General features: G+C 44.2%; 1 protein-coding gene across 2 annotated transcripts; it reads left to right on the top strand.

Moving 5' to 3' along the window:
• The first annotated feature begins 26,755 nt into the window (after positions 1–26,755).
• On the top strand, positions 26,756–119,715 carry KCTD1 (potassium channel tetramerization domain containing 1). 2 transcript variants are annotated; one of them, XM_030336582.1, is made up of 5 exons: positions 26,756–26,878; positions 74,110–74,288; positions 97,832–97,976; positions 114,390–114,695; positions 119,095–119,715. In XM_030336582.1, the coding sequence occupies exons 2-5, from the start codon at positions 74,125–74,127 to the stop codon at positions 119,251–119,253; spliced, it is 774 nt and encodes a 257-aa protein (XP_030192442.1). In that variant the 5' UTR covers positions 26,756–26,878; positions 74,110–74,124; the 3' UTR covers positions 119,254–119,715. The 2 variants fall into 2 exon arrangements, with proteins under 2 accessions (XP_030192442.1, XP_030192441.1); XM_030336581.1 differs by lacking the exon at positions 26,756–26,878 and adding an exon at positions 26,950–29,038.
• The last annotated feature ends 2,181 nt before the right edge of the window (positions 119,716–121,896 follow it).

Below are 121,896 nucleotides of genomic sequence, written 5' to 3' on the forward strand. Positions count from 1 at the left end.
GAGATAACAAAAAAGATAGCCTCAAAAGAATCGGTTTATAACAACTATAATAACAAGATAGGTGTTATTAACAAACAAGAAATCTTATCTAATGTCTGGATACCAAAAGCAGAAGCATGGCACCGGAGAAGTGGGGAAACTGCTAAGTTCTAGAGGTAAATACCATAAACCCGGACAGTGATGTCATACCTGAGACAGGTTTGGAGTGCAGGGAGAGGGAAGTGCAGATGCTTTAACATCTGCCAAGTACACAGCCGGCCGAGGTGCTGGGGGCAAGATAGAATTGTAAGGGCTTTATATAAGGTTATCGGTGTAACCCCTGAAGCAACTAAACATAGAAAGAAAGTCAAGAGCTGAAGTGGAAGTAGAATAAAAGCACTAAATTCTTGGGGAGCTTGAGTGGCTTAGTAGGTTAAGTGTCCAACTTCAGCTCAAGTCATGATCTCATGAGTTCATGAGTTCGAGTCCCGCATGGAGCTCTTCGCTAACAGCCTGAAACCTGCTTGGGATTCTCTGTCCCTTTCTCTCTCTGCACCCCACCCCCCTGCATACACATGCTCTCTCTTTCTCAAAATAAATAAATAAACTTTTTAAAAAGGCACTAAATTCTTCACCTTTCTTATCAAGTTGATAGATACTATCTAATGTTAGGAAATTAAGAAGTAATTTGGAACCGTTGGGATAACGACCCAAAGCAATAAAACGAGGTGTGATTACAACTGTTCACCGCTGAGATACAGAATGCCCAAGAGGAGCAATGAAAAAAGACGCTTTTACTTTTCACCCTATACCTTCTGCACTGTTTGATTTTTTTAAACAAGCATGTGGAACATTTTCATAATCAATTAATAGGAAAGTGAATGCCGGAACAAATAAACATTTTGGACTTATAAACAAGAATGAGATACTTTATGCTTTAGGTAGGAAAAAAATAAGCAAGAGCAGAGCAATACCTAAAATATAACCCTGTCGTGTTTTTCAAAATATTTTTGTTGATGTATTAAGTATATGTTTATAAACGCAAAGAAAAGGCTTTCACAGTGGTTCCCTCTGGAGGAGTAGAGTGGGACTAATGAGGAAGAATAAAAAAGACTCATTTTTTCCTCTTTCTGTACTCTAAATTATTTGAAATGGTCACCAGCAGCTTCTATAATTCTTGCAAACTTAGAAACAATTTGTGAAAACCGATAAAGAAATCAAGGGATACCTGGGTGGCTCAGTCAGTTAAGTATCTGACTCTTGGTTTCAGCTCAGGTCATGATCTTAGGGTTAGTGGGTTTGAGCCCCGCATCAGGCTCTGCACTGACAGTGCTGAGCCTCCTTGGGATTCTCTCTCTGTCCCTCGCCCGCTCATATTTGTGTGCTCGCTCTCTCTCTCTCTCTCTCAAAATAAATAAATAAGCTTAAAAAAATCAGAAGAATGGGAAAAATACATTAAAATCCTGATACAGTTCTGCACACATATGTATCCATTCATCACTTTAACACACATATACTGAATTCCTACTGTGGGCTATGCATTATATGAATCATAAGTGAAAGGGCAATAAACAATAATCTCTGCCTTCAAGGAATTCATAGACAAATGGTTCGGGGGTCAACAAACACACAATTATAATACATGATGATAAGTGCTCTGATGGATGTAGGCGCAGAATGCTGGAGAACTGTATAAGAGACAACTACCCCTAATGAGGCTTGTGGGGGCAGTGTTGGTAAGGCTTACAGGAAGCACTCATGTCCAAGTGAAGAACGGCTATGTGAGTTATCATGGCACAAATGGAGTGTGATTCTTTTTAAAAAAAAAAAAATATATTTATTTATTTTTGAGAGAGAAAGAGAGACAGAGATGCAAGCAGGGGAGGGGCAGAGACAGAGGAGGACAGAGGATCCAAAACGGGCTCTGCACCAACAGCAGAGAGCCTGATGTGGGACTCGAACCTGCGAGCCACGAGATCATGACCTGAGCTGAATCTGACACTTACCTGACCGAGCCACCCGGGCGCCCTGGAGTGTATGCTTCTGCATGTATTTGTACAAGTATTTGTAGGAAGTAAAACCAAGCTAGCCACACTAAAAGCGGCACCAAATATTGCCATAGCGGACCCTAGAACCTCAATCCTTGACTCTGTTTCAGGAGCTCCAGTAATCGAAAGATAGGTGTGCTCAGTGAGGCTCTGGGGAGGGTATGGAGAGTAAAGGAAGACAACATTCTCAGACTCCCTGAGAAATCTGGGAAGCACAACGAGGTGTGACGGGCACAGCCTAAAAGATGTCCAAATATGTAAATAATGGTTGAGCGTCTTCCCTTTGAAGATCCTAAAGCCCTTCTGCAAATAAAGACTCTCCTTTTGCAGATGGTGAGCCTGAGGCTAAGAAAGCCATTTCCCCAAGTCACACAGACAGGCACTTGCAGAAACAAAGCAGACACACCATTTCTGGCCTTGCCCCTTTGTGCTGATGGGCTCAGGGCCCTCCCTCCACCGCTGAGGACGCGGAGAGGAAAGTTAAAAATGGTTCTGTTCAGGGGGTCCCGGGATTTGGTGTTCACATGCGTTGTTTCCGGGCTGGTGCTCGCCCGCTCACTGTGTGCTGCTTCAGGAGACGCTGCATGTGGTTTCCGAGGAAGGCAGGCTTTGGCACCGGGCTCGGCATTTCAAGTCTGCACGTGTCCCCAAGTTGCCGAGATTCGGCAATGCTTCGCTGGCAGGTTAGTTGTGCCCTGCGGTACTTTCGGTTGGTTTTTATGGTGTTTAAAGCCACCGTGAAAGTCAATGGGCCCGACATTCAAATTTCAGAAATAATTCAACCCTGTTGCTGAGATCGCGATGTTCAGTCCTGCTTCTTTTTTGCAGCAGGAGGCCCCGCACTGAAGACAAGATCAAGGTGATAAGACAATGGCAGAGGAAATTGTGGGTTTATGTCTCCAGGTGGGCTAATTTCCAAATTACACTAGAGAAAATTGCTTAGGATAATTTCACAGATTTCCTCCGTGGTTCACGGTGGCAGGATTGTTGCACCTGCAAAATTTAATTACACGTTTATTTTTTTTTTTTTCCACAGCAAAGATATCATTATAATTGGGGGTTGCTTGCCTTAGCCAAACTTGTTTCTTGCAGGGCCCAGGAGAAACAGTTTTATCCTGGGAATGAATAAATGATGACGTGAGGCTATCTGACATAATTACTCTGCAGATTTCAGGTTACTTCATTTTATCTACAATGAAATCACTGGAAGAATAACCTGCGTGAAGAGTTTCGCTCTTCACTATGACCGACTCACATGAATTGTGAGCTGTCTCCATGAATTGTGAGCTGACGACATAGGAAAAGGTGAAATACAGTCCATTGAAATTCATCTATCTGGAGGGATGAAAGCTAGGGTGTTCTGATTAATTTGATATTGGTAGTTACTATAAATATCTGACACGGACAAATTCAGTTCATCTCAACAGATATTTGAGTGCGTTCCGTGCTCGAGACCACATGAGAGGTGCCGTGGGAAATGTGAATGAGGAAGGCCTGCCCTCAGAGCACTTGCTTTCTGTAGAAGTATGAATTGTTCAGTGAAAAGACCACAGTAGGGGTGCCTGGGTGGCTCAGTCGGTTAAGCGTCAGACTCTTGGTTTTGGCTCAGGTCACGATCTCATGGTTAGTGAGATCGAGCCCCACGTTGGGCCCTGGGATGACAGTGTGGAGCCTGCTTGAGATTCTCTGTCTTCCTCTCTCTGTGCCCCTCCCTCACTCACACGCTCTGTTTTTTCTCTCTCAAAATAAATGAATAAACTTAAAAAAAAAAAAAAAAGACCACAGTAAAAGCACATGTTAACTTGGACCCATTTTGAATGGGGGTTGATCTTCCTTAAATGATTGGGAGCATTTCAGGACACTGTACTTGCCCAAAGGGCAGTGGTGAGGAGTCCCATGGCAATACTGACCAAGCATTAATTTTTATTTATTTTTCATTTTCTTGAGTTTATTTATTTTGAGAGAGAGTACATGCCGGCGAGGGAAAGACAAAAGGAGAAGACAGAGAAGGAAAGACAGAATCCCAAGCAGGTTCCACACCATCAGCACGGATCCCCACGTGGGGCTCAAACTCAACAGTCGGATGCTTAACTGACTGCGCCAGCCAGGTGCCCCCCAAGCATTAATTTTTAGAACCAGTATCTGATATCAACTAATTTATTTGTCAGCTTTTCTAAAAGTAGAGAGGAAAAGTATGTTTCTTTCAGAGTCTCCGGTATTTGGTTTTCAGCTAATTGGGCAACACAGGTTAAGAGCCATTTTATTATTTAGTAATTAGGATCAATAAAAGGCCATCAAGCTGTGAGCTCCGAAAAGAAGGAAATCATCGTGAAGTGAGAAACCTGTCACAGCATCACTGAGAGAGGGGTTGGGTCTGGTGCAACAAGTGTGGGCAGTATTCATCACTGGATCTCAAGAAGGGGACTTTCGGGTGACACAGTGACTATAGGGGGTACTACGGGTATTTGGTGGGCAGGGGTCAGGGATGAAGGGTGCCCTGCAGTGCTAGAAACAGTTTCGAACAGCAAAGACAGGTCTTGAGTTCTTTGCGAAGTTCAAATACAAACCCAATATGTAGGTGGGAATTTTCCTTATGTTTATCTAAGAATCCAACTTGCTTTACATATAAACACAATGTATCTTTTTCACAATTTTAGATACACCGAATTTTCCCAAAATGCAACTACCATATACATTGAGAGAACACTGTGCCTTGTTTTGTGCAGAACCTTCCAAGAGTCATTCACCATTTGGTAAACGTCCTCTTCAGCAGAACTGCTCTGGAAACACACATGTCAGACCACATATGTATCCCTCACATTCATGGTGATTCCATAAACAGCCAGCTTCTCACCAATTCCTTATGTCTTCTAGCGTAGCTGAACCTAGGCATTAATAATTTGTCATTCATATCATTCGAAAATACATGACTTTCCCTGTATTTTCTCATTACAAGTAAGCTAATATAATGATTTTTTTTTAAATTGTGGTAAAAAACACATAATATTTACCAACTTAACCATTTTTTAAGTATATCGTTCAGCATTAAGTACGCTTATGTTGTTGTGCAATCACCCACCATCCATCTGCAGAAATCTTTTCATCTTGCACAACTGAAACTCTATACTCATTAAACAATAAGTCCCCATTCCCCCAGCCTGTGGCAACCATCATTCTCCTTTCTGTCTCTCTGAATTAAACTATTTTAGTACTCATAATATAATGATGTCTTGAGAGTCTATGTGCAGATAGGCTATATTATCTATAAATTGTATTGCCGGACAGCAAGGAGGAAGTTCGTCTTGGTTATGAAAAGGAGGATTGGATCTAACAGGGTTAGAATTACCAGTATCTATGAATCAGCTAACAGTACATTTGCATGGTCTGTATCTGAGAAAATCAGCCTTTAATTTAGTAACCTATTTAAGATAAAATAAACTCATTTCCTCCAAACGTAAGCTGATTTGAGGAAAGCCTTTGTTGACTTGAAATTCTCCAGTATTATTTTGATTCCCACCCGAGTTTGACCTGATCTGAGAAACATGACAACCATCTTCAAGTTGAATTTGCTCTAGTCAACAAAAATGGGAGCTCCTCGCCTAGACCTGGGTATACCCTATTTATGATCTCAGGGTTCTCCACCGTGCTTGACAATTCCTGAATAATTGCTGGCTGGTTGATTGGAAGACATTTTATTTATTTATTTTTTAAGTTTACTTATTTATTTTGAGAGGGAAAGGGGGGGGGGGTGTATCATGACCGCACACACTGATCGGTGTTAATAGCGCTGTACTGTCACAATTATCCCGAGTTGACATCTACTAGCCCTTCTCATAACTCTGACCCTAATCAAATACCACCTCAAACCCATAAAAAGAACTTGCCATAATCTGACTCATGTACTGGTTTGTCCCATGCCGGTGACTTCACTTTCCTTGAACCACCTGAGGAAATTTTATCACACCAAGAGAAATCTCATTTGTCATTCTTTAATGGTGCCATCTAAGAACAAAGCCCCTACCACTGGCATGAGGTCCCAGTATTTTTAAATGGATACAGAATTAAGTACCATCTCCTATCTCACATTCAGAGGAAACTCGCTCAGCGAGTTCATTTGTCCGTGCCCTTGTTTAAAGAGGCATTGGGGAACATTACGCATGTAGGTACATTTTAGCAGAGTTCACATTTGCCACCCTGTGATTATTTTTAAGGAATTACACTTGAAATGGGTCATACCACTACTGCCAGCTAATGTGCACAGTACCACACATGATTCCAGAATACCTATGTATAACACTAAATGTTCATCCTTAAAGTAATCGTACAGATGTGGGTGCTTTTAAAAACTGCAATACAGAATATTCTTGATTATTTCTCTTCTTATCACTAAGGCCATGGCGGTTTTCCCAAAATTTGAAGAATTAGAACTCTGTCATTCGTGTACTTTCTAATTCATTCATTCATTCATTCATTCTTTCATTCAACCTGTATTATATTCACTGGTCTAATATGCACAAGGGAAAGCATTGGTTCCTGTTAACACAGAAGGGGATGAGACTTGGTCCCTGTGATCCAACTAGTGAAAGAGTTGTGATTTTTTTTTTTTCCATATTCAGTGATTACCTAGAAACTTACTGTTGAGCCCCTACATTCTGTAAAAGAAACCTGAGGAATTTTAGATGCAATGGATATTTACCAGTAAAAACATTTTATCATTAGTAGCATTGGGAGCAAAGGATTTAGAGATTTCATCTGGCAAAAACATCCTTAGAGCCACGGAAGTGCCTGGAACACAGAGAGTCACGGAGTAACACCCAGAGGGTGACCGGCCACTTTCACAGAGTGATGGGGTGCTAGTCACCATGTGCTTGACATATTCTCTTAGAGTCATAGAGCTGTACTCAGACTACACTGGGGCATCCTCAGACAGAACTGAGTCATATAGTCCCCCAGAAGCCTTTCCTCATTTCAGTCAACTGAGGCAGTATTTCCCCCTGTCTCCGAGACAGGAATCACTGGAATCATAGAATTCTTTCATGTTAGAGAAAGAAGGCGACTCTGTCATTTTCAGAAGAAGGAACGAGAGTCCAGAAAGGCTTGATGATTTGCCTAAATCCTGAGGTCTCATAATAAATTAGGAGAAGCACTCAAGCTAGAGTCTGGTTCCCTGATGAGGATGTCCTTATTGGATTCCTTCTAATTAATTGTCTATTCTAGAAACCATTCCTTGCAATGTTTCTCAGATTTTACCCTTCCTCGCCTCTGGTTCTTCTAAGCAATCTTTTTCCTCCAAAGTTCTCTACACATTTTTGCAAAACTAATATTCTGTGAACACAGCTTTTTCAACACCACTCTCCAGTGTGAGATCTATCACACTCTAAACAAACATTTCTCAAAGGGTAACTCAAAGGCCCCCTCCTCCGTGAAGCCCTCTGGTGTTGTTCTGAGGTATATTTAGCTTGCTACACTTGGAACTTGGTTGCTTTACTACCTAGCATGTGAGTACAGCCTGGTTGGTATTGTTGGACAATGGTTTTACCAATATAACTCTTTTCTCAATATTGTAGTCAAGGTTCTTTGGTTGCAGAGAAGTTAAGCTCTTGCTCTCCACGGATTGCCTGTTCTTACTCATGGGCCCTTGGCTACCCCATGACTTTGGCTTGCACTTGACTTTGGTTGGCCTTGATCTTTAGTTAATTCACTGCTGATATCTAATTAATTCCGTTTCTCAGACAATGTATTACTCTTAATTATCTGGGAGTGAATAATTTTATGAGCTATGTGTCTCTCTGCCTAAATCTAAGTTCCAATCGGCGATTTGAAGTGTGAGCCAGGAGAGGGTTAAGATCAAGTTAGAAGAGGTATTTCATAACTGGAGGTGAGTTGGGAATTATATGTTCTTTGTGAATAATCTGCACCCCTACTTCCCCCTCAACAATTAATGTAACAGTTTGGTTGTCATTGCCATGAGAATCAGGGCAAGGTGCCCCCCCCCCACCCCTGCCTGACTGGAGTCCCAAATGCCTTGCAAGAAAAATCTGACAGCCCGAATAGAAGAGAAGAGTGTAGTCGGGGGTGGGAGCAAGGCGAGAGAGGTAGGAAGTGTTTCTTTTCCATGACATTTGAGCTGTGAGTTGTCAGGAAAGGAGAGATCTGAGTGGGTTTTTATCAGTTACAGAGTGAAGTTCTGCTCAAAGTGCTAAGCTTATTTCTCAGAGCCCCTTTGGGGTTGTACAGCTTTTAGGTGGTAGCTAAGTGTAGTGAAGGAATACAGGATTTGGGGGTTTCCGTGCTGGGTTCAGTTCCTGACCCTGCGTCTGAATAGCTGGGTGAAATAATTTGGGGGCAAATTGTTTAAATGCTTTCTGTCTCAATTTTCCTATCTGTGAAGTGGGGAATAATAATAGCACTTCTTTGTTATGAAGCTTAGATGAGCGGATACAGACCAACCTGCTTTGTAAACTTGAACTCACCATCCAAAGGTCAAGCACATACTATTAAAGGTGCCTCAGCTACGTCTTTGCTAAAATGCCATTTCTGTAACGCGCTCACTGCTTTTTTAAACCGTTTCCCTCAGCCCAAACCAAATTGTTATGTCAAAAGAGAAAGGAGGAGGAGGAGAAGGGGGGAGGGAAGAGGAAGGGGAGAGGGAGAAGAACATAGACTTTATTTTCACAAAGAAGATACATTTGGAATGCAACTTTAGGTTTTTCAGCAGCACCGCCCTGAAGGTCAGTTTAGCGCAAGCAGGTACCAGCTGTGTGCTGAGTTTCCGGGGGTTCTACTTCCATTCTACAGAGTTCAGTGGCAAAGTGTTATCAGTGGAGGCAAATGAGTTACAAATTAACAGGCAGCAAACAGTGTTGTCCTTGATTAAGCTCTCAATGGATCATGCTAATTACTCTATTTTTTACTTCTATTATTCTATGGTGTAACGGTTTTAGATGCAATGATTACATAAATGACTGCCTTTATACCTTACCTACCTCCTTGTTTTTGTTTTGTGTTGAAGAAAAAAAAAATCATTAAAAATGCATGAGCCGGTCCGTTTATATTTAACTCGCTCATTCCCCCTTGATAATTTCGCTCACATTACTTTTGCTGTATTTGGGGTTTCATTTGCCATCACCTTATGGAATCTGTTAATCATGTCTTACTAAATAGAGAGGAAACAGAGAATGAATTTTCAAGTGGCCAAGGAAGAACGTGATCTACAAAGTCCTAACTTAAAATCCTACCAATGTTTAAGCAAGGAAGGCTTTGATTATCTTGACTTTGATTTCATAAATGATATTTTTCTGAAAATATATCATTTCGTTGTTGGTTTTCTTCTGATGGGATCATATACAGAGATAACTGCTTTTTTTAACATGGATAAGAGGAATCACAGTCACAGTCTTTAAAATGTGTATTCACTTCCAATTTGCTAGGGTGGGTGTTTCAAAAGGAGAAGTACTAGGCCTGTGTTTCTAGAACAAAAGCAGCTCCTTCTCATTCCCGTATCAGCCCTAAGATGGGTCTTCCTTTGGAGCTGTAACAATTACTCTACCCTCTCTCGAGAAAGCACATTGGGGTTGCAAAGAGATTCCATGATGGTTTTCACATAATTTTTATGTAAATAACTTTCCAATATCAACAGTTTAGAATTAGTAACATGTTTCTTGAAACACTGACAAATGCCTGGGGATTTCTTTTCCTAACATAGAGATTTGCAGAAGCCATCCAATGCCCTGTCCTGGGGGATGTCCTAAAAGATAGAGACTTTGATGTGGTGTGGATATATCTTCTTAAAAAATAATTTGTGGAATAACAGGCAACTAGTGTCACAGGAAGCCAGATGAGTTACTTGAACCCCACTGGGAGAGAGAGGATGCAGGGGACCCTCAGAGTCATTTCCCTTCTTCCTTAGCTCCCAGAGAGCTTCCTGCAACAGGGAAGGAAATCTTTCCCTTGCTCTCTTGTGTCGGGAAGCTTCGTTTTGTGGCACCAGCCTCAACACCGGGGCCCCATTCAGCCAGAGGACATAGGGGCATAGATTCCTGGGTGGAAAGAAACAGATGGCTTCGTCACAACCCCTCCTTCTCTCCCCTTCTCGATCTGGCCTCCCAAACAGAGCTTGGGAATTATTGTCTAAGTTCTCCAAGCCACCAGGGGAAATAAATGCCAGTTGTGTGGGCTGTGACTTTGGGATGAGACCACAGAGCCTGCAGAGTCAAGCTGAACCGTCAAGTGCCAGCCTCGTGAGTTTCAGCACACAGGCTGCTCCAGCAGAATGTTCACGCAGACGCTCCTCGAACAAGCTCTCTCCCCGAACTGCAAATTCAGACTTCCCAAACAGACTCGTCAAGTTGGAAATCTCCATATATACCCACCCTCACCCTCTGTAGGCAGGAGCAATTTCAGAGCTGTCTTCTCAGTGAGTCGTTAACCAGCTCAGAGCCCCACAGTGCACCGGGAGCAGCAAGCTTTTGTTGGTTTGTTTTAGGACAGCCAGAAGGAGCTCGGTGGAACAGGTCTGATGCCTCTGCAGTGCAGGTGTGGGGCTGGTGTGGTAGGAAGTGCAGCCAGGGAAAACACAGGGCAGGAGCCTGGGCAGACTCGGCTGTCCTTATGGAATCTGGCTTCCTGCTTCCCTACTCAGGCCACAGATGCCGTGCTAGGATCCCCGGACAGACCACGAAACCTTGAAAACCGGATATCCGGGAAGAAAAGCGGTTAAAACTGCCAAAAGCTGCATTGACTTTATTGGAGAAGAAACTTTTTTTTTTTTTTTTTTTAATTTATTTTTGGGACAGAGAGAGACAGAGCATGAACGGGGGAGGGGCAGAGAGAGAGGGAGACACAGAATCGGAAACAGGCTCCAGGCTCTGAGCCATCAGCCCAGAGCCCGATGCGGGGCTCGAACTCCCGGACCGCGAGATCGTGACCTGGCTGAAGTCGGACGCTTAACCGACTGCGCCACCCAGGCGCCCCGAAACTATTTTTAATTACAGCTATTTGATCCCATTTCAAAATGGCGAGCCACTGGATTCAATATAGTGCAACCAGGGGGTGTTGGTCCCTACCATATGCTTGGGTTTGTGTTAGGCGTGGGGTGCATGAGGAAGAAACAGCCCGTATCCCACAGGGCTCGAACTCCACTGAGATAATAAGCTACCTTCAGTAAAAAATCTAAGGGACGCCGATGAAAGAAACATACTTTTCCTAAGTAAAACTGAAGGTGTCATAAATTCAGAGAGAAAATTATTCAGTAATGAAATGCTCTTTGAATGGCCAATTCCCACAATAATAACAAAAGCAGTGATGAGATATACGCTTAGTGCAGATTTATTTTTGCCTTTCATCTAATGATTTCAAAGAGATTTGCAACCACTGCTGAGTTCGTCGTTTAAGCCCAACTCTTCGATCTCCTTTTGGAAAAAAACAAAACAAAACAAAAAAAATTGGCACTAACACTTCCACATCCCACGGGGAAGAAGTTCTGGAAACAAAGTATGCTCACCCCCACATAAGCATCAAGCAGCAAATTAAAGGCAGTTTAATTTATTCAAAAAAGTAAGTTGGGACTCACCAGAATCAAACCAATGCCCACAAAATGAAAGTCCCTAAATAAAGAAATTCAAGTTGGTTTCTTGCAGGTGGGCGTGAAAAACTCTTTAATGCACCTTGGAGTATTCTTTCTGGGTTTTCTTTATGTCTCAGAGACCTAAGGTGCAGAGTACATTCTGGGAAGGCTTGCTTTATTTTCAAAGAGAGGCTGGCTTCCTCCTGTTTGAAAAACAGAAAGGAAGATAAAGATTTCATATCCACCACATAATATATAAAGACAACAACCTGATTCAAACGATGATTTCCAAGCCCTTCGATGCGCCCTGAAGAGCCATATTCAAATGAAAGGAAAGGTTATGAATGAAAGCATTCAATTGTTTGCAAAAATAAAGCGAGGCTCTGCCAGAGATGGAGATGATCTGGAGCAGACCCGATGCCTAATTATACAGAAATCTGATACTTCGCACTCTTGCCTGGCAGTCTTCATCTTCAAAGGACCTTACCGACATTGATGAGCCCTTCGCCTCTCTTCCTCTCATCAACTCCCAAAATAGCGACTCTTTAAAGAAAAGTTGGTCTGACTTTTCTGAAGACTTTATTCCCATTATCATATCATTCTAGGATATAGCGATCAGTATCTCTTTCCTTTTAATGTTTTGTGATGTTTCCTTTGGCTGGTTTTAAACAGATACTGTATATTCTGTAACCCTAGAAAACTGTTCTTTAGGAACATATACACACATACAGGTACATCAGAGCATCTCTGTGGAGATATTATTATAATAACAGAATATAGAAGGATTAGCATTGGACGAAGAGTACGAGATGGCTTCATGAAAGCCTCTAAGACACGTGAGCTGGGTCCTAACAGATATACACGAATGTGTCACACGCAGAAGAGGGAGAGGCATCTGATGCAGAAGGGAGCTGCATGGACAAAGGCCCGGGACATGAATGGTCATCGATGGTCAAGAGGTAAGGCATAATGCAGTGAGCTAGAGCCCAGACTCGGGGTTCAGGTCAAGTTAATCGGAATGAGACTGGAAAAGTGGCTGGCTCAAGGTTGCACAGCTAGGAAGTGGCATAGTAGGCTGTCTGGCTCTGAGCCCATACTGTCTAACTTACCACCACGGCTCCTCCTTATACAAAGAATAAGATCGATCAAGGACCTTGCTGACCAATGGATGATACAGACAAGTAAATTTGCAATTATAACACATGCAACAGATATCTTCTACTGAGTACCTTCTATGTGCCAGTAACTATACTGGGCAAAGCAAATAAAAAAAAATTAAGCTCCTGTCTTTTAATGAAGCCCAAGGAGTCTGGTTAAGGGGAGAACAGCAGTTATAATACATCCAACTGCTAAAACACAGGTCTTTCCAGAATGGCAGGAAGCACAGGGAAGACTGGCCGTAGACAGTCAGAGTGGGCACCTCGGAGGACTTGAGTGGAGACCAAAGGGCTCACGTTCCATTGGTGGGTGCCATTGGCATTGCACAGGATCATGGTCATTTAGAATTTATTAAGTGCTAGAATTTATTAAGCACTTACAGTATGCCAGGCGCTATTCTAAACTTTTTTCCTATATTAACTCATTTAATCCTCACAACAGTCCTCCCATGCTATAAACAAAGACACAAACATAAAGAGGTGAAGGATGTTGCCCCAAATTACACAACATGTAAGTGGCAGAACCACAATTTGAATCCAAGTTTCTGGGCACCAGAGCCTAAGCACATCATGACTGCAATATACTCTTACTATACAGACAGGGGCCCAGGAGTCTGCTGAAGTCAGGGAAGGCTTCCAAGAAGAGGTAACATGTGGAGTCATTCCAAAAAGTTCTCTGAGAGTTCATTGAGCAAGGGGGTGATGACAGGGTGAGGCCGAGGGTGTATGAGCCAAGGTATGCAGGATGAGAGACAAGTGTTTTTGAGGAAAAGCATTTACTTTTGTTAGCTAGATGGTGAGGCGGGGGTTGAGGGTTGGTGGGAACCAATAAGGGGGTTGGCAGAGAGTATATTTTGGTCTGCATTTGTTGGTTTCCAAGAAAGAGGAGCTTATACAAATAGGTCAAGTTCAAGGATATGAAGGCATCCCATGGACAGCCAAGGACAAGAAACTAATTACAGCTGGGACACATGTGGAGGTTGTTCCCTCTTCCGTGGGTGGCACTGCTTCAGTCTCAGCTTCAACTCTGTTCCCTGAGTCACACAACAGCGGAGGTGGCCTGGATTAGGATAATGGCATTGGGACTGGAGAGCATGAGCCAAAAGGGACAGCTGTGACATGAACATGAGGGAGCAGTGAAGGTGACTACTAGGTTCCTAGCTTGCGTGCACTGCAGAGACAGGAACCAAGGAAGGAGGAGCAGGTCTGGAGGGTGTTATGGACTGAACTGTGAGCCCCCAAATGCATATGTTGAAGCCCTAACTCCCAGTGTAGCCATATTTGGAGATGGGGTCTTTAAGGAGGTAATTCCATTAAATGAGCTCATAAGGGTAGGGCCCTAATCCAATAGGGCTGGTGTCCTTATGAGAAGAGAGAGAGACACCAGAGATATCTCTTTCTTTCTCTCTCTCTCTCTCTCTCTCTCTCTCTCTCTCTCTCTCTCTTTCTCTCTACACACAAGCACAGAGAAGAAACCACGTGAGGACACAGAGAAAAGGCAGCTATCCACAAGCCAGGAAGAGAGGTCTCACCAGGACCCTGAGAGCACCTTGATCTTGGACTTCCAGCTTCCAGAACTGTGAGAAACCAAATTTCTGTTGTTCAACCCACCCAGTTTGTGGTATTTGGTTATGGCAGCCCAAGGTGACTCCTACAGAGGGAAAGATAATTAATCCACACTTGGATGAAGACAATAGGTGGATTTAAAGCAAGTCATGAGTTGGAGTCCACAGGGCTTGGTGCTTCAGTGTAAGTGCAGGGTGAGGGAGAGCATGACCGAGGAGGAAGGGATGTTGTCCATGTTTGAGTTGTGGATAGAGGGTGAACTGTGGTGACTTTCATTGAGTCTGAGATTTGGGAGTTGCCCCGGGGCTGGGAGGGAAGGCGTATTTAGGATTTCCTGGTTAGAAGCAAGGATTGTTAACTGTAGGGATGGAGGGGGACTATAATGAAAGTGGAACCTCCTTGAAAATCAAGGTCAGGATTCTAGCAGGATCCTGGGGGCCTCCTGGGGAAAGGTGAGTCTGGATACAGAGCAGTGCCCTGGTCCCCACCCCCAGGCCTCTCAGCAGGAACAAGACCCAGGAGCAGGACTGGGCTGATTCAATGATTCTGCTGCCCTTTCCTCTCATTGTTGGTTGACTTACTCTTGTCGTAGTTCCTAGAAAGAGATACGGTTGGATTCAAGAGTTTCAATCCAGGCTTCTAGTTAGCCTAGGGATTGGTTGTCCAAGGACCTATCTTTGATCAGTCAGGACTGGTGGTCATATGATGGAATGAATACTTGGCCCAACAAATCTGTCCCTTCATCAGTGGCTGTGAGCAAAACAGCATCCCATAGAAGGGTCTGAGATGTGCCAGACAGGGTAATGGAAACATCTAGGGTCGGGGTGGTAGGAAGATCATTATTGTGGTTTTAGGCTTGCTAGGCATATTTGGAAAATAGGCACATATCATTTTAGTTCAGTTTTTTCAACAAACGAACTCATACTTGACATTGAGATTCTTTACTTGTTTAATAAAATACCTTGGAGATCATTCCGTTCCATTCCACTCCATTCCATTCCATTCCATTCCATTTCATTCCATTCCATTCCATTCCATTCCATTCCATTCCATTCCATTCCATTCCATTCCATTCCATTTCATTCCATTCCATTCCATTCCATTCCATTCCATTCCATTATTCTTTCTATCTACAGCTAGTATTCTGTTGAATAGATGAGACATAGTTGATTTCTTCACCATCGGCCTCTAGAGTTAGGTTATATCCAATGATGCTTTATTACAAACAACCCTTCCAGAACAGTCTTGTGCATTTTCCTTTGTGTCCAGCCTAGACCCCTAGAAATGAATTGCCGATTTGAAAGGGATGTGCATTTTGCAGGCTGAAGGGTACTGCTAAACCGTCCTCTAAAAACATTGTACCAAGTTGTGCCCCTAGCAGAAGAAGATGTATGTGCTGATTTATACAAATGTTTCTTAAACTATTTTGAGTCATAGACCCCTTTAGATCCTACTGAAAGCTGTGAATCCTTGTGCTAGAGAAATATACAAATGTGTGTACAGAACATATATGTATGTGTATATAAATCCCTCAGCCAAACAGTCTCTCTCCCTAGGAATTATGAGGAGAGTAGGCACATGTACACATATGTATACGAGTGCATGCATATATACATATTTGGATGCATGAACATATGCAGAACATTTTACATACAATTTCTGTGGGTTTACAGACCATCTGAAGACTGCCCACGAACTCCAAGACTTTATACTCAAGAGCCCTGAATAGACGTTTATGAAGGGGTCTCCCAGTCTAGAACAGTCAGTCTCAGTCTTAGCTGCACATTCAAATCTCCTGGAGAACTTTGAAAAATCTTCATGCCTGGGCCACTTCCCAAACCAAGCCAGTCAGATTCTCTAGGCATCACTACTTTTTTTTTTTTTTTTCAAGTTTTCCAGGTAATTCTAACATGCACTCTGTGGCAAGAACCACTGCAGTCTAGGAGAAAGCTATCCAAGGATAGAAAGAAGTAATTTGAAGACAAAACAGGGAGTGTTACAGGGGCTCTTAGGAGCCTCAGACCTAACTACAGGAGCTTTTGTTTTTGATGCAGGTGGGGGTGTGCGATTGATGCACGTGTTTCTTTGGGAAAATGCTCAGCATACTCTCAAGGAGAGAAAATGAACATCCATGGGACCTAAGTTAAACACTTTTTAGACATTGCAATTTTTGCTGTATCTGTTTCTCCAGAGAGGGTGAGGGGTGTCTGAAGTTATGCAGCAATGTTCATATTTCTTAAAAGCCCTCCAGCTCTCTACCCACCCCCCCCCCGCCCCCCCACATAATTCTAAGATGTAGCCAATGTTGCAAGTCACTTGCAATGGGGAGCCTCCCAATGAGAGGAAGCCCCAAGGAGTGAAAGTGGAAGGAAGAAAACCAAATGCAACTCCAAGAACTTGCAGCTCAACCAAAGGGCAGCTCATTCTCCCTGGCAGATGGCTCTGACCAAAGGGCCTGGCTGCAAGGGTTGAAAGCAGTGACCGTGTGTGCTTCAAGCCAATGGGAAGCTTCCGGAGAAGTAGCATTGGAAGCTGGGTCTTAAAGGATTGAGACAATTGAGATCAGCAGAGGGGGGAAAAGGAGGAATTTCCCAGTTGGAAAGGAGGCTGGTAGTTAGCGCTGTTCAATGCTCCTAACAGCACTCCCATGATAGGCTCAGCCATGGAAGTCACATTAAAGATTCCTCTTCTCATCCTGCTGAATTGGCTCAGGAAGGCTTACCAGGCTCCACACCATCAACCATAGGGCATATCTATCTACCTCGTCCCATGCCAGTGGTTCACAAAGCGGGCTCCAGGAATCAGCAGCAGCAACATCACTTGGGAGGCTGCTCATTTTCAGGCCTCACCCAGGACGTGCTGCATCAGACACATGGGTAGGCTTCGCACTCTGTTTTAGACAGGCCCTCTGGGGGATTCAGGTGCACACTCAGGTTCAAGGATCCGGGTCTTGAGGACTGACAGCCGTATCTCCTTCTCCATCACTGTTCTCTCTGAGTCTTTCCCACAGAGGGCTGGACTCACCTCAGGGAGACATAAGGGAGAACGCTGGGAAATCAGACTGGATTAAGGTTTGGGGAGTTTGGGACTCGCAGCTAAAGTAAGAAAGGAGCCATGATAACTTTTAATTTTTTTTTCAATGTTTATTTATTTTTGAGAGAGAGAAAGACAGAGCACAAGCAGGGGAGGGGCAGAGAGAGAGGGAGACACAGAATCTGAAGCAGGCTCCAGGCTCTGAACTGTCAGCACAGAGCCCGACGTGGGGTTCAGACTCACAGACAGCGAGATCATAACCTGAGCTGAAGTCAGACGCTCAACCAACTGAGCCACTCAGGTGCCCCAAGCCATGATAACTTTTAGATCAGGGAAGAAAAAGTATAACATGAAGTAGGGGACCACATAATAGTATTTTAAGAATGCCAGTGGACCCCAATACCTCCGGAAATGGTAGGCAAAAATTGGTTGTGAGGGTCATCTTCTGAGGAAGAGGTTTCATAACTTTCATGCAAGTTTCAAATGAATTTACAGCCCCAAAATGATTTAGTAGCCATTGCTAGAGAGAAAATTATTTTCTGATTGCTCAGTTATATTACCTTTTGAGGTAGCATTTCTCAAAATGTGGTCAGATTCATATTAGAATTGTCTGAACTGTGTGTTAAAAAAATGTACTTTTTTTTTTTATAGAGAGAGTGTGTACTCAGGGGAGGGGGAGAGAGAGAGAGAGAGAGAGAGAGAGAGAGAGAGAGAGAGAGAGAGAATCTTAAGCAAGCTCCACACCCAGTGTGGAGCCCCAACTGGGTCTTGATCTCATGATTATGGGATCATGACCTGAGCCGAAATCAAGAGTCAGACGCTTAACCAACTGAGTCACCCAGGCGCCCCTAGAAATGTACTCTTGAGCTGTACCCTAGCTAGGCCTACTAAATCAGAATCTCTGGAGTTGGCACCCAAGAATCTGCATTTTAAAAGAAGCTCCATAGGTGATGCTGGTTGATTCTGATGCACTCTCAGAGGTACATGCACTGCCCCAGGCTTTAAATCTAAAAGCCAATAATTTTGGGAAAACAAAGTTAACAGTGAAGTTAGAAAGTACCAAAGCTCCTAAAGCATGGTGCGAAGGCACACACACACACAAACTTACAATACCCCAAAGGCCACAGAATTGGGAACAGTAGCCAGAGCAAAGATTTTCCTGGGCATTTCAGTGATTGTTCATTTAAAGTTGTACTGTTATGTTACCATATGGAGGGGACAGAAGACCTGAAGTGAGTTTCCTCCTCAAACTCTTGACAGTTCAACTCAACTTCCCAGAGTTGAATGAAGACTGAATTAATGTCCTTTTTTATGGCCGATAGAAACAAGATAACTACAAGAAAGGCAGAAGGAAAACTACTGACTTCATGGACCTACTGAAGGTTCACTCCTCCCTGGAGTCAGACCAGGTGTGGTTCTAGAATCTTCTGCCCTTCCTGCCCCTTAGCATGTGCTTGGCAGAGTTTGCAAAAATCTACTGGTTACATATTTTGAATTACACATTTTGAAATATGTAGTACTGTAACAGTAAACCAGTGAGATTGACTTCACGGAAATACCCTCTAATGGAAAGAATGTTTGTTTTCCTGGGCCCTGGAAATAGAACTGAAGGACTTGGTGGATTGTTAAGAAAGTGTAGGTGCTCCAGAGCCTGACCGTCATTAGCTATGTGATGTTGGGCAAGTTATTTAAGCCCTCCGGGTTTCTACTCATCTGGAAAATAAGAACAGTCTTCACATGTATTCATGAGAACAACTTGAGAGTGTTAACACAAAAGACCAGACCTGCAGCCAGGATTCACCAAATGTTAAGAAAGAAATAGGGTGCATATGTATTTTTCCAGAGTTCTGTACTTTCTGAATCTTCTCCAATGAAGACCCACTGCCTTTATAATCTAAAGAGTATGATAAACCACGGCTTTTTTTTTTTTTTTTTTAAGGGAATGAGCCATAAAGAGAGAAAAAAACAGTAAAACAGATGCAATCATGGTCAGAGGAGTCTGCTTTTATTTGGAGTAATGACAATATATGACCCTGGGGGTATCCTAATCAGAGTACAGACTGCAGGAAGAGTAAAATTTGAAGCATTATGAGTTCTATACTGGTATCTACCATGCCCTGGCTCGGCAAACTTAGATCCCAAAATAGAGCTGTTAGGTCACAAGGTTTCCTGCTTTCCCGCCCCTCTCCGAGGCTGTTCTCTTCCATCAGGTGCAAAGCCTGGATCTCCAGCATCAAATTAAAGAAATAGAACAAACCCATCCCAGGGCTTCTTTAAATATTCAGATAAACCCATGTGCCCCTATGCCTTAAATTAAGCTTTCCTAAGAAAAAGTAAGTCAATTAGTTCAAAATGTGGGTTAGTGCTTCTGGGTATTTAAAAGGGGATTTTTTTTTTCTTTTTTAGTTCATTTGGAAACATAGCCACAGGGCAGGTATATACCCACTCCTCAGCACATCCTGTGAATTGCCATGATATATCTAGATACGAATTTCTGATATCTAGAGCTTTAAAATCCAGTTCTTAAACTTTCTCAAAGTTGTGAAGATATTAAAATATAAGCTTTAAATTTTATTTTGCTTTTCTCTTTTATTTTATAAGCTTTATCTTCACTGTCATTACCCATATTCATCCAAGGGTGCTTGACATCACCATAGAATATTGAGACGACACAATTTTACCCTAACTGGACTTCTTCCTTCCTTCAACAAATAATTACTCTCTAAAGTTTACAAACAAAAGTAGTCTCCAAGACATTATGCAATGTTGTTCTAGAGCAAACTTTGCGACAGGTACTGAAAAATTCATTTATCCAAGTGGTCCGGATGCTGCAAACCAAACCTTACCAAAATATAAGTAAAATTACATATTTCCGAAGAAAATTCATCTTCTTCAGAAGCCATTTCTGGGTCATAGGACACGAATATTTCCATGGCTTTCGAGAAACTGCCTACCTGCTTTCTTAAAAGGCTATCTTAATTGAGGTTGACAATTAAAAAATTTGAGAATAACATTTTCATACCAACATTTGGGCATAAAGTGGTATTTTACATTTTTGTTGTTTGTTTTGCTTTGGGTTTAGTGAATAGGCTACTTTTTTGAAATGTAGCAAGTAGTTTTAGGAAAATTTTATGTTCTAAGACAACTTTAAATAGCTCCTCCATTATTTAAAATATATGTATTTGTGACATGATAATAACATGCAACTTTATCTCCCTTTCCACCTTAATTAGTATTGCAATGGCACAGAAATATATTTTATTAATAAGAGGACTTTAACTTCCACTTTACTCACAAATATCCTTTATTTTTTCTTAAAAAAATTGTTTTTAATGTTTATTTATTTTTGAGAGACAGAGACAGAGCATGAGCAGGGGAGGGGGAGAGAGAGAGGGAGACACAGAATCTGAAGCAGGCTCTAGGCTCTGAGCTGTCAGCACAGAGCCTGATGTGGGGCTTGAACTCACGGACCATGAGATCATGACCTGATTCGAAGTCAACTGACTGAGCCTCCCAGGCGCCCCTCCCACATATCCTTTAAGGAGATATGACTAGAAGACAAAAAACAACTATCATTAATTTTATGTTTAACTTTGACAGGCTTTACATTTGATTTCTCTATTAATCAGGTGAAGTTTCATCATCACATTGTTATAACAAAGAGCAAACTTTTAAGCTCCACAAAAACCACAATTTACTTATGGAAAACTACATTCTCCACATACATTACTTGTTTTAAAAACAGCCTAGGGACTGGAGGTGATTATTAGGTAGAAAGATCAAGAATTACAGTTACCAGGCAGCACTTAGAAACTAAAAATTCTACTCCTGTCAATCACTGTGTTAAGTTCACTCTGACCTGTTTTTTGACAAAGCATCAAAGATAAAAATAGGTAGTACCCTCCTTGTCCCCAGGAGATTTATGCAGAACAGCCCAGGGTTTCAAGAGAAAACACCTCATTCTAGTCTGGTTGGGTTTGTGGGCATTCCTTCTGCCTCTAAAATTCTTGACTGTCATTTCTTCTAAGACCCAGATGGGTTGCTACCTCTAAAAGCCCAGGAAAATAGTGCTAGTGTTTTAGGTACCAAGTGACAAAGATGTTTCCTAGGGCATGTCTGCTCTGCTCACAATCCAAGCTTAGGACTCCGCTTCAGTACTCTTCTGGCTTTGCAAAATTTGATTCCCAAATCAAATGACACACAGGAGTATTTTAATGGTACGAAACTGTTCCTCTGAAGACTTTTTTTTTCTTTCATTCTTTGGTTCCTAGAGGCTGTATGTGGTCAAGTGACTAAGGTGTGAGCTGCAAAGCCAAGCTTTCGTGCCCTATAGAGGTCTGGGAGACATTGGGCAAGTGGCTTAACCTTTGTGAGCCCTTCTGGCCTTGCTTTCCTTTTTTACACTCAAACCTGGAAAATACAGCCTTAACAAATATGAGCTAACAGTTGAACACTTACTAGTGTTCCAGACACTGTATTATGTACTTCACTCATTTTAACTCATTTAATTCTTGGCAATAATCCTATGCAGTAGGGGCTATTAACTACAATCCAGATCATAAAATAATGAAAGAACCAACATATTTTTTAAAAAGGCAACTAGATGGGGCACCTGGCTGGCTCAGTGGGTAGAACATGCGACTCCTGATCTCAGGGTTGTAGGTCCGAGCTCCACGTTGGGTGTAGAGATTATGTAAAAGAAGTAGAATCTTCAAAAATAGTAAAAAAAAATTTAAAGGCAACTGGGAAGGCCAAACTAGGATTCAAACCCATGCAGTCCTGTTTCAAAGATGAAGTTTTAACCACTCCGCACCACAACCTTTTGTTGAGGTTAGCTTTCTCCCCACGTATAAATATTTGCGTGTTTACTGAATGTCTACTATGCGCCAACCACTCTGCTAAAATATGCTACGGAACTGTATTGAAAATGAACCAGAGATGCAGGAAGAAATAAGACATAGTTTCTGTGCTCTTGTGGAGTTATTTTTCTTTTCTTCCACTTTGTAGAGTTAGAGTACACGGGTTCTTGTTTCATTTGAGTTCAAAACATATTGCTCATGATTTTCAAGTGAATTCAACAGAAATTAACGGTGAAATTTTGAAACAAGGATATATCAGAATGGCTTCAATTTGAATTACTATTTAAACTCCATAGTATTTTATGAATTGTTAAGTAATCAAATCAAGAAAGCATGGCTTGAGAGTAATGAACTAAATGCTTTTTCTGGTCTCTGCCCCCAAGAGCCCACAAAACTTCTTGAATTTATCAATTTAAATCCTCCCAATCCACCTCTTTTAATACATGGATACCTCCATTCCTCACTCTACTTCTGCAATAACTTCCTACAGTATGTTTGTACCAGAGGGTAAATTATGGCAGGAAAACATTAAACCAGAGCAGTCTTCACATATATTTTAAGTTGCAAATAATAATGTTTCCTTGCAGTTGCTGTTTCGTCCTGATTTTTTTGAAAAAAAAAAAATTTATTACGTTTCTTTATTTTTGAGAGACAGACAGAGACAGAGCATGAGCGAGGGAGGGGAAGAGAGAGAGGGAGACACAGAATCGGAAGCAGGCTCCAGGCTCTGAGCTGTCAGCACAGAGCCCGACACGGGGTTTGAAGCCACGAACCGTGAGATTATGACCTGAGCCGTTCAGACACTCAACCGACTGAGCCACCCAGGCGCCCCTCGTCCTGATTTTTAATGTAGAAATTCAGATCCATGATATTTTAAGATTTTTTACCAAGAAGTTTCTTGCTAAATATGGATTTAACTAGGGGCATCTGGGTAGCTCAGTCATTTAAGCATCACACTCTTGGTTTCAGCTCAGGTTGTGATCTTCATGGCTTGCGGGTTCAAGTCCCGCGTCAGGCTCTCTGCTGTCAATGTGGAGCCTGCTTTGGATCCTCTGTCTGCCTTGCTCTCTCTCTCTCTCAGAAATAAATAAACATTTTTTAAAAAAGAGAACTATTTTAAGAAATAAATAAAAATAAATAAATATAGACTTAACTAAATGGAGATCTTCATTCATTGATTGGGGTGCTCACCATGGCCCAGGCTCCAGCCTAAACTACAAAGGTATATCAGTGTAGCAGAGGAAACAGGCAGATAAAAAGCAACTACACCAGTGATATAATAGATGCAGCTCAGTAGGTCGGAAGCAAAAAGGAGGAAGAGCAGAATGTGTGTCTATATGGTATATAACCTTTCATCAAGTGGGACCATGAAATGGGAGTAGTGGGTTGTAAAATGAGGGGGAGACATTTGGAGTTTTTCCTTCCAAAATAATGTCACCACTTGCAAGTAATCTAAGAAATGGAGCAGCACAAATACATGGATGGTACTTTTTAATGATTATGAAAGAGAGAGAAAATGTGGAGTATCTTGGCGAAGATAGAAACATCTTACCATAGCTTTTAGAGTAATGAATTCTGACAGTGAAATAATTGCAATAAATGTTTCATACAATACTGGGATAATTTGATATAAAGAAGCTATGCATTCTGCACAAGTAATAAAGAAATCATCCTTATAAAGGAGCTATCCAGTTATAATTGGTGGGTGACTTCAATGGATTTTATGACAAGACAGAATCTAAGTAGAGGAATCCCAACTGGGCTGATAGGCAGAAGACAGACCCTGTTGCCTCTTTACCAGAATAATAACAAAGCCTTTTTGATTCTCTCAGTTTGGTACTGAATGGATGGTGCCGCAGGATGTTTTTAAGGAATCATTTACTAAACCTGGAGTTGAACTCCTTTATAAACTCAACTGTAGTTTTGTGTTACTGGGTTTTAAAAATTAAGCAACTTGTTTGTTTGTTTGTTTGTTTTTGGTGGCGGTTGAGAAGCGTTTTTCTGGATGTTCTTCCTAAAAAATACTGTAGATTCTAACCTGAAGAGGTCTTTCCCAATATTTGATGAAGAATCATTAATGGGCAAAGAATTTTGGTAGGTTTTCAGGAGCTGGTGCCACGAAGCAGATTCACAGTTGCCAGAAAATCAGGCCAAGGCATACTTTCCAAGGTGTGTTTTTCACACCTAAGGTCTGCGAGGGTCCTGCCCGTTGTTTGCAAACCCTTCAAGCAGCATCTGAAACTGTTGCTTTGCTAAGTCCGTTAAAAATTTATTTGCACTTGGGGTTTTTTGGTTCTGCTACTGCCCACCATCGCCCTCTCCCCTCTGGCTTTTGCCGGTAGAGACCTGCCCTGGGGGGTATTTTGTCCTGGGAGCACAAAACTATTTTCTTTTCTGGAAATAAGTTGACGTCAACTGGGAGCTGTTTTTGGTTGCTTTGTTTCCCGGAGCGTCCAACCCAGCACACCGCCTCCGGCAAACTGCGAGCAATTCAAAGCAGCTCGCCCAACAGGGAGGGGAGCTGGCGGAGGTGGGGGGTGGGGGGGGGGTGAAGGGGGGCTCGACTGCAAAAGTGCTCTGCACCGGGGCTGGAACGTGGGCCAGTGTCCCCAGCTCAGCCCCTCGGCGCACTGCGCTCGCCGTGAGGGCCACGGGAGAGCAGCCCCTGGTAGGTAACTTGCTGGGCGCCCACCTGAGGTTTCAACACTGCTGAAATTCCCTAACCGATTGTTCTGGCGGCCGGAAAACTGGGAGCATCCCGGGACAAAGGGCCAGCCGTCCGGAAGTAGCGCAGTGCGACTGGTGTGTGCGCGGGTCGCGCGTGCAACTAACTTAGCTGCCTAGTGCCCTGAGCTCCGGGAAACAAACAAACGCCTTCCTACACATTTCCGGGGACGTTGGGCATTTTTGACAAAGCCGGCAGCACCTCGGGGATGATTCCCGAAGAGTGCAACCACCGAACTCCTCACCTCCCCGGACGGTTCTCTGCGGACAACAGGACGCATGAGAGCGTGTGTCGTGTGTCTGTTTGCCCGAGGAACGGGAGGGGGCCCGGGAGGCACGGACTTGCCCCAGCTTGTTCACACCTGGCGCAATTTCCCCAAAGCTCTGCCGCGTACAGGGTCGAGGAAACACGCGGAGGGCGAACACAGATTGCTGGAGAAGAGTCAATTCCCACTTAGACGCCCACGCGGCCCAGAGACCTAGTGCCCCTCCCTTCTTTTTTTTTTTTAAATTACAAGTTGACGGATGGGTTTCTATTGATGCGTAAAGTTATAAGCTGCCCAGAAAGCAAGACGGGGGAGTCCGGGAGGGGGGAACCGGCAATTGACAAGTCTACAGCCCTAGTGCCTAGAATTCGGTCTCGAGGGCAAATTCGAGGACGCCCTGGAGGGGACAGAGAGGCTGCCTCACAGCAGGGTCTGCGCGCTCTGGGGTCGCGCTGCTGGGACTCGTCTCCGTTGGTTCCCCTTAGCCCCCGGGACTTGGAGCTGGCGGAGCGCCAGGGGACACTTGGGCTGCCCGAGGAGGAGAAAATTAGGATGCCGTGCGAGCTCGACATGGAAGGGGTTGTGCCGCCAAAGAAAACAACCGAAGTCTCCCGCAGCTCTGGGGGCGCTGCCCCTGGGCCGGGAGAGAGGGAGGCGGGGACGCGAGGACGCGCCCGGAGTCTGGGCGCGCCGGGGGCGGGCGTTCGGCTGGAAGTGGGACAGTGTCTCCTATGGGAAAGCGGGACCCGGCGAGCTCTTTGGCCGCCTTTCCAGTTTCGGAGGTATCCGCCCCCGTGCGCCGGAGGCAGCGCAGCCCCGAGGGCGAAAGAATGGCGGTTGGCAAACTTGGAACAAGAGCGCGCTCGGGATCCAAATTGCCGGAATTGTGGCGGCGGCGGGGGCGGCCGAGACCCAAGTTCACTTTTTCCGCCCGCCCGCCGACGGGCCTTAGGGATCGGCATTGCTCTAGCTCCAACCAGGTGGAGCGCCTCGCCAGAGGGAGTTGTGTCAATGTGCTCCGAGGCCCGGAGGGCGGCGGCCTAAGCGTGCGGGGAGGGGTCCCTGGGGTCCGGAGCGCCTCTCCCCGAGTCTCCCCTCCCACCCGCCCCTCCCAGTCTTTCTTTCTTGCTCCTTCCCCAGGCTGGCGGGACCGGCGCAGACTTGCCCTAGACCTACGGGGAGCGCCCCGGGTCTTTAATGACAGCTTAAAAGAGGCTGTTGGAAAAGTCGAAAGGGATGAGGCTGACGTGGGGCGTGTTTCGCTCCTTTGCAAGAGTCGGAAAGGGAGCTGGGAGCCGTGCGGCTGGCCCCAGGCCCCCGCGCCTCGCCGCCAGCAAGTAGGTGGGGGAGCCGCCGCCGCCAGCCCCATCCCGCTCCCAAGCCTCGCCCGCTGCGCCCTGGCCGCGGGCGCAGAGAGGGTGCGGGGCCTCGCCGTGCCTCCTCCACCCTGCTCATTAACCTGCCTGCTCCGCTCCGGGCGGCCCCAGACCCGGCTTCTCCGAGCAGCACCCGCGGCCAGCCCGGCTCTGCCGCCTCCCCGAACCCCCGGCTCCGGGGGGCAATGAGGGGGCAGTGGAAGGGGCACTGCTCCTCGGGCATTACTTAGAGAAGCGAGACCGCCCCGCCCTCCCGCCGGCCCTCCCTCTCTCCCGCCCGGGCCCGCGCGCCACTCCGCCAGAGGGTAAGTTGGGAGTGTTTCACCCCCACCGACAGCTCTCCCTCCCCTTTCTTCACCCCCCCCCCGTTAAAGTTTTCTTAGGAGTGGGGAGAGGGGTGGGGGAGGAAGAGGGTCCAGCCAGCCTCCGTCCTTACCCTCTCCCTGCCTAACTTACCCCCGCCTCCCCTCCCCTCCATCCCCTGCGCGCCGCTGCCCCTCCGGAGTAGCGCTCCGAACTGACAATTGGAGCGCGGCTCCTTTAAGAGCCCGGCTTTGCCTCCCGGTAGCTGAAGGTCATTAAACACAAAAGCTCTCAGCGCTGCGGTCCAATATAGCGCATGCGCCCTGCCCGAGGACTGGCAGAGAGACGGCAATATGGCGAGAATGCCTGGCAGCGGGGACTGTAACACCAGCGCGGGCGGCAGCGCCAGCGCCGCCGCCGCCGCCGCCGAGAACAATGGGGAGCGGGGCGAGGGCGAGCGCGGTGCTGGGGGCCGCGGCCGCCGCCACGGCCGCCCGCACTACTGCAGCGCGGGCGAGGAGGAGGAGGAAGAGGAGGAGGACGACGAGATCCAAGAGGTGCAGATAACGGGGGACGAGGAGGAGGAGGACGGAGGTGGGGGGCTGGAGGAGGACGAGGAGGAGGAAGAGGAGGAGGAAGAGATGGGGCTGGACTGGGACGAGCCCCTGGAGCCCGAGGACTCGGCCGGGGAGGAGTTAGAGCCCGAGCCGGTCCATATGATCAATATGGACCAGAGCGCCGCGCTGGAGCCCGAGGCGCCGCCGCGACTGCTGGCGCCCCGGGCCCGCGGCGGGCCGCCCGGGGACAGCGCCGAGCTGGACCCCGACGTGCTGCAGCGCCCCGAGCGGGCCCGGCTGAGCGAGAACACCCGGCTGGCCACCCGCTACGCCGTGCGCATCTTCCGGGAGTACCTGAGCGAGAAGGCGCAGAGCCCGGACTTCGAGACCATGGACAAGGGGGCGCTGTGCCGCGTGCTGCGCTCCTTCTACGCCGAGGCCCGCTCCAAGAGCGGCCAGCTCTACAGCAAGTCGTCGCTCATCAGCATCCGCAGCTCCCTCAACCGCTACCTCAACGAGCCCCCGTACTGCCGCACGCTCGACCTCACCAAGGACCCCGAGCTGCGCAGCGCCAACCTGACGCTGGCTGCGGTCATCCGCAAGCTCGAGGAGCAGGGCGCCGGGCCCGTGGTGCAGAAGCAAGCCATCACGCGTGCCGACCTGCGCAAGCTCTACACCTCCAGCGTCTTCAGCACCAACACGCCCTTCGGGCTGCTCAACAAGGTCTGGTTCGAGACTTGCATGTACTTCTGCACGCGCGGCCGCGAGAACCAGCGCGAGCTGGAGGAGGACTCCTTTGGGCTGGCTATGGATGAGGACGGCCGCAAGTTCGTCTACTTTAAGTCCCTCGGGCCTTACCATAAGTCGCGCTCGTCGTCGTGGAGCAAGAAGCGTGCCGAGAGCAGCGACGAGGAGAACTTGCCCCGCATGTACGAGACGGGCACCGAGTTCTGCCCCTACGCCAGCTTCGTCAAGTACCTGTCGAAGCGCAACCCCCTCTGCAAGGCGTTCTTCCAGCGGCCGCGGGACCACTGCAGCGAGGGCGATGTGACCTGGTACGAGAACAAAGCCATCGGCAAGAACTTGCTGGGCACCAGGATGCAGATGCTCTCGAAGGCGGCCAAGCTCTCCAAGACCTACACCAACCACTGCATCGGCGCCGTCTCCATCGCCACGCTCAACAGCATCGCGGGCATCGGCACCAAACTGGGCTCGCCCGCCCCGCAGGGCTGCTACGCGGAGGCTCTAAACGGGGCGGCTCGCCACCACTCCCACCACCCCCCCACCCATCCCTCCCACCACCACCGCCCCCAGCCGCCCTCGCTGGGGAACACCTATATCCTCCCCAAAGACAGCCAGGTCGGGCCCGACGTGAAATCTGAGGCTGCGCCCAAGCGCGCTCTGTACGAGTCGGTGTTCGGGTCTGGGGATATCTGCGGCCCCTCTTCCCCCAAAAGACTTTGTATCCGCCCCTCGGAGCCTGTGGATGCGGTGGTGGTGGTTTCCGTGAAACACGACCCCCTGCCTCTTCTTCCAGAAGCCAATGGGCACAGAAGCACCAATTCTCCCACAGTAGTTTCACCTGCTATTGTTTCCCCCACCCAGGTAACCAAACCAAACTCTATGCATGAAATGTTTCTTTGGTACCATTTCTAGACTAACTCCTGCTAACGCAGGTCTGGGTCCGGGCGGGGAGGAGTTTTAAAAAGTACTAAATATACTGAATCAGATTTGATTTGGTTGATTTCACCCTTAGGAGCTTAACTCTTGTGCTTTTCAGGAAAGTTTATGCCTAACCTTAAAAGATGTTGAAAGCCAAGGTCCCTAACATTCAGTGCTGAGCTGTAAGGCTAAAACTTCAAAGTTCTCAGAACAAAAGGGTTGGAGGCAGCCTGACTCTCCATTGAATGCATGAGTTTAATAAGGCACGGTGCAGGAATACCGCGCATATAAAGGAAATAATTACTTAAAATATATTTGAGTAAAGTAACCATTAAAATACTCTTGCATATTCGCCATAGCTTACAAAGATTAAAACAAAAACGGTTATAAAAAAGAAAAAAGAAAACGTGCCAAGCCCACTTCCTGTAAGTGGGCGGGGAGTGGAGAGATTGGTAACCAGTGCCAGTTTATACTGTAATAGGTAGCTGAATGTAAAGTGATGTTTGGGGTGCGCTTTCCATAAAATAAAGTCACTTGTTAATAGAAGGAAGGGGGATCAGCACTACCAGCCAGGCTCCCTGCCCGGTAGTGGGTAGCACCTAGGCAACAAACTTCACTGCCTCTCCCTAGCCCCATGGGGCTCACTATCTAGGGGGCAGGTAACACTTAAGAATATAGGTATTTAATTAAGACAAACTGCGCAGTAGTGTGTCAAGGACATCCAAAGTTAAGAAGTTGTAGCCCAGAAGCTGAGCCCTTTGGGCAAATCAGTTTACCTCTCTGGACTTCAGAGTCCTCATCAAGGATTAGGGAACTGTTTCAATATTAATATTAGTTAATTCTCAGCAGTACCAAATTCTAGGTTGAGATTGAGGACTTGAACGGATGCTTATTATTATTTTTCCTAGAGGAATATATTCATATTACTAAAATTGTACTCATCTTTGGAATACTCTTCTCTGGGAGTCAGAAACGAGAGGTCTTTGGGGACTGTGCTCTATTCTGCAGGCAGGAGTAGCCACTGGAGGTTTTACAACTCTGACCTCCCTGCCATCATGCAGAAGTAGGAATTTCGACTGTAAGTCTGGAGGTGTAGTGCAGGCCCTTCAAGAAACAGATGTCAGGTACCTCTGTGCTTTTTCCAAAGTGGAAATTCCAGTTCTGGACAATCTGACCCTTTCAGAGGTTTACCAGCTAATCATCAAGGCCAACAGAGAAAGGGGCTGCGAATGAATTTAATATAAACAGCAAAGTTCTCTAAAATACACAAGACCTGCCGGCTACGTGTCTTTCTGTACTTCTATGTGCGTGGTACATTTCCGACAGACCAGGGGGTGGTTTTATGGAGTTGTAAGGGCGGAGAGGAGAATTCTTCTTTGGAGAATTTGGGTTTGCTTTTTCTTTGAGAGCAAAAATAAATGTTCACATTCTTCTGATAAAGTAAGACCCTTAAAATGTCCTGGTTTAGAGTGGCACCTGATTAATTGAGGAGTGAAAAGCCTGAGAAAGTTTAACATTAAAGTATATATCTGCTTGGAATAATAATGAAACAGTTTGCCTCCTGGCGTCAGTCTGCTAGTTTCTTGACATCAGTGTCCTATAGAATCGAGTTAAGATTCAAAAGATGGGAGGAGGGAGTTGTTCCGGTCGGTTTTGTTTTGGTCTAAGGAATGCAGTTGCTCTGTCACAGTCTTGTTTTAACTGAGTGAGATAAATCAGTTCTATAAACCTGAATACTGATTCATTTATTTTTCTTGAGTTACTGTCACGTAAATATAGATTACAATTAAAAATAGATTTGAGTGTCTATATGTTGGCTGATTGTTACTATGCAAAACGTTATTATAGCTGAGTTCCTTGTAGTTAAAACACTACAAAAAGTTGTTCACGTATTAACACGCCTGCTTTTCACTTATGTTAAAGTAAGTCTTTAACCAGGATTAAGAAGTTTAAGGGAACTCTAGTGATTCCTATAGAAGTCACCTTATGCGGTCTGAGCATTCTAAGAATGATACAAATGTTGAGTTTCTGTAGAAAGCTGATATTAAACTTTTTCCTCTTGTATTTATTAAAATCACTGTAACCTTGAGGTCCAGGGCATTTCCTGGGGATTAATGACCGGCTGGGATTAGTGGCCCAAGGCACTGCTTTAGGCAGTCACCTCCTCTTGGCTGGTCATTAATCTTCAGGAAATGCTGTTAGGTCATTAATCTTCAGGAAATGTATGCCTTCAGCTTCAGTCACTATTACTTAATTATGAACACAGGCTATCTAACCTTAATATTGGCCAGACTCCTCAAGTGGTATTGCACAGAACTCCACCGTTGACCCTCTTATTCTAGACTTCTTGAGAATACTCACACCCCGATGCTTTGATTCTCTTCTAACGTTGCAAGTTTCTCAACAAACGAAGAGCCTAGAACTTTAAATGCATTTACTCTTTTTACTTCTTGAGAGTGTTCATAAGTGGGTCATTGAAAAATGAATGCATCCAAGGATTAACAATCATGGAATTTGTGATTTTTACTCACGTGAAGTTCCTGATTTTTGTTGGTTTTGTCGGGTGGGGAGGGGTTATGGTAGCGGTTGTGATGGTTGCTTTAAGAAGTTCACTCTAATTCCCTGGAATGGCTGTGGTAAAAGCAAAGGGTAGTTTCCATCTCCCCTCCTCCTGCATAGCTGTTGTGATCTAAGATGATCCACTTACTGGTGCGGCTTCTTAGCGCTCATGGAGATCACATGGTACATTTTAAAAGGCTTAGTTTAGCACAGCCCCTCCTACATTTTCATAGCTGTTCTCTTTACATGAAAATACAGCATTCTTCCTGCCTCAGAGAACAGTTCTTCTGCTTAGATGGATGATAGAGATTTGTAACTTTAGTCTTTTTTATTTGCACACAACATAGTAAGGTTTAGATTCTAAATGTCATAGTTTTGTTGCTAAAGCTTTTATAGACTGTGCCTCTCTCCAGTACCAAAGATGTGAGCATTAGCTCCCTAAAATACATACTCAGGCACCTTTGTGAGCTTGTGACAAAGGTGTCTTCAGTTGCGTGTGTTTGACTTTAACCCATATTACTTCTAGAAATACTTTTCAGGAATTCTGCAAGTAGGAAATCGAGTAGTGGAAAGAGTCTGGAGCTGGTGGTGCACATCCCCCGTGTCTGTTTCATTGACTTCACTAGGAGCCAGTCACACCTTATAGCGTCCCAGCTGAAAAGGAGAGCAGCCTGTCTGTGGGGCACATACAGTTGTTCCTGACCTTGCCTTTGAGAAGTCAGATGTTGTTAGCACTGGGAAACCAGCTTTCAGGTGCTTAGTGTGGTTCAGGTGCTTAGTGTGGGAAGGGAGAAGGGATATTCAATCTGTCTGCTTAATAGAAAAAACAAACAAACACAAGCATTTTATGCATTATTGAAAAAATCGCCAGTCTTATTTTTAATTTAGGAGGGCTACTCTCTTAAAGAGAGAATCCATCAAACTTCAATAAACGTGAAGGGAGTCGTGGGTTTAACAGCCAGAGCAACTGTAACAAGTCTTTTTTGTAATGGTTATCTGGAGCTATTAGGATTAACTGCCTTGTTTAAATCAGGATATTTCCCTGATTTTTAATGTTAGCTGTGGCTGCCTTCCTTTTTTCTACTGTAGGAGTAGTTGCTCTCCCGTTCAGATTGGTGGAAAAAGTAAATGTCAGTAACATTAAGTGTGTAACTTTTTTCATTCATTCAGGAAGCAGTTATTGAGCACCTACTATTTTGGCTTTGGTACCAGGAATCTTTATAAATTAATCCATTTTCCGCTTGGCAAGTAGTTGCATTGGCAAGATTTTGGCCTCATGAAGTATTAAAACCAGATCAAAATAAGGAAAGTTAAAAGGTGATATACTTAATGGTTTGCAGCAGTCATTTTGGGAAAGAAATCTGTATTCTTAACTCTTGCGTGTTATTATTGCAATCATTATGCAAATCAAGTGTTCTAAATTGCTGTAAACCCACATGTATGTCAGCTCACTATCTATTAAATCTGACCCAGGAAACAGGAAGAGAAGTATTTGCTGCCAAATGAGAAAGTGGTTCCCATTCATTTAAAACTTAAATCCTTTGGGGCGCCTGGGTGGCTCAGTCAGTTGAGCGTCCGACTTTGGCTCAGGTCATGATCTCACAGCTCGTGAGTTCGAGCCCCGCGTTGGGCTCTGTGCTGACAGCTCAGAGCCTGGAGCCTGCTTCTGCTTCTGTGTCTCCCTCTCTCTCTGCCCCTAACCCCCTCGCATTCTGTCTCTGTCTCTGTCAAAAATAAATAAACATTAAAAAAAAAATTAAAAAAAACAACAACAAAAAAAATTTAAATCCTTGAATCATCTCGATTTTAGAGTCTGGCTCCCCAAACAAATGTTACCTAACAGGCCACCCTCTTGTCACTGCAGGTAAGAGTCCCTTTTTCTAATAGGACTGCTTGTTGTATGTGAGACTGTTTAAAGCTGGCTCTGCCTTGGCCCAGGCCAGTCAAAACTCCAATTATTTAATAGAAAGTTAAGTTTCAGGTTACCTTGTGGCGTCTTAGCTGCCATTTCAAAAGCAGAATTGATGCAGGAATTGAGACGTGGTTCCCTGTGTTGCAAATCTTGGGAACAAACCTATAGGCTGGCAATCTGTGGGTTTGTCACATGCTAGAACTTTATTTGTTGAGCCTATTTTTACCTCTCTTGATTGATCCTTCACTGTATTATACTAGTTAATCAGGATGCCTTTCTAAAGACTTCTCTGGAGAATTTAGATAGGGTGAAGGTGGAGGAAATTAGTTGGTCCAGAAGGGCGTATCAACTGACCTTGATAAACTAAACTGAGAGAAAACGTAGCTTTCAGATTTGAAACATTGCATGCGCAAACTTTTTTAGTCACCACTAGTGGTGTTCCAAAGACCCTGAATTCAGTTCAAGAACCTCCTTTTACCTGCTAAGTGCTACCTCCAGGAGCAGGATTTGGCCTTTGCCCTCAGTCCTCCGTGGCAGGTGGGCAAGCTAGTGGGCTTCAAACTGGAGTGATTGCTTGATACACGGACACCACAGTGGAAGCAGATGAACTTTTAAATTTTAGGTTCTGTAAAATTTTAGACTCTAAACTTTAGGTTTTCAGATTTGTAAAATTTTCTCTTTGCCTGCTATTCCTCAAGAGAGGATGGGCTGTGAATGGTGTTGAGTTTTTAGAACAGGGAATGAGCATAATCTAGAAACAGAGTGTTTAAGCCAGTTGAGATCCCTCATCACAGCAAGGGCTGTATTTCCTAACACCCATGGCTTTAAACTAGACAGCAGACCACAGTGTATCCACTATACTACAGAAGACCAAACCTAATTAGACATGTTTTAGGTTTTCAGCAATTCTCCCGTCCTTCTGGTCAACTTCCTTTACAGTCAGACTTCCTTTCAGCTTAGAGTTTAACAACCTGACGGAGCCATTTTTTTTAATTTAATTTAATTTAGTTTAATTTAATTTAATTTTATTTATTTGTTTTTTACTTATATCCTATCCTAAACTCGGTCCAAGCCTGGGATAACCGAATTTTCAAGAACAACAAAGTGGGAGATCTCTTACAGGACTGTAAACAGTCCAGAGCACCTGAACTTTCATCGGGAGTTTTTGTCACAGCAGTTTGCTCTGCTTTGGGAACCCCAGTGGGAACTTCTTTCTTCTGGAAACCCACTGTATTCCGAGATCTGTGATTCCTGTTTAGTGACTACAAACAATTGGGCTCCTACTGGCTGTCCAGGCAGTGAGTTTGGTTGTGTTTCATATGGGGCGGGGGGCCGGGGGGGGGGTGGCAGGGAAGTCCTAAAGCATACTCCTCATACGGGGGGAGCGGTGTGAGGATGGCAGAGGGCTCCCAAGTTGTTTGAGTCCATGTGTATAACCCTGGAAAGCTGAGGGACTTGGGGAGACCTTGAAGGAGAGGATTCCCACATCACCAGCTGGGTTCTGTGCCTCCCACCCTTCTGCCCCTGCCTGCCCCAAGGTAGACATTTGAAAATCCCCTTTATCTTGCAAACCTTTCCTGGGAGGATCCAGCCTCATTCACACCTTGAATTCCTGCTTTCCCCTGATCTCCTGGCAGTGAACCCTGGAAGATGGGCGTTTTGATCCCGTCTGGGAGGAAGGAGGTACCTGCTACCTGAAAGGGCTGACAGATTTAAGAGAGCGTTAGGTTGTAGGCTTCTAGGAAAAGAGGAGAGGAATTCAGAAAGGAATGCTCAAGGATGGCAGAGATAAATGGCGCTTCCTTTGTGAGTAATGTCACAAATTGGAATGTCAGGATTAGTTTGGAAGCTTTTAATCATTATTTTCTAGTTTTACTCTGTGTCTCCAGCTCAGTCAGGTGCCTCACCATTCGGCACCAATCTTTCCTCTCAATCCAAGGAAAAGGGAACTATTATTTATAGCACCCATCTCTTTTGGGTGCTTTCCACCACGTGTCAGGGACCAAGCTAGTAGATATACTATAGATATATATGTATATTCATTTGGTATTTGTAATACATCCCCCCATATAGACAGCATGGTCATGGATAAATACATTTATACAGATATAAATATACACATAATCTGTATATAAACTTGATCCATGAGAAAATTGTCCATTTTGCTATTGTAGTCAAAGAAAAAAGTGTTTAAGGCACGTTTCTTGAGCTTGTGGATTAGTTATGATACTTGAACTTGCTATGTTTTTTCCCATGTAGTGTGAAGGACTATAACTTAGAAGTGAGAAGTGTTCCCAGCCTTCTAGCTGTTCCCAGCCTCCTAGATGTTCTAGGTCAGCGATTGGATCTGATCCAGGCAGGAGTGAATGAGGGGCGGGCTCTGGCCATGGAGGTCTCATTCTGTTGGGCTGCAGTCTGCGGAGACCAAGGAGGCCACATCCTCTGACTGATTTTGTAGTTATGAAGTGGAGTGTAATTAATAATGACTAACATGCACCAAGGGCCTTACAGTGCTCTTCCGACTGGCAGTAGACCAACCCAGGGAGTTATTTCCATTTTATGAAGGAGGAGACTAAGGTCTAACTAACCTTTGTTGGCTAACTTGGTTAAGGTTTAACAACTGATAGGTAGTATGCCTGGATTTGGATCCAGGCCTGTTTGATTCAAGAGTCTCTGCTTTTAAAACATTTTTTTTTAAGTTTATTTATTTTGAGAGAGAGTGTGTGAGCAGGGGAGGGGCAGAGAGAGAGAGAGAGAGAATCCCAAGCAGGCTCCGAGTTGTCAGCGCAGAGCCTGATGCAGGGCTTGAACTCACAAACCATGAGATCATGACCTGAGCCAAAACCAAGAGTTGGGCTCTTACCCAACTGAGCCACCCAGGCATCCCCAGAGTCTCTGTTTACATCCAGTCTATTGATTTCCAAAATTCTTACCAACTGTTCAAATAGAAAAATCCAGCCAATGGAGGGAAGGTGATGTAACATTGGATTCTTATCACTACCTTAGGTGCTTTCCCAGGCCAATTTACGAAGAGAGAACTTGTTACAGTCAAACAGAAATAAATAAAAGGCAGAGAGCACAAAATACTATTTCCAGTGAGTTCATGCTTCTGCTTTGCTGTATGGGGTCCCCCGACCATTGGTAGATTCTGGGACTGTAACAGCCTCTTTTGAGAAGCCCTGTCACTTAGCAGGTAAGAACAGATGCCAGTGCCAGATCCCCCGGACCAGATGTCCACTCCGCTCCCAGTCTCCCTATGTTCCAGTTTCCTCCTTGGTCAGTGGGGATGGTGGTCACACCTACCTTGCAGGGTCACCAGTATTAGGTGAATTACTGTACGAAAAGTGCCTAAAGCCGGAGCACTCAAGGAACATTTACTATCCTTTTATTACCTTAGCACAGAATCTCTTACATTTGAAGAACTGCTGATCTGGATGTTAAAGTCTCAGGCTTCAGTTTTCTCTTGTAAATAGCTGGTCGGGGTGCTGTGTGTGGGGTCTCTGCTGTTTCTTCTTCAGGGGCGTGCCTGGACTCCGGCCAGTAGCAGTTCCTCTGGTCTCCTAGTAGATAGGAAGTCTCCAGGTGGCCTCTTGCATGCCTGACTGGCTCAGTCAGAGGAGCCTGTGCGACTCTTGAACTTGAGGTTGTGAGTTCAAGCCCCACGTGGAGTGTAGAGATTACTTAAATAAATAAAACTTAAAAACAAAAAACCCATCACATCCATGTGGATGCTTTACCCCTGAAGCCTGTTTTTCTCTCCTCTGCTTTCCTTTAAGATTTGCATTTGCTGTGGCTCCAGGCGGGATCGATCTCTACACCTTGTCGGTATATTCCGCAGGCTGCTCCCATTTCTCTTTACAAAAGACTTGGAAATTTTCAAGCGCTAAAGAGGGGAGCAGAGAGCACTCTGCGGGGCATAATTGATGCCCAGACTCCATCAGGTTTGCAAAAGTTGGCCTAGGGGTGCTCACTGGGGCTTTTTTACAAGAGATGAAATTTTATCAAAACGGTTTGGGATTCTGGGAGTGATCATCACACTGGAGTTCTTAACGGTGTTAGGAGGGTCATTATAGCAATGACTTTCAGCGTTCCAGAAACAGGGCCTATAATTTGGCTAGTTCCTATGTTATGGCATTTGCATTTCCTTAATGCATAATTGGACTATAATTTTCTAAAACTTGACTTCGGTCTTGGAGATTCTATAAATCAATAGACATTCCACTTAAAGTTGAGGTGTACAAATACATGTTTTGAGCAGACTGCAAAATCAGAGTAATTGGTGGTTTGATGCGGTGTTGCTGACCAATTAATGACCTCTTGTGATTTGTTTTAAGTTTGACAAAGTGCTCTTATAAAATAGAAATGATTGATATGATGATGCAGGGATTCATTACCCCTAATTTAGTTTGCCCTTCAATTACTCACAGTATTCAGCCACCATAGTCCTTACAGGGATAAGTTTGTGGGCTTTTAGAATTATATTAATTCTGTTAATTAATACATACAATTAATCTATTAATTTTATTAAGCCAGCTCGTATGAAATGTTGGCTTCTGTTTTATGACATTCTCTCTGACAAAACTAAATAGATTTTAGATAGTTTCTTCTATTGTGAACAAACATCTCATTGTTTTTTACTCCAGAAAAAAAAAAAAAAAGACTTGTAGGATGTTTATTTTTCAGTGGATTGAGGTAGCAGTTTAAAATCCTATTGCTGTAGAAACACACAGAACCAAATAAAAATGTAATAAGACTATGACAGAACTGAGTAAGGTAGCTTCATTTTCCTTTCCTTACTCGGTGTTCATTCACGTGTTAGTTTTTTATAATTAGTGGTAGGATCTTCATAAAACTGGTGATTTCACTGTTTTCTGGATCATTTTATTAGGGGAAGGAGAAATGATCAAATGATCTCTCCTCTGCTTTTCTTTAAGCTTTAACCAACTGAGCCACCCAGGCGCCCCCAGAATCTCTGCTTTAAATTTTTTTTTTTTTTTCAAATTTTATTTATTTTTGGGACAGAGAGAGACAGAGCATGAACGGGGGAGGGGCAGAGAGAGAGGGAGACACAGAATCGGAAACAGGCTCCAGGCTCCGAGCCATCAGCCCAGAGCCCGACGCGGGGCTCGAACTCACGGACCGCGAGATCGTGACCTGGCTGAAGTCGGACGCTTAACCGACTGCGCCACCCAGGCGCCCCAAGAATCTCTGCTTTAAATTCATAGTCTGCTGATTCCAAAATTCTTACCAACTGTTCAAGGCTTTTTCCACTTGCTTTTTTTCTTTTTTTCTTTTTTTTTTTTTTACACTTACAAAGAGGATCATGAGATCATAGATCCTTTCCCTCTGTTTAACTGTCATCTCAAGTGATATGGTTTGGAACCACCTGTGGGGATATGAATGATCTAAGAAGAGAAAAGTCAAGGTGAGGGAGCATGCTATACAGTAAAACTCTCAAAATCAAATTTATTTATAAAAGCATTTATTGAGCACTTGTTGTTTGCAAGGTGGGAATTTGGAGGTAAGGAATAACTTAGAAATAGTTAAGAGAAGATACTGGAGAACTAGAAAGGCAATACCTAGGTAAAGTCAAAAGGAGGACTAGTTGATGAGGAAGAGGGTCTGGCCTTAATGACTCTTCACAAGTAAACCCTGGAGAGTAAATTGTGTGTCTTACTGTCTAAGAAGTGGGACTGAAGGTGGCCTAACCAAACTGAAAGCGTGAACATTTAAATCTTAAAAATGTATAAGGAGAATATGAAAACTTGGAGAAAATAAAATCTTGTCAAAATGTAAGCCTTTTCTTTGCTATCACATTGAGACCTCTTGTGAAAGCCTTAGTACATGGCTAAATTTTAGATGTCCCAGCACGAAGGAAAGGTGCCACGTTTTGCCACGCATCAGCCCCTCCAAATGTTCACCCAGTTGTTCAAGCATGTATTTTAAGGTTGAGTATTCCAGCAGTAACCCAAAGAAATTCAGAACTGATACTTTGCCACAGTTTGCTTTTAATGACAACTTTTGCTGTCACTAGAAGCCTGGCTCCTTTGGTGCCCGGCATTATTTCTTTCACATCTCGGGGACTGTGGGACCACACTGTGAATAGCGTTATACTAAGGTGCACGTGAATTGTGCTTTACTGTTTGCAAAGGGCACTTTGTTCTAAGGAAGCTGTATATGGCTTCGAGTGGGTACAGTGTCAAGTGGGTACAGGGTTAGATAGATGGTGGGGACACAGATAAAGTCCTTGTATTTGGAGGACTCACTCGTAGTCTTGTGGAGGAGGTAGACAAGGAACATGAAGAATAAACCCCAGTTGTGGGTTATGTGATTCTCTGTGTACACACGCAAGCTGACAGGAGAGGATAGGAATGGTCATTGTGCCCATTCTGGAAATGAGAGAAACCCTCAGAGAACTTAGGCAGTTTCTCAAGTTCACCTCCCAACAGAGGAGCAAAGTTAAAGTTCTGTTTCCAACTCTAGGTATAGGCCTCTTCTACAATGGTACTTTTTTAGCCTTAATTTCTTTAATGTTTGTTTATTTTTGAGAGACAGAGAGAGAGTATGAGCAGGGGAAGGGCAGAGAGAGAGTGACACAGAGAATCCCCAGTAGGCTCCAGGCTCTGAGCTGTCAGCAAAGAGCCCAACGCGGGGCTCGAACTCACCAGCAGTGAGATCATGACCTGAGCTGAAGTCGGACGCTTAACTGACTGAGCCACCCGGGCGCCCCTGAAAACTAAAAGAATCTTAATGTGATTTTGTGCTTTTGGAGTTGCAGGAAAATAAAAAGGAACATTCTGGATTAGGGTGAAATAGAATGGCTACGTCTTCCAAATGTCAGCACACTCTCTAGATGACAGTGGCCGAAAGCTGTAGTTGGATGATTGACTTGGGGGTCTTCCGAGGAGCCCTTTGTGCAGCGGTGGAGGGCCGGCGGCGGCTGCTCATCAGGTCTGACACTCACTGGGGGCAGGGCGCGGGCTCTGTGACCTCCTTCACTGTTCTCTGTGGAGGTTGACTTGCCCCCCAAGGCCTTCAGTCTTTCCCACTTCACTCGGAGCACTTAATTAAAAGAAAAAGTGAGCCCAGTTCTGATGCAGAGTTATGACTAGTAAAAAGAACCAATAAAAATGACTATAAAGGGCCTGACAAATAGAAAATGTTTAATAATACTAAGGCGCTTTATGGAGCAAGGGTTTACCTCTTGGCACAGGATGACAGGCGTTCCTGCAGAGGCTTTTCCCTTGCTGCTGCTCTTGGCAGGCAGTTCTTGCCCGGCTGGAACAGGCGAGGGAGACGGGTTCTGTCAGCCTGGGGTCACCTGACTTCTTACTGCAAGAAGATCGCAGGGAAGTGACAGCCCGCTGACATGTGGCCCTTTTGTTGGTGACAACAGATAACATGAGGGATAAAGGACACTTAGGTGACCCAGGAGCCAAAAGGAAAACAAGGAAGGGACACAGAAAAAGAAAAAAAAAAGGGAAGGGAAAGGAAGGGCAGGGCTAAGGAACCTGCAGTCTTACAGGAAGTTTGGGGCAGAACTAACATTCTCTATCAGTTCCAATTAGACTTACCAAAGAATAGACCAAGTTAGAGTTAGGAGAATAACTATCCTGAATGGCCTTGGGAAAGTTACTTAGTTTTTCAACTGTTAGAGGGGTAATACTGTTGTGAGTAGTAAAAGCCCATGGTATGTGCTCAATAACTGATAACTTTGTTTAAAAAAATTCTGTTGGTTAGAGATTATTGGAAAAGTAGAAGGATGGCAATAATTTACAGCTGATCCTCGATATTAATTTTTAATTTTTTGAAGATTTCATTTTTTAAGTAATCTCTATGCCCATTGTGGGGCTTGAACTTACAACCTGAGGGTCAAGAGTCACATGCTCTACCAACTGAGTCCGCTAGGTGCCCCCTCAATATTCTCTTTTAAAGCTAAGACAGAGGATCCAAAAAAAAATCACAAAGTATTTATAAACACAGGTGAAAGGATGCAAACACGCAAAAAACCCAGTTGGAGAACCCACATCTGTGCTGGGAATAAAATAATGATCATCAAAATCATAAAAATGAATCATAAAAACTATATAAAGTTCAGGGAGAGATAGATAACTAAATTCTAGATATCCCTGTTTGAGCCAGTGTGTAACTCACTAAAATGTAAACATAAAATTAAACTTTCAAGCTTTTATTCTCTTTTCATTTATATCATGAAGAAGATAATTTAAATATACTTTGTATAATATGTCTAAAGGATTAATTTTGGACTAACTTTCAAGTAGGTTTTAAACAGAAAAGTTGAAATGAGTTGTAAGTATTGGCAATATGTCTTCTGTATTGAATACAGTTATCCATCTCATTAAAAAATACACCATTTGCACCATTTGATTTTTCCTAATTATAAGCATTGAATTTATAGAAACTGATCTTTTTTTTTTTTTTTTTGTTCATTTTGATTTTTTTTAATGTTTATTTAGTTTTGGTACAGAGAGAGACAGAGCATGAACGGGGGAGGGGCAGAGAGAGAGGGAGACACAGAATCGGAAACAGGCTCCAGGCTCCGAGCCATCAGCCCAGAGCCCGACGCGGGGCTCGAACTCACGGACCGCGAGATCGTGACCGGGCTGAAGTCGGACGCTTAACCGACTGCGCCACCCAGGCGCCCCGATCTTTTTTTTTTTTAAAGTTGTTTTAAATGTTTATTTTTGAAAGAGAGAGAGAGAGAGAAAGACAACAGTAGTGGGGGAGGTGCAGAGAGAGAGGGAGACACAGAATCTGAAGCAGGCTCCAGGCTCTGGGCTATCAGCACAGAGCCTGACGTGGGGCTCGAGCCCACAAACTCTGTGATCATGACCTGAACCGAAGTTGGATGCTTAACCAACTGAGCCAGCCAGGAGTCCCAGAAACTGATCTCTTTGAGAGGTTTATTTTATTTTTAGAGAGAGAGCGCGCATGAGCAGGGCAGAGGGGCACAGAAAGAGAGAAAGACAGAGAGAGACAGAGAGAATCTTAAGTAGGCTCCGTGCCCAGCATGGAATCTGACTTGGGGCTCAATCCCGCGACTATGAGATCATAACCTGAACTGAAATCAAGGGTCCGACGCTCAACTGACTGAGCCACCCAGATGCCCTGAAACTGATCTCTTTTTATTTATAATTTTCACACCAGTAAAGCATATTCTAAGTTTGTTTGGATAAACGAGTATCGTAATTCTCTAGAATATATAACTAGGCGGCGCCTGAGTGGCTCATTCAGTTGAGCATCTGACTCTTGATTTCGGCTCAGGTCATGATCTCACAGTATGTGAGTTCGAGACCCACATGGGACTGTGAGCTGACAATAGGGAGCCTGCTTGGGACTCTCTCCCACTCTCTGCCTCCCCTGCTCCTGCTCTCTCTCTCTTTCAAAATAAGTAAATAAATAAAATTTTTAAATGCTGCATTAAATGTTTTTTTAAAAAAGAGTATATAACTAGGATCTTTTAAACTTTTATCATTGAAAATAATACATATGACCAGATGATAAATTGCAGGGTTTTTTTTTTTTTTTTAATAGCTTAAAAAACGTTCTCATGGCCGCTTGACAACCAGAAAATATCTCCTCCAGATGCAATAAAGAATATGAAACTTTCTGGCAACATACTACATAGAACAGTGGCACTCTTTGTGTTAAAGTGCTAATTTGAGAGAGATTATGTCATTCTCTTAACTCTCTTTTCCTGCTTGACAAATAAAATCCTTGCTCAACTGACATAAATCATGAAATAATTCACATTTTACTCTGAATTTAGTTTAGGAATGAAGTCAGCAAATAGTGTCCACATCATGAAGTATGTGTTAGATAATTAGCCTTCAGAGCATTGCTTACTATCAGGCCAGACCTCTCATTCCTGAAGAATTTGTCGCCATGTTTGAACAGCTAATGTATATGAATAGCATGTTACTGTAAATACACAGTTACTCAGTGCACATTATCCCATCTAATCCTCATGACGGTGGTATAGCTAGAGAGATTCATGGCCTGCCCCAGGAAGGACAGGCAGTAAATGGCAAACCCAGGACTGTATTCCAAGCGTCTCACTCGTCCATTTATTCAGCACATATTTACGGAGCACCTAGTATGTGCTGATCACGGACAACCCAGTAAAGAGCAAGACAGAAGGTTGGTCTCATTTTTCATGGACTTGACCTTCAAGTGGGAGTGACATCAAAACTAACGAAACTATCATGAATATAAACTGAAGTGACTGGGCAGCTACTGTCTCCCTCTGATGGGTCCCCTGCCCCCCATCAGCTGGGTTGCTCCCATACAGAAGCAGGCCACACATACTGGGCACTTGTGCGAACCTAATTGCAGGTGCGGCTTTGCGTGAACCCAGGGCAGATGGAGCTGTGACTGGCCGCGCCCACACTTCCAGATAAAGATGCTCACTGTTGGGGCGCCTGGGTGGCTCGGTCGGTTAAGCATCCGACTTCGGCTCAGGTCATGATCTCACGGCCCATGAGTTCCAGCCCCGCGTCGGGCTCTGTGCTGACCGCTCAGAGCCTGGAGCCTGTTTCGGATTCTGTGTCTCCCTCTCTCTCTGCCCCTCCCCTGTTCATGCTCTGTCTCTCTCTGTCTCAAAAATAAATAAACGTTAAAATTAAAAAAAAAAAAAAAGCTCACTGTTGGATGAGCCACATCAGACTTCAAGTTTCCCTAGTGAACTGTCAGGGGAAGGACACCTATAGCACAGGTGTTAGCATGGTCCATTTCCTAAGAACTCAGAGTGGATAACGCCTCTGACCACCTCAGCCTGTTAGGTAGGATGGGGAAATGGAGGCCCAGGGAGATTGAACGGCACACTCTGGTCTCGAGTCAGGCATTAGTCCTGATTTATTTATTTTTAAAAATGTTTTTTACTTATTTTGAGACAGAGAGAGAGAGAGTGCGTGAGCATGGGAGGCGGATAGAGAAGGAAATACAGAATCCAAAGCAGGGTCCAGGCTCTGAGCTGTCAGTGCAGAGCTGAACGCGGGCTCAAACCCACAAACATGACCTGAGCTGAAGTCAGACGTTCAACTGACCTAGCTACCCAGGTGCCCCAGTCCTGATTTATAGGCTCAGAATCTCTTTCCTGGTGGACAAAGCCCCTTCTCCTCACTTGCTGTAACCTTTATGACATGATTGCTTCAGACTTTACTCGGTTCATACTGACGCTGGACATGGCTCTCCCATGTCACCCAGTGCGGCATCAGCTGCTGAGGGACTGAGGTCTCTCTTCCCCGGGCTACACACTCCCCCAGACTGCCTCTCAGAATAGGTCTGTCGGAAAATCTGCTTTTCTCCCCATCCTGCAAAAGAAAGCACCTAAGGTATCACTAATATTTCAAAAGAAAATATTAACGCAAGTGGGCACTTGCCTGTGAAACCCTTAGTCCATACTTGTGGTGCTGAAGAATCCTGGGATTAGCACCTGAGAACGAGAGATGAGCTGGCCCAGCTGCTGGTTAAACTAAACCGTATCCTAACCTCACTGGCCGTTAATCAGCTAACTCACCTAAACCAATTTACAAGAAGCCCTTCCTAATAAGACAGCTATTACAGGAACCCCTGGTCAGGTGACCCTTGGCATCCCTTCTCTCTCCTTCCTGTGATTGCACCCTTGCAAAAATACCTGCAAATCAAATTTTTACAAATCAGATGTTTGCAAATTAGATTGCAGTTTAAATGCATCGAGGGAAATTTTGTTTTAGAGCCTTCATTTCTCCTTGATGTGAATTTCAACATCGGGTTGGGCTGTTTAGACATACCTTGGTGTAGGGATAGTGCCTGTCGCCACTTCTGCTTTGGGGATTTATATTTTAAATAATTTTTTTTTTCAACGTTTATTTATTTTTGGGACAGAGAGAGACAGAGCATGAACAGGGGAGGGGCAGAGAGAGAGGGAGACACAGAATCGGAAACAGGCTCCAGGCTCCGAGCCATCAGCCCAGAGCCTGACGCGGGGCTCGAACTCACGGACCGCGAGATCGTGACCTGGCTGAAGTCGGACGCTTAACCGACTGTGCCACCCAGGCGCCCCGGGGATTTATATTTTAAGGATGTGTGGATATATCTTTTTTACAATATCCAACCTAATGTGATGTATAAAGTCCTATATCTGACTTAATGTATTTCAACCTGCGTTTGAAATTTTCTAATTAGTTTTGGGTTATTTTATCTTTTATTTGCCGTATGCAGAGTAGCCCTTCAAAAAATATTGGCTGAATATTTTTAAGAGTGAGAGTTAATATTTTCATGATTTTTTTATTTGTTTTACTCTTTAAATAAGGTCCTTTCCTGGAACATTGTCTCATTTGCTCCCTGCTTTATTCCCAATGCTTGGTACAGTGGTTGGCATGTTCTACATACTCAAAAATATTCATAGAAATGAATAAAAATATTTTATGCTAACATTTTAAGGTTAATTGATAATCTTTGCTCTCTTAGCTTTGAGCAGAAAGGATTTAAATGTTTCACCTTCATTTGAAAAAATGAAGACAAATTCTTTAGCTGTGAAGGTTAGAAACAGAAAGTTCCTCCAATAGCACATTAAAAAACCACCTTTCTTTAAACATTTGTTGCACACCTACTGTGTGCCTCCCACTGTGCTCTGAGGATCAGATAGCTAAGACAGTGCCCCTGAAGGTTAAGTCACGTTCTTTTGCTATGTTCCAAATTAATTAATTAATTTATTTATTTATTTTGCTATGTTCCAAATTTAATTTGCCCTCTTGTATTGACTTCTTAGCACATTACGGGAATCACATACACCCAAGTCATGAGCCAGACAGTGCTGGCCTCACCGATGTGTGGGTCTAGCTGGCACCGTTGTGCTCTGTGGGGACGAGGGAGGGACAGCTTTGAGATGGACTTTGCCAAGGTCACCAAACCTGGGCGTTGGCCTCTTCTTCCGTGCTTCCAGTCTGGACCAGCATCTTTCACGTCTGCACTTCTGGCCTACTCAGTTTGTCTTTTGTCTCCTTTTTTCCTTTCCCCATCTCCCTCTTGTCCCCTCTGCCTCTCCCTGACTCAACCTCCAACCCCATAACAGATAAGAGAAACTCTTTTATGAAGGCACATAGTTGATTTCACAGAATCACGTCATCTACTGTGGGATTTGCTCACATTATAAAGATGACAGTAGCAAACTGAGAATTTCTTAATGGAACTCCAACTTCAGGGAGTCAGTGTTACAGTTCGGGTTTAGGGAGAAGAGTTGTATTCACTTGCTTCTCTGTCTGGCCAGCTACCTTGGGTTTTTTGGTTATTTACTCTCTTTTTGCTTTCCTAGTGTTAATTCTATTAATATTAGAATGTGTCATATACTGTATTAGGAAATACCAACGATCATTGTCGTTAGCCCGATTTTACTTTTATAAGATTTGCTCATGGGCTCCAGATGCTTTTTTTGAGTGTTCTCAGCTACAGAATATAAAATCAGCCCTCTCAAGGTTATTTTATATCATTTGGGAATTTTTATCTGTTCCGGTTTTAGGTACAACCTCCTTGGGTTTTATTTTCTTTCAAATTTAAAGAATGATCTTAGAGGATCAAGTACAGTTAATAAAAAGATACAAACCTACCTGTCTGTTTTAACTTTTCTTAGTACTGTTTTTCCACTGGTCTGTTACTTTTGGTTCTTCTTTGGGCTTTACTCTTTGTTTTCATTTCAAGGGGGCGCAGAGAGAACAGAGAAGGGAAGGAGAGACATGGTAGAGAGGGAAGTGCTTCGCAAAAGGCCTTGAGGCAGGAAAGAGCATGGAACATTCCAGAATATTCTAGGACTGAAAGGAAATCTATGGGCTTTGACCATAGAGGGCTTTGAGATGGGGAGGGGTGAGAGAGAAAGCTGAAGTGTTCTTGGCAGGACCTTATGTGTCTGGGCCGTGTTAAAAGGTTTCAGACCTCATCTTATGGCCTGGGCAATTATGGAAGGGTTTTATGCAAAGGAGGACAGGATCGAACTTTTTTTTTTTTTTTTTTTTTTTACAAGTTCTCTTCAATCGAGATGTGGACCATGGATTGCAGAGGAAATAGAACAAGGGTGGACAGAGGAGATGGTGCCTAAGAGCTAAAATAGTAGTAGTGGGGGGTGGAGAGAAGCAGTAGATGATATTTGAGAGGTAGAATCCACAGGGCATGGAGACTGATGGAGGGCCGGGGGACAGAAGGAGTTCCGGTAATGGACCAGGCTACCAGTGGTGCTATATCGGAAGAGGGCCCACAGCAGAAGGAGCCCTGGGGAATAGGGTGAGTTCTGCTTTGGAGATGTTGAGTTTGAGAGGCTCATGGAAATGTTGGATAAGTGGGTAGGTACCAGATCTGGCAAAAGTCTAGGCTGGGGGGGCAAAACTTCAAAGTTCGTCAGTTTATAGATGATAATTGAAGCCATTGGGGTGGGTTGTTTTGCTTAAAAAGAAATCTAGTGGGACAAGAGACAAGAGCCTCAAGACAGTCAAATATTCACCGGCAGAGCAGAGAAGGAATGGGTTGCTGGCATAGAGCCACAGGGCTGTATCAGGAGCCAAGGGAGCCGGTGACTTTGTTAGCATAGCTGTGATTTCAAGTACGATGGGGCTCTGGCTTCTCTACAGGGAGGCTGTCTCTGCAGAGCAGTTTTATGGATGGTGAGCAGAAGCCCTGCTGGAGTGATGGGAGGGCGGGTGAGAGGCCAGGGGAGGGAAACAGCCCCTGCTTTCAGGTCTGACTGTCCAGGAGAGGGAGGGAGCGGGAGAGTCAGGGCTGGAGATCTGCTGGTGGACTTCAGATTTTGCATGTTTTTAAGATGGGAGAGACCCAAACATGTTTACATGCTGATGGGAAGGAGTCCACAGAGAGCAAGACGAATGACGGGGTGGCAGGATCCAGGATCCGCAGGATGGGTGGAGGGGCTGGCTGCCTTTCAGTTGTTTCGTTAATACTTCCATGTGCTTTTCTAAAATCCCTGACAGAAGTGACTGACCTAGGGAAGACTGCTGGGGAACTGTAGCCTCCCTTCCGCTCCCCTGCCCCCAGCCCTTAGAGCCCCCTCCTCCTGCAATGTGCTCCCTGGGGGGGGGTGTGGATTCCTGGTGAGTTAAGGGTTCCCGCTTTCCACCTAAAGGGCAGTCCTCACTCACTTCCCCTTTAGGAGGAGAACTTGGACATCCTTTATCCTTTGTATTTGAATGGAGTAATTGATAAAGCGGAGGATCAAGTTCAAGATAAAGCCCCATTTTATTGAAAGGAAAGCTCCACAAAATAGGAACACTGTATGAAAATGTTTCTCAGACCAGGGAGGCACTGTAGGAGTTGCATTCTGTACGGCCAGTGTGCTGGGTCTCGAGTTTCTTGGAATTCAGATAGGCTCTCCTTAGCATGACTTTAACTGATTTTAAGTACTGTGCACGTATGCAGAGACAGACAAGTTTTAGACTCCAGTCTGAGTTGGGCCTGAATAAAGTAGGTGCCCAAAGGAAAAGACTTTATTTGCTGGCTTTTTCTGAGGGGCGGGGGGAGAATTACTATTATTTGCCAGCAGTGTAATTTTTAAACTTATTTTTCTTAATTATTGAGCTTTATTTACTAGAGCCGTTTTAGGTTCCCAGCAAAATTAAGCAGAAAATCCAGAAAGTGCCCATAGATACACCCTGTCCCCAAGAAGCGTAGCCTCCCCGACTGTCAGCCTCCTGTATCACAGTGATGCATTGTTATAATTGATGACCCTGTAGCGGTACCTTCTTAGCACCCAAACCCCACGGTTTACACTTGTGCACATTCTATGGGTTTTGGCAAATGTCCAAGGACATGTATCCACTCTTGTAGTATCACACAGAGTAGCCTCACGGCCCTAAAAATCCTGTGCTGCACCTGTTCATCTCTCCCTCCCCTCCATTTATGTATTTATTTGTTGGCTTGCAGTAATCCTCTTCCACGTACACGTAAAAAATTTGTTTTTCAGTCTCTCCTTTCTGAAGATCTTGATAGAATCCTAATAATAGCTTTGTTTTGGTTTGAATACTTTTGTACACAACAGAAAAATTCAACCACTGACCTGGAATTTGAACTTTAAAGCAATAAGGCATCTAATTGCAGCTTTTTTCTTCTCTCTGTAAGTATTCCCTCCTCCGCACCGCCCCCCCCCCCCCAACACTTCTGTAGTTAACATTTCAACAGAAGCTGTTTTTTTTCTTTTCTACTTTGAGGGAGGGATAGAGGAGAGGGCAGACCTGCCCTTGACCCTCGCCTCCCAGCTCACTGTGCTGGGCAGTCAGCTGAGCACGTGTTCTTTGTATTCCTATTTGGCCCCTCCTGGGCGTTGCAGAGTACCTAAAGAGCCTAGAAGGAGAAACTGTGGCTCTTAGAGGTGCTGACAACAGTGTTCTCAGCAGGAACTTTAAAAGAAAGAGGGAGAAAGGTACTTTGGAGATTAAGGGGTTAAAACATTAGCATTCTGGGCTCTGCTGTTTACTCATTGCTGCTTTGTACAGAAAATACGTTGCTTTAAAGCCTAGGAAAACTGGCAGTTGTAAATTCTGCTGTTTGAAAGCTGTTGGGAAAGATCCCCATGCGTGCATGGTGGTTTGGATTGAATATACCAATTCTTCAGCCCCCTGCCCATCAGCTTTCCTCACGCATACTCTTCCCCATTTACCAAGCCTTTATCCCGCGTCTCCTTTCCAACATGTTTCTGGATGTCTTGAGGGAGACAGTAGGAAAGCAGGCATCCCTTTTCAGACTTTACTCTGCACCATTGTCCTGACCTTTTTCTCATTTCGCCAGTACTCATATTTACCTAGTATTTTTCTGTTGACTATTTTACACTCATCCCAAGTGATAGTCGCCAGGAAATCACAGGTTTGATGTGCTATCTATATTTTCTAATACTGTACTTACTAAAACACACTTGTAAGTATTTAGAAAAAAAATAGTCATCCCGATACCACCTGAAATAATCCTGCATCTCCATTGTGATGCGTGTTCTGCTGTTTGCTGTGTGGAACACCAATGTAGACCACAGCCTCACAGAGCTGGAAGGAAGCCCCTAGATTTCCTGAAGCTCGTGAATTGAGGCCCAGGGAGGTTTGTTGTACATTCGAGACCTCATTTCCTTCCTTCCTGGGTACCCAGAAATGTCAAGGCAGGATTGCTCATTTGCTGGTCTCTTACAAGTTTTTTATGCATTTTTGTATTTTCTTTTTCTCCACCCAGAGGTAAATGCTGGTAAAGATGGGTCCCCTGCCTGCAGGATTGTGTAACCTGAGGGCTGCACCCTGGGGATGGGGGCTTAGAGAGATCTAAATAATTTGCATATCTCTCCATCACTCTTTAAACTCTCATAGCAGGTCCTGCGTATGCCCTGGAAGTGTGCTGTCCCCCAGCCTGGCAAGGTCCAGGCCCTTCTGGAGTTTACACTGCGGGGCAGGAGGGGGAGAATGAATGAGAGGAACAAAACAGGGAAATAGGTAACAACAAGGAAATGTCATATAGTAGTAAGTATTCTGCAGAAAATGGAAACACAGGGACCTGACAGGTGATTTTGGGAGAGTGGGGCTGCTTAGGTGTGGCCTTTAGGAAAAGAAACCTTAGGGCATGAAGGGGCCCAGCCTGGGAAGAACAGTCCAGGCAGAGGGAGCAGCTCATACAAAAGTTTTAGAAAATCTTTGGAAATCCCAAGTCAGTTCGGTTTAACTCTGGGGTGCAAAGAAAGGAATGAGGTGGTTGGTTGGACCACACCGAGGGCGATGGGGAGTTAGGACACATCACACTTGGCAATCCTGTCCCAGAATTTAGCCCCGGCATACCGGACCCAGTGCATTGTTACAGTTTGTCTGAGGCCTGAAACAGGTTACTTTTAATCTCTTAACTACATTTCACCTGTGAGGCAGCGATAATACTAGCAAGGGGAATGTGTACCACACCTAGCACAGTCCTGGGGTGCTGAAGCATCTGCAGGTATCTTCCTCCTAACCCCTAAGGCCTTCCTAGAAGGTCTTATCAGTGAAGAGAGTTCCATTATCAGGAATAAGCCAAATTTAAAAAAAAAAATTTTTTTTTTTAATGTTTATTTTTGAGAGAGAGACAGAGCGTGAGCAGAGGAGGGGCAGAGAGAAAGACAAACAGAATCTGAGGCAGGCTCCAGACTCTGAGCTGTCAGCACAGAGCCCGATGTGGGGCTCAAACCCACAAGCAGCGAGATCATGACCTGAGCCAAAGTCGGACACTCAACCCACTGAGCCACCCTGGCGCCCCAATGAGCCAAAATTTTTTAAGTTGGTGTTTGGATAATTCTGCCCTTTGCTGGACTCATCAAAGGAAGGTGCTGGAAACTGGTTACTGGTATTGGCTGGGTTTTCTAGGAGAAAGATTTTAGGGAAGTGAACCCTTGATATTTAGCATTCTTTCCAGAGGACCATTTTGGGTGCAGTTTATCCAGGTAGTGAGATCAAGGCATCATGTCACAAGAGAAGTAAAAGTTGCAGCTCGAACAAATACCCCTGGAAGGGCATTTGTGGTTTTGTGCCTTCAGATTTTTTCTTTTTCTTTTTTTGAAATACTTATTTTTGGAGACAGAGAGAGAGAGAGAGTGCACAAGCAGGGGAGGGGCAGAGAGGGGGCGGGCGCAGCGGATCGGAAGCGGGCTCTGGGCTGACAGCAGTGAGCCTGATGCAGGGCTCAAAATCACGAACTGTTAGATCATGACCTGAGCTGAAGTTGGATGCTCAACTGACTGAGCCACCCAGACACCCCTAGATTTTTTTCTAATTTAAATATGTTTTATAATTAACACATATGCATGTTAAAATTTTTAAATAGACCATTAAGAGGGACTTTCCCTCCTATTTCTGACTCCCAGTTCCATTTTCCTCCCTAGAGACAACCGCTATTACATTTTCTGATGAATTCTTTTGGATTCAGACATTTAATATGCATATTCAAATGAATTTCATGCATCCCATATGATTTTTGGAAGGCAGAGTTTTCCTAAATGTTTGGGTATATGGTATGTGCTCCAAGGTTTGGTAAGACTAGGAGAGTATATAGGGACAAGGTGGGATATCATGGGGATATTGATCCCTGGATGTGAGTGAATTTGGGGGCTCACAGCACAAATCACTGCTAAGGGAAAAAAATAAAAATCGTATATGCTATTAAGCGTAGCTAATTCTGTCTGTAGGGACAGAATGTTTTGGAAATAAAATGGGATCTTGAATATTCTCGTTCTGTGTACTTGAGGGGATTCTTTTGAAGTCTTTTCTTTTCTCTATGAAGCCTGAAAGTGATTGGGTTGTTTGTGGGCACCTTCTTCTTGGCGTGCCTGGTAGGCAGCTGTGGCCACGAGTGAGAGTGGGCACTCGCGGTCCTGGGAGCTGTCCCCCACCAGCAAGCAGGGCCCCCTGATGGAAAGCTGGCAGTTGCTGCCAGCGAGGTCCAGCATCCTGCTCGAGTTGTTAGAGTGGGCTCCTCACCTCCAGGTAGGTTCCTGAGTGCACCTCCTGGAGGGACAGGGGCAGGGTACCCAACAAGGTGGTCTCGGGACATTTGCATTAGAAGCCCTAGGTCACAGCTGAGAAGCCCCTGAGTTAGCACCTCCCTACCCTACCCCTGAGCCACTGCTGCAGCCCCCAAATCCCGTTGGTTCAGTGTTCCTGGACTGCAGACTGCAGTCTGTTCTCTTCTTGGAGCCACTGGTACTGGCTGGGTTTTCTGGTGAGTATGTCCAGACCGTGGGACCCAGGAGTGGTTCTGAATGGCGCCAGCCAGCATTTGACCACCTAAACCTTAATCCTTGCAACACAAATTGCATTTTCCAATTTGCAAGAAGCTGCTAGAAGCTTTCCTTAAGCGAGCAGAGAAGAATTCACAGTAGATTAAAGGAGGCTCTCCACCACTATTTTTCTAAACTCAAAAACTGTGCTAAACAATAAGATTTTTCACAAAACCATGCAAAGCTTGCCTTAAGGTTATGATTTTTCTGATTTCAACGTCCTTTCACAGATGTTTAACCCTTGCAACAACCGTTGAGATAGTAACTTTGATTATTATCCATATTTTATGGATGAAGCAGTTGAGTCTTGTAATACACAGATCCATGGCAAGTTCAAGCAGAAAGTCAGTCATTGTCAAGGGGCACCTGGGTGGCTCAGTCAGGTAAGCGCCTGACTTCGGCTCAGGGCATGATCTCACAGTTCGTGGGTTCGAGCCCCGTGTCGGGCTCTGTGCTGACAGCTCAGAGCCTGGAGCCTGCTTCGGATTCTGTGTCTCCCTGTCTCTCTGCCCCTCCCCCCTCCCCCCCCTCCCCCTACACGCTCATGCTCCCTCACTCCCTCTCTCAAAAATAAAAATAAACATTGTGCCCAGCTGACTTTCCCCAAAGTAAGTGAGGGGAAGGAAGCAGCAGTTCTGCAGTAATAGGTGTCCAAAAACTTGAGTTCCCACTCAAGTAAGTTTAGGGCTCAGTGCCATCGGTTGGAAGCCCAGATGAAGAAACCTGTTTAACTTGGTGTTTCTCGAATTTATTTGATCATTAACTTGCCACCTTCCCCCACTCGGTGATATTTCTCACAATATTTTAGGAACACAAGTCTACGGCAGTGTCAGGAAGAAATGTGATTTTTGAGGGGCTTTAAAAAAAGATACACCTCTGTAAGGTTACTTGTACTCTTGAAAAGAATTTTCGCTCTAATACAGAAACTGCAAAAGTTACCGACATGGCTGTCAGCCACTAATGCTATTTGCAGATTCATGGAGCCGTATACACGGCCCTGCGGGAGATGCTTAAAATCTGCTTTAGGTCTTGGCCATTCATTGGCATTGTGACTTGGCCAAATTAGTTAACCTCTATGAACCCGTTTCTCTCTCTGAAAATGAGGTTATATTAATTCTTTGTGGTCATGGCAGAGATTAAATGAGATGACTCACGTCAAGCACTTGGCACGGAGTCTGGCACACAGTAAGCGCTCAGAAAATACGTTTATTATTAGTTCACGAATGCCACGCAGATTTGCTTTTCAGCAGACTTTGGTGGGCTCTGTCTTGGGAATAGACGTCCTCGAGATTTGATTAATGAGAAACTTGAAACTTGGCTGAAGTGTCCAATCCTAATGTAACTGGAGAAAAAAAGATGGGCCCTATTGTATTAGTTTCCTGGGGCGGCCAATAGCAAAGTACCGAAAACCAAGTGGTTTAAGCAATGGAAATGTATTGTCTCACAGCCCCAGGGGCCAGAAGTCCAAGATCAAGGTGTCCGCGGTTCGGTTCCTTCTGGGGGCTGTGAGGGAGGATCCGTTCCGTGCCTGTCCTTGCTCCTGAACGCTCTTCGGCCATCTTTGGCATTCCTTGGCTTGTAGATCCATCACCCTGATCTCTGCCACCATGGCCACATAGCATCCTCCCTGTGTGCAAGTCTCTCCTGTTGATAAGGACACCATTTGTATTGGGTTAAGGCCCTCTCTACTCCCTTCCAACCTCATCTTAACCAGTTATGCATGCAGCCAACGATTGTCTCCAAATAAGGTCATGTTCTGGGGTACTGGAGGTTAGGACTTCAACCAATGAGTATTTGGGGGACACAACTCAACCCACAATAGTGATAAAGTAAATCAATCCAAATGGAAACATGCAAGAGAAAAGAGACTTGGTTAAACATCCAGTTGTAAAATTTTGTGCTTTTTTTTTTTTTCTTGAAACTACTTTTTTTTCCCCCAATCACTTTTATGGAGATAATTTACATACAACAAAATGAATCAATTTTAGGTGTAGAGTACAGTGAGTTTTGACAAGCGTGTATACCTATGTATCCACCACCCCAATCAAGATCTAGATAATTTCCATCATCTTAGAAAGTTTCCTCCTGCCACTCCCCAGTCACCCCCTTCCCCGTCACCACCTTCACCCCCAGCTTCAGCCCATAGGCAGGTACTGGTCTGTACCCTCCCACTATAGATGAGTTGTAATGTATCTTCACTAGCGTTTCAAACAAGTGAATACATATACTAATTATATAGCATATGTATTCTTATGTCTGCTTTTATGATTTTTTTAAATTTATTTCACTTTTTTAAAAAGTTTGTTTTGAGACATATTTGAGAGAGACAGAGACAGCACAAGTGAGGGAGGGGCAGAGAGAGGGAGAGAGAGAGAATCCTAAGCAGGCCCCGCACTGCCAGCACAGAGCCTAGAGCGGGGCTGGAACTCACGAAGCCGTGAGATCATGACCTGAGCTGAAACCAAGAGTCGGACGCCTAACCGACTGAGCCATCCAGGAGCCCCTGTGTGTGTCTGCTTTTAAAGTGAACCATTAATCCACAGGAATCTAGTATAGAAGTTTTTAGTATTATAAATCCAGCTCTTAAAATCCTATAGCTAGATGGAGTACAATTTTGATATATCTTTTTATACTATTTTTTAAAGTTTATTTATTTATTGTGAGAGAAAGAGAGCAAGAGAGAGAGGGAGGAGTGAGGGGGACAGAACAGAGACAGGGGACAGCAGAGAGCCCCATGTGGAGCTCAGATTCACAAACCGTGAGATTCTATAACCTGTGCTGAAGTCAGATGCTCAACCGACTAAGCCACCCAGGCGCCCCGATAGATCTTTTTAAAAAAAAAAAAACAATTATTTCCTTACTATGCCTATAGCCCTATATTAGATACCTCGTATCCTCATGAAAGCCTGAGATCAGGTTTGTGAGGTAAGTATTCTTTTCACCACTTAATAAAAGAGGCAAGTTTTTTGGGGTATTTAAGTCGTTGATTACTGCTACCTGGAAAATGGGTTTCGCTGAGGGAAGGTGAACTTTTGCCAAGATGAGAGCTTTAGAAGACTGGAGTATGCTATAAAAATGGCATTGTTGGTGAAATGTTGCAAGGTCATTATAAAGATTAGATGAGATAGTGCATTTCAAGAGTTGAATGTGACTGGGGCCCGGCACAGCAGAAGGGCTCCCAAGACGTTACCTGTCATTGCTATCATTAGCAGACTCAGAGACTGTCCCAGCTGGAGCCCCTGGGTGATAATCCAGGCCCAAGCTCATCCCCCTTCCAGGTCCTGGGTGGCCCAGCCTCCTCTAGGGAGAGTGGCCCCGGCCCCTTCCTCCACCGCCTCCCCAGCACACTGCCACTAACGTATAAGCTCTCCTCTGAAAAGAAGAAGGTCCCACGGGAACTAATGTGGGCACTCTTCTGAAGGAGTTCAGCCTCCTCACCTTATGGCGGGAGAAGGTTTGACAACCTGCGGCAGCAGGCGTGTGCGGGAACACTCAAATCCAGCTTTCCAAACTCCCAGCCTTTGGGAAATTAAAACAAGGGAGATGCCAGCCCGACGCCGAGATGTTTTCATGTCGTGCCAGTTAGAAGTGGGGACTGTTTTCACCATCTCAATATTTCCAGTGGCAGCCAGGCAGGACTAAAGGTTTACAGGCATAAATTGAAAGGTAACTACCTTGCAGTTTCGTGTTTGGGACACACTGAAAACATTTTAGAGCTAAAATATGGAATGGGCAGGCACCACCTTTCCAGTCATTAGTTTTCTCTTGTTTTCATTCTAATTTGTCATTATTTTTCTCATCCCGTATCCTTCATAACACGTTTGAAATACGTGTTGAGTTAAGGTCAGTTAGTGTCTGTGTTTGTTGACATCCACCCCAAACTAAATCTCCAAATTATCTTCATATAGCTCTTGAAGAGGTAGTCATTTTAGCCTAAGTGGCAATTAAAAAGCAAGAATTAGGGGCGCCTGGGTGGCGCAGTCGGTTAAGCGTCCGACTTCAGCCAGGTCACGATCTCACAGTCCGTGAGTTCGAGCCCCGCGTCGGGCTCTGGGCTGATGGCTCAGAGCCTGGAGCCTGTTTCCAATTCTGTGTCTCCCTCTCTCTCTGCCCCTCCCCCGTTCATGCTCTGTCTCTCTCTGTCCCAAAAATAAATAAACGTTGAAAAAAAAAAATTTAAAAAAAAAATAAAAAAAAAATAAAATAAAAAAAAAAAAGCAAGAATTATAGTTAATAACCTCATGGGGGGGTGTACCTGAAGTCTTCTGTTTGGGAATCTTAACAAATGCTATTCATCATCAATAATTGAGGTGGGATATCATCTGACTTCCATTTAGTTTTACAAGGTGACACAGGACTCCAGGTCTCTCTGGGGAGGTGACAAAAAGAAAAGAGCTGGGCACATACATGCATTGAACCCGTGCTTTCCAGCTACTCCTCAGCGGGGCCCTGAGCAAGCCTCTGAGTCTCCCTTGAGCCTCAGTTTCCCTTTTTGGGGAAATAATCACAAACCAGTTCTTTTCCAGCCCTGAGTTCATCTGTTATTCATTACCAAAATATTAATGTGCAAATTCTGTTTTAGAGCTGCTAACTCAAATACGATCCTGTGTTGTGGGATTAACATTAATTTAGTTAAGTGTATTGTCAGATTTGACACGGAGGACATATTCATGCTAATTAGGACAGGTACAGTGAATAAGCTCCTGTTAGAGCTGTCTCATTAAGACTGAATTGAATTGATTTTGATGCTTTCTTACAGATTTTTAAATTAAGAGTAACAAACGACCGCAATTGGTTCCGAAAGTATAGGCTTTTTACCTAGAATTGCTATAGTCCCTTTCCGCAATTATTTTTTACATTTCAAATATGCTAATTCCTTGACACCTCCTATCTTTGTCTTTATTATCATCCAACTAAATTACATTAGTGCAGCTGAATATTGCTTAATATAGATTTAGAGAAGTGGTAATCACTGCTTAATTTCTTTAACATTTCAATTTCCATATACCAACTATATGAAACAGGATATCAAGTACATTATTAGTAGATAAAATAATTCCAGGGATGGGATTTATTTTGAGTCTTAGTTTGTATAAATGGTTGAGTGAATATTATTAATACTGAAATCATCTTCTCCAAGTGATAATAGGCCAGGAAGGTAAGTGCCTTTATTCTTGATTTCAGTTGATTACCTTTTAGGATTTCCTTTAGAAGGCCAGTGCATTTTCAAATGTAAAGATTTAGAACTCATTTAGTTTGTTTCAATAAAAAACACTTTTCCAAGGAATGCTAGACTGACCTAGAAACAGGGAGCTAACATTTTTGTGTCAGTCACACACCAGAGTCTTTTCTGGCTTATTTGTCATATTTCAGAACTACAGAAAGGAGGCATGTTTTGGATCTCGAGGGCACTTCTGCTCACGTGGGGATTCTTTAAGCAGTGGCCCTCCAAGGCCATCATCAGGCTCAGGACCTTCTGAAGATGTGTGAAAAGCAGTGACCGTGAGATTTAATGTAATGGCCAGGCACATTTTCATTCACCCAGTGTCTTCATCAAGATAGACGTTGTACTTCAAGAAATTTGAGAAGAATGTAAAAGCAGGACAGAAGGGAATTACTACTTATTTATTCTTGGTGGTCAGCAATACCAAAAGTTCTTTGAACACATTATGCGTTTCAGATAATGTGTATTATCTTTGCTAAGTTCCAGTTTCCAGATGTTTGTGCAGCCCTGCATAACACATAGTATAAAGTAGGCTGGGATTTCACAGCAAGGTGACAACCACTGGACAATAGAGAACAAATAAGAATGGTTATATAAGCAGCTTATGTGTAGACCTGCATTTTGTAAGTATACCTTAGAAATAATCATGAAATCCTTTAAAGACTGTTTTTAATGTGTATTCATTTTTGACAGAGAGAGATAGAGCATGAGTGGGGGAGGGGCAGAGAGAGAGGGAGACCCAGAATTCGAAGCAGGATCCAGGCTCCGAGCTGTCAGCACAGAGCCCGACGCGGGGCCCGAACTAATGGACTGCGAGATCATGACCTGAGCCGAAGTCGGACGCTCAACCGACCGAGCCACCCAGGCGCCCCATTCATGAAATCCTTTGAAACTAACAATCATCTTTTATAAAATCTTTAAAACCATTATTAGGAATAGTAGCTTGCTATTTATTTATTTATTTATTTATTTATTTATTTATTTCAGGAACAAGGTAAATGCTTTTTATAACTTTCTACTCTTTATGTGAATTACGGATTTTTTCACAGTAATCACGAAAGGTGTTGTTAATACTATCTTAAAAACGGAGAAACCGAGGGGTCCCTCGGTGGCTCAAGCATCTGACTCGTCATTTCAGCCCAGGTCATGATCTCACTGTTCGTGAGTTTGAGTCTTGTGTCGGGCTCTGTGCTGACAGTGCGAAGCCGGCTTGGGATTCTCTCTCCCCCTTTCTCTGCCCGTCTCTTGCTTACATTCACCCATGTGTACTCTCTCTCTCTCTCTCTCTCAAAATAAATAAATATTTTAAAAATGGAGGGACTGAGGCATAGAGGGTTAAATCACACAGCAGGCATGTGGTGGACTGAAACCCAGCACGCTGGCCCTGGAGCTCACGATTCCATTCTGCCTCCGTATGCCATTGCTAAAGTGCTAGTAATATTCTTCCAAATAGAATTTATAAAGAGCAGCTGTCAAATTGTTAAGATTATACCATAAAATATTTTACTTCACTTAAAAACAGTATTACTTGTATTACAAAATAAATGTCCACTCAAGTTATTCTTAACGTCTCTCCTGGTCTCTGTGCTGAAGTGACATGTGGCTGTATTGGTGCATTGTGTTACTTGAAGGGTTCTGCCTGTTCCAGCCCCGGGTTAGCTTTCTGTTGTCTTCCCTTCTGCTCCCTATTCTCTCTAAGAAGGTGGTTTCTAACAGTTTAGATGGTTATTGGAGACAAGAGAGAGAAATCCGTGTGGAGGAAGGTGGAGGATGGAGGGGGCTTTCGTATACCCACCTTTTGCATTCTCTTCTGGAGTTCACTGTCCCGTTCTTCAGCAAATGTTTATTGAGTGCCTACTGAATGCCACGCTCTAGCTGCTGGAGACTAGGATGCAGTGAACAGAACACCGTTCTGGTCCTCACCAGCCTGCAGTCTGGTTGATTTCCAGGGGTAGTTCTGAACACATTTCATTTGTGAAAAGCACTTCACCCGGTTTGCTGCGGTTTGACGCTCTTGTCCCGGTCGGCCGCCTTTTCATCATTTTTTTTTAAACCTTGGCAACACCAACACCGCCAGCCCTGGCAGTTCCTTGGCAAGCCCTGAGCTGCTCAGTTCCTCGTGGCGCAGGTATTTTTACTGTGCAGTATGACCCCATCAGGCTTCTGTATTGGGAAGAATTATGCGTTTATTTCCACAAAATCCCTGTCACCTCATCAGCATTTAATGTTTCCTTAATTAAAATTTGTGCCTATTAATGCCATGAGATTGTGGGTTTTGTTTATTTTTTATTTGATGGATGGGATGAGTAGGTAACAAATCAGAAAAGCGTTTGAGGGCCATCTGCCCCAAAGGAAAAAAAATCAGTGAGGTCATTTACTGGAAGCTCAGCGCTCAGTTGTAGCACCTTATAGACTTGCTTTATCATCGTCAGTACTGTTAATTCATTTTCTACTGTGTGCAAAAATTTAAAAAAAAAGCATTTCATTAAGTACTGTGGGGGAGTTGATAGGAAAAATAACTGGGTAGCATTCACCCCCAATTTCATTCTGATGGTGTTTGCAGGGCTTTAATTGGTGCCTGGGATCTTCCATTCCATGGGCTAACCCATTTATCCATGGGCATGTGTATCAGTGAACTTTCCACGTGGGTGAAGGATCTACATGGTTCTCTAAAAATTAGGCTTCAGCCCCACAGTCTTCAGAAGGAAACAACACATAGAGGGATCCTTCCAGTTTGTTATAGAGAGGACCGCAGCAGATTGCCAGACCTGGAGAAAAGCCTTTAAACCCTCCCCAAATTTCCTGCACAGCTACCCACGTAGAGGGACCAAGTAAGGTCCTAATATGGAATCAATAAGAGGATAAACAAGATGGGCAGGTGTTAGAAACTGACCTCCTGTCTATAGATAAGTAGATTCCTGGTTGGGAAATGAGATAAAACCAGTCTGGTCCACTCCACTCCCCACGACACGCAGGCTTTTCTTCCTCCTCGATTTTCTTGTATCTCCTGTATTTTCCTTTCCATCAATTTCTCTTTCCATCTGCCTGCTGCATCACTGTCCCTTTCTCACCTCCTGCCCCTTTCTGTTCCTTCGAATCTTCTCATTTCTTCTCGGCCTGACCTCTGTCCCTGTCCTGCTTCCCTAATATGGACCGCTTTTCTTTATGCACAAAACTGCATTTACCCATCTCGCTCTGCCACCTCTGTGGTTGTCATAGCATTGCAGGCTGTGTCTTGTGGTTAAAGAACCATCTAATAAAATCAAGCTGGGGCTTTTAAGAATACCAAAAGCATTCTGCTGCCCGTTTCTCTTCCCTCTAGCGGAAATGCTCCAGTGCGTCTGCTGCCACAGGCAAATGAAAGGCCTGTTTTCAAAGTTGGATCCAGGTCCTAGTGGGTCAGACACTCCCAGATTGCCCCAGAAGGAGACAGCACATTTGAGACAGGAGAATGCAGGCTTAGAGCCCCAAATATTTTGCCTCTGACTTTGAATCAACTACTTTTCTTTTCTTTCTTTTTTTTTTTTTTTTAACCTTGGGCAGTTAATGTAAATATTCCTACCTCAGCTTCCTTTACAGAAAACAGTATGGCCCTTACTCTCCTCCCCCTCTGGACCTTTTGGAAGGCTGTGGGTTATGATTGTTCATAAGGCCTTTGGAGTTCTAGGATCTCACAGATAACTGCTTCGTATGCATGGGGCACTAATGTAAATTCCAGGTATGATTTTTTTTTTCCTAACACATTTCCATTTTTGTACCAAACTTTTCTTGCCAATCAGGTTGATCTTTAAAAAAGTTGGTTTCTTGTTTTTTTTTTTTTTTTTACTCTTGTTGGTGTTTATTTTAAGATACTTCTCCAAGAACACAGATGTCTCCTTTTACAGTGTGAAAATTGTAAAGAATAGCTCATCGCAGTAAAGTAGCGAGGAGGATGACTGTTTGGCTGCTGTCTTTACTGCTCATTCGCCTTCTTCCTAATCTGTGTTTTCAATGCTATCTTCTCTCCCATCTGCTGCTAAGCAGGAAGTTTCATCAGCTGATGTCCCCTCAAAAATATCCTGAGACACGAGGGTGCTGTGCTCATACCAGGCTTAGTGGTTCAGCTATGGGCACGGTTGGGCCTCTTGGCCCCTTAGTTGGCTGCTGGCCGACCCATCGTTGGCCACCTCGCAGGGAGCAGAGCCAACCAAGGTAGCCCTTTGAGTCATCCCTACTTGTATTCAATACCAGTTCCCACTAGCAACTCGAACAGAATGACATGACTAACAACCAGGGTGACTCAAACATCTGGAAGGGGGTCAGTCTACATCTTCTCGTGGTAAAGATCCCACCTGCAGATTTCAACCAGGAGAAGCACTTCTGGCAAACCACTAGACCTCTGGAGTGCCTATCCACATGATGCACCACCCTTTCGTCTTGGTGTGCACACAACGGGACTGCTTCCTTCCATCGCCCCCCATTTTTTTGTTTATCACCCAGTACATCTTTTTGAAAAGTTGACGCTGATTCTGCCTATAAAAGAGTGTTACTTTATTAAAAAACATCCATTTTCTATCACTAATACAGTTATTTTCTCTTCCAGAAGGGGATCTCAAGCTGCTTTCAGACAGCTGTAGTATTTTAGAACAACACAAGATGTAAATAAATAAACAATAGCCCCATTAGATGGCACCAAGTAAAGAATCTCTGAAGTAGGCATTCTGTTCATTAAGCACCATATTTTATTGGCTATTTCCTCCTGTTGGTGGAGGCAAATAAAAAGCTGTAGTGATTAAAATTTAATCTTCCTAATCAGCCAGAGCAAATGCTGTGACTGTTAAGGAATCTCTCTGTGTTAGCTTCTTTTTTTTTTTTTTTTTCTTTTTTCTTTTGCATTCATGCTTTAGGAATGCCTTTCATTTCATGACCGGTTCTCCTTGATTTCAAAGAAGATTTGAATTCCAATTCTGACCTCCTAAAATGCTAGCCTCCTTAAGATACTTGAATCTCTATGGCGGATAGTTTTTAAAATTACAGCGTAGTAAGAAATCAGGAGTTAAAAAAGCATTCTAGGCCGTCTGGTCCAACAGTGTATATTATCAATGGGAAAACTGAAGCCAGGTCGGTGGCTTGCCACGGTCCCTGTCCCTCTCCAGTGACGTGGCTTGGGCTCTCCTTTGTCCCATCCTCTGAAATATGCTGAGTTAAGAAACGTTTGTCAGCATCAGTAGAAGTACTGCAATCGTTCCCTCTTTTAAAAACTGATTGGGTTGGGGCCCCCGGGTGGCTCAGTCAGTTGAGTATCTGGCTCTTGATTTCAGCTCAGGTCATGATCCATGCTGGGTGTGGAGCCTGCTTAAGATTCTCTCTCCCCCTGCCCCTCCCTCGTGCTTGTGCTCTGTGTCTAAAATTAAAAAAAAAAAAAAAAAATTAAATTAAATTAAATAAAAATTAAAAATAATTGTGCCAGAACTTAGTATGATCCTCGTAACATGGAATTACTAAGTATAAGTGTTATTTAGCAGTAATATACTCTGGATTCATAAAGCCAAGTGCATGCCTTGCTGTACCAGAGTATTGCTTGCCCTCAAAAGGATTTGTTGAGGGGCGCCTGGGTGGCTCAGTCGGTTGAGCGTCCGACTTCGGCTCAGGTCACGATCTCGCGGTCCGTGGGTTCGAGCCCCGCGTCAGGCTCTGGGCTGATGGCTCAGAGCCTGGAGCCTGTTTCCGATTCTGTGTCTCCCTCTCTCTCTGCCCCTCCCCCGTTCATGCTCTGTCTCTCTCTGTCTCAAAAATAAATAAACGTTAAAAAAAAAAAATTAAAAAAAAAAAGGATTTGTTGAAGAGGGTCAATAACTCGTTTTCAGAGCATTTAAAGGATGATTTGATTTAAATTTTGTTTTATTTACATGGGGATCTCTTCTCTTCAGGAACTGCCTGTGCATATGGCTAATTCCCAGAGAAGACTGTCAACTCCCTGAAAAATTCAGTTCCACATTGCCCTAGCCTAGCTCCAAATAGAAGAGCCAGCCAACATTTTCTAAATGAATGAACAAGTGAGCAAATGAACTTTTTGAAACATCTGTTGTATAAGTTAGAGTAAGCTAGTATATTTTGAACGCCTTGTGTTCTAATTTTTTATTTTTTAATGCACAAAGGTCAAGCAAATAACCATCTAAGAATTTTAAGAGGAGGTTCCCAGGGATGCAATTAAGGTTAGAAGGAACACATTTAGCTTTTGACACTGCTAGACAAGGAATTTTTATGACCACATCCAAGAAGTCAATACGTCAAGTTTATTGTCTGTTTCGAGGCAGATGTGTCCTGTAGTTAAGATCTAGGACTAGCAGTTAGAGGAGTAAATAAAATGCCAGTTCTCTGTGGTGGGGGAAATACACAGTGTGTGGTGGGGGAGGAGGAGTCCAGTGCTGGGCCAGCTGGCTCCTGCCTTCTGCATGACCACTGACCATCCTCCTAACCCTCCAGCCAGTTGTGTTCATTTTCAAAACAGACTGCGTGGAAGACCATGGATGGAGCAAGGTAAATCTGTCCCTTCTCTTGTGAAAGCCGGAGCATGGATAGCCTAGTAATGGAGCGTGGTAACCTTATCCTGGTACACAGTGACTAGTGTGTCAAATATCGCTGTAAATTCATTACTAGATAATTATAGGCTAAGCCGCTTGACCCCACAGTCAACTTCCTTCTTCGTGAAATGGTGATAATACTTAACATTGTGCAGGGGTTTCTGATTTCAGACTAGGAGGCCCTCTGTGAGCGTTAGATACTGTTTCATTGCCAGCTTCTGCTGCCATTATGCATTCTCCTTCCAAGAGAACGCATGCAGAGCACCAACTTCTGGAAATGTGGGAGGCATGCAGGTACATCTTTCCTTGTCTTGCTTTTGCTGTCTTTTGGATCTGGGAATGGACGAACTTGAGGAGGGCGCAGATGACCAGATAGTTCCCAGGAGTGTGGAAACCATATATTCCTGCACCATTCTTTCAGGATCAAACTAAACAGACTTCTGTGTCAGCTAAATACGAGCTTACCATGACCTGAGGCCCATTTAATTTTTGGTTCCACACATTTCCTCCCTGGCAAGAAAATAAAGGGAAAGGAAGCATTATCCGAACATTTCTGTATTTCTTCATTCAGTCCTTTGTTTTAAAATGTCAGAAAAAAAGAAAAAATCCTGATTATGAAAGTAAAATATAGCAGCATGCCAAGAGTATGTACTAATTGATTTAATTGTACATTTTTTTCTTCTTAAAAATTGTTTTTTTTAAATTTCAAGAGTAATAAATGCTCTGTGTCATAAAGCACAAGAGAATAAAAACAAAAATAAAACTTGTCTGGAACATCATTACGTAGTCCTAACCCCTACTAATATTTTGATGTTAATTCCAGAATTTTTTATTGCATACACATATCTTTGAAAAATAGTCTTTCCCTATGGAAAAGGGACAGTAGGTTCTGTTACAGAACCTACTTTTCCCTATGGAAAAGTCTTTCCCTATGAAAAAGGGACAGTAGGTTCTATTACAGAACCTACTTTTCCACTTGAATGCTATGTTTTTATTTTATTTATTTATTTATTTTTTTAATTAGTAACGTTCATGGGTGCTTGGTGGCTCAGTTGAGAGCTTGACTCTTGATTTCGGCTCAGGTCATGATCTCATGGTTCCTGGGATTGAGCCCCATGTTGGGCTCTGTGCTGACAGCACGGAGCCTGCTTGGGATTCTCTCTCTCCTTCTCTCTGCCCACGGGCACACTCTCTCTCTCTCTCAAAATACATAAATATTAAAAAAAAAAAATAATTAGTGACATCCATAGTTGAGCTGTAATGTATATTTTAAAATACTCTGATGTTTTACATGCATTTAAAAATATCTAAGAAATCTAATTTAAAAAATAATCCAGCTATAATAAGCACAGCAAAGTTCTATCAAAATATTCTGTTTTTTCAAGTTCACTTTCCTTCTGGGGGGAACAAAAAGCAGAGAAATTTTGGCAAATAGTTGTTCTTTTCATGGTCCCAGCTCAGTAATCTAATAAGGGAGCTTCTCAGATACATGTTTCATTTGAAAAAGAAAAAAACAAAAAGGCATGTTGAGGGCACGTACCGCATATCTGGCAGAGATTGTGCATTGAAATAGATAAACATTAGGAGCCCCTCCTCTTGGCCAGCAGCAAGAGTAACATTTTGCTGTTTCAGATTAGGAAGCAATTGCAGATTAATTTAACACAGTTGCTAGTCATTTTGAAACAACTTTGAAGCCTCCTATTTTTGATTTCTGGGATTTTTTTAAATCTGTGAAATTAAGATTTTTGATCCGAAAAGGAAAATCGGTACAATTCAATTGCCATTTCATTTTATGAACATAACTGTGCCGATTTCATTCTCCACTTTCTTTCGTACACTTGTCCACGGCACATAACTAGCATCTTGTTATGCTCTGTCCTGTTTTCTTTTCACTTATCTGTACCCCACGATATAATCCTTTCATCACTGTAAAATGCTGTTTTTTTCACCTGTGGATCTTCCCTCCTCAACTGTCTCTAAAGTTCTCTGTATTTCTCCATTGCTCCGTAGAAGTCTTCTCTGTACATCTGGTTTACTGCTCTGTGAGATTTCATTTTATTGTGCAGAAGGAAAGAAACTTCCTTTGTCCTTCTCTATGCCAAGCCTTGTACTATACGCCCTCACAAACATGTCTCACCCGCTGCTGGCTTTATCTCTCTGTAGGGTGGGAAGATTTAGCCCTGTCTTAGAGATGAGGAAACGAGTCTGATAAGTTTGGAAACTTCTCCGAGATCACACAAAGGGTAAGGCCAGCTGAAAGCAGGTCTCCAGTTTCCAACACCAAGGCTCTTTCTCCTGTGCCTGTAGGGTGTTCTGTATAGGTTACTTTTCCAGCTGTATAAAGCTTTGAAAGTTGTCTTACCTTAAAAACATGTTTTTCTTTACTATTTTTGGGCAGGAATCTTTCTTCAGTATATTGTGTACTTTCCAGTCTAAGCTAGGGGGTTTTTTGGGGGATGATGTCATCTTGAATGATTTTTGTAAGTAGCTATTGTCCTATGGGCTAGAAAACCAATGACTACATCTGTTATAAATGCATGAATTAAGAGTAAATAGGTTCTGTGAAGTTGGAGGGGGCTCCTATGATAACGTGAATGGAAGATTTGATGTCAGATTTGCAGGCTTAGAAGGCTTTGGGGCCTAATTCTCAGGTGTCTTCAGAGATTGACAGAAACTGTCCTCTAAATAAGTTACATATACAATACTCACAGACTTTAAAGTGCTGGTGGGTTTTTGTTTTTATTTTTGTTTTTCTGTTTTTTAACTCATGTGAAATTATAGGAGTTTTTTCTCTCTTTTCTCAGGTCATTCTCCTATTTAGTTAAAGTCAATAGAGGCCATAGAGATTGAACGTGGTAGGAACCCAATAAATATTTCTTGAATAAATGAAGAAACAAATGAGATCTCTCACAAAATACGTTGACATTATGGTTGAGAATCTTGTTATGCCATTAAGTAACTATGATCAGTAAACTGATGTTTTTCTACAAGAACCGTCATTATGCATCCAATAGGATTGTGTCAGTTCTAAAATCACACTCTGAAGGCAACCATAGATTTCCATCCCAGGAACTGGCAACATCCATGCTTAAGATACGTTGAGTACAGTTTGGGTACCCTAAATGGTTGGCCAGCTATCAAAAAATAGAATTCATGAGAACACTCCAGTCTCCAGGCATTCCATTTCATGTAATATAGATGCTACTTGAGTCTCTCTCTCTCTCTCTCTCTCTCTCTCTCTCTCTCTCTCTCTTTGTGTGTGTGTGTGTGTGTGTGTGTGTGAGAGAGAGAGAGAGAGAGAGAGAGATACTAAGGTTGAAATTTGTGGAAAAGTTATGATTTGTGTTAAATTCCTTCACTCCTCTATAGAATGTTATGAATTACAATATCAAATAATATAGATAAGTATTTTACTATTGACATGCTTTTCTGGAAATATCCCTAAGACACCTGTTTCTTTTCCCAGTGAAAGAGGTAGTGTAGTCCAACTTGATAGTGAAACGTGACATAAGACAGGGGCATACATTTTTAACAAAGTCAGTCATTCAAACTTTCAGTTTAAACTTCAGCTCATTTGTTCCAGGCAGTGCCCCTGGGGCTCCTGTTTGAACAGCACACAACTAGGTTAGATTTAGAAGGCAAATTTTTCATTAGCTTCTTTTGAAAGATGCCTGAAGTCAAATCCCTTGAAGGAGTCTCCTACCAAAAAAATTATTGCTGCTTTGTTGGGTAGGTGAGGTGGATGATTAAGCTAGGGAAGCCTCAGACTGAAAGCAGCCAAGAAATGGAAACTTTAAAGGTAAGCTGATCAACATGCCTGGAAAATCCAGGCATATGGGATAGAAAAGGGGAAAAGAGGAATTTGAAATACAATTTCAGATGGCTGTTTTATGTCAAAGTACCATAGTCAGATTTGGTTTATCCTAGGAGAGGAAATAATAAACATCTTTTTAGTTTTTAAAAAAGGTAATATTTCACAGAAATTTAGATGAGTATTTGAACAGCATGGTGTTTTGATTGGAGTTTTTCCCAAGATTATTTTCGGTTTATTTTCTTTTTAAGTAGAACTTAGAGTAAAGTGAATGAATAAATCTTAAATGTCCACATGCATACAACTGTGAAACCACCCAGATCAAGATTTAGAACTTGTCTAACTGTCCAGAAGGCTCGTTCTTTACCCCTCCCAGTCAGTAACCCCCACAGGTGGCCAGTGTTCTGAGCTCTGTCTTCATGCATTCATTTTATGGTTCATAACTTCGTGTGAGTGGGCATACAGGACATGCCCTTGTGTCTGGTGCCTTTTCTCAGTGCTCTGTGAGAGCCATAGATGTGTTTTCCTCACTGCGTGGCTATTAATTTATTTTCATAAAATCAGTAAATGGGGAGAAATAGTGCTGTGAAGTCATGAACTGTCTGTATTCACTTCTGAAGTAACTCTGCTTCTCCATTTAAACATGGCTGCGGGGCACCTGGCTGGCTCAGTTGGTAGGGCGTGCAACTCTTGATCTCGGGGTTTGTAAGTTCAAGTCCCACGTTGGGTGTCGAGATTACTTAAAAGTAAAATCTTAAAAAAAAAAAAAAAAACCCTTGTAAAAAATAAATAAACGTGGCTGATAGGTTCAGGTCTGTCATGATTTGGGCTTCCATATATTAAGAAAAATTCAAGGTAAGCCTTTACTGTGCTGTCCAGTGGTACAGCCACTACCAGTGTGTGGCTATGTACATTACAGTTTAAATTAATTACAATAACATTTAAATTTTCGTTTTTTAGTTCCACTAGCCACACTTCAAATGCTCAAATAGCCACATGTAGCTGGTGGCCACCCTACCAAATGGAGCAGATCTAGAACATTTCCATTCTTGTAGAAAGTTCTGTTGGACAGTGCTGTTTAGAAAGCTGGCTGTTGGCTGACTTCCTCTTTCCTTTCCTCTTTTCCAGACATAGGATGTTGTAGTGGGTTTTATTTATTTTTTTCATTGTAAGTTGTCATTTACTTCTGTGGTTCTCAGGCCATCATCTTACAAGCTTCTGTTTCCTACATTGTCCCTCTAGACCTTGGGGAAAAGGTAAGTGGGAGAATTCTCACAACGTGCTATACTTTTAATTTCTACAAACTACCGGGTGCTCTCCTACTTCAGGGCCTTGGCGATACTGCTTGGAACCCTTCCCAGCAACCTGCTCGCTGTGTGTTGATTTCTCATCTATCAGATTTCAGCTTAGACTGTCTCCAGGGGACCTTCCCCATCCCTCCTCCCAGCCCCCAAGCCTAGGTTACTGGCCCCCTTGATTCAGCTGCCACAGTAACATGGCCTTTCCCTGCCTGGTAGCAGTTGCTTGTTTCCTGACTTCTGTCTCCCACCAAACAGCGAGCCTGGTAAGGTCAGGGACCAGTGTGTCACGTTCCCTGTTGTATATCCATTTCTTGGTCGAGTGCCTGGCACTCAGGAGAGGTTAGTAAATATCGTGGAAGGAGGGAACAATGGGCTGCACAAGAAAGGGCCAATAACCAAATAGCTTAATGTTAGGGTTCTTCTCTCCTAGGTAGAGTCCGTTCCAGGTGGGAGTTTATCAGAGACAGCTTTCTGTCTGGGCACCTTACAGAACGCTGGGCTGTTTCGTCAGGAGTGATGATGGCACAGCCAAGGCATTTGCGCCCTTTCTGGTTGAAGTTTTTGGTTTGCCTTTCACCGGAAATAATTCTAAGAGATATCCAAACTGAGATGATGATGGGTGCACAATCAAAGGGAAAGGCAGATGGGGAAGTGGAGTTGAAAAGTGGTCATAATACGGTAGAAAATTCTGCATCTGTCAGCAGGCAGCTGTTCACGGCATCACAGGCGACGTCTCACCAAGCCAGATGACCTCACAGGGAGCCGCGTCAAGGAAGGGTATTCTGTCAGGATAGGTATCAGAAACCCCAACTCAAACTTGCTTTAAAAAGAAAGAGATTTATTTCTCCAAGTAGCAGGAAGTCTTGAGATGGGCTCAGAGTTGGTCGTTTCGGTGTGCCAGCAATGTCCGTGAGAACCCAGTTCTTTCCAGCTCGGCGTGGCCGCCCTGGGCATGGGCTTTGTCCTGAGGCTGGAAGGGAAATGGGGGCTGCAGGTACAGGCCTCCCATCTGGGCCTCAGAGACTAGAGAAAGAAGAGAAAGCCATTGGCAAGGGAAGGGGTTGCCAGAATGTGTCAGAGGAAGCATCTGGAGTAACTGCAGTAGCTACAGAGTATCCACTGGAAACGCCAAGACCTTCCAGCCCCAAACATCCTCTTCCCCCATCCCAGCCTAGGCATTTTAGAAGTTCTTTCAGTCTGCACCAGTACAGAAAGTAGTGAATGAAAACCCTTTACTCTGTTAGCAAATACCACTTAATGCCTTAGAAGTCATCTAATGGGGACACACCCAGACCAGGGAAGATTCCCAGAATGGAGAAAGAGAGCAGAGGAGGTAAGTCAGGGGGCTCAGGGAAGGCCAGTTCTGAAACTTGGGAGCCCTGCCAGAGTGAGCCTGAGCGTGGCAGTCAGAAACCCCCTCCTGGCCCTTAAGGGTTAATCCCCCGCCCACCCGCCGCTGAAGAAACACTGGCTTAATTTTAAATTCAGCAATATCCATACATTTATGATTTACAATGTAAATGGTATATATTCTGGGAAATCTGGAATCCTTCAACCGATCGGTTATGCTTTAATTTTTTTTCTCCTTCTTCTATAGACCTCGCAGTGTTGGAGCTGTGCTGAATGAGGTCACAGTCTAACTACAGTATTAACCCTGCAAATCTGTTCATTTTCGCCTGAGCACCCTCAGGCAGGATACAGAATGTGTCCAATTGAAAGACTATTACAGGCGCTGCAGTCCATGATGGGATGAATTGTAACAGGGTGGAAGGTACGGGGGGGGGGGAAGGGGGTGTCTTTAGCCAGGTAGGAAGCATCTCTCAAAAGCAGAGGTTATGTGATTGCATTTTGAAAGGAAAAATCTTGTTCTCTCTCACTCAAATTTTAAAACGCAACTTTTAATATTCTCAGATCTTAACTGTTTTATATTTTCTACCAACCGTGTCTGTCTTTGTATTTCCCCCCATCCGATACCTCTTCAATTTCTCTTCTCTGTGTGCTACAAACATCCTTTTGTGTTTTTTTAATACCTTTTGCATTATTAAAAATACAGAGGAACATCTAAAGAATAATAGAGTGAACACCCGTGAACCGACCACCCCATTTAAGAAATAAAACACTAGCTCTTTTCCTAGGACTGTTTCTGGGCCCTGTTTAATTCAGCATGGAGAAAAGCACAACACAGATGGTCAGCGTTTTGTGTAAAGGCTCAATCGCCACCGCATTCATGGTAGCTGCAGAGTTTCAGAAAGTATGTGCATTCGCTGTCTTGCCTAGACATGTGGTTAATGCTAAGTAGTCTAACAGTTGTGCCCCAGGTAGCTCCTAAAGCTGTTTCAGATCATAAAATCTATGATGTTTTGCAAATTTATATTTTATCATGCTGGGTTTTATGCACAAAAACTAGATGACTTCCCCTTTATAATCTCCATCAAAGGCATTTTTCAAAATCCCTTTATTATGCCTTGTCACTGGCTTTGCCACGCATTGTTTGCATGTTTGAAAACAATCTCTGGCTAAATTATAAATCTGAGAGTATTGTTGTGGCGTTAGCCTTGCAGAACTGAGGGATAAATGCTATTTTAACTTATTCCTCAATTGTAGACTCTAAATATTTGACCCCTTCATTGAGTGCCAGAGACGTGACTTGACTTGTCTGTGGTTTGGGCCCTATCACTAAGAGAGTGATAGACCATGTTTGGATAGTGTTTGAAATATTTATATTGTATCAATGGAAAGGATGTAATATTTTATTTCCTCAAGAGTACAGTTCCTTCAACATGTTCTCGCCGCCCCCGTGTGATGTCCTCCATCTGCTCTGTTTGTTCACATTGTACCTTTAAAAAAAAGTTTTTTTTAATGTTTATTTATTTTTGAGAGAAAGGGAGAGACAGAGTTGAGTGGGGGAGGGGCAGAGAGAGAGGGAGACACAGAATCCCAAGAGGCTCCAGGCTCTGAGCTGCCAGCACAGAGCCCGATGGCGGAGCTGGAACTCGTGAACTGCAAGATCATGACCTGAGCCGAAGTCAGAGGCTTAACCGACCGAGCCACCCGGGCGCCCCTGCTCACATTGTACCTTTGCCTGTGGGGCTTCTCCATTGACACCTGCCCCATTTCTACCTTGGGAGCTTGATCACTTCAAGAAGTCTGGCATAGAGAAGAGCAACTTGCTCATGCTCACAAGCACATACTTACCACTGAAGGGTACAGTCTTTTCCAAGTGTCCCCAGACCTTTAGTCTTGTACAGAGTGAAGCAGGGAACAAATGGGTAGAGTGTGTGTTGATTTTTTTTTTTTAATCTCTTGACTGATGAACTTGGGGTGCCTGTTTACAAAGTTGCTTTGAGAATGTGTGCTGAAGGCCAGGTTCGTCATACCCTCATTTTCCTGATTTAAAAAATAGAAATCGAGCATAGTTGCAGAACACAAGTGCTGAAAGATCTGTATTTATCCCAACTGCATAGCAATAGGGAAGTTTCCAAAGAGAAGGATAAAGCCTATGTATTTTATTTAGATATGGGTTGTTTTGAGTGTTGATTGTCTTTTCATTTGGAATGAGGGTAACTCTCCATGTGCCATTTAGCAGTTGTTAAATGTGAGAATTCATTAGTAAAATAGGCCGTCATAGAGCTCAGGATGATTGGAAGTGAACATTAGTTCGGCTCCTTGATTCGGAGCTTGGGAAGTTTTCCTTTTCTTTGTTACAGATTTTGTGTTTCTAATATTCATTACAACAAGAGTGAGAGCCTGCTGATTTTTCAAGATTTTATTACCGAAAGAATATCAACACTAGTCTCTGGCTTATTCTTTATGATGCGTGTGTTTCCTTTCTCTCTACCGAAAACGTGTCTAAACTTGCTTATCTCTCTGTAGGACAGTCGGCCCAATATGTCAAGACCTCTGATCACTAGATCTCCTGCATCTCCACTGAACAACCAAGGCATTCCTACTCCAGCACAGCTCACAAAATCCAATGCGCCCGTCCACATTGATGTGGGCGGCCACATGTACACCAGCAGCCTGGCCACCCTCACCAAATACCCCGAATCAAGGTAATCCGAAAAACGGAAAAGTCACACTCGGAAGTGCATGTATTTGATGATCTAACTGTTTTTCCTTTGACCAGCACAGCAGTGTGGACTTACTGGGGCCGGGGCTAGAGCACAAGGGTGCCGTGTGGGCCCCCCGGCTACCCACGCTGCTCTTGGACGTGGCTGTCAGTCTTGTCCGAGTCAGGGCTCGACCCACAGCTTAATCAGGTCCACATAGACATGTCACATAGGAATGGAGTTCTAGGATATTTTGCCCTGCAGAGATCTTCAGGTTTCTCAATGTAGTACAAAAGGAAGGATGATTTCTATTGCTACTGGCTTTTCTTCTGTCCTTTTCTAAAACACTTTCTGATCAGTTCTTAAGAATTTTCTAGGAGGTCATTTGGTGCACCAACTTGTGAGCTAGAGAAAAAAAAGAGAGGCTCTTATCAATGGGGCAGTATATTTACAACACAATGCAAAAGTCCAGGAAGCCAAGATAGTCTTGTTTAAAAAAAAAAAAAAAAAGGCCAGTGGGACTTCTGAGGGATCAAGGCAGATAAATAAATATAGAAAGTGTCTGAAGAGGGAGCATGGTTTACAAACAGGCACTATACAGTTCTGCTTTTTTTAGTCTTTCTCTGTTACCTGATATTTTATGAAAGGTTGAGAAGAAAGATAAAATTTTCTCTCTCAGTTTCCAGATTGAATTTCTACAGCCAAAGTGAAATGATTTTTTTAAAAAACAGATGACCATGGGGCACCTGGGTGGCTCAGTCGGTTAAGCGTCCAACTTCAGCTCAGTCTCACAGTCTGTGAGTTCGAGCCCTGTGTCGGGCTCTGCTGACAGCTCAGAGCCTGGAGCCTGTTTCAGATTCTGTGTCTCCCTCTCTCTCTGCCCCTCCTCTGCTCATGCTCTGTCTCTCTCTGTCTCAAAAATAAATAAAAAACATTAAAAAAAAATTTTTTAAAAAAACAGATGACCATTAATGACCAAAAAGCTTTATATTTTTAAATGAAATGATTATATCATTCAGCTATTAGTATTATTGAGCCCCCACTTTCCCTAAGTTCATTGTGACAGGTGCTACAAGATCATGCTACATGATGGCTATATTTTTAAAGAATATCATATAAGGAAGTAAGGTTTCTTTTTAAAAAAATACTTATTTCCATTCATTCCTTCTAATCTAATACCAACATCAAAGAAAGAAAATCACCACGCCTCTTCAGATGAACACTTAATTCTAGGGGGCAAGCCACAAAACGTACACGAGCCAAAAAGCAAATCCTTAGCTGTAGCAAAATTCACTGATCTGATCTGGTGGCCTTTTGTTTCATTCAGTCCAATTTTTAAACTCTGATCCAGGAGGGAAGTTAACAATGACCCATGTGCACACGACATAAGTAGTAGGTTTTCTTCAAAGGCTCATTGCAGCTGGGGGGGGGGGTCTCTTCCTACTGACTAAAGCCGCACGGGGGTTTGGCATCCGTGAAGCTCCCCCGTATCACTTAGCCCGTTGCAAGGGTGTTGGAGGTGCTGTTTATTCAGTTCCTCTCTCCAGTGATTTGCCACTTTAGAGACCTCGAATAGGTGTCTTACTTGGAGAGTCTTCCTCTGGCCCCTCTGCGTGGGCATTTCTAACAGTCTACTTTCAGTCCCTCATCCACACCCTGAGACAGGCATCGCATTCCACGATCTCAGTACTCCAGATACACCATCTCATATGGCAGCCACTAGCCACATGCAGCCTTTGAGCACTTGAAATGTGGCTGGTCCAAATCAGAATGTCCTCTAAGTGTAAAATTGCACTGGACTGTAAAGAATTAGTGCCTACCAAAAAAAGTAAAATATCTCAGGCAGACAGTCTCTCCTTTGCTGTCCTGCCCACTGTTCCCTTGCTGTGTATTCAACAAACTTGTCTCTTTAAAAAAAAAAAAAAAAAAAGCAACTCAATAGTTTTTTATTATTGATTTCATGTTGGAATGAGAATATACTGAATTAAATATGTCATTAAAATTAATTTCACCCGTTTCCTTTTACTCTTTCAATGTGGCTACTAACAAACCCAAAGTTGCATACATGTCTTGTGTTTTATGTCTGTTGGACAGTGCTGACCTATACACAGAGTTTTTAAAACTCTAAGCAAACCCACTTCTTCCCCAACCTGATACGTACATACATGATAACTTGAATTTCTCTTTCACCAACTTCATTAGAAAAGGTGAAATTGTTCGTCTTCCTTTCCCGATCTTTCCCCACACATCCTCGCCACCACTGGGCCACAGTGTCATGGGAGAAACATCAGAAATACTTCATGGTTCATTAGTCCCCACATTTAAATGCTGATGCTGCCATTTAGTACTTGTTTCGCCATGGATAGGTCCAATTTCTTAGCGTCTGTCTTCTCAGTTGTAAAATAGACACGGATAGGTCTTCTTGCAAGGTTATTGAGAGGATTAAATGTGATTACTAAAAGCACGCCATGGCCCTGTGCCCAACACATAGTATTGCCTTTATGCTTAATCTTCTGCCAAACCCAGCAATTGTTTCTTTTCAAACTGCCTTCCAAATTCCAAATATATCCCCTTCCTTCATTTCCTAGACCATGGAAACAGGCTCACTTTTGGGTTCTTGCCTGAATGACTGCAGGCTCAGGGGAGCCCTCGCCTGCACCTTCTGGTCCTTTGTCTTGACGCACCTACCTGTCCCAGAACTGCTGAGCTGTTCTAACATCATCTTGATCGTTAGGAGATATTCTTAAGCATATGTTAAGACTCGGAAACCAGCCTTATAAAGTGACTTCTCTGTTGCTTACACCTAAAGCAGATGATGCTGGTTTAGATGTTGAACTGACGATTCTGCTCCCTCTTATAGTGTGTGTGTATATGTGTGTGTGTGTGTGTGTGTGTGTGCGCGCGCATGCATTTGGTAAATAATCCAGTGTTCATTTCAAGGCAGCAGTCAGTCTAAGGGGACCCATACATAAATTTTTGTAGTCAAAGATACAGGGAAGGAAGGGTTTCATGCTTTTCTTATACATGTCAGTTACTCCTCCCACCTTCTGGGAAAATCTCTTGCATATCTTCACCCCTTTGGGGATAAATCCTAGGAGATTAGGTTGCCTGTGACCATAGAGTTACAAATAGCTCCAACTCGAGTTCTCTAGATTCTAGGGTAGTCCGAGCCTTTCTCCCACTGTGGAACCATTCCCTGCCCCCTCGCCCGTCAGCACACCCTGGTTCCTCTCTCACTTGCCTTTTCCTTGGTGTAGCCCAGAGGAGTGGACGACTTTTTCCTTGGTTTTATTTTCTAGAATTTCAAGAAGAGACTTGTAGTATAAAAGCCTTAATTTGTTTATAACAAGTGATCATAAAAAATGTAATGTCTTTCTACAATTTCAAAGGTTCTACACAGAGCCTTTATTCCATTTTGAAATGTTTTATATGACTTTTCATCCTGTCTCTATTTATCGCCTTCTTGGCTAAAGACCACCCTTAGAACATGGTCCCCAGAAAGTGGTACAATGGACCGCACAGCCAAACATTAGAAGCACCTGGGAAGCATTAAAAAGCCATACATGGTCCTGCCCCAGACCAATAAAATCAGAATCTCCACGAGTTTCCTAAGAGATTCTGACTTTCACCATCTGGCTTTGAACAACACCAATGTGGATGGTCCCTCCAAGTGAACATAGGCTTCTTCCTCAATGAATATTTCATGCTATATCATAATGGCTATTAAAATAAAATACGTTTTGATCTTTATTTCTTTAATTACCAAGGTTACCTGTTCCACTGTGTGTGGATACCCCTATGCTTTGGTGTTTTGGGTGGGGGGAGGCTTCTAAGCCCTGAGTTGGGATTCAATAAGCAAGTTGACTTTTTACATTTTACAACAGAGCTCCTCACACACATCATTATTCACATTCATTGTCAGGTGGTTTCTAGCTAAAGGGACTGAAGGTTTCAAATTAACTGGAGCAGGTGCATACATCAGTGATGTGCTGTGTTTTACCGATGTTTTGTGTAAGATGCAGAACAGCTCTTTGGAGGGGTTTATGAGACCGAGGCTAATCCACACCCCCTCAGGGATCAAGGAGATGGATCCCTTGCAGAGTTGCTGACAAGTCTCCAGTTCCAGTTGCTGTTCTGAATTGTAATCACCGAGAAAAACACCTAGTTCAGATCTGCAAGAACAGTACATCAAATAAGTAAAACAACAAAAAAAGTAAAAAAATACATCACTGTCATGAAAAGATTTTTAATGGATTTTATAAAGATAGAACATATCTTACCTGACAGTTTGCTAGCTTGATTGATAAATTATAAGCATCTAGACATGGGAGGTGGGCCTCACCTGTGCTCTAGCCCTGGGCCCTGCAGATTTTAAGGACAGACCTGATAATGTCCGATTTAAAAATTTAAGGCACCCATTATCAACATCATTGATAACAACAAAGTCTAGGTATCTAAATAATTTGTTATAAATAATTAAGATTGGTACCAAATTACATGACATCTTTAAAATCTCCTGTATTGCCACTGAAATATCTTCATGGCTGTGTGTGTGTGTGCGTGTGTGTGTGTGTGTGTGTGTGATATTAAATAAACTTTCTTTGCTTTAGAAGACAGTCTGGGTGGCTTGGTTGGGCATCCGACTTCGGCTCAGGTCATGATCTCACAGTTTGTGGATTCGAGCCCCGCATCAGGCTCTGTGCTGACAGTTTAGAGCCTGGAGCCTGCTTCGGATTCTGTGTCTCCCTCTCTCTCTGCCCCTCCCCTACTCGCACTCTGTTTCTCTCAACAATAAATAAAACATTGAAAAGTTTTTTTCAAAAAAAAGAAGACGCAAGTCTGAGTTCAAAGTTAGGTCCATTTCATCCTTTATTATCACCTTGCACAAAATGGAAGCTCACTATTAATAGCAGCTATATTGATGGTTGTTCACAGTGGACTTTTTAAAACTGGGAAGTGGGCTGTTATTGCTAATGAGTGAAACCTACCGGGCAGTAATAAGGCAGGGAGGGGTCTTGATTAAAGAGAGCCCTTCAGCCACTGACCCAGAGGTGCAAGACAAGATCTCATGTTACAGTCCTGAGCCATCCGATCTGACCGCTTGACGGAGCTTTTGTGTATTTTAAACCCAGTACATGAGTTGACTCCCACATAAGTAGATTATGCTAAATTGGTCTCTCCTAAATAGCAGCAGAGTTACTAAGCGCACTGGCATATGTAGGTAATTGCAAAACTCAAGAGACCGGGCTTTCAGCCTCACAGTCAACACCCATGGCCACCCAAGGGGTGTGTGTGTATTTGGAGCTTTAGAATGGAGATGCCAAACACATGTGCCTTGCCAGTACTGCTCTAGCTTCTGGCATGCTTCACTCTCGACGTGTTAGCCATTAAGGCATGGTTCATGTGGAGCTGCCCTGAAAGCAACGTCAGATGAGCTCGACATTAAGGGATTGGTGCATCCACTCTCAGGACGGCTGAATTCTAATGTTTGGATTTCCGTGTCATTGCTGTATGCCAACCTAGGGAGTTTTCTGCAATCCTGCATTAGGGCTGGGCATTCTGTGCCGTGAGTCTGTGACTTCACGATTCCAATTTCACATGACAGGCCCTAGACACGAGTCCAGTCCTGTTATCATGCAGGCCCACGATTCAGGATTCCAGCAGAAATGCCAAGAAATCAATGCATCTTCCTTGCCACACAGTTCACTGAGCTTTCTTTCAGAATTCTTGCAGGGCACTGAGTAGAAGGCTTTTTATTATAACCTACCCTTTAGACCAGAGTGATTTAAATATTTTTTAGGTTAATTTATTTTGACAGACAGCACGAGTGGGGAGGGGCAGAGAGAGGGAAAGAGAGAATGCACACCATTAGTGCAGAACCCGAATTGGAGCTCAAACCCATAAAGCCATGAGATCATGACCTGAGCTGAAACCAAGAGTCAGACACTTAACCCACTGATATACCCAGGCACCACAGATCAGCATGATTTATAATGCAATGTCTATCTCAAGTTTAAAAAAAACTCACAGTGGGGCGCTTGGGTGACTCAGTTAAGCATCGGGCTTTGGCTCAGGTCATGAGCTCACCGTTCCCAAGTTCGAGCCCCACGTCGGGCTCTGTGCTGACAGCTCAGAGCCTGGAGCCTGCTTTGGATTCTGTGTCTCCCTCTCTCTGCCCCTCCCCTGTTCATACTCTGTTTTTCTCTGTCTCTCCCTTCCTCCCTCCCTCCCTCCCTCTCTCTCTCTCTCTCTCTCTCTCTCTCTCAAAAATAAATAAAAATTAAAAAAAAAATTTTAAACTCACAGAACAAGTTTTTTGGGGAGAGTGGAAGTCATCCTGAGATAATGTAGCCCCAGCACAGGTGGAAAGAGGGGGCACATCCCTGCCTTGAAAACCCCTATGGAAATGCACGAAATGAGGACAGTCTCTAACCAGTGGTGAACAGTGTTCAGTGTTAAGATTGGATGATCTTTTAAAAAAGGAAATTAGTTTATGGGGAGGGGGGTGATTGAAAAGGAGGGAAAGCATCTGGCAAAGGAAAAATGGAAAGTTTCTCCAGGGTGATAGGGGCAGTTTTCCTCTTCTCTGTCTCTTGCCATGTTATAATATTGCTTCTTCAGAATTGCTCTTCAGTTATATAGGCAAAGACTAAATGAAATCAGCTTCAAAAGACTTTTTTTAAAAATTTCTTTTAATGTTTATTTATTTTTGAGAGAGAGAGAGAGAGAAAGACAGAGTGTGAGCAGGGAAGGCAGAGAGAGAGGGAGACCCAGAATCCGAAGCAGGTTCCAGGCTCTGAGCTGTCAGCACAGAGCCTGACTTGGGGCTCAAACTCACGAACTGCAAGATCATGACCTGAGCTGAGGTTGGACACTTAAGCGACCGAGCCACTCAGTTGCCCCAAAAGATATATATATATTTTTTTTTTTTTTTTAAACCGTGAAGCTGGATTTTCTCTTTAGTGCCGAAAAGCCAGTAACTTCTACTACTGGCGAATTCAGCAAACTTCCTTCGCCACTTGGGAACAGAACCGACCTGGCTTTCCTAGTAACCTAACTCAAAAAGTCTTGTCTTAGAGGATAACTCACAGACAAATGTAGCCATGCTATAGTACCTGTATTTTTCCCTGTCCTTGTGTCCACTAGAAGATTTCTTCTTTGCTCCCCAGTGTGCGGGGCATGTACTGGCCAACAGAAGTCCTTGCTCTCTTGAAGTTTACGTAGGGGAGCTGGGAGGACAGATGATAAGTGAACAGTCACTAAATGGTATTTGGGTTGGTACCAAGTGACGTCGTAAGTAAGAACACCACCCGGGACAAATACGCCCACTTTGGGATATAGTTTACCCCCTGTGTTGAGCCGAAAGATAACTTTATTCCTACCTATTTGCTCATCTAAATTTTCAAGACAAAATCTGGCTTACGTGTGAGTGTAGATTTAGAAGTAGATTTTTGTCACTTCGGTGTTCCAGGTCGCCCTGATGGAGGCTCGGTTTGCCTATTCTGAGTTCTGTGATGCGTCTCCTGCTACGTGGTGTGCGGTGAATATGTGTGTTCACCCCTCATCTCCGGGGGAGGGAGATGCAGAGTGAAGTCTACTCTCTGGGCCGTGGCCGTGGCACAGCTCCAGGCCAGGTCATGTTCCGATCGCCGCGCGGGTGCACTGAGCCTGGCACCGTTCCTGACACATTCTATTTCATTTTCCATTTGTTGGACACTGAAGTTATACTTGATTTTGACCAAAATAGAATTAAAAAAAAAAATGTGGGCAGAAGCCCCTTGGTGGCAAATAATTAGCCTGCTCCTGGTGTGGACCGTGGAGAAGGCGAGGGCCGCCCTCCCGCCTCAGACCTGTCGCGGCCGCCGTGCGTCAGATAGCAGAGCAGTGAGGTGGGGGCGCGCGCTGGGTGTCTAGCTTGAAGCATCTCAGGGCCAGACTGTGGGTCACGTTCTTGATTTCTTCTGAACTTCTACTTGCCAGGAACTCAACCCTATTGGAGAGAAACGCTGTCCTTGGAAAGCTGTCTCTTAGTCTCCATCCTCGTATTCTTGTGCTTTACGGCACCTGCCACAGAGTGGGCGTTCAGAAGTTTGCCTGATGCACGAATTTTTGGGTGAAATGCTGTGTACGGAAGCCAGGCCCTCAAAACAATGAAGGGCACATAACTGAGTAAAATTGTTCGAAACAGTCAAGTGTAAAGGGCTCATTATCTATATTTCTCATCTAACGCGCCGCAAGTAATCTCAGAGTTGAGACTGTTACTTACTCCAGTTTATAGATAAAAACACTGCAAGTCTGAGAGGTCAAGTGACTGACCAAGATTCTCGCTCCCACTCTGACTCCAGGCCCTTTGTGGCTTCCTCTTTTATAGCCTTGCTTTCAACCCTAGGGGCATGTTAGAATCAGCAGGAGCTTGAACAAACAAACCTGGCCCTGCCCACAGCGATTCTGGTTTCATTGGTCTGGAGCAGGGCAGGGGACATCCTGATGTTTCCCACGGCCAGATATGTAATCCTTCTCACCACCTGCCAGAACTATGTTATAAAGGTGGTCGTGAGCCAAGAGGGCAGGTCATTCTGGAGTAACCTCAAGCCACTTATTCTTAAGGTGGCCTTCACTAGGGTAACGTTAGGACTTAATGGTAGGTCTAGTCCAGTCGGAGCAGCAAAAACGTACATGTCTTTTTCTTCAAGGCAGAGCCTAGAAAGGGATTTTCTAGTCTAGTTACCTGAAGGGAAAGAGTAAAGAGAGGGGAATAAATCAACCAGTCAACCACCCAGATGCCAGTGAACCAGAGGAACAGAAGGGGGACACCTGCCTTCCGAATGTGTTCCTCCAGCTGATACCTCCTCCCTGATAACCCCCATGCCAGAGTCAAACATGCAGATATCTGGGCCCTGGTCACCACTCAAGTGACCCGTATGTCAGGGTGTGAGGGGAATCTGCAGTTTTTGTCAACATCAGGCAGTCCACCCACAGCTCAGAGTTCAGGTACCAGGTCTACAGTGAAGCAGCGTGGGGCTGGTGGTGATATGGCAGGAGACGGGGTCGTTAAAGAGAGACTTTGTTTATTGATTCTGGCTTGATTCTTGGGACAATAATACTGACTACTCCTTTTGGTACATCGTCATGAATAATGTCATTGAGAAATGCCAAGGTCATTTTTGCTCTGTGTTTTTTATTGTATTTTCCTTCTCCCCTCATCATACAAGAAAGTACTTTATGATGATAAACTCTGTGTTCTATGTCCTTGTTTGAAAAGTTCATTAGTAGATAACTCATAGAAGATTCTGGTAATCTTTCACAAGGTTACACTCCACTCTACTGTGTCTTGAGAACAATTCCATTAAAGGGCTTAGAATTAACACTGTTAGGTCACACAACCCATCTTTTGAATCTCCTATGACTTTGACTCCTCAAACGATGTACTTTCTAAACAAACAAAAAAAATATGTGGTTTCTGTCAGTCATATAAAAATGCTTTGAGACCTTTGAGACCTTTGAGTCTCTTCCTTTGAGACCTTCTTTATGGCAAATGAGGACCAGCATTGAAACATTTTAGGTTAATTTCCAAAAGACAAACTGCATTTTGGTCCCATAGAGAGCTCTGTGGGCAGAATTACACCCCCGTAATTCGTGTGTCCACCCTATAGCCCTTGACCTTCATAGAGATGTGGAAAATCTTTGTATCAGAAAGGAAACACCCCTGTGTCAGAACACCTCACACAGTAAGTGTCTATGCTGTGTGTATTCATGACTGAAATAAAACAATGAAAGTTATTCTCAAGTTGGGGGGAGTCTTCTTTCTTAAGCCAGTGCAGAAAATACCCCCCCCCCCCGCATAACTTCCAAGCAGAAGCATCTATGATTCAAAACCAAAGTACTTGATGTTGTAAGTCGCATTTGAACTTTGAGAACTTTAAAATAATAGAAGGGGCACCCATGTGGCTCAGTCGGTTAAGCATCCGACTTCAGCTCAGGTCATGATTTCACAACTCGTGAGTTCGAGCCCCACGTCGGGCTCTGTGGTGACAGCTCAGAGCCTGGAGCCTGCTTCGGATTCGGTGTCTCTTTCTGTCTCTCTGCCCCTCCCTGGCTCATACTCCGTCTCTCTCTCTCTCTCAAAAATAAATAAACATTAAAAAAATAATAATAATAGTAAGCCTCAGAAAGTCACGCTGAAGGCTCCTTTATGGGTCCACTGAGCATACAAACGCTCTCTACTGAAACCTGAGGTATGTTAATAGAAAAGTCTGCTCCACTGTATCTGCCAGTTTGTTCTATTATCATTATATAAATAACCCATTAAAACGTCATTTCTTTTCAGTAAAAAATGCGGGATCTATAGCTTCAGCTAGATGGATTATCAATATTCTGCCCCTGAAAGATTACTCTCAGGATGCTTGGAGGTAGAAAGTACCTTTATAATAATAAACTCTGTGTTCTATGTACTTGTTTGAATAATTGTTTGCAATAACTGGTCCCTAAAGGAGCAAGCTGAAGTGGGTGCGTAATGCCTTGCATGGCAGGCCTCTGTGTGTGCCCAGGGTGGCCCCGGTGCAAGAAGGAGGGGAATGTGAGAGGCAGGGGGTCGAGAAATCAGTTGTACTCTTACGACTGTATGCGTGTCGTGTATTCATATTCCAAAGGCAGACACCCAGAAGCTCCAATCTGGTGGCAATCCCATTTGCAAAAGAACCTGTTAAAAAAAAAAAAAAATCCGTGTCTCAGTCCCTCAATTATATCAGCTGTTTGCTGGACCATCTGAATCTAATCAAGATACAGTGTCAGTAGAAATGACACTGTCACTGGATAATGGCTTCCTGCTGCTACATAAATGCCATGTGTCAGTTTGCTTAGTAATGACATTGCTGCTTATCTTTTTTGGTGGTAATGATTATTTTTACTTCTGTGCAGTTTTTCTTATTGTGTCCCCATATTCAGACGATAAATCACAGCTGTGCGTTAACAGCTAACCGCTACTTTCGAACAGCGGCGGACCTTGCCAGGCCAAGGGCTTCGTCCGTGGAAGGTGGATTTGAGCACGCCCAAACTTGCTTCCGCGAGCTGAGCTGACTGTGTTCCAGAGCTCCTGCCCAGCTTGTCAAAGCCCCTGCCATCCCTCCAAAAATTGATTTTTTTAAGAAACCGTTTAGAAGGCCCTCGGGGCTTGAGAGCTTACCTAAAAAATGAAAACTCTCCTAGTCTCAAAGCAGTGCAAACAGTCAATATCAAAGCAGAAAAGAAGGATCTTTTAAGTGTGTCCCACCAATCCATAATCTTAGGGGCCCCGAGGAAAGTACTTCATCAGTACATCACCATCTCGATGATACACTGCAGAAGGAACAAGACGGCACGAAGGGTGGACTTCAGAGAAAATTGTGGCACACGCGAATGTGGACTGGAATAAAGACTGTAACAACCAAGCAAACCTAGGGAACCGTGTGAAATACGGACAAAGCACTGTTCTCCACCTTGGCTAGATTTCCGTGACAGAAACACCGAGCAGTGACAGTACGGTTTGTATTTCCAAGTGCCCGTTCTGCCGGGCTCCTCAAGAGCCCATTTGTAACCCTTTATGCAGATTTTAAAACTGAGCCAGAGTATTTATTTGAAACATAAGCCCTGGCTTCAGTGCCCTTCTCACTCAGGACTTTCAAATGGAACAGCGAGGATGAGAAGCAGAGGCGTCAAATGATTGCTAAACACGTGTCAGCTTCTGTTTGATGAGCATCTGGAAAGGAAGAGAAAAATGAAGAGATTCTTAGCCAGGAACTTCCATTTCTTTGAGTGTTTTGCAGGTTAGGGCTTGGTTCTGTTTTGTTGGAAGGGAAAGGGAGAACTACGGAGAAAACACCCCCAGCTCAGGTGCGTATGGACCGGCTTGGTGCCTCTGGGTAAATTCTTGAACCGTGATCAACCAGACCTGAGCCCCAGAAGGGTGGAGATGGTTACACAAGACGCACGCACACCCACCACAGCGCTTTGTTGACCGTGGTGTAGCCGAAGGCAGGATGCTGTCAGCGCGTGTTCCTTGTTTCCCAACTACGCACACCCCGGAGTGTTGTCTTTGAATCAGGGGCTGATAGAAACTTAGTATTTTTCATATGTCATTCCAACTTGGTGACCATTTCAATAATCTTGCGACATAAATTCAACATCTTGACCTTCTCGGGGTAAAAACCCCACCGGGCACATTGGCCACTGTGATGTAAAGAAGGCATTGGACTTTTTTTTTTTTAACAAAAGGTAGTGTGGACATTTTATATTTTCTTTACAATGTTTGTGTACTTTTGAAGCTGTGTAAATAGTACTCTTGTCCAATTTGCAGCTTTCTTTCCTTCTGTAGAGGTGTAACTCACAGACCTGAGGCTAAATCTCCTCCCTTTGGCCTTGTCATCTTAAAGCCTAGTTTCTGACAGGGGCTTCAAGCTTCCTCGTCACTCTGAAGTCATGCAGGGATGGAATAATTTGGTCATTTTCATTCATCTACCCACCTCACCATACTCCTTTTTTGTTTGTTTATTTAGTTTTGAGAAACAGAGAGAAAATGGGGTAGGGGCAGAGAGGGAGGGAGGGAAGGAATCCCAAGTAGGCTCTGTGCTGTCCGCACGGAGCCCAACATGGGGCTCGAACTCATGAACCATGAGACCGTGACCTGAGCCAAAATCAAGAGCCAGATGCTTGACCGACTGAACCACCCAGACACCCCTTGCTCTTTTTTATTAAGCACTGCGTTAAATGGGTACTAAACAGAATATTGTACTACTTCATTGTAAACTGCTGTTTTGCCGGCCCCATTACAAGCAGGAAAAAATTGTTAAATTGAAAATGGAAACAGCTGGCTTTGTCATAGTGCTCCGATAGTAGCATATAATTAATACGATGCTTTTATTTGAAGTGACCACTATGACGTATTGTAAGCCAGCTCCAATAGTGTGGGACAGGTTCCCCTCCGTACTCTGTTGTCACTGATAATCTCAAAGTGTGGCAGAGAGAGTGGGGCTACAGTCACATGGGAGGGGCCAAGTCCGGTCTGTTTATTAGGAGATCGATGCACAGAGGGACGAATCTGGAATGTGTCGTCATACAGGAAAGCACTAGTTCAGTCGTTAGGTGTGCTAATATCCGGAAGCCCGGGAAAAAGAATAGTCATTCAAAAACATTAAAGTCAGTGGGAACACATGCAGGAGAGTTTGCTTGTATAACAAGAAACTAGAAACAAAATCAGAATGGAACTACAAGGTGAGCGAAGGCTGGCAGGAGGTGCCAGAGCGGGAAGGGGGATGAATTTTCTGGGACAGACAGCCCCTGAGGGTCAGGGACAGCACCTAGCGTGGGCTGGCCCTCAGGCCTCAGGGAAAAGAGCCTGCAGAGCGCAGCGACCCTCGGCGAGTTATCTGATGGCTCTGGCCTCCCATTTCTCCATCAGTAAAATAAAAATACTACTTGTGAGTACTTTATGGAGTTGTCGTGAGGTTTAAATCAGATAATGCATAAAGTTTTTAGCAGCGTGTCTAACAAACTCAAAGAACATCAGCTATTATGACATTCTTTTCTCTGGATCGTAATTATTATTATAAAATGGAAAACATATTCTAGAAGAAAGGAGTGTCAAAAATACCTCCCAATATAGAACAGACTGTTGGCAGGAGGGCGGGGTGGGCTGTGGGGGCAGGCTCGTGTGCACATGTGCATGCTTGCCTGCCCAAATTACAAGCAGGAGGAAACCTAAACAGAAACCGTGTGAGCCGAAAATACCCAAGCGGGCTCCCGAGGGAGGGGAGGCTATGATGATCTGATCCTGGGCCGATCTTAGACAAATAGCAGATTGGTCTAGAAATCATTTGTAAGCAGGCATTTGCTCAAACCAGCGAACGGGACCAGGTGACCGCAAAGGTTTTCTTCCAGTTCCAGATGCACAACAGGATTTCAACGTACAGTCAGAATCCTGCTTTGGCCCACGTAGCACACTACTGCCGAAGGACAAAAATCTGTCCGCGTCTCCTGAGCACATGCCAGGTGGGCCCAGCGCTCTGCCAAGGAGTGGAGCAACCACCAGGCGGTCGGAGCAGCTCCGAGCTGGGGTCCGCAGTCCGGCTGCCCGAGTGTGAATTCTGGCCTCAGCGCCGAGAAGCCGGCTGCAGTGTCCTTGTCCGTTAAGGCCGGTGATAATATCCACCTTGCTTGCTTGCTTGAGGGCCTGCCGTGAGCCCTCAATACCGTGTCCTGCACCTAGTGAGCACTCAGGAAGTGTAGTTCTTATCAGACACCAGAGTTCTTAGGCTCATGAGAGTTCTTTGGGCTAGGTACTATCCCATTTCTCAGATGAAGAAATCAAAACCTCATTGATTTAGTCTGAAAGAGGGCAAAGTCATGATTCAAACCCAGGTCTGTGAGTTTAAAGCTGAACGTGCCGGGGACTCCTGAAACATTACTGAAAGCACCCATGCTGAAACTTGTGAAGAACGGCGCCCTTACGTGCTCTACTCAGCTCCACACTTGGAGAGAGGTGCTCCTCATTTGCTGGGTTCCCACCTCACCCCTCATGTTCCTTCTTGCCTGAAATCCCTTTTCTAAGCACTCGTGCCCTTCTCCTCATACCTAGTAATCCCTAGAACTCTACACCGCCATTGCCTCCTACAGGAAGCCTTCCCTGCTTGCCCCAGGTTGGCTAGATCCCTCTCTGCCCTTCCTTGACTCCCAGTGGGACTGCATCCTGCTCATTTTAAGAGGACTGGCAGAGCACCAGGAATATGGTAGGCAGTCAATAAATGCAGAAATAAAAAGCCTACTTATGTAAATTCTGGTGGGTTTTTAAATTGGGTTTTAAAATTGTAATAATACATTTTTCATAATTAGCAGTCAGTGTAACTCAGAATTTAAAGAAATCTCTAGTTAGAGTCCTGGAGGGCACTCATGAGAGTTTTATAGGATTAGCAGCCCCTTGAGTGGCCCCGAGCTCCCCCTCGACCCACAGCATTACCATCAATGATCAGTTCTCCAAAATGCCGGCTCGTCAGTTGTTTTGCTCTTAAGCTTTTTCTTATATTTTAAACTGGCCTTTCCTTTCTCTCCTGCTTTCTTCAGTTCTGTGTATCATTTAAGAAAATGATGCTGCCTCAGGGAACCGTACTGGAAACATTACTTCCCCATAAGTAGATACAATTTGTTTTGTTTGTTCTTACCAAGAAGGTATTTTCTCCCCTCTCTTAAATTACTTCTGTCCATTTCTATAACAAGCTCTGAATTAATTTGTATCTGTGTTCATGAAATATAGACGAAATTTCCCACGTGTGGGAACTATAAACAACTCTTCCTAGAATTTTTTTTAACAGTTATAATACTTTAAGCAAATTAAACACTCTTTATGATAATTCAGGCTTCTAAAACAGTAAGTGGACTGGTGTTTCTTTTCCTTCTTTTTAAACGTAATAATACCCAGCATCGTCCCCCACCCCCATGCCTTTTTCTTAAAGAGAAACTTTTTTTTTTTAATGGACATTTAAAAATGTATACAAAAAAGAGCATCTGGGTGGCTCAGTCAGTTAAGCGTCAGACTTTGAGTCAGGCCACGATCTCTACCCTTTGTGAGATCGAGCCCCACATCAGGCTATGTGCTGATAGTGGGGAGCCTGCTTGGGATTTTCTCTGTCCCTCTGTCTCTGCCCCTTCCCCCGTCTCTCCCTCTTTCTCTGTCTCTAAAATAAATAAACTTTAAAAAAAATTTTAAGGGGTGCCTGGGTGGCGCAGTCGGTTAAGTGTCCGACTTCAGCCAGGTCACGATCTCGCGGTCCGTGAGTTCGAGCCCCGTGTCGGGCTCTGGGCTGATGGCTCGGAGCCTGGAGCCTGTTTCCGATTCTGTGTCTCCCTCTCTCTCTGCCCCTCTCCCGTTCATGCTCTGCCTCTCTCTGTCCCCAAAATAAATAAACGTTGAAAAAAAAAAAAAAAAACTTAAAAAAAAAATTTTAAGGGCGCCTGGGTGGCGCAGTCGGTTAAGCGTCCGACATCAGCCAGGTCACGATCTCGCGGTCCGTGAGTTCGAGTCCCGCGTCAGGCTCTGGGCTGATGGCTCGGAGCCTGGAGCCTGTTTGCGATTCTGTGTCTCCCTCTCTCTCTGCCCCTCCCCCGTTCATGCTCTGTCTCTCTCTGTCCCAAAAATAAATAAAAAACGTTGAAAAAAAATTAAAAAAAAAAATTTAAGTATCTATATCTATATAATTATCTATATCTATATCTATATCTATATCTATATCTACCTATATAGAGAATACAGGATTGAACTCCCAAGGTCCAGACGTCAGATATCAACCTAGCATGTCTCTTCCCTTGCACCATTGTTTCCCTGCTTTCCCATCTCCGCAAAAGAGAGGAAGAGGCCTCACTGGTTGCAGTGCCGGCCCCTCCCTCTCTCCATGTGCCCTTCCCCCTCTGCTGTCCTGAGTCTCGGTTTCACCTGCAGTGACGCACCCATACACTCAGGATCACGTGCGCACAAACACACACACCCTCACCCAGCCCTCCACCACATTTGCCGTCTTCCTTTGTTTTCAAGTATTGGGACAGAAACTTGGTTGGGAATGTAACTCGGAGTAGTTAGACACTACCTACTAACATAACAGACTAACTTGGAATAGTAGATATAAAAAAGTATGCAGGTACAAGTGCTTCTGGAAACAAAATCACTCAAAGAAAAATAGTCTTTAAATCAAGTTTTTAAAAAGTAACGGCCTACGAATTGGTAGACTAGTGGCAGATTGTTTTTCTGTTTTGCTGCTTCTTCGTCCTCTACTCTTTTCCGGTTTTCAACAATGAGTAGGCATCACTGTTATCATTTAAAAATACCACCCCCCCCAGCCCCCCCATGCTAAAAGGGGTAATTTGCAAGTTGCCTCTGAATCTCTTACCGAGCAAAATAAATCTGGACCAGAAACCAAATAAAATCTTTTCCTCAAGCCCAAACCATATTTTCCATGGCTTGGAAGCCCAGGAGTGGAGGGAAAAAAGGCATTTCTTGGCGGAGGGGGGAGCTTAGTGGGTGAAATCGCCCAACAACCTCTGTCCTGCCCTTTTCGCACCAGCTTTACCCCTTGGTCTGTCTTCGGCGCTTTGTTCTCACCCCGGGTGGGGTCTCCTCCACCCTCCCTGGGCAAGCTGACCCACCGCCACTGCAGAGGAATGCTTTTACCGCCTCCCTGTCTGTGTAATTACCATGTGTGTTCTGGGTCCAGAGAGTAGAAGGGATTAGTCCACTCGCCTCTGGTAAAGCAGGGCCCGGTGTCGCATTACACGCCCTGGTGCTTGATGTGACATGATGTTCACCAGGCGGCACGAGGAGGATTGGCTGTGTGGAGCCTTGGAAGGGCTGGAACCCCCTCCTTAGCTGTGAAGTGACAAATCCCGCAGGGGTGTGTCGGAATTAGATACAGGGACACAGCACATAAGGGAACACAAGAGTTGCAAGCTGAATGGAGTTGGAACCTCAGGCGTAATTCTTCTTCCTACAAGTTTCCATTGTCCTAAGAATCCTCACTTTCCCATCCCTTTGAATGCCCCCTCGTGTCGTACATGAGTTTGGACGTCATCTCTGAAGCCTTGCAGTCTTGTGATTTGGTTCGATTGAGTTTAAGGTACCCACTCCGTAGGTCTACACCAAGCCCGAGCCTCAACTTTTTGCAGCATGGCTACTAAATAAATTAGCGTCTCTGCAAAGTTGATAATCACCAAATTTTTTTGGAATAACATGCAGCATGAGCAAACCATTGAACTATAAAAAATTATGCATTTCTCAAGGAAAGTGGTTGAGTTATTGTCATTTTGTTTGTTTATTTGAAATTACACATGGAAAGGCATTATAATTTAGTGGTCGAGAACACAGACTTTAGAATCAGACCTAGGTTGTAACTTAAGCCAAGTGACAACCATTCTGAGCTTCAGATTCCTCATCTGTGAAATGAGAATAATATGGCTATCTCATAGGATCATTGTAAAATCAAATGAGATAAAGCCCATAAAACAGCAAGCTCACTCTTTGGCACATAGTACAATTCAATAAATAGTAACTACCACTAGAGCAGCTGTCCTCCACAGGCTTGGATGTGACCTCTGCCTATTACCCCAGGGACAGTATGGTGGGTTCGGCTCTGTGTCTAGCCAGCTGTGCATCCTTGAGCATTAATGTATTTGAGACTCTGTTTCTCCATTTGTAAAATGGGATGTTGATCTAGGTCACCCTGGAGATCTTTCACTTTTTTTTTTTTTTTACATTTATTTATTTTTGATAGAGACAGAGCATAAGTGGGGGAGGGGCAGAGAGAGAAGGAGACATAGAATCCAAAGCAGGCTCCAGGCTCTGAGCTGTCAGTATAGAGCCCGACCCGTGGCTCAGACTCACAAACCCCGAGACCATAACCTGAGCTGAAGTCGGACGCTTAACCGACTGAGCCACCCAGGCGCCCCAAGAGATCTTTCCCTTCTAAAAGGGTGGTTGGCTGTTTAAGAAGAGGTGCTGTGACAGTTCAAATTGACAGAATGACTCACTGGAAGCCTCTTGAGTCGACAACATTGACTTGTTGCTCTTTAGCCTCTGCTCATCCTCCTTCGTACTGGTTCTCAACTTTGCTGTTCATCAGACCGACTTGGGGAGATGCCTGGGCCCCAACTCTAAGCAGAAATTACATCAGAATAGCTGGCAATATTTTTTAAAAGCTCCTTGGGTGATCGCAGTGTGCAGCCAGGGTTAAGAACCACTGCTATATGCAAATAACAGAGTCAAAAGCAAGGCAGAGGAGAAAGGATTTGGATAAGCCCCAAGCTGCATCTTTGAGGAGATGTGACTTCAGGTAGTGTTTCTTTCATTCAGTCTTACTTATAAATTTGCTCTTTTCCTTAACGTTGCTGGAGAGCATAGCTTGACATCCGTCCCCATCAACCTCAGAACCGAATTGAAACTCCTTGACCTGGCTTATACGGCTTTTCACGATCTAACTCTGCCATTCCAGCCTCATTTTTCAGTCGGTCGGACTCTGCCCCAGTGGAAAGCAATCACATGCCAGGTTTCTTCTAGTTTCAAGCCTTTGTATCTTCCCTGACCCTCTCTCCTTTCTTATCTGACCTTACCTGCCACCCCAGTACTTGGCCCACTTCTGCTTGTCCTTCAGGTCTCCAGTAAACTTTCTTTCTCCTCCATGCCTCCCCCAAGTTTGAGTTGGATGCACCTCCTGTGTCCTCCCCATAGCCCACTCTGCACCCCCAGTGACACACTGCACTTGATCTGCATTCTCAGCCCCACAGACTGTTAACATTCCACAAAAGGAAAGAATGTGTGGTTTATTTACCACTGCTTTCCCTATATTTCATATGGTCAAGCTCAGTGAACACAGGTAGAATAAATGAGTAACTGAATGACTGAACAATAAAAGGAAATTCTTAAGGAGCCAAGTCACAGTAAATTAAAGAAACCAGGTCCTATGAATGAATGCACAAAAAATAAATTCTTAGTGACTGATTCACACTAAGTCAGTATATTAGGCCTTATCTCTATACCTATACACTCGACCATTCGTTAATTCCAGAGAGAGGGGGAGCCATACGGGGGAACCAGACTGACTTTTTACCAAAAGGAGCTTAATTTCCTTGGAGATTGGATCCTACATTATTGGTTCCATAAATAATAATCAACAGAATGTTAATATTAAAAAGCAAGAGAAATAGATTTCATTTTAATGCATGTTTTTAGTGAAACTTTATCATCTTACTAGTTAATGAAATATTTACAGATAAATTGATAGGATGTTTGAAATTTACTATAAAATTTCTGGTGGGGGAGAGGGAGCAATAGAAGTATAGGTGAAACAAGCTTGATCAAGAATTGATAGCTTTTTGAAGCTGGATGGATATATGGGGGTTCATTATATAATTTTCTCTGCTTTGCCCTACATTTGAAATTGTCCAAAACAAAATGTTAAAACAGAAATGTAAAAAAATACCAATTGTGGAAGGAAGTTTTTCTCTGCATTGCTATTTGGTTCAGTGGGTGTTTTAAACACACACACACACACACACACACACACAGGGCGGCCATACATCACCTGGAGCCAACTTGGTCTTGGTCAGTTGGAAAACAGGAATGTTCTCTAAGGTTAGTAAACTGTAATCAGTTCCACATAGTTTTCAGGCACCAGAGTTTACAAATCACTGCAGTTTGATTTGTAACTCCATTCATACGTCCACAAGAAATACAGCCTGTGCCGATTTCCCCCTCATTTGCTTAGCCAAACAATGCTTTTCCACCGCACGTTCAAACCCAACCCGGGGACGCCATTTTATGATCCCTGGCACCGCCCTGCCCTTCCACATTGTTTTCACAACTCAGAACGTGCTTCCTTTCAAAGTTAGCAAAAGTCAACAGTATAACGTTGCCCTTTACTACTCCTAACATTTGGTGCATCACCTACGGGACTCTCTTATCGGAGAGGCCTTGCTCCTCAGACAGGAATGTGCCTTGGTGCGGCTCAGGGCCTCTTCCAGGCCACAAACCTGCCCCTGCTCTCCACAGCCCCTTCCCTCTCAGCTCGCTCCCAGACCACACGGCTTGTGCCATAAGCGGGGACGGGCGGGCTTTACTACAGTCTTCGGGCCTCTCCCTTCCCTCTTCCGGGTCCGCCATGCGCACCCTCCCGGGTCCGGCGCCAGCTGGCGGCCAAGTTTCTGGGCCACTGGGCCGCCATAGGTTCCACCGGCCTGCTGGGGGCGCTCTCACCCGCCTGGTGGAGGCCAGCCCTCCCTCCTCCGCATTCACCCTTTTTCCGTCTTGAGGAATTAGGCCTGGAGACCCTGCTTTTCCCACTGCGTCGCCCAGGGGCCGCGGCCACCTCCCTAGACTACACTGGGCCACTGTTCAGATTTCCCTCCAGCTCTTTCCTTTGCGTCTCCTGTTTCGGCCACGTCCAATGCGAAGGTGCTTCTGATCGCACCTGTGTCCAGTTTTCTGTATCTGCCAGAGGTGGCGGGTTTTTACAACCTAAAAGCCTTTTTTTTTTTGGATGGCGCGTCTCTCCCACCTGGCTAAGGTCTATAACGAGACCTTTCAGCCCAGATTGGTTCTTTGGCTCCGCGAATCCTGTGCCTTGTAGCACCTGCTGTCTTCCGCGATCTGCATTCGTAGAAATTTTTGTTTGCTAGTTTAGGATACCTTCTCTTGGTGAGTTCTTTTTGAGTGGGCCATAACTCCACTTGATTTTCTCATCAACCCCGAGAAAAGGAGCAATTTTATAAAAGAAACATTTTATAAGAGAAATGGAGACACAGAGAAGTCGATACAGGCAGATTACAGTTAGTAAAGGACCGAGCCAAATTCCCCTCACCACTCTGTTCTTCCTTTTACTCACTCACTTGGTGGAGACTTACAGATTACACATTCTGTGCCAGGGTACATCCAGGTCTAGATTTTGAAAATGAACACTTAAGAAAAAAAAAAAAGCATAGGATTTACTTAAGAATAAAATATTAACTTTTCATTTCTTACTAAAGTGGCTTGCAGCCATTGATACTAATATATTTCAGGCCACAAAAATAATATACACACTTAGATTTCATTGCAAAGCTCTTGCTGAACAAACAAGATAGAAAATAAAAACTCTAGACTAAAAGCTTTCCTTCGATAGTGGTAATTCTTTTCATTCCAGTCATTGTAGGGAGGCCCCTTTAAGATCAAACAGACAGTGTACAAATCCCCCAATGCTACTTAACTAGTTGGGCCAGTTACTCATCATTTTGAGTCTATTTCTTCATCTGTAAAAGGAGGATAATGGATTCATTACATAAAGTGCTAAGGATAGTGCAAGCTACCTGGACAGCAGTTAATAAATATAACTCCCTTTTCTTCCCCTTGTCAACTGTAAACTTATCACGTTAACAATAAATCTTCTGATAATAAGCAAACAAGTTTCGTTCATTCCCATCCTACACCAAACTGTCCCAGAAACACTATAAAAAAATCGACTGAGTATATTTGAGTTTCAGTGCCTCTTTATGTAGCCTGTTTGATTGATGTGTTAATGGGAAATGAATGACAAGGTTGCATGCAGTCAGAGCCCTGGGATGCTTGCGATCCACGCCCTGGATAAAATTGTGGAAGGAAGAAACTGTGAATCACCCTCTATTCATGGAAAGTTGGACAAAAACATTAGCTGAGAAAAATATAGTGAGTTTTAGAAATACGACCTGAGTGTGATTAGTTGCTTTCTTCTTTGCACTTACTACCGCCAGGTAGGACATGAGTTTTCTAGTTATCTTCAAAAGATTTGTATTGAAACGAATTCCCAAGCTTTCTTTTTTGGGAGGGAGGGGGAACAGCTTTTCCATTTGTTGATTGGTTTGTTGTACTGTAGGAGGGGTGAAATTATTGATTCACCCTTACCTCTGTCACATTTCAGCGTAAGATTAGAAAATATATGATTTCAAAATTGTCTTCAAAGCAGTAAGATGATATTCCAAATCAGAGGTAGAGTTTGAGTTCCAAAAAAGCTTTTCATTAAAAACTGGAGCCATTTGCCTGCCTACACTGTTAATGAAAAGTACAATGCACCTATTGGTCAAGGAAGTGATTTCTAGTGTGTAAGTTCTATTTTCTGATACAGGATATTTGTTTATCATTAGCCAGCCATCTACTTGTTCATGGTCCAGATGTGGCCACTTTCTACTAACTGAATATATACCAAAGTATGTAGATTCAGCCATCCTTAAAGGGATAAATGATAATGAATGGATGCAGACTGTTTTAACTGTAGCACACTGTTCAAATGTTAACTCTGTAAATGGGGGAAATAGATCGTGGATTCCTGTGTTTAAAAATTACCCATAGCCACTCATGTTCCAGAACTAGGTCATATTTGGGGGATGGTCAACTATTTATTTTTTATAATGATGCCTGGCTGTTACAAATGATTTTTGCTGAGACTTAAGAAACTAGACTGTATATTGTTAATGGAAAACATATTCTCCTGGATGAGTGATATTTTCTATGATTCCTTTCTATAATGCAGGTGTTCACATATAGGCGTTGCTTTCTTTTTGGAGAGTTTGTGATTTGTGGGTGGGGAAAGCTCAGAAAACAGGTTTCTTAAAAACAAAATTGCTTTCCTCGTAGAATCTGTTTAAAAGACACTTTGGAGCAATGACATTTTTTAAAAGTAGCCGAGAAGGTGGTTTTAAGTAACCTAGGGGAAAGACATGCTGTTCCATCACAGTGACAGCACTTAGCCATAATCACCATGTCAGGGACATTTTCTTTACAGGTAACAGACAGTGAATAAAAGGATTTACTTGAGAAAGCCTGAAACTATTTTGAATTGTCTGGTCCTGAAATATTTATCAAGCAAGGACCAGCACCTCTCAGAGAACCATAACTACATAACGGGTGATTTTTCCTGACTGCCATCTTTGAAACTGCTACCTTTGACAGTGACACAAAACGGGAGCTCTTAGTTTTAGTGGCCAAACAATTGATTCTAATTGTTTTCACTGTTCCCTCTTTTCTACCACAGAATCGGAAGACTTTTTGATGGCACAGAGCCCATTGTTTTGGACAGTCTCAAACAGCATTATTTCATTGACAGAGATGGACAGATGTTCAGATATATCTTGAATTTTCTACGAACATCAAAACTCCTCATTCCTGATGATTTCAAGGTGAGGGATTCACATTAAATTACCAATAGCATAAATATGTGATTTGTTTTGATGCGCTCCCCAAAAAATATTTCAGCTTTTACATCTTAAACATATACCAACTCTAATGGCATCACAGGTCTCTGACATGGTTATACTGTCTTCGTGAAATAGAGTATATGGTCATTAAAGTTTTCTGTGACCAAAGGAGGACTGATTTTATTTAAAGATTGAATTATAATTTATTTTAACACATTGAAAATAAGTTGATTAAATTCCAAGCTTACTTCTGATAAGACTTAGTGAGGTAGAAAATAAAAGGAAACCTCCTTATCTTAATAGACTTTTTGTCTCAGATGTTTAAAGCGAGCGTCATACTTAACAGTAAAATTTTCAAATTGTTCTCTCTGAAGTTAGTAACAAGTGTTATTGTTAGTCTCACATAGTGCTGGCAACTGTAGACAATGGAATCAGACAAGAAGAACAAATAGAAAGTATTAATATTAAAAGGAAATATACAAAAATGTAATCTTTACAGCCATTAATATTCTCTAAATATATCTCTAAAAATATCTCCACTAAATACTGTTGGGATTAATGAAGAACTCATTAAGGCATCTACACTCAGGGTCAGTATTTCCTAATCAAAACCAATAGCTTTCCTACAGAAGAGCAGGAGCCGATCATAAGATATAATAGACAAATGTACCACTCACAAAGCAACAAAACTTATAATACCTAGAAATAAACCTAACAAGAAATGGGCAAAGTCTAATTAAGAAAACTGTAAATCTCTACATACAAGTCTCAAAGAAGAGTTGAGTAAATGAAGGGAAATTCTGTGTTCCTGGATGGGAAGCCTCGATACTGTTAAGATGTCACCTGTCCCCAAATTATAAATTCAACACAAACCCACTTAAGTCACAGATTTTTTTTTCAATGAGATTTGATCCATTTTTATAAAGTTTATGTAGAAGAAACAAAGCTTAAGAATAGCTAAATAGGGGCACCTGGGTGGTTCAGTCCGTTAAGCATCAGACTCTTGATTTCAGCTCAGGTCTCACAGTTCATGAGTTCGAGTTCCGAATTTGACTCTGTGCTGACAGCTTGGGATTCTGTCTCTCCCTTTCTCTCTGCCCCTCCTTAGCTCACGCGAGCGTCCACCCTACCTCTCTCTGTCTCTGTCTCTGTCTCTCTCAAAAATAAATAAGCGTTTGAAAAAAAAGAATAGCCAAGTAAATTATTGCAGGTGATAATAATGGTAGTAATGGTGGGCTGTGGTGGGTGGGTCCTTCCAGACATCAGAACCTACTAGAGTAATTACAAAGTGTGATCCTGAAATTAAAAAGTAATTAAAAAGTGGGCTGAAATTGACAAAAAGATCAATGGAGAAGAACAGGTCTGGAAACAGATGTGTGTATAAAGGAGTTTGATGTATTCCAGAGGTGGTATTTCGATCAGTGGGAAAACAAAGGAATAATCAGTAACTGGCCCTGAGGTAGTTGTCACAGAGACATTTGATAAAAAGGTAAAGTCAAAGCCCTGTCTCATAAGTTCACAAAAGTTCCAGAAATAAAAATTATAATATCAGAAAAAAAAAATAAACGAATTTCTGAAAATATACTTTTGAGGCAGAGAGGGCCTACCTAGGAAGACTGAGTACCCACAATGTAGCCTTAAACATTTTTTGTTTTGAATTAAAAACACCATATACAAATAAAAGACAAGCGTTAGACTACCGGAAATATTTGCCATAAAAGATTAATATCATTAATAAGAGTTCCTAAAATCTATAAGAAACATACAAACAGCCCAATGGAAAAACATTTTTACATATAAACAAAATATCCCAAAGGGGAAAAAAAAATAGAAATTGCCAATAAACAGTTGCAAAGAAAAGGTATTTAATCTCTGTCGTATCAAAGGAACAAAAATTCAGATACCCCTTTTTATCCGTCAGAATGGCAAAATGGAAATATACACTGTGGTTGGGAATAAACACTTTTGGAGGGCAATTCAGCAGTTTTTAAAATTTCAATCATACATACTCTTGATCTAGCAATTCCAAATCTATTTGTTTATTTTCTAGAAATAGTCACATAAATATGCAAAATTACATGTACATAGAATGTTTATTTGTAGTCATGTTTGTAATAGCAGAAACTCAACACAGCTAAAAAAATGTTCAGCAATGGCAGATGCTTACACAAATAGCTCTATTATCTGATGTGGGGGGGGGGGAATCACCAGGATTTTATCATTCAGTGAAAATACTAAGTTGCATAATATGAATAGCCTTACTCGTTATTTATGCAAAACATTATGTGTATATGTGTATAAATACACAGAAAAAAGATTTAGAAGATTAGATCCTAAATTGAGAGGGGTTCAGGGGGCCTTTCGTCCATCCTCTCCTTCAGGGTTTTGAACAGTGGGACACCTGCCAAGTATACATTGAGTGAGAAAATGAGAGAGAAAGAGTAAGAATATCAACCAGCGTGTGCAGTTCCCAGCAGCCCTGGAATAAGCCGAGGACGAGCATGTCCCTGTGGCAACAGCAGTGTCCAGGGGCCTCCGATAGACTGTGCCTCTGACCACACTGAACGTGATTCAGGATTTAAAGACATAGGAAGTTGGTTTCTGCAACATGGATCCTTATGAAAGTAAGCTACTTTGTCAGTGATGATCTCTTCCAACTCAGGAAGGAAAACATATTGAGAGTCTGTTTCTCATATGGCACCTTCCTAGAGGGTTTTCAAGGGTAATTTTCAATGTGTCAGTTTTTCTTCCTGTGCCAGCTTTCGAACCTCTTTCCTGTCTTCCCCGCACACCACCTCATTCGCTGGCAAGCATCTTACACGGAGGCCAAAGTGAAGTCTCCTGCCCGCAGCCCTCAGTGTAAACCCAGGGACGCCTCTGCTCGGAGAGCAGAGAGAGCTGGCCGGCTTTAGGCAGCCGGCCCCACACCAGCTGCAGGCGGAACAGAGAGCTAGGACAAGTGTCAGGTCTGCTTCTAGAAAGCAGGCACTGGCCCCGTGCAGAGACAGGAGGTAGAGTTGAGTTCTGCGCCAGACGCAGGGAGTGAGGGGAGTCAGGAGAAGGAGGGGGCCCTGCTGAACATGGGCACAGACTTCAGCAGTGGCCACAGCTGGTAACCAGACATGGCACCTTGGACGTCAGGTGTTCACCAACAAGCATCTTGGAGAGCAAGTAAGTGAGTAGAGGGAGAAGGACTGAAAGTGTGATACGGCAGCAGTGGGCAGCGGTTTCTTACTCACTCATGTTTTCCTAGAAGGAATGCAGTGGACTCGGGGAAGAGAAATACCCCTTTAGTTCTGTTTTCAGAGGATTGCGTTTCTAGATGCCCACTCAGAAATCTCTACCTGGATAGTTCTTTGGGTCCTTACACTGCCCAGTCACAAGATGGCCATCCCCACCTCCACCTCCCCCCCCCGTTCCTCTCCCCCCACCGTGGAACCTGCTCCCTTGTTTTGTGTCCCATCTCCATAAAAAAAAAAAAAAAAAAAAAAAAAAAAAAATCAGAATCCGGGGCACCTGATGGCTTAGCACCATGTTGGTTAAGCATCTGACTTTGGCTCGGATCATGATCTCACAGCTCGTGAGTTTGAGCCCAACATTGGGCTCTGTGCTGACAGCCTGGAGCCTGCTTCAGATTCTGTGTTTCCCTCACTTTCTGCCCCTTCCGCACTCACACTCTGTGTGTCTCTCTCTCAAAAAAAAAAAAAAAAAAAAAACAACAACAACAACAACAAAAAACCACTAAGAAAGCATGTCAGAATCTATCTGCCTGCTCTAGGCAGGAACCTGGGAGTCATTCTGCACTGTTTCCTCTTCTTCACTGCCCACACATGATCCATCAGTGAGCCGGTCCGTAGTACCTTCCAGATAGTTCTCCAATCAGTTCACCTCTCTCATCCCACCTCCCTATCCAAGGCTCAGCTTTCTGGATGACTGGGAGTGCCTTCATAATTGGTTTCCCTCTCCCACCATTTCCCCCTCTTGTCCACTCTCCATGTTGAAACCCAGAGACGCTTTTTCTCATTAGACTTTTTTTTTATGTTTATTTATTTTTGAGAGAGAGTGTGCATGCATGCAAGCTGGGAAGGGGCAGAGAGAGAGGGAGAGGGAAAATCCTATGCAGTGTCAGGACCTTTTATTTTGAGATCACTGTAGACTCTCATGCAGTTATAAGAAATAATACAGAGGTCCTTGGTTACCCAGGTCCCCCCGAGAGTGACATCTTGGAAAATGGTAGCATAGCAACACAACCGGGATGTTGACATTGATACAGTCAAGGCACGTGATATTTACATCATGGCAACCATCCCTCTTGTTGCCCTTTTATAGCCATACCCTCTCCCTCTCCCCATCCTCCACTGTCTCCAGCCCCATCCCTCACCGAGGGATACTTTTGGGGGAAAATGGTGTATCATATAAGCTCCCGCTTACAGCTGTGCAGAGGTTTCCCGTTCGTTGTTCACGCAGCAAAGCAGCATATCCTTGTCAGAGCCACGAGGCCCAGAAGGCTCTGGCCCCTGCTCCCCTCGACTCTTACCCTACACATACGCCCTACAGGACTTCTCTTAGTTCTGCAAACATACCATCTTCTTGTTCCCTTCAAAGAGACCGTTCTGCCTGCCTAATGCTCTTCTCCTGGCCTTTGTCACTTAGGGCTCATTGTTTTCATCACTGAGCCATCCGTGCCTAATCCAGCCTAGGTTCGCCTACGCCCTGTGATTCTCTGTGGTCACACACAGTACATTTGCAATCATTCATCTCCACTGTTGAGCGCTGTGTACCCAACTGTAAGTCACACATGCTTTTGGCTGCAGATGTGGGAATACCCAATCAGCAGTGCCTTAAAAACTCATGGAGATTAGTTTTGTTCTCACATAAGAAGTCAGAGGTCCATGGTTACGGACGGTGGTATCTGCTCTGTGGTGTCATCGAGGACCAGAACTGTCTTTTTGTTTTGCCGTCCTCAGTGTTGATGTTTCGGCCTCACGCTTGTCACCTCAAGGTCGTAAGTTGCCTGCCCCAGCTCCAGGCATCACCTCCTCATTCACGGCAGGAAAATGGGGCAAGAGACTCTTTACCTCAGAAGATTGTGTCCTTGTCAGAAGATTCCTCAGTAGACTTTCCCTTTATAGGTCATTGGCTAGAACTGAGCCTCCCCGAGATGTAAAGGAAGCTAAGAAAGTAATTTTTTTCTCTTCTAGCCTCTACAGTGAGAGAGAAGTGAGCAAGGGATAGGGGCCGGGAATAGTTGTTGGCGAAGTTGGCCAGCAGTGGCTGTCGCTCTGGTGCAGCTTTGGCACATACTAAGCATGTAAATATTTGTGGCGTGAGTGAGTGAGTGCGTGGATGGATCAATAAATGAATGAAGTGAGTCCCACGTTCAAACCAGATTCTGGTTCATACCTCATCATATACTTTTATTATATTCGAACTCTGGATGTTTTATGTATGTATCAGGACTCTCTACTTTGTAAAAGACTCTCACAGGCAGGAACATTTTTATGTTTTTCTAAAGGACATTGTGTGCTGGGCGCATAGAATTACTCAGTATTAATTAACTTAAATACAACAGAAAAGGGTCTAAACAGTCACAGGAGACCAGAAGCTAAGTAGGCAATATACTATTTAATTTATAGGACTAAATGGGAGGTATAAAACGTGTATAATGTCATCATCCTGAGCAACTTATGAGGGTAAAATATTAATTTGTAATCCCATGTTGAAAAGAGATGCAGACTCCAGGAGTACAAAACAACTGATGGGGAATTACGTTTAGAACATGATAACAGCCACTTGTTTTCAGTTGGACGATGTTCCAGAAATGGAGCTCGGTATTGAACACATTTAAACGTGGCAGGTGTTATTTTCTTTTTCAAGAGCATTCAAGTTAGACGCTGAGAGACAGACTTCCTCATGGGAGTTAAGCTGTGGCCGGTCCCTGAGGTCAGTCCTGAGGGGGGCTAGGTTGGGACGGCTGCTTCTCCGCACCTTGCAAGCTCCCTCAGGATTCCGGGGCCCTGAAAGGCGCGCTGTTCATCAATTCTAAGTGCAAAACACACCCTTTAATTGGCTAAGGCTTTAGCTGTGGCCCACACTTGGGGGAAAAGACAAAAAGTTTGGCAGATGAAGCGCACGTCTCGCAGGGCCCTGAAATGTTTTCCACAGAGCCTCTGGGCGACAGGCTGTAAATTACAGGGTGTTCTGGAACCTGGAGGAACAGCAGGAGGAGAGGGGAAGCTGAGATGGCCATTTGCTCCTGTGGCGGACGAAAAAACCGCAGCAGTTCACGGCAGTCACAAACGCAGATGGGCACGCAGATGAGCTCTCAGTCTGTCCGTCCCTGAATCACACAGTAGGTGCTTTCCTCCTCATCGGAGTCTATTTCCTGATCTTGGAGAAGGAGCACAGCGTGAGGAGAGACGGTCCGGACTGGGTTTGCCGGGAGAAGTGTTCCTTGACTTCCTGCTTCCCTCTCCAGCTGTTTGCTGCTGGGTTGAGTGAATGCATGAAACGTTGACATCACGGCATCCTGCACCCCTTAAAACCCCATTCTGCAAATACACTGTATGAGCTAGATACCCACTTAACAATTTAGATAATTTCATATTTCAGAACATCACTTAAGTGGCAGCTGCTTGTGCTCTGCTTCCACTGAAAGCCACTGGAATCTGTTCTCTTAAATAAGTGACTATAGAGCTTCTCTGCCCTGTTTTATTACAGAGATGACTGTCCTTCTTCCCTTCACTACCCCCCCCCCCATCATACTGACTGGTTCATCGTTGCTTCATCTTCTGCTTAGGTACATGTGTTGTACAGGGCGTGCACACACAGTTGTATTTCCTGGAACACCATGAGTCCAGATCTTTGGTTCCCTTTTTGATTGGGAACCACAAAATTGCCTCTCTCTAGCCTTTTATTCTGAACATCTTTGGTAAGGGTCCCTCATGTTGCTGACATCTTTTGTGGTCGCTGATGAATGCCCACCCTTCCTAGATAAAGAAAAACTTGCTATCAGACAGCCCACAACTTACCTATCCCTGGCTTAAGTTTAAAAATGTGTTAGTTACTTGTAATAACCTTTTAAGATTATAGAAAAAGTATATGTACATTGTAGAAGATTTGAAATTGTAGACAGGCAAAAAAACTTTAAACCCCGTATTCCCAACTCTCAGAGACTACCAGCATCAAAACCTTAGTGCATGGCCTTCTGGATCTTTTTCTATCCTTATTTCAGACAACAATCTCTACCTTCCTATTTCAATAAAATCTCATTTCCTCTAATACTGGAACCATATTCAGATTTCCCAGGTTGACCCCAAAATGTCCTTTACAAGTGTTTTTCCCAGACGGTATCTGATCTAAGAGCACATGTTGGATCCACTATGTCCCTTCCCTTTATTACCTAGCCTAGTCCATCGCTTTTTATATGATGCTAACTCACTGAAGAAACAGGGCCAGGTGCCCCACAGAATGCCCCCCCGTCTGGATTTGTCTGGCTGCCTTGTCATGCGTACTTTAGTTCTTTACTCTAGCCTCTAATTTCCTGTAAACTGCAAGTTTCATCTGAAGGCCTGATAGTCTAAGCTAAACATTTCAGTGAGGATACATCTCTGGTGATGCTGTGCACTTCACATTACATTATGTTAGCAAACGTAGGTGTCTGAATGCCGGCCCACTCGTTAATGATGCCAGGACTGACCATCGATCAGAGGGAGTTATGTCTTCCTTAGGTTGCAACAAAAATGATCTCGGTCAAGCTGAGTTTCTCACCTTGCCCTATTAGCATTTTGAGCCAGCTAATTTTCTGTGGTAGGGCTGTCTTTTTTTTTTATTTTATTTTATTTTATTTCTTTAATATACATCCGAATTAGCATATAGTGCAACAATGATTTCAAGAGTAGATTCCTTAATGCCCCTTACCCACTTAGCCCATCCTCCCTCCCACAACCCCTCCAGTAACCCTCTGTTTGTTCTCCATATTTAAGAGTCTCTTCTGTTTTGTCCCCCTCCCTGTTTTTATATTATTTTTGCCTCCCTTCCCTTGTGTTCATCTGTTCTGTGTCTTAAAGTCCTCATATGAGTGAAGTCATATGATATTTGTCTTTCTCTGACTAATTTCGCTTAGCATAATACCCTCTAGTTCCATCCACGTAGTTGCAAATGGCAAGATTTCATTCTTTTTGATTGCCGAGTACTACTCCAGCGTGTGTGTGTGTGTGTGTGTGTGTGTGTGTGTGTGTGTGTCTTTACACCATGTCTTCTTTATCCATTCATCTGTTGATGGACATTTGGGCTCTTTCCATACTTTGGCTATTGTGGATAGTGCTGCTATAAACATTGGGGTGCATGTGTCCCTTCGAAACAGCACACCTGTATGGTAGGGCTGTCTTTTGAGCAGTATCCCTGGCTTCCACCCACTATATGCCAGTAATACCCACCTCCTTCCCAGTTATGACAACCCAGAATGTCTCCGGACATTGGCAAATGTCCTCTAGGGTCAAAATCAGCCCCAGGTGAGAACCAGAAAGAATGAGAGGAAGGAAGTTTTTATGGGAAGGATACTGGCTTACCTCATAGAATTAGCAGGAGCATTCTCTCAGGGCTGGAACTTGCAGGGCAGCTCTGAGGACCTCAGTCATGAGAGTTTGTGGGCTTCTAGAGTGATGCCCATGGCTCCGCTGCAATACTGCCTGGGGTTTCTTTCCCCTTCCTTGGTTCTACAGAGACCATCTGGCTCAGGTGGCTCCGATGCTTACGCTTTAGCCAATCAGCTGTGGTAACCCAGACACGCGTTCTAGTCACCCTCTCCTGAGAGTCGGACATTCTCGAAGAAGGCACTCTCAAAGAGTGGTGAGCTGGGTAGACCCCCAAGAAGTCTCTTCATCAGTACTTAAGAGAGCGCCCACTTAGGATGGCTGCCCCAGCCCCTAGTCTCAGCTGTTGCCTCCCTGTTTTTATGTCCCTGGTGCAGAAACTGTTACTCCTGGCACCCCTGCCCAGGGCCACTTCTGACCCTCTCCCAAGGACACTCCCTCAGAAGCAGGGCCAGCTGCAACTACCGAGGAGGAGGAGGAGTGGGAGGCAGGCAGAACCGCCAGCCCGCAGCCCTGGCACCATCTCGGATAGCATCTCTAGCCCCTGCCCTCACCCCGCCCTACACATGAGCCCTAACTCCTGCAGTTAGTATGCAGCTGGCTCGCCAAGCCAGGGTGTGGCTGCAGAATGCAGATGGGTCTGCCTCTGCTCTGCCTCACGCACCCCGTCTTGATCAGCTGTGTATATGTGGCCTTTCTCCGGGAGATCCGGAGGTGGTGGGGGATGAGACAGTGGCCGGGTACAGAAGGGACTCTTGCCGCCACTTCTGTGTCCTTTAATGGCCATCAGGATGAATCTCAGGCTGGGTGTCCTCCACCACCTTCCCCCCACCCCGGCTTGCGAGAAAAACGAGAGTAGTCAGGAGAAACTGGAAGCTGGTGCTGCTGGCCAGAAGTATCAGTTGGTAGCAGGGGAAAAGGAGCAAGGGAGCCAGTCTTTCTAGGTTTTGAAGAAAAGAAAGGGGATTGAGGGGTGGGAGGAGTGAACAGGTGGACACATGTCATTGCATGTCACATTGTCTAAACCCATGGAATGTACAAGGGCAAACGTGAACCCTAGTATAAACTGTGGGCTTTGGGTGATGTAGGTCCATCGGTTGTAACAGATGCACCACTCAGGTGGGAGATGTTGAAAATGGCGGAGGCTGTGCATGTGTGGGGACAGGGGTATAGGGGGAAACCTCTGTACTTTCCCCTCAATTTTAACTGTGAACCTAAAACTTCTGTAAAAATAGTAAGTCCTTTTAAAGGAAAAAAAAGGAAAAAAGTATTGCAGAACTAGGTGAATAAAGAATTTTAGACACCCCAAACCTGAAATACTGAAAAAATTATGGTGGCCCACCTCCCACCTAAAAAGAAGAGAAGGAAGGAAGGAAGGAAGGAAGGAAGGAAGGAAGGAAGGAAAGAAGGAAGGAAAGAAAGAAGAGGAAGAGAGGGAGGGAGAGAGAAAGAGGAGGGAGGGAGAGAGAGAGAAGAGAAAGAAAGGAATGAGGGAAATAAGGAAGGAGGGAGGGAGAAAGAAAAAAGAAAAAGAAAGGAAAGAAAGAAAGAAAGAAAGAAAGAAAGAAAGAAAGAAAGGAAGAAAGAAAGAAAAAAAGAAAAGGGAGGGAGAGAGAGAAAGAAAAAGGAGGGAGGGAAGGAGTGAAGGGAGGGAGGGAGGGAGAGTGGGAGAGAGAGAAGAGAAAGAAAGGAAGGAAAGAAAAAAAATCTTTGAAACTAAAGGAAATTAAGTCCCGCAAAGATTTTTTTTATTTTCCTTATGACTACTACCTGGATGCTATTTTTGAAATGTAAACTATAAAATCCTTCATTTCCTCTCATCTTCTTGGTGTCCCTGCTTTGTGGGTCCCCTGATATTTACATGCCCTGCCTTCTAGGGAGCCAAGTGCGTCCTGGGAGGCCCCAGGGCAGTGAAGAGGAGCTCCCGGGATGAACTGGACGCATTCCCCAGAACCCACAGTGCCTAGCATGGCATCCGGCACGTTTAACAGATTTTAAAATGAATAAGTGACTGATTTGCCTTTGGAGTTTAAGGATGTGCCAACTGCTGTGTAAAATTTCAAGGCCATTAGGAGTTAAATGAATTTCTGAACTGTTTGGTGGAATCAGTAAGTGTGTGTGGCAAGCTGAATAATGGTCCCCAAGGGGGTCCACATCCTAATCCCCAGAATATATTACCTTACACGGCAAAAGAGACTTTGCAGCTGTGATTAAGTTAAGGGTCTTGAAATGGGGAGAATATCTTGGATAATCCAGGTGGGCAGAGTGGAATCACAAAGGTCCTTATAACTGAAAGAGGGAGTGGGGAGGGTCAAAGTCAGAGAAGATGTGATGAAGGAAGGAATGTGATTGTTGGCCAGGAGCCAAGGAATGCAGGTAGCCCTAGGAGCTGGAAAGGGCAAGGGAACGCATTGTCCCCTGGAGCCTTTTGAAGGAAGGCAGCCCCACGGGCTAGCTAGCCCTGCCTAAGACCCATTCCAGACTTCTGACCTCCACAACTGTATGAGAGTGAATCTGTATTGTTTTCAACCACCAAATCTGTGGTAAGTTCTTACAGCAGCAATTGGAAACTAATACACGGTGTAAATTACTTTCCTCCCCCTAGGGAGAATGTTTTCTGAATTCCAAATATTTAATCAAGAAATAAGCTTTTGAGACATGGGTCTATTTGCATTTTGAAGTCCACCCATACCTATGTACCGTGTACCTATCTCCAAGGTCCTAGAAAAGCTCAATTTATTCGTTGTAAAATGGGATCTTGATCTTTCTGTGCCTCGAAAAACTATTGTAAATCTCAAAAAATTTTTTATTTTAAAAATATGTATTCTAGGATTTTAAAATTCTTTAAATGTGATAATAGGTCTGTGAATAATCTGTTTCCCTCTACCTGAATGTGAGGCTACACAAGAAATATGGATGATACTTTCCTAATTAGGGAAGATAAAATTGGCATAGAAGCAGGGCAGATGAGTGACAGCATCTAGTACGTTCTGCAGTTGCTTTGCTGAAAAGCAAATGTAGTTTTGGGTTTCATTTTCTTCAAAAGGAAATCTGGGGCCACACCTGCTGCTGCCTCATAAACTCCTGCCCGTTTCCACCTCATACCTTAGGGATAAGAGACAGCGTTGTCTAGAGGAACAACCAAAGAAAGGAACAGTGGGTGTTGCCAGATAGGAACCAAGGTATAAGGAAAGAAGATTTCAAAAGATTCAGAGAGCAGAAGGAAATGAACACAAGGTCAGGGGGTCTAAAGAGAAACTTGGTAGACTCTAAAAAATATGGGATTTAGACAGTAGAATTAAATGATCCCAATTGAGGAAGGAAAGGAGGATGAGGTTCCTAAGAAAAGCAGCTGTGGGTATGAGTCGGCTCCAAGGGGCGATCTCCGACGAGCTGAGACTGGAAACGTGTGTTAGGAAGTAGAGAAAGACGACTATAAAGGAGCCTGCCAAGAAAGCGAATGGCCAGTGTGAGCTTAACCGTGCAGAAAATGATAACAAAAACAAGAAGGGCCTTTTTAGTTCTTGAGCTGGCAGACACTTAGAGGCAAGTCAGCGTGGGGGGCCGATGGCCAAGGGGAGCCCGGCGCTCGGCTGTTCTCCAGCGTCCGCTGCGCCGGTGCAGACGGCGCTCCACCCCAGAGACCGGAAGGAACAGCACAGTAAAGGAAGAGATGAAGCCAGATGGTCAAGAGAGAGTAAAAGAACACCTGGTGGCCTGAAGGAGTTCAAGACTGGGCCCCGTGAGATACATCCCAGGGTACAAGATGGTCTTCAGGGGACCCCTTTAAACTTCGCTTCAGTAACCACTGGCAGAATCCTTGAGAAATCACTGAGCAGGGCCAAAAGTCTAATAACGGCCAGTGTTTCCCTCATTGTTCAGGAGCAGAGAACAAGGAACACGAGCAGCATCGTATAGGGAGGCACTCTGTCAGGCCATGGCCAGACCTCAGAGTGGATTACCCATGTGGCTCGTGAACTCAGGGGGGAAAGAGGGTGAAGATTCAGAGTCAGCATTGGAGGAGCTGTAACCCCAAGTCCTGTTAGCCCCATTACCTTCAGGTTATGGTAGACAAACTGGTGGGTCAGGACACTGTCATGGATATAGACTCGGATATCAGGGCTGGAAGCAACTTCGAAGGAATTGATTCCTCTCATTTTATAGATAAGGAGACTGGAACCCAAAATAGTTAAGGAGAATCTCCGGGCAGTACAGAGACTTGGGCCCTCCCACGTGTCCAGCCTTCCCCTTGGAGTCCCACCCAAACACATGGCATTTCAACAAGACACCCAGCAAATGCCACAGTTATGGGCTGACTGATCTCCGAATTCTAGGTTTTATAACTATTTGAACAGCCAGAATCCAGAGTCTTCGTTTACTACCTGAGCATCAACCTGAACCAAGGTCTGCATGTAGCCGTGTCATTACTCCATCTAGAAACACACAACACCTGGCTCAAAATGATAGAGAGAGAGAGAGAGAGAGCAGAACATTGGATGAAAGAATCCACATTTTCTCAGTATGTTGGGACAAATTCCAACAATTTGAAGAGGGATACATAATGGAGGGTTTAAAATTTTTCACAAATGCTGAAAGAGAAGGGCCTAGCTCAGTAGCAGCTCTTAGGAAAAGGTATGGGGACGCCACAGTAAGCAAACTATAAACTAACAGGGTAACAGGACAGCCAAGAAAGTTAATACAGGCTGATGCCGTGTGATAGGCAGAATGATGTCCCTCTCCGAAGATGTGCACGTCGTAATTCCTGGAATCCAGGAATATATCACTTAACATGGCAGAAGGGACTTTGCAGATGTGATTAATTAAGTTAAGGGTCTTGAGATTGGGAGATTATTGTGGATAATCCAGGTGGGCCCAGTGCACTCACAAGGGTCCAAGTGAAAGAAGGAGGCAGGAGGGTCACAGTCAGAGAAGATGTGACAATAGCAGAGGTCAGAGTGATGTGAGACCACAGGCCAAGGAATGTGGGCTGCCTCTGCAAGCTGAAAAAGGCAAGGATACGAATTCTCCTCTAGAGTGTCCAGACCCTTTTAGACCTCTTACCTTAATGACCCATTTTAGACCTCTGACTTCCAGAACTGTAAGAGAATAAATTTCTGTGGTTTTAAGCCACTAAATGTGTGGTGATTGTTACCGCAGCCATAGGAAATGAATGCAGGCTGCTTTAATAGTGGTTAGAATGTCCGGCCAAGCGAAGGTTTCACAGTGTGCTCATCAGATCGCATCTGAAATGTTAGGTCCAGTTTGGGTTTGGGTTTTCAGAAGTATGTTGACAAAGTCAAGCACACATCAGATATTGAAGGACCTCTAAGTCATAACGAATGAAAAAGAGCTGGAAAGATGGGGTGTTTTCAGCCTGAATAATACTAAAATGTAACAGTTGTGTTCAGATGTTTGAAGGTTTAACAGGTCAAAGAAAGTTTAGGATCATATAACCCCAGATGGCAGAGTCTGAACAAGTAAGTTGGAACTACAGGGAAATTAAGGTCCTTCTAACTGAAAAACTTACAACCATCAGAGCGGCCAACAAAGTCAGTGCTGTGCCTTGTTAGATAGTAAGCTTCCCATCACTGGAAGCATTTAATCAAAGGCTAATGGTCACTATTCAGCAGTGTTTGAAAGGATTCCTCCAGAGGGTCAAAGTTGGTCATTAAGACTGCTTTAAGCAGTCTCAGATTTGAAGACTTGACACATTTTCACTGGAGTCCAGATTCTTTCTTGTGTTATCATTTTTTTTAATGTTTATTTATTTTTGAGAGAGAGAGAGACAGAGCGTGAGCAGGGGAGGGGCAGAGAGAGACGGAGACACAGAATCCGAAGCAGGATCCAGGCTCTGAGCCATCAGCACAGAGCCCGATGCGGAGCTCGAACTCACAAACCGCGAGATGATGACCTGAGCCGAAGTCAGACACTTAGCCAACTGAGCCACCCAGGCACACCTTGTGCTAAAATTTTTAATTCTCATAGGAAAATAAAAAGTTAGTAGCAGAAGTTCTCATTTCTACTGCTTGTCAACTGTCAATGCTGTTTTTAAATCTCCTTGAGAGCCGTCATCTGGATAAGTAAATAAAAGATTGAGTTCAGCATCTCATGGTTGATGTACTTCAGTGGGGGTCCCAGGTATCCAGGAGGAACTGGCCATCTCCCCACTCCCGCCCTCAGGCTGTGTGAGGGGGCCTCACTTCTGTCCTTTCCTAAGCGTGGCCACACCTCAGCTTTATTCTCCTCTCCTCCAACCAAACAGAACCTCCTGTGGGTCAGGTGCCAGGATGTGCAAGGAAGATGATGAGGGCAGTGGGCTCCTCTCCAGCAGGGAACCGGGACTCCTGCAATAATGGCATTGCCGGGAGAAGACAGAGCACCGAAGCGGTCCGTTCTGCTGAGGGGCATGTGGGGCAGCGTCTTCACCTGGCCCAGGTGCCCCGCCATAGAAAGCGGAAGACCCGGCTGGAGGCCCGCTGGGACTTTCTCACCTGTCCATGCTTCTTTCTCTGGAAGCCCTGCATGATGCTACTGCCGCTGCTGCCTTTGCCGCTTGATTTGCAAGAAAAAGAGCAGAGTGCCAAATAGAACCCGTTTTCCTGTGGTCATCCTCTCCGTGCGCCATCCCATCCAGATGGCCGAGGCCTCAGGCCGCACTCGGGCCCCGGGCTCTCAGGGCGGCTCTGCCGCGGGCACGAGGCACCGCCTGCCAGCTCCAGCCCGAGGAGGGACGGCAGATACGCCTGTGTCAGCTCATTAAAATGTTCTCAGTCAACGTGTCCGGACAAGTGTCCCACTTGCCTCACACCCGGAGATGATCGTGGTCATAGCTACGCGTAGACCGTATTGACCTGCTTGATAACATCATTCCTGCATTGCTGCCTCCCTTTTCCTCCTTTCCCTCCCTTTTCCTGCGTCGCTGCCTCCCAAGGCCTCCCATTCAGTGACACGTGTGTGTGTTAATACCTGCTTGCCAGATTTCTGTTCTAATTCAGTAGATTTTGTTTTAAGGTAAGAGTCAAAGAGTGGGTGGCTGTGGTTTCAGAAAGGGACAGGTTTCCTTTCGTGCACATCTGTCCGGCAGGGATCGTGGACTGATGTCTGCCTCCGTCCCTTGAGCATGGCAGCGTCGAGGGCGGTGCCTCCGCCTCCCTCAGACCATCCCAGATCAGCACCCACGCTTAGGTCAAAGCTGCACCCGGCGTGTGCCCTGCAGGCGCCCACCCGCCACCGTCTCCGGCCGCCCTCCCGCCTCGTGCTGCCCCCTGCCTCCCACGAATTCTGAGCTGCCAGCGAAGGTGACGGGGAGCGTGGGCTTCCCGTGAATAGTGCGCCTGCGCCTCCCTCACTGCGACCTATATGTGGCTCCTTCTGGAGGACGTAAAGTGGATTCTCACCGCACGAATTTTAAATGCCCAGAGGCACTCCTTACTGAAAGAGAAAAGTCGTGGCTTCAGCCTTTCTCACCTCCGTTTTCTCATCTGCACAGTGGGAATAATAATGGTTCCAAATCCACAGGGCTGTTGGGGGGGGGGGGGCTACAGGGTTTAATTTATGGGGAGCATTTAGAAGAGGGCCTGCCTGGCCCTTAATACTCTTATCTCTTTTTATCATCGCTGAATGCATTAATGAAGGAATGAATGAATGCACGTGGAGTTGTGTTGTGAGTGAAAAATTCACATGCAGATTTGATTATCAAAGTAACAGAGGTGGAAAAAAATCACCTCTTACCTGTGGACATCTTCAGCGCTTCGTGTTTGTATTTTGCGCTATGAAACGCCTTTTTTGTTTGTTTTGCCAGGACTACACTTTGTTATATGAAGAGGCAAAATATTTTCAGCTTCAGCCCATGTTGTTGGAGATGGAAAGATGGAAGCAGGACAGAGAAACTGGTCGCTTTTCAAGGCCCTGCGAGTGCCTAGTGGTGCGTGTCGCCCCAGACCTCGGAGAAAGGATCACGCTCAGCGGTGACAAATCCTTGATAGAAGAAGTGTTTCCAGAGATCGGCGATGTGATGTGTAACTCTGTCAACGCAGGCTGGAATCATGACTCGACACACGTCATTAGGTTTCCACTGAATGGCTACTGTCACCTCAACTCGGTCCAGGTACAGCCTTGTCGTATACCGTGTGGAATCGAATGTCGCTCTTAATGCTGTTACTTAACCTTGCCTTCACACAGTGCTTTCCGTCCAGAGAGCTGGGAAACTCTCATGTGGCATCACTTCTGGGTAGGTAGCCCTGTTCACCCTCTGGGCACTCAATCATTGCACAGGTGTTTGTTGAACATACACTACAAGCCGGTGCCCGTGTGAGCACTGGAACGCTAGGAGACGAAGAAATAGACAATAGCTGTATTTTCAGGGAACTTCCATTCTGGGAAAGACGAGGGAGCCAAACAGTAACCAACAGAAATGGTGGCCAGGTAGTGAGAAGAGAGAGTAGCTGGGATGGGGCGTCCCAGGCAGAGGGCCCAGCAAGTTGTGAAGATCCTGAGGTAGGAGTCGGCATGGTGTGAGGAGGGGTATCAAGGAGAGCCTGCACAGCTTGAAGAAAGTGAGAGACAGGGAGTCCTGAGACCAGAGGCCAGCAGGTGGCTGGGAACAGATCACGGATTGCCTCCTGGGCGGCGGGAAGCACCCTGAGATTTTTTGTTTGTTTTGTTTCTTTTGGTTTTCATTCATTTGCTTGTGTGAGTAAGAGCCATTTGAGGATTTTGAGCAAAAGCGTGGCATGATGTAACTCAGCTCCGAACATGAATCCTCCGGCAGCAGAGGGAAGCAAAGGGAGAACAGCGGAAGCAAAGGGACCAGTTAGCAACAGTTGAGAAGCGTCCGATTCTGAATGTCAGGAACGTAGTAGAGCTAACAAGGTTTCTGACAGTGGCTGTGGGTTCTAAGACAGAAGCCAAGGATGACTACGATTTTTGACCCAGGAACTGGATGGATGGGATTCCTGTTTTCTGAGATGGAGAAGTCTATGGGAGGAGACGGGTGGAATTCAGAAGGTGGGTTTACACGTGAGGTGCTGAGTCCCTTAGACGCGGGTTGGTCTGCTCATCGTTCAGAAGTTTGGTTTACACGTGAGGTGCTGAGTCCCTTAGACGCTGGTTGGTCTGCTGATCATCATAAGTAACGTGTGGCAGCCCCGCGCCAAGGGTTGTATGTGCCTTGTCTACTTGTAACAGTCTTCATGGGTCAGCGCCGTTAGCCCCCCTGTCTTGCTGATGAGAAAGCAGAGGCACATCTGGGTCTTAACTCCAGGTCTAGGTCACTCAAAACGATTTGAAGTCAATGGAGTAAGGGCTTGGGGTTTCTCCCACCCACCCCCTTTTTTTTAAATTCATTTTATTTGTGAGAGAGAGACAGAGTGTGAGCAGGGGAGGGGTAGAGAGAAAGGGAGGCACAGAATCTGGAGCAGGCTCCAGGCTCTGAGCTGTCAGCACAGAGCCCGACGCAGAGCTCGAACTCACAAACCAGCGAGATCATGACCTGAGCCGAAGTTGGACGCCCAACCATCTGAGCCACCCAGGCACCCCCTCCCGACCTCTTTTTAATTGGAATGGGCCTATGCCTTTATTGACCCAATAAAACCCCTCCCACAGCTCAAAGACTAGAAGCACCCACTCTACCATTCTGCCTCTTGAAGATTGTTCCACAACTATTTATAATTTTTGTAAATGTTTATTTTATTTTTGAGAGAGAGAGAGCAAGTGAGGGAGGGGCAGAGAGGGGGGGGAGACAGAGGATCCGAAGCAGGCTCTGCGTTAGAACTCATGAACCATAAGATGATGACCAAAGTCAGACGCTCAACTGACCGAGCCACTCAGGCACCCCACTACTTACAGTTTTTTAAAATTTACGAACAGGCGTCCGAGAACAAAACAACAGGAGATGCTGGCAGGAGCTGTGTCTTGGGAGGGCTAGAGAAAGGCACACGCTGGCAGGCAGTGTGGTGGCCGCTGGGTTGGATGGGGCCAGAGGTGCACCTGCAAGGCCCGGTGTTAATTGAAGCTCTGAAAGCCGTTTGCCTCCTACACACGCTCCCTGCCCCAGCCCCCCTCCAGATGGAGGGAGGAGGCAGTGCCCATCAGAGCCAGGACAGCATTGCTCTCTGGGGCCCCATGTCTCACACAAAACCCCAGCCCACCACTCAGGCTGTGGGACAAATTCATATGCCTGACAAGTTTCCCAGTCATTCAAGTCTGATCAGATGTGGACATTTTCATCTGGATTAACATCATCAGTGACACAGCCATGACACGACCACGACGTAATCGATGACTCCAGCTTCCTGCTCCACCGACCAAGAAATAGGCACCGTCCTCTAGGCATTCACAGGTTTTGGGATAAGACACACAAGACCTGATACCTCCAGCCCAGCCCTGGAGTGATTTAATATTCCCAAGTGATCACTAACTTTAAGGAATTTTGTTATTAACAAATTGATGTTTAAAAAGAAATGGCCAAGGAGCATAGCTGTTTGCATTACTTTGAAATAAGCTTTGAGCACATTCAAGGTACTGCTGGGTCATATGGAATAATTATCATATTAGATATATGATATCCCCCTAGGGAGGAAGCTTGGGGATTTCCACATTTAACAGTTTAGCAACCTTCCATCACTGCAAGACAAACAATATCAGAGTTAGGTTCTTTATTGCTCACAGCTTCTACCTTTTCAATTCCTCTCCCAGTGAAGGCAAAGAATCCTTTCTGGTGCAGTGGTTTGGCCAGGCAGACTGGGGTTTTTCTTGCTGAAAGGCTACATTCCTGCCTCTGCTGGAGAAGTCTTAGCTCTTGGGTCCTCACCTTTTTATTTAACTACCACCAAAGCACATCTTGACTTTGAACATAGGGATTGTTTTCTTTGTTCTGTCCCTTGCTGACTGGTGTGCATATGCATTGTGAATGTATCTACGGAAATAAGAGCACTGTGGGTTAGAATGTTCATTTTGTTCTCATAAAGACTTGGGTTTTTTTTTATTAAAAATTTTTTTTTTAATGTTTATTTGTTTTTGAGACAGAGAGAGTGTGAGTGTGTGTATGAGCAGGGCAGGGGTAAAGAGAAAGGGAGACACAGAACTCAAAGCAGGCTCCAGGCTCTGCCCTGTCAGCACAGAGCCTGACATGGGGCTTGAACTCACGAACTGTGAGATTGTGACCTGAGCTGAAGTCAGATGTTCAACCAACTGAGCCAAACAGGCGCCCCTTGGTTTTTTTTTTTTTAATTGGCCAGCATTAGAAGTTGTAGTTTTCTGAAAGTTTACATATTGTTTTCTAATCTCTAGTTAGCTCTTTTGCAAAATAGCAAATTATATTCCACATAAAAGTAGGCAACCAAAAAATAATAATAATTTAAGAGGAAACAGTAAGGGTTTGCTTTATGTTGAGTACATTTTAAAAGTTAATAACATCCCACTTCATTTCCCCCCAAAATTTTAAACCAGAATTTTTTTAAAGTTATGATTGAGTCATCTTGCCTTTAGAGTGGTGTAGAAGTAATTTAATTATAGCCAGAATCCCAGGGAACATTTGCAAGTCCAGTGTTTGTTGGATTCCTAAGGAAACAATGCTGTAGATCAACTTTCTGTATTTTTGCCTAAGAGCATAGGAATTGTCTCCTACATTTAAGACCATCGGACATGTCGGTGACCAACCCAGGGATCTTTCTGGCACTAGGTATTTGATTTCAAAACTGAAGAGCTTATGAGAAGTTACTATTATATGAGAAGTTTAGAATATCTTTATTTTGGATATGTTTTCTAACATCTAACCATTGCAATTACTCTTGCCTCCCTGAATGCACCCAAGGCAATAAATCTATTTCAAATGCCACAAACTCAAAAACTTCTAGATAAACCTCAGCTGTCTTCAGCAGTCCATTGGTTCTGCCATTGAAATTACATCCGTCTTCCAAACTGAAATATATGAAGTTAGTACAGGCAGACTTCAGCAGTGGTGGGGCTGAGAGTGAATGGGTTGAGAATGACTCACTGGCTGAGTAGATTCAGATCAGATCATTGTCTGGCCATATCATTTATCATCTCATAGAAGATATTTTAGTGATGAGATTTGAAAGGTAAACCCTCTCTTTTTGCAGAGAAGGGAGTGTTGCATGTTACAAGAAACGTGGCATCTGAGGCCAAATGGAGCTGAGCTGGAAACCCACTTCCATCACTTATAGGCTGTGAGCCTCAGTTTTCCCGGGTATGAAATGGGCTGACCACCCATTAATAAGCAAGGTGGTTGTAACTATTCAATGAACCGGCACGTGAGCGGCAAGCATGTGAAGGTGTATTTTGGGTGTTGGACACAACCGTTCCATCCCTCCTGCCCTTTAGTGCAGGGCCTTCCTCTGAAAGCAGAAATTCAGAGAGACTCGGGGGGTGGGTAAGAATGACCAGGGCTGCACAAGATCTCAAACTTCAGGACACCTCTTTGGGCTGTTCGTGTGGCCAGAGGACCTGTGTCCCCCTAACCAGATGCTTGTCTTGGCCCTGTGCAGGTCCTCGAGAGGTTGCAGCAGAGAGGATTTGAAATCGTGGCCTCCTGTGGAGGAGGAGTGGACTCGTCCCAGTTCAGCGAGTACGTCCTGCGGCGGGAACTGAGGCGGACGCCCCGCGGGCCCTCTGTCATCCGGATAAAGCAAGAGCCTCTGGACTAAACGGACAGATTTCTTATGCAGAAAGGAAAAACAAAAACAAAAAACGTACACAACAAATAACGCAAACAAAAAAGGGACATTTATGTGCAGCTGGGACAACAAAACCAAGTCCTGGACCTAAAATTGAATAAACAGACACATTGATATCCAATAGAGACCACACCTGTATTCATACGGGAACAATTGGAATAGTGATATCCTCAAGGTGTAAAAAAATATATAAATATATATATATATGTCAAAAGGTAGGAAATGCAAAAAAAAAGGAAAAAAAAAAGTTTCAAAAAGGTGGTAGCTACAGTTGTTGCTGTGATGGCCGTGAAGTGTCCTGGGCCTCCCAAGGCCTCTGACCGATAAACAAGCCATGAGCAGTGAGGATGCATCTCCTTACGGTTTTCATTGCCAACAGCCATCCATTGTTTCCTTTTCCTTTGTCTTTCTTTTTCCTTTTTTTTTTTTTTTTTAAAAAAACAAAACAAAAAAAACACCTTGAATAGAGTTTATTTGCAGGATGGAGGTTTCCTGTCCTCTGTTTAGGCGGGACGGGCAGGACTTCAGAAAAACTCTTCATGAGCACACTGCATTCGAAAGACATTAGACATGAAATTTTAAATGTAGTTTGTACAGAAGTCACACTTCTTTGCCCGCCTCACAGATGTGAACATGACTTTGTTTTTAAACTGATCAGTTTTGCAAAGGGGCCAGAATTATTACTTGTTAGACTTGCTCCAGTTTGAGTCTGCTGCTTTCCTACAATTTTTCAAATTTTATAATGTATTAAATACAATAAACTCTGTTTAAAAAATAAGGTCTGTGTGAAACGCGCATGTCAGGATGAAGCTGTATTTGAATGAGATTTTTCTTTTTCTGAATTTTCTGTGTTGGACACCAGAAGACATCAGCTGAGGCTGGTTTTGAGGTCAAAGCCACTAAAAGATAAAGGATGTTATCGTGTGTTCAAAACAGTTCTGTTCCCACCCGGCAAGTGTTCTGACCTGTGCTTTGTTAGCAAGATGATCTTCCTTCTGGTGAAACTTTTCGTTTATAAATTTGAGGTATCTGTTGCTGCAGGGCAAACCACGCCGAAAGTTTGCAGCTTAAGGCAACATCTTATTCTCTGTCAGGATTCTGCGGTTCTTTTGAGCAGCCTACCCTTTGCTGGCCCGCTTCTGCGGCAGGGGGTGACGAGGGTGTCACGGGGCAAGATTGGGCTGAAATGTCCGTCCTACGTGGCTTTCCCATGAGTTGCCAGTCCATACTGGCTCAGGACCTCCGTGCCATGTGCTTGACCCCGTCCCAGCATGGGAGCTGGGGTCTAAGAGGGAGGGTCCCCTGCTGCTGGCAAAAGTGTTCTAAGAGGGAGGAAGCGGAAGCCTCAGTGCTCTGAAAGGCCAGGCCTGGAATTGCTCAGTGCACCTCTGGCACAGTCTCTTGGCTCAACAGAGAGCCCAGATTCAAGGGGCGGGGGGGGGGGGGGGGGATAAAATCTACCCCCTGCTGGGGAGAGTGACAAAAGAATTTGTAGCCAACTTGAATCTACCATAACACCTGTCCAAAAAAATCCAAAAAGTGGGACATTATGGCTTTGGAGGAAGTAGGGAAGTTCTAAGCCAGAATGGTCGCTTTCTTATTAGCCCCAAGAGGTAAGAAACCTGAAGTCTCAAAACCACTTTGGAATTAAGCCTTCAGCTTTTCTGAGGTATTAGCGATTCCAGAGGCCCTTCTGTGTACCCCGCCTCACCTGTCTTCCCTGCTGCTGCTTCCTCATTCCAGACACAATAAAGCCGACACGATGGTGAGATTGACAGGTAAACCATCATGTGTTTCTGCTGCAAAGACATTCCTGTAGTGATAGGCGATTTCCATCCTGAACTTACTTTCTTTTTTTTAAATTAAAAAGTCTATGCCTGAGGATACCAGTAATGAAAACATCTCTGGCTTCTGAAACTAAAAGTAAGCTGTTAATGCTCCTACCCCCCCCCCCCCCCCTGAAACACAGAGGCCCAAACACTGGATGTCTCTAATGACTGCCAGCCAGTCTTGCACATGGTTGGTTGATTTCCCCGTATTTGAGGCTAATACGGCACTGGCTCACGCCAGACAGCCAGGGACGCTCGCGCCAGCTGCCTGCTCATCCCCGCTGCCGTACCAAAAGGACAATGAAATCGCACTCTGATTTTCCCAGCAATCCATTCTCATTAGGCAACATTTCCTGCAAGCTCGAAATAAAGCAAGCGCCCTGCTTTGGGACTTTGTCCCGCTGGTTGTCATCCGGGAACTTTTCCCCAGCACTCTCTGTGCAGTTCGTAGACAACCCACAAACACTGCAACTGCATGGTGGGCGTGATTAGCATCTACATTCTTCTTCGCTGAGTTCTTATACCCATTTATACAACTGCAACCCAGAAGCACATTCTTTCTACAAAAACTCTAATCCTCTAATCCAATCCAATGCAGCAAACCTGTATCACATGTAATTTTCACACTGCGAGGCTTTATAACAGATTCCCGGAATCTTTAGGAAAGAGCTGGTCATTGAAAATATAATTGAGTCACAGTTGCCTTTTGCCCTGTTTTTATTATCTAATCCGCAGCGTGTATCCAAACGTCACTGGTCATCCCGATAAGGATCTTTGTGGCTGT

The sequence above is a fragment of the Lynx canadensis genome, chromosome D3 (genome assembly GCF_007474595.2).
Source record: "Lynx canadensis isolate LIC74 chromosome D3, mLynCan4.pri.v2, whole genome shotgun sequence".
NCBI lineage: Eukaryota > Metazoa > Chordata > Mammalia > Carnivora > Felidae > Lynx > Lynx canadensis.

Coding starts and splice junctions, on each gene's coding strand:
- KCTD1 (XM_030336581.1), top strand. CDS start 27,230: ATGGCGAGAATGCCTGGCAGCGGGGACTGTAACACCAGCGCGGGCGGC. Junction 29,039..74,109: donor CTATTGTTTCCCCCACCCAG/GTAACCAAACCA, acceptor ATCTCTCTGTAG/GACAGTCGGCCCAATATGTC. Junction 114,696..119,094: donor GTCACCTCAACTCGGTCCAG/GTACAGCCTTGT, acceptor GGCCCTGTGCAG/GTCCTCGAGAGGTTGCAGCA.